At 56.2% G+C, this 136,448-nt stretch overlaps 8 protein-coding genes and 1 long non-coding RNA gene across 12 annotated transcripts in view; 3 read left to right on the top strand and 6 right to left on the bottom strand.

Annotated features, from left to right (window-relative positions):
* Positions 1-2,050, bottom strand: part of Ivd (isovaleryl-CoA dehydrogenase) — a 20,768-nt gene extending 18,718 nt beyond the window's left edge. The window contains exon 1 of the mRNA XM_042687800.1: positions 1,862-2,050. Within this exon, the coding sequence (XP_042543734.1) occupies positions 1,862-2,014 (153 nt within the window). The 5' untranslated portion in view covers positions 2,015-2,050. The remainder of the gene's footprint in view (positions 1-1,861) is intronic.
* Positions 2,051-21,649: 19,599 nt separating this feature from the next.
* On the bottom strand, positions 21,650-33,354 carry Knstrn (kinetochore localized astrin (SPAG5) binding protein). The gene is made up of 9 exons (XM_042687583.1): positions 33,161-33,354; positions 32,950-33,044; positions 29,226-29,358; positions 28,732-28,779; positions 26,848-26,953; positions 26,578-26,671; positions 25,515-25,570; positions 24,562-24,636; positions 21,650-22,320 (listed from the first exon to the last, which is right to left on the bottom strand). Exons 1-9 carry the CDS (start codon positions 33,352-33,354, stop codon positions 22,189-22,191), a joined length of 933 nt encoding a protein of 310 aa, XP_042543517.1. The 3' UTR covers positions 21,650-22,188.
* Positions 33,355-38,295: 4,941 nt separating this feature from the next.
* Positions 38,296-45,671, bottom strand: Disp2 (dispatched RND transporter family member 2). The gene is made up of 7 exons (XM_042687859.1): positions 45,346-45,671; positions 45,086-45,115; positions 44,833-44,956; positions 44,467-44,582; positions 44,171-44,298; positions 43,725-43,822; positions 38,296-41,832 (listed from the first exon to the last, which is right to left on the bottom strand). Exons 1-7 carry the CDS (start codon positions 45,654-45,656, stop codon positions 38,593-38,595), a joined length of 4,047 nt encoding a protein of 1,348 aa, XP_042543793.1. The 5' UTR covers positions 45,657-45,671; the 3' UTR covers positions 38,296-38,592.
* Positions 45,672-54,077: 8,406 nt separating this feature from the next.
* On the bottom strand, positions 54,078-56,336 carry LOC122114373. The gene is made up of 3 exons (XR_006148575.1): positions 56,255-56,336; positions 55,799-55,806; positions 54,078-54,115 (listed from the first exon to the last, which is right to left on the bottom strand). It is a non-coding gene; the product is annotated as an uncharacterized LOC122114373 (long non-coding RNA).
* Positions 56,337-63,042: 6,706 nt separating this feature from the next.
* Positions 63,043-69,155, top strand: Ccdc9b (coiled-coil domain containing 9B). Its single transcript, XM_042687821.1, has 11 exons — positions 63,043-63,117; positions 63,916-64,026; positions 64,270-64,377; positions 64,847-64,999; positions 65,090-65,215; positions 65,700-65,887; positions 66,104-66,159; positions 67,076-67,129; positions 67,228-67,318; positions 67,868-67,910; positions 67,998-69,155. Exons 1-11 carry the CDS (start codon positions 63,106-63,108, stop codon positions 68,496-68,498), a joined length of 1,443 nt encoding a protein of 480 aa, XP_042543755.1. The 5' UTR covers positions 63,043-63,105; the 3' UTR covers positions 68,499-69,155.
* Positions 69,156-77,244: 8,089 nt separating this feature from the next.
* On the bottom strand, positions 77,245-77,826 carry Inafm2 (InaF motif containing 2). The gene has a single exon (XM_042687582.1). It carries the CDS (start codon positions 77,725-77,727, stop codon positions 77,245-77,247), a length of 483 nt encoding a protein of 160 aa, XP_042543516.1. The 5' UTR covers positions 77,728-77,826.
* A 7,051-nt stretch (positions 77,827-84,877) lies between these two features.
* On the top strand, positions 84,878-101,292 carry Plcb2 (phospholipase C beta 2). Of its 4 annotated transcripts, XM_042687566.1 has the most exons (32): positions 84,886-85,218; positions 87,252-87,329; positions 87,603-87,671; positions 88,065-88,205; positions 88,371-88,450; positions 88,537-88,590; positions 88,683-88,758; positions 92,367-92,467; positions 92,605-92,771; positions 92,875-93,021; positions 93,117-93,274; positions 93,484-93,566; positions 93,826-93,910; positions 94,486-94,648; positions 94,719-94,813; positions 94,912-95,008; positions 95,746-95,830; positions 95,937-96,061; positions 96,345-96,499; positions 96,943-97,107; positions 97,483-97,582; positions 98,125-98,229; positions 98,384-98,478; positions 98,801-98,876; positions 98,982-99,077; positions 99,216-99,426; positions 99,515-99,689; positions 99,785-99,861; positions 99,957-100,052; positions 100,238-100,295; positions 100,457-100,543; positions 100,819-101,292. In XM_042687566.1, exons 1-32 carry the CDS (start codon positions 85,135-85,137, stop codon positions 101,008-101,010), a joined length of 3,576 nt encoding a protein of 1,191 aa, XP_042543500.1. In that variant the 5' UTR covers positions 84,886-85,134; the 3' UTR covers positions 101,011-101,292. The 4 variants fall into 4 exon arrangements, with proteins under 4 accessions (XP_042543503.1, XP_042543502.1, XP_042543500.1 ...); XM_042687568.1 differs by lacking the exon at positions 100,819-101,292 and having other exon boundaries at positions 84,883-85,218; positions 100,238-100,291; positions 100,457-100,535; XM_042687567.1 differs by lacking the exon at positions 98,982-99,077 and having other exon boundaries at positions 84,887-85,218.
* A 3,450-nt stretch (positions 101,293-104,742) lies between these two features.
* Positions 104,743-105,888, top strand: Ankrd63 (ankyrin repeat domain 63). Its single transcript, XM_042687388.1, has one exon. It carries the CDS (start codon positions 104,743-104,745, stop codon positions 105,886-105,888), a length of 1,146 nt encoding a protein of 381 aa, XP_042543322.1.
* A 3,923-nt stretch (positions 105,889-109,811) lies between these two features.
* On the bottom strand, positions 109,812-128,419 carry LOC122114535 (serine/threonine-protein kinase PAK 6). The gene is made up of 9 exons (XM_042687759.1): positions 128,352-128,419; positions 118,294-118,502; positions 117,053-117,667; positions 115,652-116,149; positions 115,318-115,451; positions 112,463-112,589; positions 112,211-112,336; positions 111,341-111,475; positions 109,812-109,981 (listed from the first exon to the last, which is right to left on the bottom strand). Exons 2-9 carry the CDS (start codon positions 118,495-118,497, stop codon positions 109,814-109,816), a joined length of 2,007 nt encoding a protein of 668 aa, XP_042543693.1. The 5' UTR covers positions 118,498-118,502; positions 128,352-128,419; the 3' UTR covers positions 109,812-109,813.
* Between the last annotated feature and the right edge of the window lie 8,029 nt (positions 128,420-136,448).

The following is a 136,448-nucleotide window of genomic DNA, read 5'->3' as shown; positions in this document are numbered from 1 at the left end:
TTTTTTTTTTGGGTCCAGTCCTGGGGCCTGAACTCTGGGCCTGGATGCTGTCCTTCAGCTCTTCAGTTCAAGGCTAGCACTCTACCACTTGAGCCACAGCACCACTTCCAGCTTTTTCTGCTTATGTGGTGCTGAGGAATCGAACCCAGGGCCTCGTGCATGCAAGGCAAGTGCTCTACCACTGAGCCACCTTCCCAGCCCTATGTCATTTAATTTTATCCTAAGTATTTCTGCTAGGCAGTCTCTTACAGTTGCTTAATATATACATAAGTGGTATTTGCTACTAGAGGTTTTTCTTGGTTTCTCCAGAGAAAACAATGGTCTTAAAAGAAATCCAGGAGGGCTGCGAAGGTGGCTTATTGGTAGACTGCTTGCCTTACATGCATGAGGCCCTGGGTTCAATTCCTCAGTACCACATAAGCAGAAAAAGCCGGAAGTGGTGCTATGGCTCAAGTGGTAGAGCTCTACTCTTGAACTTAAGAGCTGAGGGACAGTGCCTAGGCCCAGAGTTCAGGCCCCACGACTGACAAAAAAAAAAAGAGAGAGAGAGCAAAGGGATGACAAAGTCAAAAAAGAAATGTATTTATGCCAGGTGTTGGTGGCTAACGCCTGTCATACTAGCTACTCAGGAAATGGAGAGCTGAGGATCCTGGTTGGAAGCCAGCCCCAGTGGGAAACTCCATGAGACTCTTTTTTTTGGGGGGGGGGAAGGGAGGGTAGGTCGTGGGGCCTGAACTTGGCCTGTGTGCTGCTGTCCCTGCATTCCAGTTCAAGGCAAGCGCTCTACCGCTTGAGCCACAGCACCACTTCCAGTTTTCTAGTGGTTTATTGGAGGTAAGAGTCTCATGTGGACTTTCCCGCCTGGGCTGGCTTTGAACTGTGATGGTCAGATTTCAGCCTCCTGAGTAGCTAGGATCACAGGTGTGAGCCACTGGCGCCCGGCTCCATGAGACTATTATCTCCACTAAACTACTCAAAAAAGCTGGAAGTAGCACTGTGGCTCTAGTGGTAGAGCACTCATCCTGAGCAAAAAGAAGCTCAGGGATAGTGCCCAGGCCCAGAGTTCAAGCCCCAGGATGGGCCAAAAACAAAATAAATAAAAAATGTACTTATGTAACCCCTCCGTACCTCACCTTTGTAACAACAACAAAAAGTAAATGAAGAAATCCATGCAGTATGCTGATGATTGTAGCTATGATCCTAGTTATTCAGGAGACTGAGATCTAAGAATGTTGGTAGAAGCCAGCCTGGGCATATAAAAAATACAAGATTCCTACTTTCAAATGAAACATCAAAAAAACTAAAGCAGAGGTGTAGGTATAGTGGGAGAACGCCAGGCGTGATAGGAAAAGTCAAGAGCATGAGGTCCTGTGTTCAAACTGTAGTACTGGCACAAAGATAAATAATAACATTAAAATAGATCATGTGTAACCATAGTCTTCCAGTTGCTCGTTCAACTTTGTGCTTTGGACCTCAAACGCTGAAGGATGAAGAATGACAGCAAGTTGCATGCTAAGTTTCAAAGTTCCCTAAGTGTTAATGCCAAAACCACGGCCTGGTGATTGTGATCATCAGAGAGGTTTGGGAGTTACAGTGTTACACAGGGTTCAGGTTTAAGTTCAAGTGCGTTTGACCCCCCCCTCCCTTCCCCTCCCCCCTTTTCTCCCCCTCCCCTCCCCCCCACTCCTCTCACGGAGGCCACAAGCCGCACCCCTGACCAATTCCTCTACCAAAGCACCTCTACCCGCGTGAGGCTGGGATCAAGGCAGGCCCAGGCCCAGGCCCAGGCCTGGGCACAGCCCGGGGGCGGCCCGCGCCACGCGGGGAGGCCTCGCCGCCGGGAGGGGGTGCAGCTCCATACCTGCTTCTGCTGCTCGTTCAGCCCGTTGATCGCGTCGTCCACGGGCAGCAGGGAGTGGGCTCGCCGGGGCGCGCGGCCCGCGAGGGGCACGCCGGGCGGCAGCAGCCTCCAGCTCAGCACCCGCCTCCCCAGCATCCGAGCAGCAGGCGCCATCTCGGCCTCGCAGCCTCTCCGGGAGCGGTGTGCGTCCGGGGAGGCAGCCGCACGGCCATCCTTTCCGGATGGTCCCGTCCAATCAGCGATGGGGGGTGGGTCCGCAGCAGCCAATCACCTCCCGGGGCTGCCCAAACCCAGCGGGCCCGCGGCGGGGCCGCAGCCCTAGGCCGCCGCCGGGCAGAAAGCAATTCAGCCGGGCGGGCGCCCGCAGGTCATCCCAGCTACGCTGGAGGCTGAGAGATGAGGATCGGGGTTCAAAGCCAGCTCGGGCAGGAAAGCCCGTGAGACTCTGGTCTCCAATGAAGCACCAGAAAACCAGAAGTGGCGCCGTGGCTCAAAGTGGTAGAGTGGGACGGCGCCCAGGCCACGAGTTCAAGCCCCAGGAACACACACAGGTCTTCCTGGGAGTGGAAGACCAGGAGCTCGACTTCGGAGTCGGTAGGTGGAACATGGAAATAACAGCCTGTCACTGCGGGTATCAGCCAGACTGGGTCTTAAATTGAGACAGTGTGAAACTGGAAACGCGTTGGCATGGCCAGTCGTGGGGAACGCACTGGGCACGCACACCTGGCACAGTGGAGACCCGGGAAGCATCACCAACGCTGCCAGCCAGCGGGGGAGGTTACTAGGTAAGTTTTGCTGTAATAGTATGTGACAGGGTTTTTTCCCCGGGGGGGCGGAGCGGGGAATGAAGTTGCATGTGGCTCAGTATGTTAGCAGACAGATGCAAGCAAGGTGAAGTGGCTCAGGCTGTGATCCCAATCCTCCTCGCGACTTGAGAGGGAGAGCCTGAGCAAGAAGGGCATGAGTAAGAATTTTGAGACTCTATCACAGCCAATAACTGAGTATAATAGCATGCACCTGCCATCTCACCCATGCCAGAGCCCAACTAGGAGGACCCCAACACAGGCGGTAAGTGAAAATCTGTTTAAAAAAAAACAACAGGGCTGGGAAGGTGGCTCAGTGGTAGAGCACTTGCCTTGCATGCCTGAGGCCCTGGGTTCGATTCCTCAGCACCACATAAGCAAAAAGAAAAAAGCCGGAAGTGGCGCTGTGGCTCAAGTGGTAGAGCACTTACCTTGAGCTGAAGAGCTGAGGGACAGCGCCCAGGCCCAGAGTTCAGGCCCCACGACCGGACCCAAAAACAAAACAAAAAAAGAAATGTTTAAAAAAATAACAAAAGCAAAAGAGGATTGGAGTGAGGCGCTGGTGGCTCAGCTGGTGGCTCACGCCTGTCATCCTAGCTACTCAGGAGGCTGAGATCTGAGGATTGCCATTCAAAGCCAGCAGAGGCAGGGGAGGGGAGTCCATGAGACTCTCATCTCCAATAAACTACTCAGAAAATGCTAGAAGTGACGCTGTGACTCAAGTGGTTGAGAGCTAGCCTTGAGCAAAAGAAACTCAGGGGCAGAGCCCAAGCCCACAGTTCAAGCCCCAGGACTGGGGGGGAGGGTGGGGGAGAGGGAAGGATTTGGCCTATAAATTGGAGCCTGAAATCCAGTAACATTGTTCAATTAGACCTGCTTAGTAAAAGACATAGGATTTTTTTTTCTTGTTGCCATTGGTGATGGTGTTTGTTTTTGCTTTTGGGTTATTTTGGGTGTGGGGAGGGCAAAGGGGAATTGCAGAAAAGGGAAGGAAGGGTGAACAAATGCAATTATGATATTCAATATATGCTATGTAGAAAGTGAACTATGCAATTTGTGGCTAGGAATAGAAGGAAGAGACTGGGGGAAATGAAGGAAAGGATGACATTGTCCAAAAACAGAATATACTGGGGCTGGGAAGATGGCTCAGTGGTAGAGCGCTTGCCTTGCATGCCTGAGGCCCTGGGTTCAATTCCTCAGCACCACATAAGCAAAAAGAAAAAAGCCGGAAGTGGTGCTGTGGCTCAAGTGGTAGAGCGCTAGCCTTGAGCTGAAGAGCTGAGGGACAGCGCCCAGGCCCAGAGTTCAGACCCCACGACTGGACCCAAAAAAAAAAAAAAAAAAAAAAGAATATACTCATTATCTGACTTGTGAAATGGTAACCCCTCTGTATAACACCTTAATAACAATTTATATATATATATATATATATATTTTTTTTTTTTTTTTTTTGCCAGTTCTGGGCTTGAACTTAGGGCTGGGGCATTGTCCCTGAACTGCTTCTTTTGCTCAAGGCTAGCTCTCTAACACTTGAGCCACAGCTCCACTTCTAGCTTTTTCTGTTTATGTGGTACTGGGGAATCAAACCCAGGGCTTTATGCATGCTAGGCAAACACTCTACCACTAAGCCACATTCCCAGCCCAAAATTACCTGTTTTTAAAAAGGCCTAAAATTCAGTATATCAACATATTTTTGTGGGGGGGGAGTCAGTCATGGGGCTTGAACTCTAGGCCTGGGCACTGTCTCTGAGCTCTTCAGCTCAAGATGAGTGCCCTACCACTTGAGCCACAGCGCCACTTCTGGTTTTCTGGTGGTTAATTGGAGATATGAGTTTCACAGACTTTCCTGCCTGGGCTGACTTTGAACCATAATCCTCAGATCTCAGCCTCTTGAGTAGCTAGGATTACAGGCGTGAGCCACTGGCACCTGGCTATATCAACATTTTTATAGCGTTGTACAGAGCTCTAAATTCAAACAACAGTGTAAAATACATTATGTATATGAGCATGCATATGATTTGGGGAGCCTCCTCGGGAGATCCTCATATGGATCCTGCACTAGTGTACAGAGGATACTAGATAGAATGTACTAGAATTAATGATAATCCCCCAAAACATAAAGGGCATGGAGACAGGACAAGACCATCTACCACGGAAGAGTATACTGTCATCTCTCTCTGTAAGAAAACACCCTGTGCACCATAATTACAGCATCCCATCTAATGGTACAAATGGTAAAGTTGTCCTCACCCCTGACTGGGCAAATAAAAACCAATAAAAATGCCTACCCTACATAGAATAATTAACACCAATCAATACAGACTACTAGGAGGACAAGAATATTTAGGAATATTACAGCCATTATCAAAACATTGGCTAAGGAAAGCCACACTACTCAAAACAACAGCTAATTTTATGTGAATGAATCCTGTCTAGACAGAAAAACAACAACAACAAAAAGGTGCTTCTAGAGACTGACCAGTTGCCTTTGAGTGGAGAAAATGAAAAATATTATTTTTTTTGTTTTCTATTTTGTAATTTTTTTCCCATAATGGATATACTTCATTTTTCCAATAAAGAAAATAACTTTAAAAAGTGTTTTTAAAAGGGGCTGGCTTCGTGGGAGAGTGCTTGCCTAGCATGCTTGAAGCCTTGGTTCTATTCCTCAGTACCACATACACAGAAAAAGCTGGAAGTGGTGCTGTGGCTCAAGAGGTAGAGTGCTAGCCTTGAGCAAAAGTAGCTCATTGACAGTGCCCAGGCCCTGAGTTCAAGCCCCAGGACTGGCACACACACACACAAAAAAGGTGCTTGCAAAAGTTAAAAGTCCCATGACCTCAAGGGTTTCTACACCACTCAGGTTTGCAAGAGCTGTACATTTACTACTGTTCTGGTTGCAGGGTATGGGTCAAAGTAGAATGTAGCATTGGGCAGGGTTCATGGTACCACCAGCCCTATGCAGGCTGCCAGGGGAAAAGTGTTGTGAATTGACCTGCTTGACTGCAGACCCCATGAATCCCTGCAGATGTGCCCTGCTGGAGCAATAGTTACTCAACTCATGTGGATGCAGCCAAGCCTGCTGTATCTGTATCTATGTCTGCCTGTTGGGAGGGGAAATGCCTTTGCTATTGAGTCAGGACTGAAATCTGTGGTTCAAATGGTGGTACAACTTCCTAGCTAGCACAGGCTTAAATCCCTAGGCTTGAACCTCCCCTGTAAGAAATCTGTGGCTGGGGCTAGGAAGGTGGCTCAGTGGTGGAGCACTTGCTCTGCATGCATGAGGCCCTGGGTTCGATTCCTCAGCACCATATAAGCAGAAAAAAAAAAAAAGCCAGAAGTGGCACTGTGGCTCAAGTGGTAGAGCGCTAGCCTTGAGCTGAAGAGCTGAGGGACAGCGCCCAGGCCCAGAGTTCAGGCCCCATGACCGGACCCAAAAAAAAAAAATCTGTGGCTAAAAGTTCTATATATAGGCTCCAGGGGACAGGTTACCTCAACGGGGTCTTCTGCTGTTTGGGATCTTGCTGCTGCTTCCCGTAGTGGCCCTTCACATTCACATGGAATGGACAGCAGTGGGCTTCAGTTGTATACCACCCAGTTCTACCATTTGCTGTGGGATGGTAGGTTGTATTTCTCTGTTGATGTAAAAACCCAACTTTTAGGATAAGAGATCACTCACCACTGGGGCTGGGAAGGTGGCTCAGTGGTAGAGCGCTTGCCTTGCATGCATGAGGCCCTGGGTTCGATTCCTCAGCACCACATAAGCAGGAAAAACTGGAAGTGATGCTGTGGCTCAAGTGGTAGAGCGCTAGCCATGAGCTGAAGAACTCAAGTTCAGGCTCCACCACCAACAAAAAAAAAAAAAAAGAGAGAGAGAGATCAGTCACCACAGGAGAATTGCAGTCAAGGGGAACCTCTTCTTCAATGGGCAGCAACCACCACCACCCGCAGCAAACCCAGCTGCTGGACTTCAAAAGCTCATCTGTAATGATGGTACACTCTGCCCTTCAGCATCTAAAGTAGCGGCCACCACCTCCCATGCCATCACGGTATTCTCAGCCTTGTTGTTCTCCATAGACCCCTTTTTAGTTTCTAAAAAGGACATATTATAGCCCTTCTCCCTTATCAGATGATAAGGGTCTGAGGACTTTGGGGGGCGGGAGGGATGATAAATAGGGAGTATGGAAACCTGAAGCCTGAACACTGTGGCTCTGACGTTGCTGAGGATTGCTTATGTCATGCAGCAAGGTGCTGCTCACGCACAGCCCCTGGAACCCATGAAAAATGACTGCTGGGGAGGAGGGAAGGCTCTGCCTGCCCCCTCCAGAGTCTCCTGAAAGGAATATTGGGACCCTGGCTCCTTCCTGTCTTCCTGTTTCCAAGCCACTGAGAGGTAATGGGTTGTCATTGCCATGATAGACCGCAGCCTCACAGGCCTAAAGCAACACAGACACACGATCATGAAATTAAGCCTCTGTTACAGTGTGGTGCTTATGCTTTAAAAAATGAAAGTAAAGCCCAGTGCCGGTGTCTCACACCTATAATCCTCCCTGCTCAGGAGGCTGAGATTTGAGGATCTTGGTTTGGGTCCAAAGCCAGCCTGGCAGTCCGGGCAAAGAAAGTCTGTGTGACTTTTTTTTTTTTTTTGGTCAGTCTTGGGGCCTGAACTCTGGGCCTGGGTGCTGTCCCTCAGCTCTTCAGTTCAAGGTGAGCGCTCTACCACTTGAGCCACAGCGCCACTTCTCTACCGGTTTTCTGGTAGTTAATTGAAAGTTAAGAATCTCACAGACTTTCCTGCCTGGGCTGGCTTCAAACTGCAATCCTCAGATCTCAGCCTCCTGAGTAGTTAGGATTACAGGTGTGAGCCAATGGTGCCTGGCTCCTGAATTTCTTTTACTCAACAGTAGTGCTCTAAGACTTGGAAAAAAATTATATTAAGTGAAGTAAGCCAAGCCCAAAGAAACATAGGTCCCATGGTTTCCCTTATTTGCAATATCTAGTATATGTATGAGTCAAGCAGAAAAGGTCAGATAAGGTGATGTTAGCAAAATGAACCCTAAGATATGTATTTAAATGTTTTTTTTCTTTCATGCATTTGTTTCTAACACATTTATAAGATTATTTCTTTGTTGCTTTGTATGTCCTTCCCCCACAGTATAACCCCTGCTTTCACTGTATTTGATGTCGGTATAATTTGTGGAGGGGAAGGGGAAAAACAAGTCGTTTAAATAAGGATACAGGTGGACCCGTTGCAACAATGAGAAGTACAAGTTGTCATGTCGAAAACGAACTTTACAACTTTGGTGGGGGGGGGGAGAAAATTGCGGGGGGGGAGGCCGGGAAGGGATGGGAAGGGGAAACAAAGGAGGCTACAATGCTTGATAAGAAATGTACTCATTATCTTGCCCATGTAATTGTAACCCCTCTGTACAGTATTTTCACAATAATAAATAAATAAATTTAAAAATAAATAAATAAAGCAGGGCGCTGGTGGCTCACGCCTGTAATCCTAGCTACTCAGGAGGCTGAGATCTGAGGATCACGGTTCAAAGCCAGCCCGGGCAGGAAAGACTGTGAGACTCACATCTCCAATAAACCACCAGAAAACCGGAAGTGGCGCTGTAGCTCAAGTGGTAGAGTGCTCGCCTTGAGCTGAAGAGCTGAAGGACAGCGCCCAGGCCCAGAGTTCAAGCCCCACAGCCGACAAAAATAAATAAATAAATAAATAATTAAAAAAAAAAAGCAGTAGTGTTCTACCACTTGAGCCACAGAACCACTTCTTGCTTTTTCTGTTTATGTGGTGCTGAGGAATCAAACCCAGGGCTTTGTACATGCTAGGCAAGCGCTCTACCACGAAGCCACATTCCCAGCCCTCTGAGACTCATGTCCAGAAAAAGCTGCGAGTGGTACTGTGGCTGAAGTGGGAGAGCACCAGCTGTTAACAGCAAGAGGCTCAGGGAACTGTTTCTACATCTTTTCCAGCAAGGTCCTGGATCTGGGCTTGGTAAAGCAGACATCTTTTGGGCATAGAGGCAAGGAAACCTGATCATGAACAACAGTGGCTCTTGATTGGTGATCAGAACAAACCTACATCTTGGCTCCATCCAATGTATGGCCCAACTCCCCCTTCCAATATGTGAGAGGAGCTAATGACAGGCTAACACTCCCCTGGGAGCCGTCCTGGGCAGAATGACTCTTGTCTCTTCCCTTTGCCCAGCATTCCAAATTCTAAAGGAAAGCCACATCTAGTGATTCAGATGTTGTCTGGTAAGTAATCTTTTAAAATAGGGAAAGGTGAATTAATCCCCTTCTCCCCCGCCCCACTTTTTTTTGGGGGTCTGTTGTGGAGCTTGAACTCAGGGCCCAGGCGCTATCCCTGACCATTTTTGCTCAAGACTAGCAATCTACCACTTGGAGCCACAGTACTACTTGCAATTTTTGAGTGACTGAGTCTCATGGGGACCTCTCTGTGCGGGGGAGGAGGAGCTGGCTTTAAAACACTATCCTCAGATCTCAGCCTTCTGCGTAGGGAAGGATTACAGGCATGAGCCACTCTCAACTCAACTTTTACCTTGTGAGTTTCCATATTTATGTGTGAAACCACTAAAAATACTTTTTGCCTTTTTTTTTTTTTTTTTTTGCCAGCCCTGGGGCTTGGCCTCGGGGCCTGGCCACTGTCCCTGAGCTTTTGCTCAATGCAAACACTCTACCACTTATGCCATATTCCCAGACCTTGCCATGCATTTCCAGGTCCTATGATTTGTTTGGAAATTGGGAAAGGGAGCAGAGGATTTCTCCCTCTTTCTTAATCTTTTTTTTTTTTTTTTGTAGGTCATGGGGCTTGAACTCCGGGCGTGGGCACTGTCTCTCAGCTCTCCAGCTCAAGGCCAGTGCTCTACCACTTGAGCCACAGCTCCACTTCAGGCTTTCTGGTGGTTTATTGGAGATAAGAGTCTCATGGACTTAACTGCCCCAGCCGGCTTTGAACATCGATCCTCAGATCTCAGCCTCCTGAGTAGCTAGGATTACAGGCGTGAGCCACCAGCGCCTGGCTCCTTCTTTCTTCTTTATTAGGAAATAGTCCTCATCCCTTTCCTTCCTCCAGTGACAATGCTTTTCAACTCAGCATTGAGGAAAGGAAGAAGATAGAGCCTCCGTGGCAGTACACGCTGACGGGTAGTGTTTATGCTCCTGCAGTTCTGTCCTTGCTGCCACTGCTAGGTGTCTTTAAAGCCAAGCATCGTGGCACACACTTGTAATTCTAGCACTGGGGAGAGAGTGGCAGGATTATCCAGATTTCCACACCAGCTTGGGATACACAGCAAGTTCAAGGCCTGCCTGAGCCACATAGCAATAGTTTATCTTAAATAACAGACACAAGAAATGGGTGGACAGGGCTGGGAAGGTGGCTCAGTGGTAAAGTGCTTGCCTTGCATGCATGAGGCCCTGGGTTCAATTCCTCAGCACCACATAAGCAGAAAAAGCAGGAAGTGGCGCTGTGGCTCCAGTGGCAGAGCGCTCGCCTTGAGCTGAAGAGCTGATGGACGGTGCCCAGGCCCAGAGTTCAAGACCCACAACCAAAAAAAAAAAAAAAGAAATGGGTGGACAAAGGGTAAGCAAATGCAGCAGTAGTACTCATGGGATATTATGTTAAAAATAAACTATAGAACTTGTGGGTGGAGGGGGCTGGGAAGGTGGCTCAGTGGTAGAGTGCTTGCCTTGCATGCATGAGGCCCTGGGTTCGATTCTCCAGCACCAAAAAGGAAAAAATCCAGAAGTGGTGCTGTGGCTCAAGTGGTAGAGGGCTATCCTTGAACTGAAGAGCTGAGGGACAGCGCTCAGGCCCAGAGTTCAGGCCCGCGACTGGATCCCCCACCCTCCCACCCCCACCCCCCAAAAAAAGAACTTGTGGGTGGAGACAGGAGGAAAACTTTGTAGGAGACAGTGAGGAAACGGGTAACATTGTTCAAAAAGAAATAAACTCTTTATCTGACTTAGGTAACAATAGCCTCTCTGTATGTCACCTTTATAATAACAATAAAAAAAAACTGACAAAAACAAAACAAAGCCGAAATAAGCTAGGTGTTGGTAGCTCATGTGGTAATCCTAGCCGCTCTGGACGCTGAGATCTAAGGATGGGTAGAAGCCAACCAGGGCAGGAAAATCTATGAGATCTTTATCTCCACTTAAAGACCAAAACAGCTGGAAGTGGAGCTATGGCTCAATTGGTAGAGTATCAGCCATAAACACAAAAGTTTGGGGAGAGCTGAGCGCCGGTGGCTCACGCCTATAATTCTAGCTACTCAGTAGGCTGAGATCTGAGGATCGTGGTTCAAAGCCAGCCCGGGCAAAAAAAGTCCGTGAAACCCACTTCAATAAACCATGAGAAAACTGGAAATGGCGCTGTAGCTCAAGTGGTAGAGCGCTAGCCTTGAGCTGAAGAGCTGAGGGACAGCGCCAGGCCCAGAGTTCTGGCCCCACAACTGACAAAAAAAAAAAAAAGTAGTTTGGGGAGAGTGCCCAGGCCCTGAGTTCAAGCCCTAGGATCAGTACAAGAGAAAACAACAACAACCCAGAACAAAAACCAAAACAATACCAACAAAAAACTGATAAAGTGTGGGGATATAGCTCAGTGGCCGGGCACTTACTATATGTGCAGTGCCTTGGGGGGAGGAGAGGAGAAAAACTACAGTTTGGGGTAGTAACTTGCCAGTCACCGTAAACCCCAAAGCAAGTGATCTTTTATAACGCAAACCATAAAGACCGGGGAGCTTCAATTGAAAAAAAATAGTGCCAGGCACTGGTGGCTCATGCCTATAAATCCCAGCTACTCAGGAAGCTGAGATCTAAAGACAGCTGTTCAAAGCCAGCCCAGGCAGAAAAGTCCCCTTGAGACTCTTATCCCCAATAAACTACTCAAAAAAGCCTGATGTGACTCTGTGGCTCAAGTGGTAGAGCCCTAGCCTTGAGCATAAAAAGGCTCAGGGACAGTGCCAGACTCTGAGTTCAAACCCCGGGACTGGCAAAGAAAAAAAGTAGAGTCTGCCTGATCCTAAGGCTACTTACTTGCAAACATAGGATGCCACGAGAAGGCAGGAAACCTCATAAGAAGCCAGCAGTGCCTTCTAATGTCCTTCACCAGGTGCTAGGAGAGTCCAGAAATTTCCTTTGGGTCCCTTCCTTGTGTGCTAGATCCATCTAAGAACAAAATTACAACAATTTAGCTTACAGATCCTAACTGCCCTCTTGAAGAAGTAGAAATGAGTGCCCTCCCACTGTGTGTTCTGGTGGTAGAACTAAGGAGGTTGGCTTAGAAATTCAGGATTTAAAACAAGCACAAGCTTTATTTTTCTTGGCAGCAAGCATGGCAAACAACTGGTTAGTATCAGATTACTTCAGGTAATTTGTTTCCTTTCCTTTCCTTTTCTATTGGTTCTGGCATAGAGCTTGAACTCAGGGTCCCAAGCTCTCACTTCTGGACTTTTTACCACTTGATCGAGCCTGACGGTTTTAGGTAATTTCTCTGTATAAGGATTAAGGCAAAAGGAACTTGTTATATCAATGCAAAATGGCCTATTTGAGAAATTTGCCTGGTATGCCTCTAATCCTAAATAGATTAGAAGCTCAGCTAAATGGTGTAATTTCAGCTTGGTGAAATAGAGCTTAAAATTGCCTTATTCCGTTTTCACTTTCGACCTGGTTAGTGCAGGTGCCTAGTCCAAAACAAAGGCCTATTGTAATTTTATTTAATATGAGCAAAAACTCTTGGAAATGAGCTCTAAAAATCTTTTGGGGCTGGAATCATGGTACTTTCCTAGCATTCACAAAATCCTGGATTCAATTCCCACCACTGGGGGGAAAAAACATTTTTAGCAGCAAAAAACATCAGTCAACTTAGAATAAATCTACTTGAAAAATGTGTAAGACCTTTACACCAAATACTATACAACATTGCTAAGGGAAAATTCAGAAGACCAACAGTAGCTTAGGTCTGTAATCTTAGCTACTCAGGAGGTTGGGGTCTGAGGATCAAAATTTAAAGCAAGCCTGGGCAGAAAAGTCTGAGACTCTTTTTGCCAGTCGTGGGGCTTTAAGTCAGGGCTTGGGTGCTGTCACTGAGCTTTTGTGATCAAGGCTAGTCCTCTACCACTTTCAGCCACAACTCCATTTCCAGTTTTCTGGTGGTTAACTGGATGTAAGAGTCTCCTGATGGAAGTGGCGCTGTAGCTCAACTGGTAGAGCGCTCGCCTTGAGCTGAAGAGCTGAGGGACAGCGCCCAGGCCCAGAGTTCAAGCCCCACGACCGACAAAAAAAAAAAAAAAAAAAAAAAGAGTCTCCTGCCTTGGCTGGCTTTGAACTGCAAACCTGTCCCTCAGCTCTTCAGCTCAAGGCTAGTGCTCTACCACTTGAGCCACAGCACCACTTCCAGCTTTTTCTGCTTATGTGGTGCTGAGGAATCGAACCCAGGGCCTCATGTATGCAAGGCAAGCACTCTACCACTGGGCTACCTTCCCAGCCCCAGGATTCTCTTTAAGCGGCCCAAGACGGCCTTGAAGGCATGGGTTCAAATGATTCTTGTTTGTTTTTTTTTGTTTTTGTTTTTGGGTCCGGTCATGGGGCCTGAACTCTGGGCCTAGGCACTGTCCCTCAGCTCTTCAGCTCAAGGCTAGCACTCTACCACTTGAGTCACAGTGCCACTTCCAGCTTTTTTTCTTTTTGCTTATGTGGTGCTGGGGAATTGAACCCAAGGCCTCAGGCATGCAAGGCAAGCGCTCTACCACTGAGCCACCTTCCCAGCCCTCAAGTGATTCTTATAGTAGGTACTTAAACCTGACAGGCATTTTTGCTGAAAAGCACAGAATTCTGGCCTGGGCCTAGGAAGGAAATAAAACAGAAGAAAAGCTTGGCTTTCCCGCCTCCATTTTAAACCTGCCTTTGTTCTAAGCCCAATGCACTTATCTTGGAGCCCAAGGACAGGACTGATAACATCTTTATGAAGGGGGAGGGAGAAATCAGACTGAAAGGAACTATAGAGCCTCACCAGTGAGACTAGTTAGGCAACAAAGACCTGCTTATCCTAATCAGATAGCTTCCTTCCAGAATACCCTTTCCAAAAAGAAAACTGAGATCATGGCCAATTCAGCCAAACCTGAGACAGGGGCTGTTTATGCATACTTTTTGCCTCTAGTCTTCCATTTTTTATTTAACCTAAAGCTCCTTTCTGTATCCCAAAAGATGGCATATAGGGTTGGGTGGCCAGATCTGACCTGTGGACCACCAGGAAATTAGGCCTAAATTGCTCGGGATGGCCTGGAACTGAGGATCTTCCTGCCGCAGTCTTTTCTAGTACCTGAGATTACAGGCAATTTTTTTTTTTTTTTTTTGCCAGTCATGGGGCCTGAACTCTGGGTCTGGGCGCTGTCCCTCAGCTCTTCAGCTCAAGGCTAGCGCTCTACCACTGGAGCCACAGCGCCACTTCCGGCTTTTTCTGTTTATGTGGTGCTGAGGAATCAAACCTAGGGCCTCATGCTTGCAAGGCATGCACTCTACCGCTGAGCTACCTTCCCAGCCCCTACAGGCAATTTTTTAAATGCATGGCCCTGGGGCAATTAGGTATCTGTAAGGAAAAAAAAATAACCCCATAGGCTGGGAGTATGGCTCCATATAAAATATTTGCCTGGGGGGGGGGGGGGAAGGGGAAGGGGGGAGAAGGAGAAGGATTGGGATTGGGGGGGAGGGGGGAGGCTGGGAAGGGATGTGAAGGGTAAACCAAAGGAGGAGGTTGCAATGTTTGGTAAGAAATGTACGCATTATCCTGCCCATGTAATTGTCACCCCTCTGTACAGTATGTTCACAAATAAAATTAAATTAAATTAAAAAAAAAAATTTGCCTAGCAAGTGTGAGACTCTGAGTTCAACCCCAAGCACTGCAACCAAACAAGAAATGCTTAACATACATTTTTCTCACCATAGACAAAATTGGAGATGGATTTGTAGACTTTAAAAATGTGATATATAAAACAATAAAGCTTTGAACAAGTGTAAAAAAAAGCATATCCATGCTGCCGTCGAGGAAGAAAAAAATCCTTATAGAATTCTAAATAATATACTTAAACGTAAATAAGATAAACAGATGGACCGTTCTTGTCCACTCAGGGTGGGCTGGAATTAGTGACTCACATTTAAACAGTATGGAAAGTGGAAATAGTGACTTTATAGAAGAGAAAAACTGGTAATTATCACCTTAGTCACTATAGTCAAGAAGCCAGCTTGGGATACTGAGACCCTATTAGCACAAAGCAAAGCAAAAACCAAGGACAAGGTTAGCCACCAACAGCAACACCTCAATCAACCTCATACCTTCTGTGTAATGATGTGGTGAGAGTAGTACTTGTGTGATATTCTCCCCAAGCCACAGCCACAGACTAATCAGGGGGCAAAAATAAACCAAACAAATCAGAACTGAGAGATGCTCCACAAAATATCTGCAGGATTTATTTTTTGGCTGATAGTGTAAGGTCTGCTTGTGGATGTGGAGCAGACTCCACCCCCCTCGCAGCAAAGTCTCCACCCAGTACCTGTGTTACCTAGGCAACTGGCACACCTGGAAGAGGTCACATCTGCATCGGCTGAGGTCACATCTGAATTTGATGTGGCCACACTTTTCCCTTACCCCTACCCTAGATAAGGCCTAACCCAGGCCCAGACGCTCTCTTTTCCAGGTCTTTTCCCAGCCGCGTGGAGGGCCAACATGGCCTGGTGCCAGCCAGAATGATGAATAAACCTACCCCTTACCTGACCACCACCCTGCGTGGTGTGGTTCTTACTCGGCAACCTCTTTTTAAAAACCTAACAGATAGGTTGTAAACTCAGGGCTTGTACATTAACTTAGCTTTCTTACTAATGGCTGGCACTCTACCACTTGAGTCATGCCTCCAGCCCTCTACAAAGTGTCTGACAAGTATCCTAAAATGATCAAGTCATGAGTCAAAAATGGAGAGCCGGGAGGTGGCGGCTCACACCAGTAATCCTAACTACTCAGGAGGCTGGGATCTGGGAATTACAGTTCAAAGCCAGCTCAAGCAGGAAAAGTCCATGAGGCTTTTATCTTCACCAGAAAACCAGAAGTAGCTCAAAATGGTAGAGTAGCTAGCTTTGAGCAAAAGAGCTCAGGGACAATGTCCAGGCCCTGAGTTCAAGCCCCACAATCAACAACAACAAAGAATGGAGAAACGGCCACAGATGGCAGAGGAGGAGGAATAATGGCTAGATACAACATCATAACCTGGAAGAGGTCCAGAAGAGAAACAGGACATTAGTGGACAAACTGGACGGCCTAGGATATAGCTCAGTGGCACAAGGTTTGCCTATCACATGCAAGGCTCTGCATGCCATGCGGGATCCAGAGGGAAACTGATGGAATTCAAGTGAAACCTGATGTTAGTTTCTTAGTTTTTTGGTAATGTGGATGTTAACATTCAGTGAAACTGTGGACTCATTCTACCAACTTTTGTGTATTTGTTAGTTTTGCAAACTAGGCCTTTGACATACACTTCTGCCTCTGCCTCCCAAATGCTTAGTTACAAATCATCACACATGGCTTGTCTTTTTTTTTTCTGGGTCCGGTCATGGGGCCTGAACTCTGGGCCTGGGCACTGTCCCTCAGCTCTTCAGCTCAAGGCTAGCGCTCTACCACTTGAGCCACAGCACCACTTCCGGCTTTTTTTTTTTTTTTGCTTATGTGGTGCTGAGGAATCGAACCCAGGGCCTCATGCATGCAAGGCAAGCGCTCTACCACTGAGCCACGTTCCCAGCCCCTCACACACATAGATTTTACTTTGGAAAAACTTATGAGGGCAGTTTGATTAGTGTCAATCCACCGGCTGGAGCCAAAGAGTAAATCACACAGAATGCTATGTTTGTGTGATGTCAGGATTTGGATGATTGTTCTCAAAGCTCCATGCCTTAAAGATGGGTTGCTCCCTAGAGTAGTGCTGTGTGGAAGTGCAGTGGATATTCAGGAAGTACAGCCTTATGGTGAATTCTTCGGTCACTAGAGACATAACTTCTAAGGGCTTAGGGGACCCAAGACTCATTTCTTTCCTCCTGGCTTACAAACTGAAGTTGCTCTGATGCTTGCCCTGTCAGAAGCCCAAAGTGGAGAGACTGCTTAACATGGAACCAGAACTTCAAGAAATGTGAATTGCTACAGGTATTCTGAGTGATGATAGGTGAACTAGTACATACAAAACTCACAAAAAGGTAATACTAACAAATGGCAATTTTTATTGTTTGTGGGGCTTGAGTTCGGGCTCTGGGTGCTGTCCCTGAGCTCTTTAGTTCAAGCCAAGTGCTCTACCACTTGAGCCACAGGACCACTTCTGGTTTACTGGTGGTTTATTGGAGATGAGTCTCATGGACTTTGCTGCCTGGGCTGGCTATATAATTATATAGCGTATATAAAATTATATACATGATATATATAAAATTACATACATGATACCTGCTGTTGTTGTTTTTGTAGTACCTTGCACACATAAGCACTCTACTACTAAGCTTCAGCTCCCGCCTGCTGGGGGGTGGGGGCTGGGGTGGGGAGGTGGCAGGAGACAGGATTTAAGCTACCCAATCTGGCCCTGAATCACATGATTCCTCTTGCCTCAGCCTCCCAAGTAGCTATAATTATAGCTATGTACAATCATACCTAACATCCCCAAACCTTTTTTTTTTTGTCAGTTGTGGGGCTTGAACTCTGGGTCTGGGCACTGTCCCTGAGCTCTTCAGCTCAAGGCCACTTGAGCCACAGCACCACTTCTGGTTTTCTGTTTTTGTTTTTGGGTCCGGTCGTGGGGCCTGAACTCTGGGCCTGGGCGCTGTCCCTCAGCTCTTCAGCTCAAGGCTAGCGCTCTAACACTTGAGCCACAGCGCCACTTCTGGCTTTTTTCTTTTTGCTTATGTGGCGCTGAGGAATCGAACCCAGGGCCTCAGGCATGCAAGGCAAGAGCTCTACCACTGAGCCACCTTCACAACCCCCACTTCTGGTTTTCTGGTGGTTAATTGTAGATAAGTCTCACAGATGTTCCTGCCTGAGCTGGCTTTGAACCACAATCCTCAGATTTTAGCCTTCTGAGTAGCTAGGATTATAGGCATGAGCCACTGGCACCTAGCCCCCAGACCTTTCTTAAGTTACACTGATTATACTCACAATACTATGATACCATCACCATTATCCATTTCCAGAGCTCATCTATCACTCCAATCATAGACCTGGTGGCAGCAACTCTACTCTTTCTTGTGTGTTGGAAAACTTTTGTGTGTTCTAAATTTGCCTAATTTAGCTATTTCATATCAATTTCTCACTTGTGTATTTTGAAGGTAAATTGGGAGAGAGAAAGAGTAAACACTCTCCTTGAGAAATGTGGCAATGAATATAGGGAACGTAGTAGCTAAAAGAACAAAGATAGTTTTGTTTTCTGAGGTATACGGTTTAAACCCAGGGCGCTGTACATGTTAAACACATGCTCTGTCACTGGGCCCACATAAAAGAGGTAATTCTGGGCTCATTTTGCTTTTTTTTTTTTCATCGGTTGTAGGGCTTGAACTCTGGGCCTGGGAACTGTCCCTCAACTTAAGGCTAGCACTCTACCACTTGAGCCACAGAAGTCTCATGGACTTTCCTGCCTGGGTTGGCTTTCAACTGTGATCCTCAGATCTCAGCCTCCTGAGTAATTAGGCTTACAGGCATGAGCCACTGGTGCCCAGCTTGCTTCTTTTTTTTTTTTTTTTTTTTGGGTCCGGTCGTGGGGCCTGAACTCTGGGCCTGGGTGCTGTCCCTCAGCTCTTCAGCTCAAGGCTAGCGCTCTACCACTTGAGCCACAGCGCCACTTCCGGCTTTTTTCTTTTTGCTTATGTGGTGCTGAGGAATTGAACCCAGGGCCTCAGGCATGCAAGGCAAGCGCTCTACCACTGAGCCACCTTCCCAGCCCCTTGCTTCACTTTTTAAAATGGATGTAGGCCAGATGTTGGTGGTTCATGCCTATAATTCTAGTTACCCAGAAGGCTGAGATCTGAACGGTTCAAAGCCAGCTTGGACCAAAAGATCTGTGAAACTTACTTTCAGTTAACTAGCAAAAACCCAGAAGTAGAGGTATGGGTCTAGTAGAGCCAGACTTGAGAGAAAAGCTAAGGGACAATGCACAAGCCAAGTTCAAGGCCTGGTACCAGCACCCCCCCACCCCCCCCACACACACAAAAAAAAAGAACTCAAGTGTTTTAAACTGAGTTTTTCACAAAGAGAAAGCATAAAGATACACACACACACACACACACACACACACACACACGTAAAGAACTCGAGTGTTTTAAACTGAGTTTTTCACAAAGAGAAAGCATAAAGATGGCAATGTATAGGCCCTAGTAGGCAAAACACAATTGTTGGCTGAGCAGGTCAGGCCAGGTCTATGACCATGGAGAAAGGCTGGGTGCACTTGAGGGCTGAGGCCTCAGTACTTAGGAAGATGGTAGGATTTTACTATCACAGAGGTTTGTAGCATCTTCTATTGAGGAAAGGGGAAAGGGCTGACTAGTATTGAGGCAAAAGCATTTGCCTACTCCAGGTTGGGTAACACCATTTATCAGCTGAAGGGGTGGGGGACAGGGTGCCACTGCCAGGGCTGTGCCAACACATGTACCTGAGTTAACCAGGTCAAAGCCTGCAGGTGCATGATCTGGTTCTAGGTGTGAGTTCACCAGGGACAGATGCCAAAGTGGAAGAACTGAGGGCTGAGGACATGGGGTTTCTCTGAGAAAGAATTCTTTGGGTAAGAACTGGGAGACACAAGCTGACAGCAGAGGAAAGAGAGGCCTCCTAGTTATACACCTAGGTGGAAATTAGGGAGGGTTGACTCCAAGAGTGGACTGTGAGGGTCCATATCTTCTTCCAAGGAAGCATTGCTTTTGTTCTCTGCCAAAAATGTCAATTACAAATTTACTTGAGAAAACAATCTTTTAAGCCAGGTGCCAGTGGCTCACACCTGTAATCCTAGCTATTCAGAGGCTGAGGTCTGAGATGAATGGTTCGAAGCCAGCCTAGGCAGGAAACTTTGTGAGACTCTTATCTCCAGTTAACCACCAGAAAACTGGAAGAGAAGCTGTGGCTTGAAGTGGTAGAGTGCTAGCTTTGAGTGAAAAAGTTCAGGGACAGCCGGGTGCTGGTGCCTCACACCTGTAATCCTAGCTACTGAGGAGGCTGAGATCTGAGGATCGCGGTTCAAAGCCAGCCTGGGCAGGAAAGAGCGTGAGACTCCTATCTCCAATAAACCACCAGAAAACCAGAAGTGGTGCTGTGGCTCAAGTGGTAGAGCGCTCGCCTTGAGCTGAAGAGCTGAGGGACAGTGCCCAGTCCCAGAGTTCAGGCCCCACGACCGACCAAAAAAAAAAAAAAAGCTCAGGGACAGTGCCCAGGCCCTGAGTTCAAGCCCTACACCTAACAAAATGAAACAAAACCAACAACAAAGAAAACCAACAATCTTTTTTTTTTTTAGGTCTGGTCGTGGGGCCTGAACTCTGGGCTTGGGCGCTGTCCCTCAGCTCTTCAGCTCAAGGCTAGCACTCTACCACTTGAGCCACAGCACCACTTCCGGCTTTTTTCTTATGTGGTGCTGAAGAATCGAACCCAGGGCCTCAGGCATGCAAGGCAAGTGCTCTACCACTGAGTCACCTTCCCAGCCCCAACCAACAATCTTTTAAATGAGACAATCCTAAAAATGTGCACAAGGAAAAAAATTAGCCCTTCTCTATGTACAAAATATTCCAGATATAACTCTCCAAGGGTAAACAATTATTATTGCTTTAAGCAAAGGTGGGGTCTCTGGAAAGCCTTGAAGATACTTATGATGGAATGGGAAGGTGTGGTGAAGAAAGCGGGAAGAGCAACAAGGGAAATGACTAGAACAAAGGCCCACCTACAAGGACTACAGAAGAAAATATGGCTGTCTTGGGTAAACCTAAGGGGAAGGTGCTGCAGACTTCAGGAGGTGGACTATGGGATGTATGGCATTAGGCCCAGTTCTGGGTGTGCCAGGCAAAGAGTACACAGGGAGATGTGGTGGATGGAACCTAGCACTCACTGCTACAAATGGAGAACCGAGGAAGGCGGGGGGTAGGGGGAGTGGGTGGGGTGATAGTGACAGGTACTTAAGAGTGGAGGAAAAATATTCTAGATCAGTGAGAATATCCTGAGTTTAATATAATGTTCAGATGAGATATTTAGGTTAAAAGGTTATTTCTCCTTTTCTTTTTGGTCAGTCGTGGGGCCTGAACTCTGGGCCTGGACGCTGTCACTCAGCTCTTCAGCTCAAGGCGAGCACTCTACCACTAGAGCCACAGCACCACTTCCAGCTTTTTCTGTTTATATGGTACTGAGGAATGGAACCCAGGGCCTCATGCATGCAAGGCAAGCACTCTACCACTGAGCCACCTTCCCAGCCCTATATCCTTATTTTGTACCAGTGTAGAACTAACTCAAGGCCTTGTGCTCTGGGGCTCAGGTGTCTTGCTTATAACAAGGCCTGACATTTTGTTAGCTAATTGGAGATGTACTCATACAGACTTTTCTGCCTGAGCTGGCTTCAAATGGTGTTCCTCCAGATCTCAGCCTCCTGAGGAAGGTAGGATTATACGTAAGAGCCACTAGCACCAGCTTTAGAAGTCTATTTTCAAGCCGGGCGCTGGTGGCTCACGCCTGTAATCCTAGCTCCTCAGGAGGCTGAGATCTGAGGATCGCGGTTCAAAGCCAGCCCAGGCAGGAGAGACCGTGAGACTCCTATCTCCAATAAACCACCAGAAAACCGGAAGTGGCGCTGTAGCTCAAGTGGTAGAGTGCTCGCCTTGAGCTGAAGAGCTGAGGGATAGCGCCCAGGCCCAGAGTTCAAGCCCCACGACCGACAAAAAAAAAAAAAAAAAAGAAGTCTATTTTCATTCCTCAGTGTTACAGTCAGAATATTTAAAATATTTATTTCAAAAGTAGTACTTAAAAACAAACAGACAGATGTCATTTGGATGAAAAGCTCCAAGATGTATTATTTGCAAGTCCAGTTTCATAAATTGACAATGAAGTACTATTCTGTCCATGACTCAATGATGTCTCCTGTGTGCACCTCTGCTCCACTGTAATTAAGGGTTGCTTTCTGCAAATCTGCCTGTGACTTCCTCGATTCTTCAACTGTAGCTGATTAAGTCTCCTGATTCTAATGGTGGGCTGTTTTATGGCCTAGGAGGTGGAGTCAAGCCTCCAGGACCCTTGTGTAGGCCTCCATTATCTACAAGTGAAGCTCAGAACTGACCAATCTGAAGCTAGGGAAAATGGCTTAGAAGAGGAACTCCCATTCAGTATAAACTGCCCTGAATCCTACTGTAGAAAAAGTTGTCAATTGGGGATGGAGAGTTCAAGATTATGGCCAAGAAGATATCCTACATGGCTTCCTCTGAGTTTACCCCAAGTGGGAGCCACCTGGCCCCTGCCTTTTATTACATTTCTAATAGCTGCTCCATTTCCTCCAAGGCTACTGAAATGTCACTGGCTTGATCATTACACAGAGTTTGCTGTTCCAGGAATCGGATTCTTTCTTCTTCTTTCATCTTCAACTTTACCTTTAAGGCCTGCAAAGCAAAGCATTACAAAAGAAGAAAGAAAAAAAAAAAATCACACAAAACTTTTACTTTTTTTTGTGTGTGGTGGGGGGGGGGGGGGGGAGGGGTGTGTGTGAGGGGTGGCCAGTCCTGGGGCTTTAACTTGGGGCCTGGGTGCTGTCACTGAGCAAAAGAAGCTCAAGGCTAGCACTCTACTACTTGAGCCACAGTGCTACTTCCAGCTTTTTATGTGGTACTAAGGAATTGAACCCAGGGCTTCACCCATGGTAGGCAAGCACTCTAACACTAAGCTACATTCCCAGCCTAAACTCTTTTTCTTTTGTTGGTCATGGGGCTTGAACTCTGGGCCTGGGCGCTGTCCTTCAGTTTTTCAGCTCAAGGCTAGCGCTCTACCACTTGAGCCACAGCACCATTTCCATCCCAGTCCAAAACTCTTGAGTCACGAGACAATGCCCACACTGGAACACCAGGCTTTTATTCCCTTGAAGAAGACCAGTAGAAAACCAACAGACACTGTATTTTCTATCTTTTGATTTTGTTTATCTGTATTGGTGTTAGGCAATGTCTCTATACCACAGACTGCTATGCCTAAAAAAAGAGCAAAAATATCCTCTATGTCTCATCCAACAAGTGGAAGACTTACACAAGCAAGTGGAAGCAGCCAGAATTAAAAATCCTGGCTGGGCAACAGTTGCTCACGCCTGTAATCCTAGCTACTCAGGAAGCTGAGAGCTGAGGATCGCAATTCAAAGCCAGCCAGGCAGCAAAGTCCATAAGACTCTTATTTCTGTGGCTCAAGTGGTAGAGAGCTAGCCTTGAACTGAGCATTTGCCATGAGCTGAAGAGCTGAGCTACAGCACCCAGGCCCAGAGTTCAAGCCCCATAACTGACCAAAAAAAAAAAAAAAAAGAAAGAAAGAAAAAAGAAAAAGGAAAAGCATGCTGATGTTTGCAGTGCAGGCCTCATCCTTGGGATGCCACACTCCCACGGCAGGGCTTTTGCACAATCTCATTCTGTCAGTGTCCACTGACACATGTGCACATTTCTGAGCTACAGCCCCAGACCCAGATGCAAGCTCTTCTGTGTTCAGGAACAGAAAAAAAAAATTATTGGGAAAAATCTGGTAAAATATAGGCCTGGAATTCAGTTAACAATACATACACCAATGTTGGGGTATATGACAACTATAAAATGTTTCTATTAAAGAAATTCAATTTTTTGTATTATTTTTACAACTTTTCTGTAAATCTAAAATTAATTCAAAATAGTTTATTAATAGTTGGGCATCTGGTGGCTCAGGCCTGTAATCTTTTTTGTCAGTTATGGGGCTTGAACTCTGGGACTGAGCGCTGTCCCTCAGCTCTTCAGCTCAAGAGTGCTCACCTTGAGCACTCTACCATTTGAGCCACAGCTCCACTTCCAGTTTTCTAGTGGCTTATTGGAGATAAGAGTCTCATGGACTTTCCTGCCTGGGCTAGCTTTGAACCATGATCCTCAGATCTCAGCCTCCTCAGTAGCTAGGATTACAGGTGTGAGCCATCGGCACCCGGCAGGCCTATAATCTTGACTACTCAGGAGTCTGAGATCTGAAGATTGCAGTTTGAAGCGAGCCTGGCCAGAAAAATCTGTGAGACTCTGAGATCCAACTAACCAGAAAAAAGATGGAAGAAGAGCTATGGATCAAGTGGTACAGCACTAGCTTTGAATAAAAAAAGCTTAGGAACAGTGCTCAGGCTCTGATTTCAAGCCCCAGGACTGGCTCCAAAGGGGGAAAAAAAAAGGCCAAGTAGCTGGGCACTAGTGGCTCACTCCTGTAATTCTAGCTACTCAGGAGGCTGAGATCTGATGATCCCAATTTGAAGTCAGTCTAGGCAGAAAAGTCTGTGAGACTCATCTCCAATTAAACCACAAACAGCTGGAGGTGGAGCTGTGGCTCCAGTGCTAGAGCACTAGCTTAGAGCACAAAAGCTCTGGGTATTGCCCAAGCCCAGAGTTCAAGCCCCAGGACCAGGAAAAAAAAAACCAAAAAACAAAAATCAAAAACCCAAGCATAATGGCACACATTTGTAAACCCAAGAGGGATTAAGAGGCTGAGGCAGGAAAATACTAAGTTTGAGGCTAGCCTGGGCTACTTAGCAAGACCCTGTCTCAAAAACAAAAACAGGGAGAAGAGAGGGAAGTACTTCTCCATCAGTCTTCCAAAGTGGTAGAACACAACAGTACTGCCTTAAGATACCATTGGCCCCTCACCTGTAACTCCTCCATCTGCTTCCTGGCAGTTTCATTAAAAAGCTTCAGCTCATCTTGCAGCGTTTCTAATAGCAACTAAGAGGAAAGCAAATGTGATAAATCTTCAAATAAAAGGAGAGCTGGATTAGGCGATGGCTAATGTTCTTCCACTCATTCATCACTTACTGTGGACTCTTCATTGAGGCCCCTTAAAGGTCCTTTATAGGAATAATTTCTAAGTACTACAGACTTCTACATCTTAAGTAGAGCAAAGACATCCTCTACGTCCTCTGCAGTACTCCAGTATTTATCCAAACCATCTGAAGCAACCAGACCCAATAATTGGGTCTTCCCACAGGTCTTGAGATACCAAGTCCATGTACTATAATGTGCTCTGTGCTATATCCACTGCTTATAAGAGCTGAGGAAGGATCCATTCTGAGTTGAAGATGACAAGTGATCTCTCAGGGGAAGAAGTCAGACAAATTTCAAAAACAGTAAGCCTATATGCATTACCTTCCTTCTTTAAAAAAGCAAACAACAGAAAACCGTGCGTTCAAATATAACAGGCTGGAGAAATGCATCATACCGTTCTCAGCAAAGGAGTAGGGGAGAAATTTAAAAAGTGAAGAATGGAGAGAATAGGAAGTTCTCTGTACAAGTTTACCCTATCATGTTTCTGACAACAGTGCTGGGAAATGAACCCAGGACATCATGCATGCACGGCAAGTCCTTTCCCACTGGGCCACATCCCTGCCCCCCCTCCCTGTACGTGTTTTAAAGAAGTACACTTTCAAGTAAGACCTACTTACATTAAGTTCACAGCTACCCTTCATCTAAAATATGCTGTTAAGTACACATTCCCTTGTTCATGGAAAAGCAAAGCTTCTGGGGTTTGCTGAGCACAGGTAGAGATCTTAGATCTACAGATCCCTGGGTCACAGGGCCCCATGCATTCACACTCATGCCCTCACCATAGAGTCCGAGTGATCCGTGGTGAGTTCTTGCTGTGAAGCCAGGGTCTCACTGCCTAGAAAGCATGGAAGCAACAAAGTCAGCCTCACCTGCGAACAATACCCTCAATGGAACATAGCTCTAAAACAACCACAGGTGTATTCCTGAGGGAAACTTCTCTGTATGTCTACTCCTGGGCATTCTGCATTTGTTTATGCGCGTCCTGGAATTTGAACTCAAGACCTGGGCACTATATCTGAGCTTTTTTTGCCCAAGGGATCCTGCAGTTTATCCAGTCCATTCAGAGTCAGCATTGCTTAATCTCTTAGGTCAGAAGCCAGGGACCTCTCCCTGGCAGTCTCTTAAGTCAGAGACCAGGGACCTCTCCTGGCAGTCTCTTAGGTCAGGGGCCAGGGACCCTTCCTGGGCAGTCATTGACTCCTGTATTTGGCTTGAGCTGCCTCACAATCTCTAGGCAATTCCTATTTTCTACAAACAGTGTTTAAACAGGAATCACCTTTGTGTGATGTTTCTATGTTTATACTATTTCCTTCTGCATGTAAGCTGAGCTCCCTTTGCTACTTCCCACATAAACTCAGCACTTGGGAGGCTGAGGCAGGAGGAACAAGTGTTCAAAGTCACCCTGAGCTATCTAGTGGGTTAAAGACCAGTGTGGCTATAGAGACCCTGTCTCAAGAAACAATACAAATGAAAACCAATGTCAAGGGGCTGGGAAGGTGGCTCAGTGGTAGAGTGCTTGCCCTGCATTCATGAGGTCCTGGGTTTGATTTCTCAGCACCACATAAGCAGAAAAAGCTGGAAGTGGCTCTGTGGCTCAAGTGGTAGAGCGCTAGCCTTGAGCTGAAGGGCTGAGGGACAGTGCCCAGGCCCAGAGTTCAGATCCCTGGACCGCCAAAAAAACAAAACACAAAAACCAAAAAATCAACCAACATCAACTGAGAAGAGTGAACTCTCGATTTTCAGGGCATAGTGAAGCAGCTCCCACACCACTGGGCAGCAATGCTGTACTGCTGATTAGCCCTGCGCTGACTCTTCGGAAGATGGCAGAGTGATGTCTCTCACCTGGGTTGAGGCCCTTGCTCTCCAAAATTGCTAAGCAGTTGTCCTGGAACCTCTCCAGCAGCTCCACCTTCTGAGTCAGATCTTTCAGTTCTTCCTATTGGAGTGCCACAGACAGGTCAGGAAGTGCCCCACAAATGACAGGTCTTCCTTGCATGTGCTTTTGGTCAACCAAGCTCAAAGAACACTGGCTTCTCTCAGTACCCTTGGGCAACTTGCTCCCTCGCATTTCCCACAAGCCTCGCCCTCACAAAGGAGATGTGGGGCTCCTACCTGAGTTTCCGTCAACTTCTGGTGCAACTGCTGGTTGACAGCCTCTAAAAGCTGGTTCTTATCCTTGAGGTCTTCCTCTGACCTTTGCTTACCCAGTGGCTTGTAGCTGTAACAACAGTTGCTTACATGAAGAGGGAATTATTCAAATGGGTTTGAATTCTATCTTTTTGACACATTGGTATATAACTTCATGTTCGCCGGGCGCCGGTGGCTCACACCTGTAATCCTAGCTACTCAGGAGGCTGAGATCTGAGGATCGAGGTTCAAAGCCAGCCCAGGCAGAGAAGTCCGTGAGACTCTTATCTCTAATAAACCACTAGAAAACCGGAAGTGGTGTTGTGGCTCAAGTGGTAGAGCGCTCGCCTTGAGCTGAAGAGCTGAGGGGCAGAGCCCAGGCCCAGAGTTCAAGCCCCATGACCAACCAAAAAAAAAAAAAATTTCACGCTCTACTCTTTCATTTCTAGAGTCAAAAGAGCAACTATATTTCATTATGAGAGAATAAATTCATGACAATACTTAATCCAGGTGCTGACACATGGTAAGCATTTAATAATACTCACTATCATCACTACCAATACTGAACCTTCACTACGGAGAATTCAGTTGTGATTTTTTGACAGTGTCAGGCTCTATAGTTCAGGATGTCTCAAACTCACAGTCCTCCCGCCTTAGGCTTCCAGGTGCTGGATTACAGGCCTGTGTCACTACGCTAGCTTGTCTTTAAGACTTGTGTGTGTGTGCGTGTGCATGCCAGTCCTAGGGTTAAACTCAGACTGGGTGCTGTCCCTGAGCTTTTGTGCTCAAGTCTAGTGCTCTACCACTTAAGCCACAGTTCCATTGCTGGCTTTTTGGTGGTTAATGGAGATGAGGAGTCTCAGACTTTCTTGCCCAGGCTGGCTTTGAGCTGTGACCCTTGGATCAGTCTCTGAGTAGCTGGGATTTACAGCTGTCAGCCACTGGGGGTGACTGGTTCATCTGTCTCAGTCTACTCAGAGCAAGTATGGGAAAAGAACCCCTTTCTCACAACTTTTGCTGAGTCAAAACAGGGGATCCTAACAACTCAAAACATGTTAATAGGGCTGGGAAGGTGGCTCAGTGGTAGAGCGCTTGCCTTGCATGCCTGAGGCCCTGAGTTCGATTCCTCAGCACCACATAAGCAAAAAGAAAAAAAAAAGCCGGAAGTGGTGCTGTAGCTCAAGTGGTAGAGAGCTAGCCTTGAGCTGAAGAGCTGAGGGACAGCACCCAAGCCCAGAGTTCAGGCCCCACGACCGGACCCCCCCAAAAAAAAAAAAACCATGTTAATAGATTTGGAATTAAGTATACAGAATTTTCAGATAATTATGATGTTTATAGACTGACCAGCATGTTTGTCTCCATTGCCAGAATAGTTATCCTGACTTCCTATCCCAGTCCTTCAAGTCCAGAAGCTTCACACTCCTGTTTGTAGGTCATGAACAGGAGTCTTGCCAGGAGGCCCAAAAGCTCTTGTCTGGGACTCAAGATGGTACTACCAATTCTTTTCTTTTTTTTTAATAAGTTATTTATTGTGAAGATACTGTACAGGGGGTTACAGTTACATGAGCAAGGTAATGAATATGTTTCTTATCCTCTGTTTTTCCTCTACCATCCCTGTCTTACCACCTCTTCAACTACACTCCACCCTCACTCCCTCCAACCCCGTGCCCCTCCCTTCCCCCCCACCCCCTCCCCCCCACCCGCACTACCAATTCTTACCTGACAACAACTCTCATGAAAATTTCCCTCAGTATCTAAAGTGGTACCCAGACTGTGTCATGTTAAACAGTCCCACTAGTGAATGTAAGATACCAGTGGGGTTGTCATTACCCACGGCCCTGGGCCAGCTTAGTTCTCCCTGATGCTCACCCCTTTCGGAGGGTTTTCCTGATGGTAGTCTCTGCAGCTTTCATCTGCCTAGAGAAGCAAAAATGAAGAAATGAATCAGAGCAGCACACTTAACTGGGACTAGAGGCTGCTCAGACCAGCAACCTCCACTAAGAGCTAGCTCCCACCTTCCATGCCTGCTCCTCAGGCTGGTACCTGGCCTTGATGAGGCCTCAGTGCACTCAGATCAAGTGAGAGGAAAAGAATACCTTTTTCACAACTCTGGCTAAGTCAACACAGGGGACCCTAAACAACCACCTCAGCGCTGTAGGGCTTTGTGTCCCCACCCACAGCTTGTCTTGTCATTCTGGTGCCTTTGCTCTCATGCCCTGGTATTTAATCTTGGCACCGAATCATTTCTAGCAAGGTCTTGTCCTCTCTTCCTCTCTCTCAGTGCTGTGGACCTGACTCACAGTATACATACGCTAGGCAAGCGCTCTACCACAAAGCCACAGATACCAATGATCTGCCCTCACCCAATATCTCGTTTTGGTTTGGTGACTTTTGTAATATCGTTCTCTGAGCCTCCTGAATGAGGATGTCTGGGAACATCAACTTCTTTGGACTTAACAGGTAGGAGACTCTTAAAAGTAGCTCGAGTTTGTGAATCTGCAAGGGAAAACGAGAGGGTGAAGCCTCAAGCATAGCACTGCAGTATTTAACAGCCCCACCCAAGTCACGTGACTTCAATCTCTCAGGCCACGCCCAACTTGTGAAGATGAATTCAGATTAAGATTGCTGTGCTGGATGTTGGAGGCTCACACCTATAATCCTAACTACTCTGGAGGCTGAGATCTAAGCATCACAGTTCAAAGCCAGATTGGAAAATCTATGAGACTTATTGCCAATTAACCAAAATAGCCAGAAGTGGAGCTGTGGCTCAAGTGGTAGAACACTAGCCTTGAGCAAAGAAGATTAGGGAAGGCACCCACGACCTGAGTTAAAGCCCCAGAACTGACATAAAAACTAAAAATAAAAAATACTTCTAGACTCACTGTAGGGGAAACCAAATTCTTCAATTGTGACAGCTAAGTGTGGAATAAATGTGAATACAGACATTGATATCAACCAAAGCCCGGGCACTTGTAGCTCACACTTGTAATACTAGATATTCAAGAAGTTAAGATCTAGAGGATTGCAGTTCAAAGTCAGTTTGTGCAGAAAAGTCCAAGACCCCCAACTCTAATTACACAGAAAGATGCTAGACTAGAGACATGACTAAGGCAGTAGAGTGCTAGCCAGGAGCAAGAAAACTGAACAAGAGCTGAAGGCATTGAGTTCAGGCCCCAGTTCCCCTCACCCCGCCCCCCCCTCACCCCAAACAGTAATGGCAACTAAAGGGAAAATGGAAGTTAGTTGGTAAAACTTGTCCAAATCTTCACCAAGCAACAACAGAACCAACTGTGCCACCTCATTAAGCTCCCTACACACATCCTAAGGCAACACTCCAGCTGCATTTTATTTATTTATTGCCCATCCTAGGGCTTAAACTCAGGGCCTGGGCACTGTTTCTGAGCCTCTCTGTGGGCAAGGGTAGAGCTCTACCACCTGAGCCACAGTGCCACTTCTGGCTTTTTCCGTTTATGTGATACTAAGGAATGGAACACAGGGCTTCATGCATGCTAGGCACGCACTCTGCCACTAAGCCACATTCTCAGCCCCCAGCTGCTTTTTAAATGATGTGTCTACTGCCACCAAAAGCCATCCTAACCCTCCAGAAGAAATCTGGCACATGACAGAAGGTCCAGAAATAGCTGGTGGAACAAATGGAAGACTGGCTGTAGTCCTTCATCGCTACCTGTCTCCTCTCCCCCTACCCCTCTCTTCTTTCTCTTTCTCTCTTTCATGTTCTCTCTTTTTGCTAGTTCTGGGGCTTGACTTCAGGATCTGGACACTGTCCCTGACCTACTTTTTGCTCAAGGCGAGCACTCTACCTCATGTCTAGCACACAGCCTCATGTCTAGCTTTTTATGTGGTACTGAAGAATTGAACCCAAGGTGTCATACATGCTAGGCAAGGACTCTACCACTAAGCCACATTCCCAGTCTCCCCTACCCCCCTTTTTCTGGTTGCCAGTCCTGGGGCTTGACAACAAGGATTAGGTTGCTGTTCCTTAGCGTTTTTGCTCAATGTTACCACTTGAGCCACAGCTCTACTTCTGGCTTTTTAAAATTTTTTAAAATTTTTTTATTTTTTGTCAGTCATAGGGCCTGAACTCTGGGCCTGGGCACTGTCCCTCAGCTCTTCAGCTCAAAGCTAGCGCTCTACCACTTGAGCCACAGTGCCACTTCTGGCTTTTTCTGTTTATGTGGTGCTGAGGAATCGAACCCAGGGCTTCATGCATGCAAGGCAAGCACTCTACCACTGAGCCATCTTCCCAGCCCCTACTTCTGGCTTTTTGGTAGTTAACTGGAGATAAGAGTCTTGTAGACTTTCCTGCCCAGACTGGCTTTGAACGCTGATCTTCAGAGTTCAGCCTCCTTAATAGCTAGAATTAGATATGAACCACTAGTGCACAGCTCCTCTGCTCTTCCAGAGAGCTGCCTCTGCTACCTGCCCATACATTTGTGGTCATTTGTTCTGATCTTCTTGTGGGCCAGGACTGGATAACTCCTCTACCAAACACTGGGTTTCTAGGATTTAGATTCACAGCAAGTCTTACTCAAGTAGCTTATTCAGGGGGTAAGTACATTGCTGCACTACCACCCAACCCAATAAATACACATACATACACATACACACACGCACACACACGCACACAGGCTTTTGTATTTCTTTTTTGGATCAAACCTAGGGCCTTGCTTATGCTGGGCAAGTGCTCTACACTGAACCCCACCCCTGGGCCATGTTTTTCTAGATCATACTAACTTCATTGTGTTCACTGTAAAATGGCCCACTTAAGCATGATGTAAGAGGCATAATAACTAAATCAAGCTGAAATAATGAGGTGCAAAGTGCTCAATCATATTAGTTAGGGGGGAAAATCCCTGCTTCTTTTTTTTTTTTTTGTCGGTCGTGGGGCTTGAACTCTGGGCCTGGGCGCTGTCCCTCAGCTCTTCAGCTCAAAGCGAGCGCTCTACCACTTGAGCTACCGTGCCACTTCCGGTTTTCTGGTGGTTTATTGGAGATAGGAGTCTCACGGTCTCTCCTGTCCGGGCTGGCTTTGAACTGTGATCCTCAGATCTCAGCCTCCTGAGTAGCTAGGATTACAGGCGTGAGCCACCAGCGCCCGGCTCCTGCTTCTTTCTTTTCTGGCAGTTTTAGAGTTCCAACTCAGGACTTTGAACTTGTTAGGCAGGAGCCCAACCACTTGAGCTATGTCTCTGGCCCTTTTTGTAACAGGGAGCCACTTCTCCTCCCAAGACCAACCTGTACCATGATCCCCCTATAAATGCTTCCCACAGAGAGCGGTTGACAGGCAGACTCTGAGATGAAGTCCAAAAGTTGTAAAGGGGTGTGGTTACATATACATATATATGTACAACACATATATACAAAATATATATGTATGCATATATATGTATATGTATATATATATGTATGTGTGTGTATATATCTATATACACACACACACACACAGCAGAGCTGTGTGGAGAGATCTGGCTCTTCCTTCCCATAAGGCCTGGTCCTTGCTGAGCCAAGATTACTATTTCAGGTGTATGTAATAGGAAAGAGGACAACTCTGAAAAGCCTATTCACTTCGGAGATCAATCCTGCCACTACTCTTCAACATAAGGACTGCAAGGAATCATCTGGAAGGGATCACAAATAGCTGCACCATCCCCCTCCCCCCCCCCCCCAAATGTTCTGGTATCTAAGAGCTTGCTGTATACATGGGATCTCTAGCTGAGGCGGCTCAACCACCGAGACACCTCACCACAAGCAGAAACCACAGAAGGGCTGGGTGCCTTGCTGGTTGACACCGGTAATCCTCGCTCCTGAGGAGGCCGAGCTACGAGGATAGCGGTTTGATGCCAGCCCCCCCCCCCCCCCCCCCCCCAGGCAGCCAAGTCCCTGAGACTCTCATCCCCAACAAGCTACACGTGGAGGCGTGGCTCAAGTGGTACAACCCCAGCCTAGAGGCGAAGAGGAAGGGGCGGCCCGACTTCCAGCCAGTGGGCTGGGCTGGCACCGGCCCCTCCCTGGGGTGGGGGACCCCCCCCCCACGAGAGGTCGCCCCTCCCCGAGGGAGGCCCTTACCTGAGGGCTGCCCTGCGCTCGGCGCCGAGGGGGGCTGCAGGCCGTGCAGCGTCTTGGCCGCGCTGGTCATGGTCACGGGGCCGCCCGGCTGGGGCCTGCAAGGGGGCCGAGCGGGTGTGACCGAGCGGGCGGGCCAGCCGCGCGCCCCGCCGCCCCTCAGAGAAGCTCCCCCCGCCCCCCGGCCCAGCCTCCGCCCCGGGGGAGCCCGAACCCCGGCGCCGGCCGCTCCGCGTCGCTCTCGTCCGGGACACTGGGGGCCGCAACCGCCAGGGCGCCCTCGGAGTCGGCCGCCTCCGTTTCAAATGGGGACTTCCGGTAGCTGGGCGGAAGGGAGCGCAGTTCCGGTGTGGCGGGCCCGGCCGTACGGAAGGCCGTGGCTCGGGCCGCCACGCTGGGGGCCGCCATGCTGTACGGACTGCAGGGCCCGGATCTGGCCGGGACCGGGCGCGCCCGTGGCGGGCCTGCGTGGAGCTGGCGAGCCGCAGCGCCGGGCCCCGGGCGCCGGCCGCACAGGGCCCACGTTGGGCTCTAGGTCACAATCCTCTTTATTTCGAGCGGAGATTATCAGGGGCGCCCCGGGAGCCCCTCGGAGGCTGCCGCGTCCGCCGCCTCCTCCCCCGCGCGGGATCGCTGGAGACGCTGCGGGAGATGGCACGCGATGGCGTGCGGGCTGCCGTTGCCAGCCTGGCTCTTCCCTAGCGCGTCGGCGGCGGTCAGATCTGATGCGAGCCCTCCCCGGCCTGCGCCGGGCCCGGCCCCGACCCCGACCCCGACCCGACGGGAGCGGCCGGCAGGGCCCGACCCCGACCCCGACCCCGACCCGACGGGAGCGGCCGGCAGGGCCCGGCCCCGGCCCCGACCCCGACCCGACGGGAGCGGCCGGCAGGGCCCGACCCCGACCCCGACCCCGACCCCGACCCCGACCCGACGGGAGCGGCCGGCAGGGCCCGACCCCGACCCCGACCCCGACCCGACGGGAGCGGCCGGCAGGGCCCCGACCCCGACCCGACGGGAGCGGCCGGCAGGGCCCGACCCCGACCCGACGGGAGCGGCCGGCAGGCGCAGCCCCGACCCCAACCCAACGGGGCAGCGGGCAGGGCCAGCCCCCGACCCGACGGGGCAGCGGGCAGGGCCGTCCCCCACGGGTTTGGCCGGCAGGACTGACTGCGGCGCCGCCCTCGTGGGAGTGTGCAATCCAGGAACTGGACGACGACACTGATAGATACTCACCTACTGAAGGAAAAAGTACGCGGTGCTGTGAGGGGAAAAAAGCCGAAGGATAGGCTTGGAGTGTGAGGGAAGATGTGATCCTTGCTGATTCAGGGAGGAAGAGGAGAAGGAGAGGGAGGGGGGATGAAGAGGAGGAAGAAGAATGGACAAGTGCAAAGTTCCTCCCAGGCAGAAGGCTGGTCATCCTAGCTACTCTGGAAGATTGTGGTTTGAGGCCAGCCCAAATGAGAGACCTTCATCTCCAGCTGGGAACGTGGCTCAGAGGTAGAATGCTTGCCTAGCATGCATGAAGCCCCGGGCTTGATTCCTCAGTACCACACACAGATAAAGCTGGCAGTGGTGCTGTGGCTCAAGTGGTAGAGTGCTAGCCTTGAGCCAAAAAAGCTCAGGGACAGTGCCCAGGCCCTGAGATCAAGCCTCAAGACTGGAGGCAAGGAGGGAGGAAGGGAGAGAGAGAGAGAGGGAAAGAGAGAGAGAGAGGAAAAGAGAAGGAGAGAGAAGAGAGGGAAATTCTCAATGAATTTAAGGGGGGAAAAAAAAAACTGTGCTGGAGCACCCTGTTTCTCCTTGTGCTACTGGAGAAGCACAAATAGGAGGATTAGGGTTCACGCTGGTCTGAGCACAAATGCCAGACCCCAGGAAGAAAAAGGTAGGAGAAAGGTACAGATAAAGCAGGAAAGAAGCAAAGTGGCAGCCTTTGTGCCAGGGTAAAGGATTCAGTTTGATCTTAAGAATAATAGGGGGCTGGGAAGGTGGCTCAGTGGTAGAGCACTTGCCTTGCATGCCTGAGGCCCTGGGTTCATTCCTCAGCACCACATAAGCAAAAAGAAAAAAGCCGGAACTGGTGCTGTGGCTCAAGTGGTAGAGTGCTAGCCTTGAGCTGAAGAGCTGAGGGACAGCGCCCAGGCCCAGAGTTCAGGCCCCATAACCGGACCCAAAAAAAAATAGGAAGCCACTCCACACATTAGAAGAGTGTCATCATATATATATATATATATATATATATATATATATATATAATAAAATATTTATTTTTGCTTGTGGAGCTATCCCTGAGTTCTTCAGCCCAACACAAACTACCACTCAAGCCACAGCACCACTTCCAGTTTTTTGGTGGTTAATTGGAGACAAGTCTCACAGACATTCCTGCTTGGGCTGGATTTGAACTGCAGTCCTCAGATCTGAACCTCCTGAGTAGCTAGGATTACAGGAGTGAGCCACTGGCACCCAGCTAATTTAACACTTCCTCTCTGATTCCATGTTCTTGCCTTATACCTGCTGCAAGTATTTGGAGGTCAGCGCGAGCGACTGGGGCAGTAGAAGGAGTGGGGGGGGGGATCATTTGTTACCCAAGAGGAAATTCATAAGGATCAGGAGAAGCCAAATAACCCTCATAACAGATGCCACCTGTGGAAAGCAACTATCCGGTAAGCTGTAGCTTATACTGGAGGTGGGGATTACCCCTCCAAACTGAGCGCCTCCTCTTTCTGGTCTCAAGAGGCCATATTCAATTCTATTTACTCTTTGGAAGTTATTTCCTAACCTGTTATGTAAATAAACTAGCATATTCTTGGAGATGGAGAAAAGCAAAATCCACGTAAGACAGCTTTAAAAGTAAGTCTCAGGATAAGGTTGGGAGTAGGGGAGGGAGGGAGAGAGAAAGAAAGAGGGGGGAGGAGAGCAAGAGCGAGAGAGAGAGAGAGAGAGAGAGAGAGAGAGAGAGAGAGAGAGAGAGAGAGAATCCTTATTACATCATCCACCCCCAGGCTTGAATGTGTGTGGATAATCACTGTTTTGTGTAGATGTGTTGGGAAATTGAGAGTTTGGCTTTCTTCCTTTCCTTCCTTCCTTCTTTTCTCTCTTTTTTTCCTGTCAGTCATGGGACTTGAACTCAAGGCCTGGGCACTGTCCCTGAGCTCTTCAGCTCTACCACTTGAGCCACAGCACCACTTCCAGTTTTCTGGTGGTTAAATGGAAATAAGAGTCTCCACAGACTTTGCTGCTCAGGGTGGCCTTGAACCAGTATCCTCAAATCTCAGCCTCCCCAATACCTAGCACCTGGCTATTTAAGATTGGAGGGGGGTAGGTCTTACAATGTTGTTCCATTTGTCTCCCAACTCCTAAGTTCCAGTGATGCTTTTGCCTTGGTGGCTAGAGAAGCTGGGACTTCCGGAGTGAGCCAAGAAGGACTTATCTTGATTGAGCCAACTGACTTGGTCAGTCTTCTGTGCCCATGAGTTCTGTACCTGCAGATTCAACCATGCAGATTGAAAATATTTGGGGTGGGGTGGGGAAAAAAAACCACATCATAACTGAACTCATACATATTTTTTCTTGTCATTATTCCTTAAACAACACAGTATAACAACACTGACACAGCCTCTACATTGTAGTAGGTATCGTAGATCACTAGAGACGATTTGAAGTATATGGAGGATACGCGCAGGTTATAAGCAAATACTACACCGTTTTACACAAGGAACTTGAACATCCTTGGATTTCGCCATTGGGAGATGGGGGGGGGGGTTCCCGGAACCAATTCTCTGTAGATACCAAGGGACAACTGTACTGTCTTCTGTCATCTCCGTAACTCTTAGGTCTCATTTAGATTTCTGCTTCACTGGTCATGAGCTGCTGGGGGTGGGAGGTAGGTCTCAACATAGGAACATGACATAATCAAGCCAACATATCTTCTGAGTCACTCCAGCTCTACGACAGACGGGCTGTAGAAAAACCCCTAATCTTCCTTGACACCCCTAGGGAAACTGGCGTGGATCTATGGTTTTCAGGGCACATCCTGAGGGGCTGCCAAGAGCCTTCAGGGACCCCAGGACCCTTGGTGTTAGAATACAAGGGTTCTTTTAAGGAAGGGGGTCAGGCTATAGCCTTTGGAAACTGCTGGAAATGATATTCTCAAAACCCCTTCCAGTCCATGTGTAAGAAGCTGGGCTCTTTGAAGTTACCCTCCCCGCCTCCCCACAGCTGTGCCCCTCCTAATACCATATGCAAAGCTGTTCATACTCTCCCTGGCGCCACCTAATGTATGAGCTCTGACATGGGTTGGACCTTCAAGGTAGACTCCTTGCTTTGGGTAGGTACCCAAGTTAGGTACCCAGTGCCCCATTCCCCCAGATTTGTTCTTTAGAAGCTCGAGACTTGACCCAGAGAGCAGTTTGACTAGTACGTTCCCCAGAAAGGGCAGATCTGAGTTCTTTCTTAGCTGGATTATTCTGCTGGACCATGGCCTTCCATCCCTCAGTTCCTGTCCTGCCAGGCCTCCGTGTGCACTGCAGCCTGAGGATCAGGTCAGTGCTCATCTGGAGGCTGGCCGCTGGAGGTCCCTCAGAGGATTCCAGAGGGGAGGATGGGGTGTATGGGGGACACAAGGAGGCACCCTGGGATCTGCTCAGAGTGCAGCTTATTCTGGAGATGGGCGCCCAAAGGGGGAGGCAGGGTTTACACACAGACAGCCAAAAAGGCAAGTTGGAGGGAAGTACTAGAAGCAAAGGATCAAGACAAGCCAGGGACCAATGTCTCTGAAGCTGGTAGCCAGAGTCTGAGAGTTGTGGTGATAGAATGAGTCAGGAAACCGCTCTGCCAGGGCCCGGCCACATGAGCGGGGAAATGGATGGCTTCCTCAGTCTCTGTGTGTTTCCCTTGCTTGTTGGGGCTCACAGAACCTCACCGCCCCACCTCACCGCCCCGTAGCAAACTGCTGGACACAATTATGGGTCCCTCTCAGGAGCGGAGGATCTTGCAATTTAGCGGTGCTCTGTGGCTAACCATTGGCCTCCCGCCAGCCAAGTCTGCCTTCCGGGCTTCCAACCAACAGCCAGCTCCGCTCAGCCCTGGGAAACTGCTCACACTGGATAGCAGTCCAGGAAGAAGCCCCCAGCCTGATCCTGGCCAGAGAAGTTCCCCAAAGAATGAAAAGCTTCCTGATGAAGAGTCAGTGAATGAGAAGAGGTGATTCAGGAGGCAGTGGAGATTGCTGAGGGCTCTTCTGCTCAGTGAGGTGCTGTCAGGGTCGTAAGGACGGGGTACCCCAGGGTCACTGAGCATCTTGCCACTTGGGAGAGGGCCAGAGTCATCTCCCCTGATAGAGCCGCACATCCAGCCTCCCCTCCCCTTCCAGAGGAGGGGTCCTTCCTTATTGGCACGGTGGGGGCAGACAGGCCCTCAGCAGGTCACGAGGAGAGCCGGGTATTCCCTCTCACAGGTCCTCCCCACCGAGTCCTCCAGATGTAAGGGATGAGTAGCAGAAAGATCAAGGCTGGAACATCTGGCAGGGTTGAAAAAAATCCATAGCTGGAGGGTGTCACTTTGGAGAAATACCTTCAGGCTCTAGCCTGGTGCGGGCCCTGCCTAATCATCAGGGACAGGTCCGCAGCCTGGTCTGGCCTCTGGCGACCTCTAGGTGCTGTAGCCGGAGGTGTAGGCATTGGGCCTGCGGAGCCACACATCTGGCAGATCTGGCTGGCTGTTGGGCAGCATCACAGGGCTGCCATCCGGCCCGCCACGGCCCTTCCAGGACGAGCTGCTGTGCTGGGAGCTGGCCAGGGTCGGGTCGTAGATGGTCTCCTTCAGCGCCAGCCAGAGGGTGTCACGCTTCCCATTCAGCTGGCCGCGCTCAAGTGCGGGCTTCCTGGCATCATCCAGGTCTTCTGGGCAGATAACCACGGAATCGGGCACGCGGGCACTGGGCTCGGAGGCGCTCAAGCAGGTGTCGTCGGAGACGCTGAGCCCCTCCAGGGTGCTGGCTGAGGAGCAGAGGCCATCAGGAAGTTCTTCCGCCTTGGACTTGGGAGAGGGGGGCGGGACTTCCGGGGAGGCCTGGGGAGGCTCAGCCTTCTGCTCCTGGGAGTCCTGTGTCACCCAGCTTTGCGGGTTGGGGCCAGCCTGCTTATAGGGCGAGGAGGTCTGCAAAGCCGGGCACTGGCTGAACACTGCCTGGTGGTCCAGGAGCAGGTCCCGCGGGGAGGCGGGCACGAGTGGGGGCCGGCCGCAGCAGTTGCCGTCGTGAAACGGCAGATCCTCCGAGAGAACCGAGGGCCGATGGGACAGCTTGCTGGTGGCCGTGCTGGTGTCAAAGCTGGGGCTCCGGCGCCGCGCCAGGGGCTGAAGCTCGTAATGCTCGGGGCAGATCCCAGGGATGCCTGCCCCGGGCCGCGCCTTCTCCTCGTCAGGATCCTCCGTGCCCGCACCCCACGGCAGGTGCGCGCAGGGCCACAGGATCTGCCCACAGTTCTTCTCGGGCCCGAAGAAACAGCACAGAGACTGGAAGAAGAAGCTGGCGAAGCCACAGCTGACGAACTTGACCATCATCAGGGTGATGCCCAGCTTGCGATAGAGCAGGACGGTGGAAGGCAACATGATGACGCCCGAGGCAAACAGGGCCGCCGTCCCCATGGCCGTGGCCCGGCTGGTCTGGCGCAGGGAGAAGGCCACACGGCTCAGGCGATCGGGATGCGGGCACAGGTGATAGGAGATACAGTAGTTGATGGTGAAGTCCACCGAGAGGCCCACCGAGGCAGACAGGAAGAGAGCCTCGGCCGTGTTGAGCTGCCACTCGAGTAGGACCAGCAGGCCTGCGGTGAGCAGCACCGTGCCCGCCACGGCTGCCACTGAGAACAGGCTGAGTGGAACATTCCAGGTGCCCAGCAGCAGCGTGGCAAAGGCCAGCGCCAGAGCCAGCCCCAGCACCACGGCGGGCTCCGTGCTCAGGCTGTGCTGCAGACTGTACAGCTCTAGCCGGCTGGTGAACCAGCCTCGGCGGAGGCCCGAGGGTGCCCTGCCCAGCTCGGACGCCAGCCAGCGGCTGACTTCGGTGTAGAAGTGGTGGACCGGGCCGTATTCAGGACTGTATGGGAAGTTGGTCTGGAACTGCAGGACCAGGGCAGCGAGGTTGCCGTGGGCATCGAAGCGGAGCCCCAGGTCACGGGTGCCATCGGGGCTTTGCTCTAGAGCCATCATCTTGAGGCAGTGCAGGAAGAGCTGGGGGGCCATGGGGAAGTCTGTCTGGCCACAGCAGAAGTCAGGCCCGAGGCGGGCGCAGCTGGGACTTTCCATCCAGCTCTGCAGGGCCTCTACCAGGCACAGCGTGGGCCACCCCTTGGGCTGGGTGCTGAAGAAGCTCTGGTTCCGGGCTTGGTGGCAGAGTTCCAACAGCCAGTCCTGGGCCTCCAGGGTGCTGACGGAGAAGTCAGGATCGCTCACCAGGGAGCTGTTGCTACGAGGGTCCAGGGGGTCGCTCGTGTCCACTGGCAGGATGCCCCACACCAAAACCACGGGCAGGTGGCCGCCCTCATCTGGGGGCAGGTCCTCGAACAAGAACTGCTGGCGGTACTCGGCATCGAAGCGCTCGAAGGGGTGGCTGGGCCGGAAGACCTGGCCCCCGGCAGGCAGCAGAATGGGCAGCTGCAGGCGGGGGCTGACGCCGCCGATGTAGCCGCCCCCCACCGCCAGCGCCGCGAACCAGCAGATCCAGATGTACCGGAACTTGATGACCCCACAGGGCAGCAGGCGCTGGAAGAGCAGGCGGGAGAGGATGGACACGACCCTGCGGAGGCCGCGGACCCGCCGGTGTATGGCCAGCAGCAGCCGCAGGGGGTCGCTGCCGCCCCTTGGGGCCTGCCTGGGCAGACAGCCGCGGGCCAGGTAGCGCTCGTGCAGCACGGCCGAGGCGGGCAGCCAGACCAGCGTGAGCCCCATGTGCACCAGCACGGCGGTGCCCATGAAGAGGGCGAAGCAGCGCACGGTGGGCAGGCGGCTCAGGTAGCTGCCGTAGAAGGCAGCGCCTGTGGTGAGCCCCGAGACCAGCAGCAGGTAGCCGAAGTGGTGCATGGTGCGGCCCACGCGCTGTGCCAGCCCCCCGGAGGGCACCTGGCTCTTGCTGAGCCGCCAGAGGTCGAAGAAGATGAGGGTGTGGTTGACACAGACGCCACTGAGCAGCAGGAGGGCCGCCAGGTTGACGAAGGGGAAGTAGGCCATGCGGAAGGCCACGTGGTAAAGGAAGAAGGCCACCATCAGGGAGCCCAGCACCCCCAGCAGCACCATGACCGTGATGAAGAAGGAGCGCAGGTAGAGGGTGGCGCTGAAGAAGATGACGGCCAGGGCCAGCAGAGGGTACACTGTGTCCAGAGCCAGGAAGTGCTTCAGCAGCACCTGCTTGAGGCCCAGGTCCATGCCACTGACCGATGTGTAGTTGTCAGAGACCTTCTGGACATCGGCTAGGCCATCCAGGTAGATGTCCAGCATGGAGGCGTCCTTTGTGATGGGCAGGAAGAGCAGGCCGAACTTGAGGGACGGCACCTGGTAGTCAGCCGTCTGGGGACTCAGGAAGTCCCTGTCCAGCAGGAAGTGCAGGAGTTGGTACACAGCCCCGCTGCGGGCGCACTTGGTGGGGACCTGGGCACAGAATGGGGGCTTGTCCGGCTTGGATCCCAGGCAGGAGGGCACGAGGACCCCACGGTGGTAGTAGGGCGCGCAGTACCGCAGCAGGGCCAGGGTGCGGGCCGCGTCAGCTTCCGTAGTTTCCAGACAGGAGGAGCGGTTGGACAGCACGGCCAGATAGTTCCCGAGGGACCAGCTGGGGCAGCACTCATTGGCCGCGGTGCGCTGGCACAGAGCCCCAAAGTGCGGATGGGAGCGGATCTGTGGGGCACACAGTATGAAAGCGCTCAGGAGCAGTCGGTGGGTGCGGGAGGCTCCAGGCCCCCCAGCCCTGGCCTAACCATTCACACTTCTTCAGGTGCAGGTTGGAGACAGGGGTGACTTGACAGCCCAATACCCCTGGCTTGTTTCTGAGTTCCCTTTGGCTTCTGGCCCAGGTGCAGGCAGCTACACGTTGGAAGAGCCTCAGGGATAAGAGGCTCTGCCCTGAGGACTCCTGCGGTGGGTGGGGGGGTCCACACACCCCAACTCTGCCCTGCTGGGCTGGAGGTGACCTTCACAGCCATGTATGGGAAAAGGTCAAGGTGCCCTGGGCCTGGAAGGATGCCAGGTAAAAAGCAGAAGCCAGGACATTGCTATCTATGTGTGCCTCTTAGTCTGTCTCTGTCTCTGTCTGCCTCTCTCTTTCTCTCTCTGTCTCTCTCTATAGATATCTGTCTGTCTGTCTCTGTCTGTCTATCTCTGTCTCTTTCTCTCTGTCTGTCTGTCTCTGTCTTTCTCTCTCTCTGTCTCTCTCTGTAGATGTCTGTCTGTCTCTGTCTGTCTCTGTCTCTTTCTGTCTCTGTCTGTCTGTCTGTCTGTCTCTCTCTCTCTCTCTCTGGGCTGTTTAAATCCTCCTGGAGCCAGACCTCATGCCTCCTTTCCTCCTCCACAGACTGTTGCCACAGCAACAGCTGTTGTGTACAGAGAGTTCCAACCTGGAGCCAGGGGCCCTGCTCTGCTGCTGGTGATCTGCCTGCCTGGCCTTGGGGCTGAGATCATGATGATAACGGTGGTGACACTCGCTGAGTGATTGCAGTATTATCCGCTCATCCTATACCCAGGACTGGGGGTAGAGCACGTGCCTTGCACATACACGATCCCCTGGATTCAGTCCCCAGCACCACCAAACCAAAACCAGGCAGAAGCAATGTGCACAGCAACAACCTTACCCGCCAAGAAGGTACAGTCATGGAACAAGGGAGCCTTAGAGCTGGCCTTGAACTCAGACATCTGACTGCAGAACACAGGTCTTTCTGGTTCTCGGGATGACAGGTGTGATGCAAGAGGGCTTGGGCTATGGAGTGATTTTAGCAGCAAGTATTTCTATAGCTGTTAGCATAACTGGCAGGGTCTTGCTGGGGGTTGGGGCCTTAAAGCACAGAGTCTCAGCTCCCCAGCCTAGGACCTCCTCAACAGCTTGCTCTGTGCATGTGTGTGTGTGTGTGTGTGTGTGTGTGTGTGTGTGTGTGTGTACATGCACGCATGCGCAGGCACACCTGCACTAATACTGGGTCTCGAACTCAGTGCTAGCCCTTAGCTTTTTTCACTCTTAGCTTTTTTCACTCAAGGCAGATGCTGTGCCACTTGAACCACAGCTCCATTCTGGCTTTTGTGCTGGTTAATTGGAGGTAGTGTCACAGACTTTCCTGCCTGGGCTGGCTTTAAACTGCTATCCTTAGGTCTCAGCTTCCTTAGTAGCTAGGCTTATAGGTGTGAGCCACCACTTTCCAAGAGCTGCATCTTGGCTCTTCAAAAACTTCTGCCTGGGCTGGGAAGGTGGCTCCGTGGTAGAGCGCTTGCCTTGCATGCTTGAGGCCCTGGGTTCGATTCCTCAGCACCACATAAGCAGAAAAAGCCGGAAGTGGCGCTGTGGCTCAAGTGGTAGAGCTACCCTTGAGCTGAAAAGCTGAGGGACAGCGTCCAGGCCCAGAGTTCAGGTCTCACGACTGACAAAAAAAATCTGACTGCTTTTCCCGCCCCAATTCCAAACCTGTCAGCAGTGTTGGGAAAGTTTTCTAAGTAGAAAAGGGCTTCTTCCCCCTCCCCGCTTGCCGTCTGGGCTCTGTTGTGTCTCCTTCCTCACCCTCCCCCAGCCTCCCCGGGCAGCTCACCTGCTCCTGTTCCATGCGGCACATGGAGTGGATGGCATGCAGGTTCCACAGGCTGCCCCCCGAGGTTGACACGAACACCAGCTTTGCATGGCTCTTCTCTGCAACACAGCCCCCCCAACCCCCTTGGAGCTCACCCTTTGACCCCGGGTCCTCAGCCCTACCACAGGGAAGAGGCTTGCTCAGAGCTCCTGAGGGTCAGACTCCCAACCCTGTACCCAGTGGCTGGATTTGATTTCTGTGCGATCACCTCCTCCCCCCTCCCTCCCCCCCCCGCCTTTCCTGCTTGACCCTAGCTGGTTAGGGCTGCAAGTCAGCTGCACTGGCTTTGCTGTGCCGGGCTGGCTGCTTTCCTGTCTGCCTTCCCACAGTTATCCTGGGACAGCCCACCCTGCTGGCTGGGGGTGGGAGCTGCCCCTGCAGCCAGGGCTGGCGAGGCTGCAGCTTACCTGGGGGGCCACAGAAGAAGCTGTCCTCCCCATTGTCATCTATGGGCTCCACCATCCTCCGGGCCCGGACCACGCTCTCCTGGGCCCTGCCCCAGGACGCGGGGCTCAGGGTGCTGTGGAAGGTGGAGCTGGGGTGGGAAGAACGCACACAGTAGGCACCATTAGCAGCGAAGGAGGCCAGGGACCACTGTCCAGGGCGGCCCAGCAACATGAGGGGGCCACCCACTGTCCCTTCCCTGGGGGTCTTGCGCTTTCTCCCTTGGCCATACCCCAGTGGAAAGATGGGAACCTGTTACCTGTTCAGTTCAGGGTCCGGAGAAAGGGAGAGCAGGTTCTTGGGGCCGGTGAAAGCCTGTAGTGCCTTCCAGACTTCTAGCTTTCGCCCAACATCCGTGTCCCGAGGCTCAAAGCCCTGCGGGGAGAAGAGAGAGAAGAGCAGGTGGGCAGAGGGGGAGGAGCTCCCCATCTGTTCCCTTTCTACCTCTGCCCTGTTGACACCTGGGGGGGGCGGGAGGTCCCACCCACCTGGGCTGTGGACACAGGATCTCTGTATTACCTGCACAACTTCCATTGTTACCACCCCAGCTGGGGCCGCTCCCGGCGGCCATCCTGAGCTGTGCTGGCCAGGCCAAAGGCCCCTATGATTTCCCTTGGGCTCTCACCAGTAAAGGGTCCGAGAAGTCAGGCAGGCGGCTTCCCAACAGTCCGGCCAGCGTGCACAGGAGGATGAAAGCCAGACACAGCAGGATCACGGTGCCCGGCCACTCAGCGATCAGCTGGGAATAGCTAGGACAGAGCGAGGAAGCCCACGTGAGCCATGGTTGGTAGTAGGAAGCTGGTGAGCTTAGGGCTCACCAAAAAGGGGTCGTTAGCAGCCTGGTCACCCTTAGGAGTCTACGGGAGGCCCATGCCTACCTCTTGGGCATCCGGTAGGTCCGCTCCTGCCTGAAAAAGAGAAGAAACCACACTTGCTAGAGTCTTCTCCGTGTGTGTATGTGCACATGTGTGTGTGTGTGCAGGGCTTTTCCTCTCCCAGCTCCCAACCCCTCCGACACCACCCAGCCTGCCCCTTCCACCGGAGCAGGGCACAGCCACGCTGCCTCCTAAGAGAGACCCAAGGGTCTGCCCCACCTTCCGGGGGGGCAACCAGGGGGCTGTTGGTCCCCCCTCCTTACCTGACGCTGACCACGTGACGCTGCGCAGGTGGCTTCCAGGTGCCATCGTGCTGGGAGGGCACCAAGGAAGGGCTGTAGTTGGAGACATGGGAGCACAGGGCTGCCTGGTCTCCCAGTCCTAGTAGCGAACTGCCTTCTTGATATTCGTGCGGCCCTCTAGAGTAGCCGAAATGACCAGGAGCTAAGGGACTACTCGGGTCCACAGCCTGGAGGGTGGATGCGGAGGGCGCCGGGACGGAGGCATTGGAAGGGTCCTCCAGGGGGCAGGTGTGGAGGGAGCAGCTCCTCTCCGGGCTTGCCTCGGGGGCCATGGCCTCCGGCTGGGACCTGGGAGATCACAGGTAGGGGAGAGAAGGGTGGAGGATGGAGGTAGAGCACCCCACATCCCAGAATTGTTCAGGAAGGCAAGGAGACAGGAGGAGCCCGGGGTTGCCTGACCCTCCATCTGAGGGAAAGGGGAGGGGGCGAGGTCGCAAAGTCTGCATCTTGGGGGAGCATGCTTTCATCCAGCACTCAAAAGGACATGGTTGGCCACCATGCCCCAAGCTGACACGGTTTTGTATGCACGATCTCATTTACTCGTGGCAAACAATTCTGTAAGGTAAGAATGGCCTCGTTTTTGTAGGCTTGAAAACAGAGGCAGTCAGGGGTAAGGAGGGGACTTTGAGAGCAGTTCAGGGTCTTCTGACTTGTGGCCCATGCTTTCCTGCTACAGTTGTTTCTCCTCCTCTCCTCCTCCTCCTCCTGCCTCCTCCTCCTGTTCCTCCTCCTTTCTCTCTCTCTCTCTTTTTTATAGTCCTGGGGTTTGAACTTGGCTCACACTTGCTGGGTAGGTGGTGTACCTGCTGGTGCCCCCAGCTGGTCCCTTTATTCTCCTGACACATCTAGGCACTCTTGGATCCTTTGAACATTTTCTTTTGTCAGGTTGTTCCCTGCCATCACCCCCAGACAATCGCAGAACCCGGGGGGGGGGGCGGCAGTCCATGTTTCCTTATTCTGCCTTTTCTTTCTTTCATCTTTTTTTTTTTGACAGGGTCTTGTTATGTAGGTCAGGCTGGCCTAAAACATATTCCTGCTTCATACTCACAAGGACTGGAAATATAAGCATACAGCATCATGCCTGCCATTTTAAAAAAAATTTATGGATGTATGGATGTATATCAGTTGTGGGGCTTGGATTCAGGGCCTAGGCACTGTCCCTGAACTCTTTTTTTTTTTTTTTTTTTGGGTCCAGTCGTGGGGCCTGAACTCTGGGCCTGGGTGCTGTCCCTCAGCTCTTCAGCTCAAGGCTAGCGCTCTACCACTTAAGCCACAGCGCCACTTCTGGCTTTTTGCTTATGTGATGCTGAGGAGTTGAACCCAGGGCCTCATGCATGCAAGGCTAGTGCTCTACCACTTTGAGCCACAGTTCCACTTCCAGTTTTGGAGTGATAAATTGGAGATAAGACTCTCATGGGGGGAGGGAGTCTCATGGGGACTTTTCTGCCTGGCTGGCTTTGAACCATGATCCTTAGATCTCAGCCTCCTGAGTAGTTAGGATTACAGGCTTGAGCCACCAGCATTTGGCTTCCATTTTTGTTTGTTTGTTGTTTTGCCAGTTCTAGGGCTGGAACTCAGGGCCTGGGCACTGTCTCTGAGCTTCATTTGCTCAAGGCTAGCACTCTACTACTTGAGCCACAGAGCTACTTCCAGCTTTTTCTGTTTATATGGTACTGAGGAATCGAACCCAGGGCCTCATGCATGCTAGGCATGTGTTCTACCACTAGGACACCTTCCCAGCCCCTTCATCTTATTTTTTAATTTTCCCTTTTTGTCTTTTTCTTTTCTGCAGAGCTGGGAATGAATCTCAGGGTCTCACTCATGTTAGGCATGTGTTCTACTGAGTTACTTTTTAAGAATACTCTGAACTCCATGCAAGTCTTACCTCCTCGGTGAAGCCTTCCCTATTTCAAGTCACCATGAGCTCTGTAATCCTTTACCCTGCCTGATAGTTCTTCATGGCATAACTCTGCATGATGGAGTTGTGTCTCTTGCCTGTCTTTCCTGTGGAAAGTAGGGCTGGAGAGCAGGGACTGATGGCTATGGGCCAAAGTCCTGGCCACAGCAGTGTGTGCACATTGCCCATGGAGATCAAGTTATGCCTGGAGACCAAGTGGAGGACCTGAAAGACGAGGCAAAATCTACTTCTATTTTATTTCATTTTCAGAAGGATGTCTGGCTATGAGAGATTAGTGCTCACACTGAGGGCAAAATGGGGGAGCAGTGAAGGTAGGCTCCTGGTCCTGTCACGCCTTAGCCTGAGGTCCCAGGAAAGAGTCATGGTTGTCAAAATATTAGCACCCTTGTCTGTTTTGATATGTGAATCAATTAATGGGACACACGAAAGCTGCCCGCTGCCCGGCCTGCAGAAGGCACGTTGGATTTTTCACCCTTTCCCACACTTATACTGCAAATGGCATTAAAGGTGTGTATTTGCATTCGTAACTTGTCACCTTTTGGCACCTCAGGCAATATGTCTCCATTTTATAATTTCTCACACCCTGAGTGTGTGTGTGTGTGTGTGTGTGTGTGTGTGTGAAATGAATGCCTATATATACACATTTATAATGCATATACGTATGTAGTCTTTTAAAAGTTTTAGGTAGTTTATTAATTGTTCTGGGGATCAGACCTAGGGCCTTCTGCCATTGAGTTATAGTCCCCAGCCCTTGTTTTGTTTGTTTGTTTTTTGAGACAGTATCTTACTATGTAGCTTAGGCTGACCTGGAACTCACAAACCTGCCTCAGCCTCCTTAGTGATGGAATTATAGCTCTGTCCCGCCATACCTGACATGGATGTTTTTCTCTTCCTCCTTATCCTCCTCCTCTTCTTCCTCCTCTTCCTCCTCCTCCTCTTTTTTTTTTGAGATAGGACTCAAATTCAGTATCTGACACTTTCATTGGCTGGTGCTCTACCATCTGAGCCATGCCTCTAATCCCCTAGGCTGGTTTTGAACTGTGATCTTCTAGGTCTCAGCCTTTTGCGTAGCTTGGATTACAGGTGTGGGCTCCCAGCACCCTGCTGGATAGTTACTTCTTTAAGGTTTGAAGTCCCGTAGTCTTTATTTTTATTTTTTGAGTACCTGGCCTGGACTGAGTCCTGAGGGTCCTCAGTCTCCCTGTTTAGAGCACAGGCTGCCTTCTAGTGGTCAGAAGAGTGAACAGCCAAGGTGCAGCAATGGGCCAGTTCTGGCTGCCCCTGGTCTTGGAGCACCAAGCAATGGAATTCTCTTTAGAATGTCTGTGCCCCTCTTTAGAATGTCAATTTCTTTTACATGAAGGAAGCCAGCACACTGGGGTGGGGTGGGGGTGTTGGCAGAGCACCCTTGTTCAGTTGGTTCTTCTTCAAGGAACATCCTTGGTTAGTTTCCACGAGGGTCTCCTTGGCACCAGATCCTTCCCTTCTACCTCTACCATGCCTCTCTGAGGAACTAGGATCCTCTGCTCCTCTAGTCTGACTCTTCTTCACCTTGCCAGCCATGGTCAATATGGAGAACTACAAATCCCGCCACATCCTGACTGCTGTGGACTACGGGCCTCTCCTGCAGCCCTCCCAGCGCCCAGCCCAACTGGCTTCTGCCAGCCCCTGCCCGCATCTGCTCACAGGAGAGCAGTGATAGGAGTTAAATGCTCTTGTCCTCCCTTCTCCAGCCTTTTGGTTCTGCAGCACTGACTGGGATGAGTACATTCTTGGTCTGCCTGCCGGGCCCAGTGGCTGGTAAGCTGAGTGATGGCAGGCGGGCAGGCATGCAGGCAGGTGGGGGGCGGGGAGAGGAGGATGGAAAGTGGTGATGCTGGCCTGGGTCAGGAGGAAAAGATCCCAGCAGCCAGGGCTAGCCTGACTGAACTCCAGACACAGAGCCCCAACATGGGAGCCCGGTGGTGGGCAGCTATTTGTGTGTATTAGCCTTGCCCCAAAAGCCTACGGAAAGGTCATGTGGACATTCTTGTGGTTCCACAGAGTGGCCAGACAGATAGTTGGGAAGCAGCTCCAGCCGCTGGGAATAAATGAGGTCATTTAAAAAACTCAAGGAGAAGCTGGGTGCCGGTGGCTTACGCCTGTCATCCTAGCTACTCAGGAGGCTGAGATCTGAGGATTGTGGTTCAAAGCCAGCCCGGGGCAGGAAAGTATGTGAGACTCATCTCCAACAAACCATCAGAAAACCGGAAGTGGCGCTGTGGCTCAAGCCTTGAGCTGAAGAGCGGAGGAACAGTGCCCACACCCAGAGTTCAAGCCCCACAACCAACCAAAAAAAAATTATTTTGAATATCTCTGTGGTGGATACAGGTTGCTGGGCATGGTGGTGTGTCTATAGTCCCAGCTACATGAGAAGCTGAGGCAGGAAAATTATTTGAGCTCAGGAGTTTAAGGCCAGTCTGAACAATAAAGATTTTGTCTTAAAAAGAAAATAAAAATCTAGGGTTTACAAAGGGGCTGGCTACTTAGCTGTGCTACAGAGCACGCTTTACAAAGGCCCTGCATTTAGTCCCTAGCACTGAAACATGAGATACATAAAGGAAAAAAAAATTATGACAAGTGTGTAGTGTGTGTGATGTGTGTGTGGTGTAGGGGTTGTTCATGTGGTTTGAGTGTGATGTGTGTGTGGTTTGTAGGGTGTTTGTGTGGTGTGTGTGGTGTGGTTTGTGGTATGTATATGTGTGATGTGTGTGTGGTGTGAGGGGTATTTGTGTGGTTTGTGATGTGTGTGGTGTGGAGGGTGTTTGTGTGATGTGTGTGTATGCGTGGTGTGTGAGGTGTGTGTGTGATATATGTGTGATGAGGGGGTATTTGTGTGGTTTGTGTATGATATGTGTGTTGTGAGTGTATGTGGTTTGTAGGGTGTGTTGTACGTGCGGTGTGGCTTGTGGTGTGTATGTATGTGTGTGATATATGTGTGGTGTGAGGGGTGTTTGTGTGGTTTGTGGTATGTGTGTGATTCCTGAGGTGTATGTGGTTTGTGTGTGGTGTGGTTTATAGTGTGTGGGGGTGTGTGTGTGTGGTGTATGTGTGTGCCATCTTATACACTGTGTACCTCTCCCCAGAGTGCCACTTTGCTCAGCAGGAACCCCGAGTCTATCCTAGGTAGTGTCCGTGGTCTCTGTCCAGTGTGGAGGGAGCCTGGGGGGCCCCGGGGCCCCTGGGAATTGTGGGAACACAGCAAGTGGCTCTGGGGCCCAGGGGAAATGAGCAGACTAGACAGGGCTGATCTTTGGCAAGATAAACCAGACAGCAAATGGCTCTCCTGCCCAACTCCCCGAACAGCAGCTCTGGCTCTAGGCCTCTGCACTGCTCCATCTTCTTTTTCTTCTTCTTCTTCTTCCCATCTTCCCCTCCCTCTTCCTCCTTTTGTTTGTGCATGGTTTGGCTTTGCTTTTTCTTTCTCGGTGGCTGGGGAGGGATGCAGGGTGTCAGAGCGCTTCCTGGGCTCCAGCCTCACCTATCTTTTTCTGGTTGGACATAGTCCCAAGCTGGCCCCAGGTGTGAGGAGCACGCCCCTCCCCCCATTCACCCTCCGAAGAAGATTCTGTTCCCTCCACAGTGACGTATTTGTGACACAGGGAACAAAATGTTTGCCTCCACTTGTGGGGCTCTCTCTTCCCTTTGAGGGACAGAATGTGCTTTTCATTTGTGATAGTCGGGAAACAGTGTTTCCATCTCTGTTTTTCAGCCTCAAAGGACTGCACTTTGCTTTCAGCCCAGGCAGGAGCGAGAGGCAGTGTCATGTCAGAGGAGAGAGCTGGGGGCGGCAGGACACAGAAATTGCGCCATATTGTTACCTGGCTGGAGTGCTCCATCACACACAGGGTGGGGGAAGGGCTCCTTCCTCTCCCTCCAGCCTGGGGGGGGGGCGGGGCAGGGGCGCTTCAGGGGTCACACAGACACCCCAGGGCGACCTCCAGAGCCTCTTAGAGGCCATCACAGGCAGGGACACGAACCGCTGGGTGAGGGGGGGAGGGAAGGGATGGGGGAAGGGAAGATGCAAGGCAGACAGACATGATGATGATGATGATGATGATGGTGGTGGCGGTGGTGGTGGTGATGATGGCGGCGGCGGTGGGCAGTCCCTGACGCAGCTGCCAAATGTCTCCCTGCTTCGGTGAACCCCCTTCCCGCCCTCCCCCCCCCCCCCGCGGTACATCATGCACACCTCCCCATGCACACGGACACGCTGCAGCCTGGCAGTCTGACATGACGGCGGGCGGGTGGGGGCCTCCGGGGGAGGCCTCGGCGCACAGGCAAGGCCGGGGGGCGGGGGGGTCCTGAGGCCCAGGAAAGGGGGGTCGCAGGGAGGTGGGTGGGGCAGGGCTCCCCGGGAGGGGGAAAGCCATGGGGGCGCGGAGGTTTTCAGGGGCGAACAGACTGACGTGGCAGGAAGGGGGCTCCCGAATCTCCACCGCCCCCACCCCCACCCCCCAAAAAACGCGGGGCGCCCGGGGAAGGGCCGGGAATGAGCCGGGGGGGGGGGATGGATGGCGGCTGTGGAAAATACCTGGAGCCGGGGGGTGCCGAGCAGACCTGCGAGCCGGACCTGCCGAGAGGTCCTCCTGCCTGTCCGGGGAGCTGCCGTCCGGGGCTCAGCGACCGCCCTCAGGCCGCGGTTCCCCGCCGGAGTCGCGGCCGCCACGTCCGTGCCCGTGGGCGGCGCCGCTGTCCGGGAGCTGGTGCTGAAGCAGCGCCAGCGACGGACTCGTGCGCATGCGTCAGCTCCAGCCCGCCAGTCGCCGGGCGGGGCCGGGGAATATTCCAGCCAATAAGCTGGCGTCGGGGGCGGGGCCGGGGGCGGGGCCGTCCGAGAGCGAGGCTCGCTGCAGCGCCGCAGCGCGGGACCAGGGGGGCCTCTGTCTGTCACCGAGGCCGCGCGCTGCGGCACCGCGCCTCGCTCCTCCTGGCCGGGTCTGAGCGCTTGTCCTTAGGAGCCCGGCCGACTGGGGTGGGGTGGAGTGGGGGCGGGGGCTCAGGCTGCTCCTCGGGAACTGGGGTGCAGCGCCGGGTTAGAGATAAGAGAACCTCAGGATTTAAAAAGCAGCCTGCGTCTGTCACTAGCGCAGGCCCAGGGCGGGGGGGGGGGGGGGGGGGGAGGAGGGGGGAGGAAGGAGGGGGGAGGAAGGAGGGGGGAGGCGGGTCATTCTGAGTCTCCATTTCCTGGCTCCTCTCCTTTCCTGGCAGGGGGGGGGGGTAGGCATCCATCTGCTCAACTGGGTTTTTCCTTGCTGTCCATTTGGACTGGACCTGGCTTCTGCATCCCTCAGCCGCTGAGCCTCGATTTCGTGTATTATTATTATTGTTATTGTTATTAATTTTTGAAGTGGGCAATACCAGGAGGGGAGGATGGGGAGAGGGGAGGGAGAGGAGGGAGAGGAAGGAGGGATGCTCAGAGAAATGCCCAGCCCCCCCCACCCCCCATGGTCACCGCCTGGCCTGCCAGCCAGGCACTGCAGGTCTCCCATTTGGGAAAGAGAACACACACCAGCCATAGGAGAAGCCTGCGGGCCAGGGAGACCAAAAGGCCTGGATGTGGGAGGGTCTCACACCGCTGGCAAACGGGCTGTGGAAGCAGAAGGTGGGACAATCTGACAGTTTACCTGTCCTGAGTAGCTTACAGTTTGGTTGGAGGGATACAGGGCTAGCCTACAAATCGGTGCCAGCTGGGCAAGGTGTGGTCAGACCCCTGAGGTTCTCTGAAACTCGTGGCAGAGGGAGGGGTCCAGAGAGGAAAGGCTTCTGTCTTCCTAATAGGCCTAGAGACATGGCCTTTGCCAACACCCGGGGGTAGGAGAGAGGGAAGACATGGCTGTGTGGGGAGGAGTTAGGGGGTGTGATGAGAATTCAGGAGGCTGGAGAGTTGGGGCGATAGTGAGGTCCCTCTGGATGGCAGGGTGCCGGTTGGAGGCTCAGATATACAGGACTGAGGTGCGGGCTGGAGCCTGGGAAGGCTCCCCAGATCTAGATAGACGGGATCCGGTGGAGGTGGCTGGGATATACTTGAGGTCCGTGGATGAGAGTGGGCATATGCGAGAAGTGGAGGAGGAGGACCTTACACAGCCATTTGCTGTGGGCCCACTGAGTCAGGCTTCTGTGGATGCCAGGAGAGATGCCCCATTCCAGCAACAGAACCCAGAGGCCACAGTGTCCCCTGAGTGTCAAGTGAGGGGAAGGAAGGCAGACTTTCTTTTCTTTCTCTCTTTCTTTTAATAGAACATGGCCTCTAGGAGCCTGTTTATTAGGAAGAGAAGATTCTGGCTCAGGACCCTTCCAGATCAGCGGGGCTCCTCGGCATGTGGCCTGTTTCATCTTCCCTCAGTGGTGTGGGCCACAGTGCCTTGGACCATGGCAAGGGGGGTGTCCTCCAGGTCCCGGGGGGCAGTGGCCTGGGCCAGGGGGGTGTCCTCCAGGTCCCGAGGGGCAGTGGCCTGGGCCAGGGGGGTGTCCTCCAGGTCCCGGGGGGCAGTGGCCTGGGCCAGGGGGGTGTCCTCCAGGTCCCGGGGGGCAGTGGCCTGGGCCAGGGGGGTGTCCTCCAGGTCCTGAGGGGCAGTGACCTGGGCCAGGGGGGTGTCCGCCAGGTCCCGGGTGGCAGTGGCCTGGGCCAGGGGGGTGTCCTCCAGGTCCCGGGGGGCAGTGATCTGGGCCAGGGGGGTGTCCTCCAGGTCCCGGGGGGCAGTGGCCTGGGCCAGGGGGCCTGCAGGGTCCTGGAGGGCAGTGCCCTGGACCTGGGGGAGGAGGACAGTGACCCTGTGGAAAGCCAAATGAGCAATGTCAGAGTCCAAGGTCAGTGCCCAGCTCATTTGCAGTCATTTCTTCTTCACCCCACCTCTCCAGGGGACTCAGGACTCCTGAGTCTTGAGCAAGGGGTTGGAGTGGGGGGGGGGCTGGGGGGGAGGATTGGCAAGTGATGGCTCCCAGCCTCCCCCACCCCGTGTCCTCAAGAGGCTCTTGAGCACACAGCAGGCTGTAAAGGAGAGGGGCCTAGGTTTCCTGCTTCCCATTTCTTAGGCGAAGTGTGATTTCCACCCCTGCACCTCAGTTTATTCTCTGTGTAAGAAGTTCAATTATCTCACATTACCCCTTGCCTTGCAGAGTGATTAACAGCGGAACCCTGCTGGAGCCCAGGCTGACTGTACTTAGGAGCCAGGCTGGGGATGGAAGAGGCTTCAGAGGGGTCACTAAAAGCAGGGTGGGGGGGTGGGGAAGGTGGGGAGGGGGGAGGGGGAGGCAGTCAGCAGGTAAGGAAGATTCAGGAACTGAGGAGAAGTGGGGGGCGGCGGGAGAGTGGGAGGAGACCAAGGGAAGGAGATGGAAGATGTGTGTGTGTGTGTGTGTGTGCGCTTGTGTGCATGTTACACTTGCATATAGACAGCCATGGGCGTGGTTTGGAGCTGTGCAAACAGAGGAATGTATAGCATAGCGTGTGTGGTACCCGAGCCCCTGTCACCCCCGAGCGCATGCCAGACCCCAGAAATCAGGAAGAATAGTAAGGGAAGTGAAAGTTTTACTTCTCAGATAGAAGAGGGCTGCAGAGGGGCTGGGAAGGTGGCTCAGTGGTAGAGCGCTTGCCTTGCATGCTGGAGGCCCTGGGTTCGATTCCTCAGCACCACATAAGCAAAAAGAAAAAAGCCAGAAGTGGCGCTGTGACTCAAGTGGTAGAGCGCTAGCCTTGAGCTGAAGAGCTGAGGGACAGCGCCCAGGCCCAGAATTCAGGCCCCACGACCGGACCCAAAAAAAAAAAAAAGAGGGCTGCAGAAAGTGTGTCTTGAAACCCATGTTGGTTAGAATCGCCCCTGAAGCCTAAGATCAGGCCCAAGGAGGGCTGTGATCTTTGATACCGCACTAGGCCACCCAGGAGTCAGGGCCATGTGCAGCAGAGATGGGAGAAATACCTTCTCTGTGTTGCCCCCACCAGGGTCTGAGGAGGGCTTGGAATAATGGGTGGAGACAGTTAGCATAGGCCCCTGGGCTGGGTTTCCTGGGTCATGTGACAACATGCCCCATCTGGGCACAGAGGTGTCTACAAACAGCCACTTCCCTCCCTCTCTACCTCTCCTTCTAGGGCTCTCTTGTGGTGGACCCACAGATCCAGTTGGGTGCCCACAAGGGTGGAACGGAGGAAGGGTACAACCTGTGCCAGAGGCCCCACGGTGTGGCTGGGCCCTGGGTGTGAGCCAGCCACCCAGCCAGGCGGCGAGGCTAGCCAGGAGCGCAGGGCCGCGGCGGACAGGTGGAGACTCAGTGGGAGAGAGGATGGAGTGCTGGGCAGGGAGGGGAAGGAGACAGATGGCAGAATGGCAAGGAAAAGCTGGAGGGGGGGGGAGCCTGCTCCCGCCTTTTCATTTGGTGGAAGTGGAGGCCCAGGAAGGAGGTTTGGAGGATGTGGCCATTGGGAGGTCAGAGGGGAGAGGCTTGGGGGGACGTTCCTACCTTTGGACCTGTGGGGGAGGAAGGGGAAGGAAAGCAGCTTTGGTCATTTTGTTCGGCAGCATGGAAAAAAAAACTCCTGACCTCTTCCCACCCAGTCTCCCCCACACCCCCACCCCGCCAGGCTCCCCAAGAGGGCCAGCTGCCCATGTGCATGCCTTCATTCATCTGCTCCACAACACAACAGATGCACATGGAAAGTCAATACAGCACTCGCAGCGGGGCCCTGCGGGCTGGGCGCTGGCTCACTCCCAGCGAGGAGGTTGTGGGTTCTTGTTACACTCTGTGAGCTCTTCTACTCACCCTAGCCAAACCTCACGATGATGCGCTCACTGGCCCAAACCCCAACTCTTCCTCCTTCCAGCTCAAGGCCCACCCCCTCTCCTTGCCCCCTCCAGGAGGCCCTGTGGTCACCCTCCCCCACCCCTTTCCTCTCCTTCACCCCACGCTGCTGCTCACCTGGATGCATCTTTAGACGGCCAGAGCCGGCGAGTGACCCCCAGAAACACCTGTAGTTCGAGAAACACAGGTTTCGTTTACAGCAATCTCAAACTCAGTCTTTTTTCCTTCCCCAAGATGCACGCACGCACGCACGCACGCACGCACGCAGCCTCTGGCGGGATGCAGAGCCGCCCTCTGGGTGCAGTGGTGGAAAAGGGGTTTTTGTGCACATGGGGAGAGGAGACAAGGGATGCACCTGTCCCCAAGTCCCACACCCCTGTTCCTGATGTCGCCCCCTCTCTCCTTGCTCTCCACTGCTTCAGTCTGGAAGTGCGGGAAGACAGATGGACAGACATGCATACGGACACACAGTCACACACACCACAGCACAGGCCCACACACCCAGAGAGAGAACCAGTGTGTGCGGAGAGCCGAACCCCCCCTGACCCCCTTACCTGAGGGAAAGCTCAGCTCGGGACAGGAAGTCTGTGGCTCTGTCTGTCTGCAGCTATATTTGTGTAGGCCAGGGAGGGGCGGGGAGGGGTGAGGTATACCAGGACAGGTTGAACACAGGCACAGGTGAGTGAGGAGGGTGAGGCTCACCCTTACCGAGCAAAGGGCAGTGGGAGGAGGGTGGAGAAGGAGACGGCGATCCTGCCCTTGCCCTTTGTTGCCAAGCCCCAGGCTCAACTCTTAAATCACTGTCCAAAACAAGGAACTATCTGAGAACAGAAATCCCATAGAACCTAGGGACCTCCATTACCAGCTTTCCTCTCTCCCCGATCCTCCTCTCTAAGGCCTCTTGCTCGCACAGTGGTCTCATACGTAGTGAGCATACCCGCTGTCTAAGTCATCTTTGTATTCGTAGCACGCCATTCGTAGGTACCCAAGAAACATTTGGTAATGAATGAAAGGCTGGGGCTTGAACTTAGGGCCTGGGTGCTGTTCCTTTGCTCAGGGCTACCATTTGCTACCACTTGAGCCACAATTCTACTTCCTGCTTTTTTTTTTTCTTTTGGTGGTTTATTGGAGTTACGAGTGTCATGAACTTTCCTGCCCAAGCTAGCTTTGAACTGCAATCCTTAGATATCAACCTCCTAAGTAGCCAAGATTACAGGTATGAGTCACCTACACCTGACTAAGGCTGGAATTATTGTCCAATAAAAACTGTCTTCCATAGCTGGGCACTGGTAGCTCAAGCCTGCATTGCCAGCTACTCAGGAGGCTGAGCTCTGAGGATCATGGTTCAAAGCCAGCCTGGGCAGAAAAGTCCCCAGGAGTCTCTTATCTCCAATTAACCAGTCAGAAACTGGAAGTGGAGCTGTGGCTCAAAGTGGTAGAGTACTAGCCTTGAGCAAAGGAGCTCAGGAACAGCGCCCTGAGTTCAAGACCTACAACTGACAAAACAAACAAAGGTTGGCTTCCTTTTCTGCATTTTATATTTGTGAGGGATTTTTTTCCCCCTTTTCTTGTTGATATAATTTTATCTTTTTTTTTTTCTGGAAGAAGGAAGTGCCCCTCCTGTTCTCAAAATGCTGCTTCAAAACCCAGGACCTCAAAGGCCGCCTCCTCTGTGGCAGGCGGCTTCAGCGACTTCCAGGTTTCTGTGATTCCACCAAGAAGCGCAGGGACCAGGTGAAAGCAGAAGCCATTGTTTCCCTCCCACCTACGAAGAACCTTGTGAACTCCGTGTATTTGAGCCGCAGTGCATTTGGACGGTTAATAAGTAGTAAGGCTCAGGACGTAGCTCGGTGATAGAGCACCTGTCTAACAGTACCGGGCCTCAGGTTTGAACCCCATCAGCAAGGAAGAGGGAGAAAAACATACCCAAGAGAAGTGAAAACCCAGGTCTTCAGAAAGACTTGTGCGCACTGCTCATCATGGCCTTGGGAATAGCTGAAGTTAGATGATCCTTCCCTAAGTGAATTGGGCCTGCATGCAACAGAACGGTATTTAATATCAATAAGGGACGAACTATTGACACACATGTGTCCATTTCCACAGCACAACATGGCAGAGCTCACCGTAATTGCATGATGTAAGAACTGGAGGTGTTGCTTAAGTGGGAGAGGGTCTACTAAGGTGAAGCTGAGTTCAAATCCCAAGTATTGCCAAAATGTGTGTGTGTGTGTGTGTGTGTATCTGTTTGTGTGTGTGTGTCTGTGTGTATCTGTGTGTCTGTGTATGTATGTGTATATGTATATGTATGTGTATATGTGTATGTATGTGTGTCTGTGTGTATGTATGTGTGCATGTGTATGTGTATGCGTATGCATGTGTGTATGTGTATGTGCGTGTTTGTGTATGTGTCTGTGTATGTATGTGTATATGTATGTGTATATGTGTATGTATGTGTGTCTGTGTGTATGTATGTGTGCAGGTGTGTATGTGTATGCGTATGCATGTGTGTATGTGTATGTGTGTATGTGCGTGTTTGTGTATGTGCATCTGTGTGTGTGTGGGTGTGTGTGTGTGATGACAGCAGAGCAGCAGTTACCTGGACTGGGTTTTGTGGACATGGCCACTATCTTGATTGTGGAAATGATGTCACACACACACAGCAAACACCATGTGGTTTACAGCCTGTCAACTGGAGTTCAATGACAACTGTAAACAAAACAAGACAAAACACTCTCAGAAAACAAGTTGAAAAGGGAGGAGGAGATCTCCAGGGTGGGCAAGGAATGATCTGCTAGTGAGGCTTTGCCGTTCTCGGGCTTCAGAGACATGGAGAAGTTGTCTGAGGTCGTCCAGACAAAGCATTGCTAGCTGGAGTTAGTTCAGATTTCGAGCCACCTGCTTCTGGAGCCTGAGAAGCTTTATGGAGCCTCTGACAGACTCCAGCCCGCTTTGGAAGTGTCCTAGGTGAGAGGACTTTGCTTTACGACCAGGCGGGGAGCCATTAGTCTTTTGTGTGCACATTCATTGTCATCATTGGGAGGGCTGAGATGGCTGCGAGGGAGGGCAGAGTCCTAGGAGAAGTTTACAAAGGTGGGGTACCTGCCTGCCCCTCCTCCCCCGTCCAGTCCTCATTGGGCAGAGGGCACCTCCTGTGTCCACTAGCACCTTCCACACCTGCCCTCCAAGCCCTCCTCTTCCAGAAACCTTCTCTTCCCTTCAGAGATCCTGAGGCCACCACCCCTCACCCCTGGCCTTGGACAGGGACCTGAAAAGAGAGGCCTTTGAGTGGGAGGGTTGGGGGGGGTGAAGGGAAGGGTGGGCAATTCTTGTTACTCTGAAGGAGGACAGGGTGATAGCTGGACGGGGCGTTCAAGCCCAGCCTATGCAAAGTTTGCAAGACCCCCATCTCAAACACCAGCTCCGAACAAGAGGGCTGGAGACAGAAGCTCAAGTAGTGGAGGCCTTACCTCTCAAGCTCGAGGCTCTGGGTTCCATCCTTAGGACGGTAGAGAGAGAAACAAGGGGATCGGAGCCCACGAAGGTGGCGGAAGCTGTGCTCTGGGCACCAGGCACAGGATGCAAGTTGCAGATGTGGCGAGAGTCGGGGGGTGAGCCCCTGGCACTGGGTGTGGCGGAGGTGACATTTCTGGGGTGAGGAGCTTCTCAGAGGCCATGGGTGGAGGCGTTTTAGAGGGGCCGTGGACCCTCTCTGTGAGAGGAAGCCAGACACCCAGCATGACAAAGGCAACTGCACCTGCGCAGGCTCAGATGGCAGTGATTTCGTTACCTGTGGCCGTGGCATCCCTTGGTGCTTTCCCTGGTGGGCACTTGTGGGGGCTGCTCTTGCCCTGCCTCCCACAGCAGCCCCCCAACACACCCCAGGACTGAAGTGCTCCCAGCACAGGATGGGTGAAAACCCCCAGCCAGGACCTCCCTGGCCTCGGCAAGGCCTCCTCCCTCTGCCCCTCCTCAGCAAGCCCTGGCCGGGGCTCAGCTTCCGCCCTCCTCCCCACCCCTCCCCAGCCTGTGGGGTTCCCAGGCCCACTTCAGTCCCTCCACCACCGCTTCCTCCAGGCCTTGCTTCCATGAGGCCTTTGTTTGACCTTCGTGCTCTTGCTGGCTTTGTGCCCAGCGGGGGACATCACCTCCTTTTATAGAGGTGACAGAGAGATAAGGGCCACAACTGATAAGGAGGGAGGAGGAGGCGGAGAGGAGAATCTTCCACCTGCCAGGCCCGGTGCCAAGGCTGAGAAGGGAGAGGCTCAGAGCCCTTGTATTCCGTGGCTCCCCGCGCCCCTCCCCCTCCCCAACCGGAAGTGGTGACTAAGCCCTGCTCCGCGCTGCCGCATCCTGCATCCGCTGCAGCCCTGGCCTCCACCGTCCCTCAGTGGCCTTCCTCCCCACGGGCCTCCTTCCCCTTCTTCTCAGATAGGAGTCTGCTGGGCAGTCACCCTGTCCCCAGGGTTGGCTCTAGCTTTGTGCTCCAAATGCCATCAATGACATCCTAAAGACTGGGTCCCCGGCGGGGTGTGGGGTAGGGGGCACTGGCTTGCCCGGGCCGGTGTCTGGGGAATGGAGAAGCAGCCAGGAGGGCGGTCACCCAGGTCCATGCTCTGCGGTGCTGGGCCAAATGGCAGACAGTGAGGACTCAGCCAACCCAGCAGCCGTGGGCCAGCTGGTGAAAGACACGTTAAAATGACAAAAGCAACAAGCGCAGGGCAGGATGCCAGCCGCCTGGCTTCTAGTCTCACGCACAACACGTTGAAGCTGTGCAGCCCAGGCCCTCTCTGGGCTTAAATAAGGCTTTTGACAAGAGGATGACTGCTGGAGTCTGGTGGAGATGGGCGGTGATTGGAATGACAGGCGAGGGACACCCCGGGGAGAAAGAGGCAAGTGCTGCCGCCCCCCAGTGGTAGCACTGAGCAACAGCACCGTGATCTCCTAGAGAATCAAGTGCTAGTTCTCCTGTGGGTCCTCTGTCACCCGCTGCCATGTGAGTGCTGCGTGCATCCTGGGTGGATGAAGGAGACGCACAGCCTGTGGATCGCACGCCCACAGCGTGGCACCGCACCACGCCGGCTCCTCGTTCTCTTTTTCACTCTTTAGGAGCCCACAGGTGGGCATGGGGCCCCAAGGCCCTTGGCACAGCACTCCTGCCCTCTGACAGCCTCTGCCCAATGGGCAAGCCGTCAGGCAAACCGCAGGTTCTGGGGAGAGTGGTAGAATGCGGGGGCAGCTGGGAGGCATGACGCATTGCGTGAGTAACGCTTGGACACGTGGTCAGCGAGCACGGCTCTCTCTCTCTCTGTGATGTGAGTGTTTGGCCCGTGGGCCTCGAGTCTGATGGGGGTGGGAGCCCTCCTGTCTTCCCACAAGGTGAAGGGATGGCCGGACTCCTGCCTGTCCCTGCGGCTCCTGGTCCCCCTGCTGGCTGGGAATGAGGTTACATCTTTCTCCTTAGACCTGGTGGTCCAGGGGCCTGAGTTCCAAAGAAGGTAGAGAGCCTCAGGTCTCCCTTCCAGACAGGGGATCTGGGGGCTTCTGAGCTGAATCACACAGCATGGGGCAGGGTGCAGAGGGGGTGCGAAAAGAAGTGTGTGTGTGTGTGTGTGTGTGTGTGTGCAAAGGTGGGGGGAGCCTGTGTATGGAGCCTGGTGCGTCACTGGTGCTGGGAAAGCAGACAAGTCTGACTCAGTGGGAACATCCGGCAGGAAAGGAGGGGACCACAAGCAGTATTTGCAGGCAGGATGGGAGCTCTGGGCATGCTGGATGGGGTGTGGGGCCAGGAGGGAGACTGGACAGGAAAGGGGCTAAGCGTAGGGATGGGAGCGGGGGGGGGGGGGCCTGGGCAGGGGAGGTTGGGCCTCTGCTCCCTGTGCAGGCTCTGAGGGGGGAGAGAAGGCAGGGGGCTTTTCTGTTCCGTCAGCAGAGGGGAAAAGCCCCCGTGAGGAGGCGAGGAGGCAGACCTGGCTGATTTGGGAAATGCCGCAGGGCCTCCTCTTAGTGTCTGGAAGCCAGAGCCTTGTGATGATGGGACTAGAACCAGGCACTGGGAATACAGATGCCAATCCTGGCACCCCAGCGTTGGACCTAGGCCTGAGCTAGGACAGCAGCCGGAGCCACATGAGGACAATTTCTGGGGAGGTGATCCTGAGAAGAGACACTGCTTCCTCTGGGTCAAAGAGGCTGCAGGGGTCAGCCTCGAAGTGCAAGGCCGAGAAAGGCGCAGTGTGAGGACTCCACAGAGGGAAGGCTTCCGCGGCCCTGAGCTATGATGCTCAGGCCCAAGCAGGCCCTGGCTAGCTTCTTGGTTGCTACCAGTGACTTAACAAACCCAAATGGAGGGCTGGGAAGGTGGCTTAGCGGTAGAGTGCTTGCCTAGCACGCACAAAGCCCTGGGTTCAATTCCTCAGTACCACATACACAGAAAAGGCTAGAGTTGGTGCTATGGCTCAAGCAGTAGAGCGCGAGCCTTGAGCACAGAGAGGCTCAGGGACAGCACCCAGGCCCTGAGTTCAAGCCCTAGGACTGGCAAAAAACAAAACAAAACAAAAAGACCCCAACGTTGACCTGGGGAACTGGCAGGCTGGGAGGGGTTGCTTGAGGTGTGTGCTGCGGGAGTTTTCTTTTTTATAGGTGGGCTCAGGCTGGGGTCCTACTGGGACCAGGCCTCCGGTGTGGCCCGGACCTGTGGTGGAGAACGCCCTGTCCATCTGTCTGGAGATACCAGGGCAGGGTGGGGCAAGGTGCTGGGCCGGCCCAGCTGGCTGCCAGGGCCCTGGTTCTCCAGTGGAAGGGAGGGGGTGGCGGCCACAGTGGTGCTGGCTGGAAGCCCAGAGGCGTCTTTTGTAATCACAACATGATCTCGTGTGCTGAGCCGCGAAGCCGGCAGGGAGAGGCGGACCGAGGCCTGGCTCCGGTGGTTCTCCCGGCTTGCTCTGGAATTCTCTCTGAGGCCCGCCGCTACCATGCACTCAGATGTGAGTGGCATCTTGCCATTGGCAGGGGGCTTCTTGGGGCTGGGAGGAGGCCAATCTAATAAGCAGTCACGTTCGGGAGCAGCTGGGGACAGCCGAGGATGGCCGGGCTGGGGGCGAGGGGGCAGTGATAGGGCAGGTGGAGGGCTGGGTTGAGGTGTCGGCCATATCAGAGACCCGGCAGCCAGCGAAGCCTGCAGGGCCCCGGCCTGCTAGGGCAGGTTCCTTGGCTGGAGCTCCCTGTCTGCCCCCCTCGGCCGGCAGCTCAGGCCTGCAGGGCCAGGCCCGTGGGAGCAGCTCCTTCCTGCAGGCCGGGTGCAGGACTGGGAAGAGGGATCTGGGGCCTGGTAAGCTGAGGACAAGGCTAGCACCTCTTACCCCCACAATGATTCTGGATTTGAGAAGCAAACAGCTCCCCCCCTCCTCGACCTCCTGAATCCCCAGCCACGGCCAGCCGGGCTCTGCTGCCAGAGCCATTTTTAACTCCCATTCCAGGCGGCTCACAGGAGCTCCCTGGAGAGCCCGGGGGAGGGGAGGCTGCTGCGGCCTCCCGGAGCTGCGCCCTGGGTTAGCAGACTTGACTGGAGCCTCCAGGAGGCAGAGACAGACAGGCAAGCCCAGCAGGGACACAGGTGGAGGACTTGTAGCACCACCTCCTCCACACAGCCCTCTTCTCGCCCGTGTGGTCTGATTTTGTGGAGCCCCTTGGGTGGCATGGACAAGGCCAGGTGGATGTGATGGTTGGGGTACCCCTAAAGGGGAGATCCAGCAGTCAGGAGCCTGATTCCCTGCTCTGCATAGGGGTTGCCCAGAACCGAGTCCCCCATGCACAGACAGGAGAAGGACGCCGAGCTGGACCGGAGGATAGTTGCCCTGCGCAAGAAGAACCAGGCCTTGCTACGCAGGTACCAGGTGAGTGGCTGAGGACCCTCCTGGTGGGGGCGCCTGCCTGCCTGCCTGCCTGTGCGGCGGCTACCTGTGGGCACAGGAGTCTGCATAGCCAGGGTTGGAGTGGTCATCGGGTCTGTCAGAAGTTTGGTCAGGGTCTTAGGCACCTCTGATGTCCCACGGGTGTCCCTCTGTGTAGGCCCATCTGTGTCTGTGTCTCTGTGCGTCTGGGGGGCGTGGCCTGCGCTGATCTAGGCCCTCTCACAGGAGATCCAGGAGGACCGACGGCAGGCAGAGCAGGAGGGCATGGCCGTGACCACCTCCGGGCCCCTCCCACCCGACAGCCTCACCGTCACCATCAGCCAGGTCCCTGGAGTAAGCCTCGCCCGAGATGGGGGTGGGGGGGTGGGGGAGGTAAGGGGTGGGGGTGGGGGGGCTCTTGTCCCTCTTCTTCTACCTGCCATTCCGGGAGGGGCCACCAAATAGACGCTTCCTTGTAACTTGTTCTACTCCCACAGGCCTGCACCTATGCCCTAAAAACACAGGCTGCCCTCCCCCGCCCTGCTCCACTCCCGGCCCTGGGCTCCCTGCACAAAGTGGGGGTGGGGGTGGGAAGGAGAAGTCGGGGCTGAGGAGGAGGGGGGTGTCCGCGGGCCATGGGGGATGGTGAGCCATGGCGGCATCTTGGGCGGCGGATAACCTAATGCCATTGGCATGTGAATGCCCACGGAGCCAGCTTCTCCGGCAGCATTCCAGGGAGGGCCCAGGGTGGAGCCCAGGCCTAGGGAACCCCCAGAAGCCCCAGCACCCTAGTCCTGAGGACACAGGCCCCCTCATCCCGCAGGAGAAGCGCGTGGTCAGGAACTGGGCCAGGATCCCCCTGGGACCCGGCATGGACCATGAGGTGCTTGAGGATGAGGAAGCCGAGGGTCACGTGGGTCCGTTCTGCATGGGGGACCGCGTGGAGCTGGCCGTGACCATGGAGAACAAGGCCAAGGTGAGCGTGTGGGTCCTGGTGGCCACTCCCCCACCCCCCACCCCTCCCCACCCCCGGCTCTGCCACAACCCTTACGTTCTCTCTTTCCAGGCCAAACGGATCGTAAGTGAAAAGCCCCCCAGAGCAAGGAACCAGGGCCCAGAGGGGTCGCCCAGTGGGGCCCGGCCCCAGAGCTCCCCTGTGCACACAGCCACCAGCTCCGATTCTGCAGGGAAGGTACGTCTCCCAGAAGGGCTGGGGCATCAGTCAGCGGAGTCAGGCCTCTGTCCCTCATTGGCAGGGATGTGACGTGGGCAGTGACAGCAAGAATGCCCACCCCGAGTCTCCACTTTGGGTGAGGGCCTTGCCACGGCGGGAGGGTGGCAGGGACTGGCCTTGTGCCAGCTGTGACCTCTAGGTGGCAGCAGCCCCCTGTCTTTCCTCTTTGCTCACAGCCTCTGGGTGCCCCTTTACCCCCCGCCATGCTGGGCCAGTCCATACACCAGCAGCGTGTGGTATGGACGGTGCCAGGCAAGGTGCCACCGCTAGCCTAAGGAGATGATGCACAGAGAGGCCAAGCCACGTTCTCCAAACACAGCCAGCATGTCCGGCACTCTAGAGATGATGGGCCACCGTTGAGAGAGGAAGGGGTTGCTTGGTAGAGTTGCTCCAGCCTCCACTCCAGCCCCTTTCCCACCCTGCCGTGTGGTTCTCCTTGCAGGGCACTCGGGATTCCCACCACCTAGGCCCAGCCCCCCGACAGCCAGTGCGGCCGCCCCGGGAGGCAGACTGGGACTATGTCCAGTGGAAGCAGGAAAGGGAGCAGATCGACCTGCTCCGCCTGGCCCGACACAGACATGCACAGGGTGACTGGCGCCACCCGCGGGACCTGGACAAGGCCAAGCCCACGTGGGTGGCAGCGCTAGCAGCCTGCTGGGCTGACGAGCTTGGAGGGCCGGGCTGACCGCGGTGCTGGTTTTGGAGAGAGAGGGCACACCCTGGGCAGGCCCTGGGATCAGGGATGTGTCCTCTGCTCTCAGTGCTAGGGTGGGACCAGGAGGGGCGGAGTCCGTATGGGGCCTGCTGCAGCCACCAGCAACCTCACCCCTTCCTTGATCCACACAGGCTACAGAACTGCAGCAAGCCCAATGAAGACGGTCCAGCCAGGGGCAGCAGAAGGGGTGAGCCAAGACTTGCTCTCCTCTCCCGGCTCTGCCATGTCTTTATACACCGCCCCCCTCTCCTCCCCCCCTTTCCCCCCCTCCGATTGAGACAGGTCTATTCCGTCCAGGCTGGTCTGGACTGTGAGCTCAGCCTCTGGAATGCTGGGGTTACACGTGTGCACCACCGTTCTCGGCTGCCTCCTTCCACTGCCTCCACCTTTTCTTTTCTTTTCGCCTGGCCTGAGGCTTGATCTCAGGGCCTGGGCACTGCCCCTGAGCTGCTCTGTGCTCAAGGCTAGCCCTCTACCACCTGAGCCACCACACCACCTCCAGCTTTTCCTGAGTTGTGTTTTTTTTTGGGGGGGGGGTGGGGAGGTAAGAGTCCCACAGACATTCTTGCCTGGGCTGGCTTTGAACTGCGATCCTCAGATCTCAGCCTCCTGAGAAGGTAGGATTCCAGGCGTGAGCCACCAGCACCCTGCTATCTCCCCACTTTTTAATACTGTTCACCTCCTGCTTTCTATCTCTGTCTCTTGATGTCCTACTTTGTTCAGAGCTGAAAGGAGGCATAGCACATCTTCCTTCCTGTCCTTCCCCTTCTCACACTGTCAGAACCATGCTGCTTGCTGGGGCCAGTCGATGCCTGCCCTGGGGTCTTCAGGATCTTCACAGAAGCTGATACTGATCAGGCTGAAGTCTCAGTGGCTCTCTGGCCTGCTGCTGGAACAGCTTTGTGTATTTCTGGCACCCTGATTCCACAGCCATGGCAGCTGAGGCCCTGCTGGGCTGATCAAATCTCCCCAGGCCCCAGCTCTTTTGGGGAGACAGAAAACCCACAAGTGGATGAGGACTGGTAGCCTCCTGTGCTGGAAGAACCAGGGTTTCTGCTTTAGGTCACCACACTCTTTCCCCGTGTCCCTTGTCCCCTCCTTAGGTCCCAGGACCCACAGGAAGCCACAGACCCCCCTGTTGACCCCTGAAGGAAAAGGTAAGTTGAGAGGAGGAGAGGAACAGGGTTCCTCGGGCTGATGGAGGCCCCAGTGGCGGATCCTCTTCTCTCCTTGACTTGTGGGCCATGTCTTGCAGGTCGGGGTGGACAACCTGGCAGGCCTTGCGTGGCATCAGCCACAGGCAGCAGAGCCCAGGGGAAGGAGAGGCTGACCGGCAGGGCCCGAAGGTAACAGGTGGCTGGGAACAAGAATCAAGGCAGGCATCTAGGCGTCCTCATTTCCGGGACAGGCCCAGATCCAGATGCCTGCTCTGTCCCCTGGGTCCCTGCCTCCTGTGTGACTTGCTGCCTGGCGCTGGCTAATGACAGGCAGAGAAAAGCCACCAGCAGAGGCAGCAAGAGCCCCAGAGGCCCTGGGGGACGCTGGAGTAATTACAGCAGCTCCCTCCCCGGGGGAAGGGTGGCTTTTCCCGGGGCAGTGCAGGCTGGGGCAGGCCTGAGTCCCTGTGGAACTCAAGATGCATCAGGCTGGGCCACGAACAGCAGCTGGGGACCCACCATGGGGCAAGGTAGGTGGCATTCAGAGGAAATGGCTGGGCTTCGGGAACAAGGCCGGGCGAGCGCCCAGGAGCTTCGCTCTGGCTCCAGGCCTGCTCTGAAACCACCGGTTCTAGCGTATTGCTGGATGCATGGGCCCTTGTTGGCTATGGGAAAGGGGGGTCCAGGGAAGTAGGGTGAGGGGCCAGCTGAGGGCCTACACCTGCTGCGTTCCTGCAGGTGGGACCCGAAGGAAGAGAAGGAAGAGCCGCAGGGTGGCCAGGTGGGTACTCGGGCCTCGGATGGGGCATCCTGGGGGCACAAGCCTTGAACTGAGCCGCCAGCTGGTCGGTCTCCCCTCTCATTTCAGGGAACTCCTGCTGCTGAGGAGGAGCATACACAGAGGCAGAGCAAGACAGAGCCAGGCAGACTGGAGACACCCCCAGCTTCCAGCCCAGTCCCAGCGTCCCCAAAGCAGCCGGCAGGGGAAGCAGGAGTCTCGGCCGCCCTTCCAGCCCCTGGCTCTCCACAGACACCTGACTTGGCACCTCTCGACCTGTCTCTAGGAGGAGCCAGAGAGGGCGCATGCGTGCTCGGTCCAAAGTCAAGCCACCAGGAAGGTCCAGGGGCCTGGCCCGACGGTCCTGAGCAGCAGCCCCTGGGGCGGAATGACCCCCAGCCCGGGCTGCAAGTTCAGACTCCTCCTGAGTCAGAGAGGGAAGCAGGGGTCTCAGAGCCCAGAGAGGATAGGGCTGGGCCTCCGCAGAGCCTGGCCCCTCGAAATAGGCCTTCCAGAGGGACGGGGCAGAGAGGGAGAGGCCCGGGTGCGAGGAGCAAGACAGGGGGGCCTGGTCCTCCAGGAAAGTGCTGAGCAAAGCTCCTGCCGTGGGGAGTCAGCCTGGGACAGAGGAGGGAGGCACTCAGTTAAGTGTCTTCTGAGGGACCTGGGTCCGGTTGTGGGTGGTTTGTGTCCATCTGGCTGAGCAGCGTGGCTAGCTGTCCAGCCGGGCACCCCGTGAGGGCAAGGAGGCTCATGTGGCCCCTCCGGGCCGCTCCCCATGCACACAGGGGTTTTTGTTTTTCCTGTGTGAACACGGTCCCCGGTGTGCAGACATTCTGGTATTCCTGACCCAAGTCTGCCAACTGCCAGGTCGTGACTTCAACAGCACTCGCCTCGGGCTAAGCCCAGCCCCCGTGTACATGCAGTTTCTGCTTCCTCGGTTCCAGGCGGACAGCCTGGCTAGCAGTCCCTTCTCCGGCCTGTCCCAGGATGGCCACGCAAGGGGCAGTCCCTGGTTCAAACACCACCGGCCTGCTTCCTCGCACTATGGACTACAAGGCTGAGAGCCAGGGAGGTCTCACTCTGCCAGGGCCCGGCCTGCGAGTAGAGCTGGGGTCTTCTCTGGAAAGAGATTCCCCCTCTCTGACAAGGGGAGGGCTCCCCGGACCTCAAGCAGAGTGGGAGAGCTCCCTGGCGGGCAGACCCCTTCCCACACCCAGGTCAGACATCACGTGCACCCCGAGTGGAGATGAGGGCCTGGCCCAGCCACCCAGGGTCATTTCCTGCCCTCTCCTCTTCCCTCCCCCCTCCCCCACACACTCCCCAAGCAAGTGACAAGCAAGAACTCAGAGGGACCGCAACTGCAGCTCCAGCTCCGGAAGACATCAGGACTTGTTCCCCACCCCCCAACTTAGTCCTCATTTCAGCCCCTCCCCTGAGGCCCACGGCTGGTGAATTATCCAGACTCTGCACAAGCTGTGGCTCCCTTTCAACAAACATTTCAGTAACCAGCCAGTGGGCGATGGTGACTGCCGGCCCAGCCCTGCCCAGCGAGAGGGAGGAAAGCGCCCCACCCCAGGCAGTGAGGCCGGACCCTGGGAGCTGTTCCTAGCTGTAGGTGCCTGGTAACCTGGGGCAGGACGCTGGCTGGGGGAGATGACCGGGACCCAGCCCCCTCTGCCTGGCAGACAGCGGTGCCCCTGTGGATCCTCTTTGGAAGAGCCCAGGGAGGGCCTACAGGGTGGAGTCCCCATCTGGGCTTTTTGATGGGCTGTGGACCTCACCCCATGGCCTCTACTTGGGGAAGGGCCTCTCTTCGGCCCAGCTTGAAGGACTCTGCAGGAGTCGTCATGAGAGGAGTGGCTCAGGTTCAAACACAGTAGGTCTGGGGAGAGCCGGGAAGTCCGCATTTCCATAATGGACCTCGGCTCAGGCTTAGGCTGCTGATTCCTACAGAGGCAGCGGCAGAGTCTGGACTCTGAGAGTGGGTTTCTGGCTATGCGGTAGAGTCGGGTGGGAAGCAGAGGCGAAGAGGAAGCTAGCCAAGGGGTGCACTGAGTGAAGGGGTGAAGAGGTTACCGTGGGGTCCATCAGAAACATTTCTAGGCCAGGGACACGCCTGGGTCGGGTGGCGGCTACAAGCTCAAGTCAAGTCTCTTGCCCCTCAATCATACACACGTATGCGTGCACACATGAACACATGCGTGCATGCATACGTACATTCATCCCTACATGTATGGCTTTGGAGTGTGCCGTTCACCTTGTGGCTTGTGACTCCCAAAGGCAGGCGCTGGGCAGGCCCAATACTGGAACGCGGATGTCTCCAGAAATGACTAGCCTGGGGACGGACTGGGGTGGGGGGCGGGCGGTGCTGCTCCAGTAGTTTGGAGCAGGCTAGGCCTTAGAAAGCTCTGATGGGCTCGATCTGAACCCTAGGCCAGTCATTTGGCAGCGGGGTGGCCTTGGCCAGTTGTAACCTCTATGGCCTCAGTCTCCTTATCTACAAAACGAGGCTGAAGAGCAGAGTGTGGGAAATATACACAGCGCAAAGGACTCTGGGAGCAGCCTGGCCCACAGAAGGCCCTTGGTGAATGAGCTAAATAAATGAAGTGGCCGTGTGGTGTGATCTCCTGTGTGTCATCTATGGTTTCCTTTACCTTCTCTTCTGCCCTCATCTGCACTGGAGGAGGAGATCAATGCTCTACCAGGGAAAAGAGGGATGGTTTATAACACTCATATCCCCTCCCTAGTGATCTACAGGAGTCTGATGCTTGGTGAAGTGCTGGAGGCGTGTTCTTGCCTTCAGACCCATCTTCTAACTTGGCATGCTGGCTCTTGAGCCGAAGGGTTCCTTTCCTCTTCTGTTTCTATCAGGAGCGGTCTTACAAACTTATACCATAGGTTTTGTTTCTTTACTATCTTCCCCTAGAAACCAGCTCCCCTCTATGGAGTTTGCTCTGTGCCTCTCAGACTCGAGTTTTACCCTGAAAAGAGCATATCACGATTTGTGTTTTCTTGTGTGGCCACGTGGGCATTCTTGCAAGCCGGGTCACCGACCAGGGCGCAAGCCTGAAGGTCTGACCGTGAGTCACCTCCAGCTCTGCCTCCAGCCTCAGGGGCAGGAGCATCAACAACACAGGGCAAAAATTCTTCCTGGTCACGTGGGGCTTGTTTGGGGGACAAAACAGGAGAGGTATCAAGAGAAAAGACTAAAAATACCATCTCCTCCTGCCTCTGTGTCATCTATCAGTGTCCACAGACCTTGCCAGCATCGTCCACGCCGGGGTTATCAGGGCTCCCGAGGAAGGACAGATGGTGGGGGTGACCATTACCCCACTTCGGGCGCATTTCAGGGCTGGGAAGGGCAGGGAGATTAGCTAGCAGGAAGCACGCAGGGACGGGAAGGAGGCTGCTTTCTCTCAACAAGGCTGGGTCCACACCACAGCCCTCATTAAGCACCCGCCTGACGCCAGGGAAATGAAATAGCACAGGCCTGGCACCACCGGGAACAAACGTCGCACCCGATGCTCCTTTTAAGGACTGGATGGAGCTTCAGCAGGCTGGGGCGGGGCAGGAGGTGAGGTACACACATCAGTACCTTTCAGGGAGAAGGAGGGGGACTCTCTGGCCTGCCTCCCTCTTAACAAGCTCTCTAGGGCAACTTCTCCAGCAACTGTCAAAAATAATGGGCAAGGTAGGATTTTTTTTCCCTCCTCTCACACACCCTGGGGACACACAGTGCTCCCCCCCCCCCCCCCCCCCGGCCCCAAGCAGGGCGGCTGGCTCCAGCCAAGAAAAAGATCGAAAGTCACCTTGATAACCAGCTGTCAAAACAGAAATATCCTGCCGGGCACGGGCACCCCACGGCTCAAGCCTGTCATCCTAGCTACCAGGACACTGAGATCTGAGGATCATAGTTTGAAGCCAACCTGGGCAGGAAAGTCTGTGTGACTCTTATCTCCATTTAACTAGGAAAAAAAAAAAAAAAGCCAAGTGATAGGGAGTGCTAGCCTTAAGCAGAAAAGCTCAGGGAAAGTACCTAGGTCCTGAGCCATGTCCCAAGATTGGCACAAAACAAAACACAGAAATATCCGAACCATGGGCTGGGCGCTGGTGGCTCACACCTATAATCCTAGCTACTCAGGAGGCTGAGAGCTGAGGATCATGGTTCAAAGCCAGCCTGGGCAGGAAAGTCCGTGAGACTCTTATCTCCAATAAACCACTAGAAAACTGGAAGTGGCGCTGTGACGCAAGCGGTAGAGCGCTTGCCTTGAGCTGAAGAGCTGAGGGACAGCGCCCAGGCCCAGAGTTCAAGCCCCACGACCGACAAAAATAAAAAAAAATATATATATAGATAGATAGATAGATAGATATAGATATAGCTATATATATACATCTGAACCGTAAGTTATAAAGTCACAGGGGAAGGCTAGGCCTGTGGTTGTCTGAGAATCTCCTAGAAGGCCAGGCTTCCTTGGATGCCCATTCTGTTGTTCTGCGGTGGCATGGTGTGCCATGCTCCCAGCTGCTGCTGCTGCCGCCGCCACTACCACCGCAGCTGGTTGGGACACCAGGGGCCCATCCGCACCTCCCTCTTCACAGTTCTTTCCATGCATCATCTCCCCAATGGTTCAGACATGTCCTTGAAAACATATTACCCCAGGCACTGAGGGTATTACTTAGAATCTTATTGTAATTTAACTGCCAAACGACTGCAAGATCAGAAAGCTGAAATGAAGAAATCAGAGCTGTTTAGCACAGGAAGTTTGTGGTGAGCGTGAACTGATCGCTTCTCCAGCTGACCAGGCATGGGGAGCTGGCCGGGTTTCCTCAACTCCCATGCCGGGTGCCAGGACTGCATCCTCTCCAAGGATGGACAGCCTGGTAGATTCTGGGTGTGTGACAATGAGAGACTCTTCTTGTTTTTGTTTTTAAATTAGCTACTAGAGGGCTGGAAGAGCACGGTGCAGGCTTTCTGGCAACGGCAAACCACAGGCTATGTCTGTAAGTGAAACAGATGTGACCCAAACAACAACCACCCCCCAAAAAAACCTGTCAACAGAGCAGCTATTTTTATAGCTCCATGTTGGGCGGGAGCAGAGCGGAGGATGAATGGGTCATGTGGACCCTGTTAAGCCCCGTAAGCACTGCGTGGAACATGGTCACAGATTTCTGGAACCTCGAAGGGCAGGAAAGCCAGGCCTCAGTTCCTCCAGTTGGAAACAAAGAACTGAGGACGGAGGCGAAGAGCAGCTTTGAGCTGTCACGGACCCAGACTCGATGATACGCCGTGGATGCAAGTTCTCACATCATGGCTGATCCACCCAACACGGCGATCTGCACATTTTGAGCCCCTAACGACTGCTCTGTGCCAGCCACTGAGAACTGGCCATGAGAAATGGCCAGGGCCAGTGAAGCCCTCCCTCCATTCAGGGAAGCCCCCCCCCCCAAGAAAAACCCCAAAGTACACTTGTCACCCTTTTGTTACTGAACTGCAATTCCAGAAATACCTCCATTGGGGCAGAGTAGCTGCGATAGCCCTAGAGTTCCAGACCTGACCTTCTGGTCCTCCTTAGAGACATGTAGGAACAAGTAGACACTGTGCATCACAAAATAGGATATAAATACTTGACTGAAGAGCACACTGTCTTAGAATTCCCCAGTGAAAACTGAAAAAGAAGGTAGATAGAGAAGCTTCCAAAACCACATAGAAACCTACAGCTGTTGGCAAGAGAAATGTTTCTTATGCTTAAAGCGACAGCGAGACACTTTCCAGCACGGGATAATCCATGGAGGAAAGAGAAGCTAGCCCTCACCAGCCAGTCCGAAGGGCTCCCCGACCCCGCGTCTTCTTAAAATAAACCCCCACTTTCCAAAGAGAATTAATTGTCTCTTTTCTTCAGGTCTGCACATGGAAACTTCTACTAGAAACAAACACCTAGTAATAGTCTTGGACAGCTCCTGTGCAAAGGTCCTGGAAAGAACCAATCCCCTTGGCATGGGCCTTCCTGGATTAAAACGTGAGGATGGGTGAGTTGTAGTCCTCTCCTTGCCTTTGCAAAGAAAGCGCTTCTGACCACTGTTCCAGGCCAGCCAGGCTCTGCTCTAATCGGCAGCCGGCAGGCTCCTGCTGTACCGACTGCTGGCTGTACCGGACGACGTGCGAAACCTGGGGCAGAAAGGAGGGGCTGGCTCCAAAGAGCCTGGGAACTTTCACTCCCGCTCTGCTCTGCCTTACCAAGTCCTTCCACACAAAGCCATTGTGTAGGCTGAAGAGGGGAATAAAGGGAGGGCGGCCTTTCTCCGGGCCTCCCCGCAGACTACACGGTGGAGTAAAAGCACGGCGCCTACCCCCCCACCGCTCCGCTGAAGGGCGGCCTCAGGGGGCCCACCAACACGGGCTGCTCACTCCCGAATGACACTGGGCAGCATTGTCTGATAATGAGCTGAGCTCAATTGCTTACCATGTATTTTGCAGCATAACTAATCCCTAATACTTGTGCTTTTCACCCACAGGTCTCTTTTTGTTGGCTTTAAGGGGAGGAAGAAAGAAAGAAAGAAAGAAAAAAACCCCACCCTCACCTTTGAATCAACCCACACCTCTCAGCGGTGTTGTGAGCACAGAGCTGGGCTGGAGCAGCCCAAGTGCAGGCGTTGGTCCTTCCCAGAGTCAGTACTTCGGGGTGGGGGTGGGGGAGTGGAGGGGAGAGTGGAGGAGGGGCAGTAGTTTGAAGGTGAGAACAGACAGCCCGTCCAGCACCACTTGGCCTCTCCTCCCAGCTCAGACCGCTAAATGTCTGGATCAATCTTAGTTGTCACACTTACTGGTCCTTTAGCTAAGTAGCTGCTTAGTCCTGCAACGCAGAACTTGTTTGCAGTGTTTGAGGTTGGCAAAAGGTGGCTAGGCAGGTATCACAGTCCTCAGAGCCCTGCCGCCTTCCTGACTAAGATGAATCCTGCCACCCTTCACTAATCTATTCAGCGGAGCCACTGGGCACCCAGGGCAGCAGAGAAATTGCGTTTTCCTCCTGAGCCTATTTGTCACCAACCCGTCCACCACATCCCAGCCCAGCCCCCCCCCCCCCCCCCAGTCCATGAGAGTCGGTCGCTCACACAGGCTTAGGCAGAGTTCTTAGAATGTATTTTTGTTCACCTGAAAAATAAAACTTTTAAAAAATAGACAGGACTTTTTGAGTACAGGTATATCTTGAATGGCTGAATTATAAATAATGTCTCTGGTCATGTTCACAGCGAGGGCTGGTACGAATGTCCCAATTCCAGGGAAGGCTTTAGACCCACTGGTGGCCTCACCAGGCGCTTTGATTCATCCCAAAGTGGATTGAAACAGTCCAGAAAAGCAGGGGACAGGGCACCGATTCCCAGATGCTCTCCTTTGAGTCCAGAGATCAATTTACAAATTATTAAAATATATAGGACTAAAAATTCACACCGTAAATATAAATTACAGGCTATTATTGAAGTTATAAAGTGGCATTTCATATTTCTTCCCCCAGTCTCTCAGCAAAAATATTTAAAAAGGCCTGGTGGGCTTTTTAAAGACTGAAGACCTAGTGAGCTGCTAAGAAATGTCCTCTAAGCCCAGAGCCCTCCGGGAGCGGCCAGCCTGCCGTTGGCTGGGGCAGCTCAGTTGCTATTTTCTTGCCCACAACAGGACATGGCTTAGAGCAAGGCTGTAGTCCTGTAAACTTGGATCAGAGCTAACTGGAGTGCAGGCCAGAAATCTGGAAAGACAAACGGTCTCAGGACTCAGGTGGATAAGTTCTCTGTTTTTCTTTTTTAAGTGCTTCATTTCCCAAAAAAGGAAACACCAGGGGTTTGATATCTTGTCACTACCCACACTCAATTGCCTAAAAGCAAGTGGCAGAAGGAAATGGAATCCAAATTGAGGAAGTATAATTCTTGCTGCCCCAGAGCTATCCGTATGTCATTTCCCTGATGCGCGGGCCTCCTCTTCTACAAAATTACAGGCCACGTTTAAGTGGGGCTTATCAGGATCGAGGACAAGCCAGTCAACTTCCTGGCTGCTCTCTTCTCTGGCTATCCGAGCACAGTCCTGAGTGCGAATCCCATCTTTTGACCTTTCGGATTCTACCGCAAAACCCCAAGCCAGAGGACGGGATCAAAGCTCTAGTTTCACAATGCCTTTGTCACAGGCTCAGGAAAGGGGAGAGGCAAAAGTGAACGAGGCAAGATCTTAAGGAGCAAGAAGTAACATAAGACACAATCTGGAACTAGACAAGATCTGGAGGAGCAGAAAGGAAAAAATTAAAATTAAAAAAAAAAAAAAAACACCACCACACTTGCCAGCCCGTCTCCGCACCAGTGCTTGCTCTTCCTAAAGGAACTCTGTGCCGAGCTGGGAAGCTCAGGATTGAGCAGCACTGCTCTTTGCCTTCTGTCCCTGGCTCTAATCCAGACACTCAAGACTGACAGGAAGCCACTTCTGGGGGAGGGGGCACCAGGGTGGGAAGAGGAAAAGGCCCAGTGCATTTCCCACCCTCTGCTGCGACTCCTTCCGGGTCTCCTCTGTCATGTCAACCCTCTTAAGGATCATTCTACTCTTGTGTAAGAACATCATTAACCTATCTTTCTGACCTAGGAGGGGAACAGGGGAAAAGCAAGGGTGGGTGATGGAAAAAATAAAAAGTGGATGGGGGGGTGCCCTTCTGGGCTAGGTGCACTTCGGGGGACCAGCGGACAGACCCCTAAATCAGAGTCGGGGTACAGTCAGAAGCTACCCAGAAGCAGGGGGGTGGGGGGGTTGGGGGGGATACATGGAGTTCTGTATGATAGCTACCAGTGCATGTGTCCACGGCTATGTACAGGGATCTATAAGTCAAATGCATGTCTGGCCACTCCAACGGGGTGGACGTACCTGAGCGCCACTACTTTTGGGTGCCCTCTACCCTTTCGAGAGCTCCAGCTTATTTAAAAAGAAAGAAAAAGAGAGAGAGAGAAAAAAAGTGCCCCTAACAGCTCCCTCCTTCCCCTGAGTCTCGGGGGTGTGTGTGTGGGGGGGGAGAAGGCCCCAGTCACCCCCCTTTGCACGTCGGATACACCAGAGCGCGCGGCGCACGGCCTCCCCCCCTCCCCCGGCCTCCCTCCCCGGCGGCCCCGGGGCCCGGGCGCACGCAGCGCGGTCGGTGGTCGCGGCGGTCCGGTGGCTGCCGGCCCCGGGCCCCAGGGCGCGCTGGCGCCGGCCGAGTGCGTGTGTCCGGGGAGGGGGGGGGATCGGCGGGGAAGGGGAGAGGGGAGGGGGTCCGCTCCCGCGCGGGGCTCCCCGCCCGGTGCTGCCGCGGGGGGAGGGCTCGGACCTTCACCGGCTCCGGGGCGCCTCGTCGTCGTCGTCGTCGTCCCGGTCGTCGTCGTCGCCCGGCCCCCGAGGCCGCTCCAGAGGCCCGGCCGGCGGGCCGTGCGCGGGGGGCTCCGGGGCGGCGGGCCGGGCCGCCTGCAGCGGGGGCGCGGCGCGCGGCGCCTCGCGGCGGGACGACCGGGTGGTGTTGGGCCCCGCCGCCGCCGCCGCCGCGGCCCCCGACGTCCCCGACGGGCCGGTGGCGTTGGCGCCGCCGGGGGGCGGGCCCGCGGCGCCCCCCGAGGTCCCGGCGCCCACCGGCTGCCAGATGAGGCTGTAGTAGACGGCCAGCACGATGGCGGCCAGCGACACGGACAGCACGTAGGCGAACACGGTGGCGAGCCGGACCCACTTCTTGTTGGTCTTGGCCGCCATCTTCGCCTTCTTGTCCCCGGTGTAGGTGGCCGGCTTGCCCCGCTCGGCCGGGCCCGCGTCGCGCTCCTTCATCGGGGGGCCCCGGCCTTTGCCCCGGTGCTCCACGGCCCCGGCTGGAGGGGGGGCCTGGCGGCCCGCGAGCCCTGGGCAGGGGGCGGCCCGGCGCCCCGGGCTCCCGGCGGCTCCGCGCTCCGCCGCGCTCCGCTCCTCGCGCCGCCCGCCCGCGGCCCGCCCGCCACCGCGTCGCCGCAGCCGCTCGCCGGGGCCTGCGCCCGTCACCGCCGCCAGCGCCGCCGCCGCCGCCGGCCCGCCAGCTGCTTCCCCGCCGCCGCCGCCGCAGCCACCGCAGCCGCCCGGCTCCGCGTCCCCATCCGCCGCCGCCGCCGCCGCCTGCCCCGGCCGCTCGGTCTCCAGTGGCCGCGGAACCGCGCGCTCCGCTCCAGCCCGGCTCCCCCGCCTCGCGCGCCGGCCTGGGGGCGGGGCCCGCGCGCCGGGGGCGGGGCCCGCGCGCCGGGGGCGGGGCTGCGCGCCGGGGGGCGTGGCGGCCTCTTAAACCGGCGACGCCGCGGCCCGCGAGCGCCGCGCGGGGAGCCGGGGGCGGGCGGAACCCCCCCCCCCCCCCCCCCGCGGCATCGCCCGCTTACGACGCTGTGCGAGGCGCCCGGCTCTTAAAGGGGGCGACAACCGCCGAGGCCCGGCGCGGGCGGGCGCGGCGGGGTCCGAGCCCCGAGCGCTTCTTTAAAAGGGATCGGGCGCTGCGCGGGGCGGGGCGACGGGCTGACAGCGGGGCGTGGCCTGGTCGGGGCGTGGCCTAGTCGGGGGCGGGGCTGGTCGGGGGCGTGGCCGGGCCGGGGCCGGGGGCGTGGCCGAGCCGTGGGCGGGGCCGGGCCGGGCCGGGGCCGGGCGCGGTCCTCTCGGGCCCCCCGCCGGCTCCGCCCCGGGGCTCCGCGGGCGCCGGCCCCTCCGTGTAGACCCGCGTCCCGCTCCGCGCACCCCGCTGGAGGCCGTCCCGGGCCTCGGCCTCGCGTCCGCGGCGGCCAGCCCCGGGCCCGGGAGCCCGCGGAGGCCACGCCGGCCGCGCGCCCCCCACGCGGTCCCGGGGCGCACGGCGGGGCTCTCTCGGGTGACTCGGGTGTGGCTTTGGCTTGCACCCCAGGGGCCCCGGGGCCCGGGCCGGTGCTTGCCCCTTGGGCCCCAGGGCGCCCCGCGCCCGCTCCGCGTGGCGGGTCTTGAACTCGGGGCCTGGGCGCTGTCCCTGCGCTCTGCAGCTCCAGGCGAGCGCTCCACCGCCCGAGCCACAGCGCCACTTCCGGCTTTCTAGAGGCTCATTGCAGACAGGAGTCTCACGGACTTTGCTGCCAGGGCTGGCTTTGAACCGCGATCCTCAGTCGCCGGGATGACGGGCGTGTGCGCCCCTCCTCCTTTCCAGAATGTCCAGCTCCCTCCTCCAGAATCTTATCTCCTGTGTTCCCCGAGCAGCAGCCTGGACCGCCAGGGTGTCTGAGTGGGGGGGGGGCCCTTGGTGGGGGCCGGGGCCGCGGTCCCCGGGGGAGTCTGGGGCCGGGGGACCCTCTCTGCCGCCTGGCCCACTGCCCCTCCTCCTCCTGGACCTTTGACCTTAGACCCTCCCCTCTCCATGAAGTCTTAGGGTGCCTGGCCTGCTGGACCACAGGCCGCCCTAGGCACTGATGGAGGCTCAGGGGCGGCTCTGCCTTTCCATGGAAAAGCCTGCCTCTTCTGAGAAACTTCAAGTCCACTGGGGCTTGCTTATTGCCTTCTGTGGGCTGAGAGGGTCAAATAACAATAACAACAACAACAACAACTCACTCCCTCACCCTGCTCCCAGATCAGCCAGAGCTGGTCTTGAAGGCAGCCTGTGGAGCTAAAATCCCTGCATTGGCTCTGAAAGTTGTCCTCTAGCCTCCACCTTGCTCTGTGTGGCCTTCCTGGCATACAACTACCCCAAGACAAATTTTTTGGGGTTGGTTGTGGGGCTTGAACTCTGGGCCTCGGGACTGTCCCTCAGCTCTTCAGCTCAAGGCCGGCGCTCTACCACTTGAGCTACAGCACCACTTCCGGTTTTCTGGTGGTTTATTGGAGATAGGAGTCTCAAGGTCTCTCCTGCCCGGGCTGGCTTCGAACCGCGATCCTCAGATCTCAGCCTCCTGAGTAGCTAGGATTACAGGCGTGAGCCACCAGCACCTGGCTCAAGGCGAATTATTCTTAAACATTTGGCGTGAGACCGAAGCTTCCTTTGATCCCCTTTCTGGGATTCACACCATATTGTTTCTCCATATATTTGGTGCACATTAAACTACTTTTTAATTTTTATTTATTTTTTTGCTTGCTTTCCAGCCTTGTAGGAAAACAGCATGTCACTCTTCTCTACTAAAAAAGAGTACCACACTGAAGCTTTTAATTCATGCCTCTGGCTCTAGTCCTTCCCAGTGCCAGATTCTTTAACCTGTCATCAATATAAGTCCTATTTATTATCTGGCTTTACATAGTGTCTTTTACCCCTGCAACTCAAAATGCTTTCAGATATAATTGAGCCTTGGTCTCCCTGGTGCCTGAGCCATTAAGAAACCATTAGTGAATTCCAGTTATAGGCTACTAAATGGCCCCCTAGTGGTCTGAAGGTGAAAATGCTTCTCTAAGTGCCTCCCCGCCCAACTCCCCCCACCACCACCAAGGGTGGGCAGGAACTAGAGAATCAAGGCAGCTTGGTGACAGAATGAACTCAAAAAGCCGTCGTTTGTGTCTGTCCCCCTGGACCCTACAGCCTCCTCCCGCATAACATCCCGTGTCTGATGGCCATGCCTGATTATCTTCTCCCAGAGGAAGCCCTTTTAGCGTTTGGAAAGTTTTAAGCAATTATAACCACAGCAGGAGCCACGCCCTCAGTATGTGCTGGCTTCAGTCTTAAAGCAGTGTGTCAGGTAGTTACCATTTATGTTCATTTTATAGAAAAAACTGCTTCAAAGGAACTCCACCAAGGCCACAGGGACTTCAACCCGAGTCTTTCTGACTTTGGAGCCTTGAACCCTTGATTCCTGTTCTAGACGAAGACACAACCAAACCTTCTCTCTGTAGTGGATATTGTGGGGTTCCACCCAGGCCACTCACATGATGAGGTACCCCTGCCGGGTTTAGTGGCTCACGCCTGTAATCTGATCTGCTCAGGAGGCTGAGATCTGAGAACCGTAGCTAGACAGGGCAGGAAAGTCCAAGAGATTCTTATCTCCAATGAACCAGCAAAAAGTTAAAAGAAGAGCTGTGGTTCAAGTGATAAAGTTCTAATCTTGAGAAAAATGGCTCAGGGACAGAACTCAGGCCTAGAGTTCAAGCCCCAGGCAAAAAACAAAACAAAACAAAAACAAAAAACAAAAGTCACATGGGTCCTTGGTTCAAGTGGGAAAAACATCCGCCAACTAGTCCAGTGTGCACATCCTCCCAGCTGATGTCAGCGTTCCTTTCAAGTAAAAACGATGCTCCACGGGGGAAGGGGTGAGTTCGGATCACAAGCTGTCACACCAGGGAGCTCCCAGGAGAGCCCAGATCCTTCCATGCGCAGTGGAGCGCTTCCCAGTTAATCATGCGGAATGGTAAAAATAGACACTTCCAAGGGTCAAGATTTAATAGAACTTGACAATATGTGTTGCTTTGTTAAGGATATTCTTAAATAGAACTGACTTTTCTTCCTGCTTCCAATGCCCCCTCTTCCTTCCTTTCTTCCTCCTCCTCTTCCTTCTCTTCCCCTTCTTCCTCCTCGTCTCTTCTTTCCTTTCCTCCTCCTTCTTTCTCTTCCTCTTCCTGCTCACCCACATTTCTTTAAAACGTTAAAGAGACAAACAGGACTAGGGGCATGGCTCATGTGGTAGAGTCTCTGTCCAGCAGGTTTGAGGCCTTGAGTTCAAAAGCTAGTGCTGTCCCGTCCTCCCCCAAAAAAGTTAAAAAGGCAAATAACATCTTAGTATTATTCTGAAGATAATGTTGACCTTCTGAAACCCTGCCGCAGTCTGCAGAGCACACACTGAGCGTTGCTGAGCTCTATGCAATTAAAAGAAACCAAGGCTGGAAGTGGAGGTTGCTGGGCCGTGTGGACGCAGTGTGCACACCCAGACCCTGACCTGGGGTCCGGCCCCTGGGAAACGGAGAGGGCTCCCCAGTGCTGTGGACATGTGGTAACCCTCTCCCCATTGCTTCCCCAAACAACGCTGGGAACTCAAGAGTTCCAGGAGACATCTGAGCTCAGGCTCCTGCCTACCCAGGAGGCTGAGAGGTAAGGATCTGGGTTTGAAGCCAGCCTGGGCAGGAAAGCCCTCAGGAGATTCTTATCTCCAGTTAACTATCCCCCCCCCCAAAGCAGGAAGTAGAGCTGTGGTTCAAGTGGTAGAGCACCAACCTTGAGCAAAAAAGACTCAGAGACAGCACTCGGGGTCCTGAGTTCAAGACCCAGGACCAGCACACGCATGCTTGTGCACACACCCACAAACACACACATGCACACACACACACAAATAATAAATAAAACTAAAAGGAGACACTGGTACCTGGCCTAGCACGGGTCTTTCAGTACAGTGGCCCAAGGTAAAAAGCTGCACAGGCTCATGAGCTGCAGCAGGTAGCTTGGCTGGCTGGAGAGAGGCTTAGGGAAGTAGGGGAAGAGTAGCAACAGGAATACTTGGGGAAGGAAATGGATGTTATCTATGGTCCTGGGCCCGGAGGAAGATGTAACAAGAAACTGCATCTTTCCTGCTAGTAAGTACAGAAGCAACACGTTGGCTCCTTGGATTTCCACCCCTGAACTTCCCTAGCGAATCACAAATGAGGAATCCAACGCTTGGGATCTGCCACAAACCACTGGCAAGGGAGCAAGGGAGCCTGGGCCTCTCTCAGCGCCGCCTCTGACCCTCCCGCTTCCCACTCACCAGCTCAAGGTCCACCCCTCCCCCAGGCAGGCTCTGCAGCGTGCCCAGCAGGGGCCATCCTCGCCCTTCCACCGTGGGGGGGAGGGCGGCTGGATGGGCTCCGTGCCTTTGGGGTGGCCCCACTCAGCTCAGCCTCCAGCCCAAGGCTGCTTCCCCTCCCTGGGCAGAAGCTGACTTGCCTGGATTGCTCCATGCTCATTTCAGCTACTATTTGCATAATAGTTTTCTTGTTTAATGTGTCAACTCACAGTGTTAATAACTTTTTTTTAATGAGGCAGAATCTTGCTGTATCCTCCAGGCTAGCCTCTAACTTCTAGGCTTAAGGCACCCTCTACTTCTAGCTCCTAAAGAGCTGCGACTATAAGGATGCACGCCCATGCCAGGCAACCTACATGACACCTTTGATTTAAAAGAGAAAAAAAAAAAAAACGACGCTGGTGGCTCTCGCCTGTCATCCTAGCTACTCAGGAGGCTGAGATCTGAGGATCACCGTTCAGAGCTAGCCCAGGCAGGAAAGTCCATGAGACTCTCATCTCCAATGAACCACCAGAAAACCGGAAGTGGTGCTGTGGCTCAAGTGGTAGAGCGCTCGCCTTGCTGATTGGGTTTCTTAGGAACTAACTTTGTAGGAACTCAGGATGTGGGCATCCAGACGCTCACGCAAGTCACAGGTGAGCTCTGGGGAACGGCTCCGGGGGTCCCGTTAGCAGGTAAGGATGTAGGAGTCTCTGTTCTGTGATGTTAGAATCCAAGATGGAAAGGATCAGAGTGAGGACTCCTGAAAGCCTGGAAATGACCCTGGCTCTTCCCCAGGGTGAGGGAGAAAAAGGGAGGAGTTGTCTTACCAGATCCAAGAAGGGGGGGAGACGGCTTCAGGGAAGTCCGGAAGGAGGGAGGGTGGGAGGATGTGGGAGTGAGGACGGGCCCACTGCAGGTGGCAGGTGCATGGCCTTTGGGAAGGGACAGGGATTTCCCTTGCAAAGTCCATTCAAACAGAGGGGAACCTGAGCACAGGGAGACAGCCGGGGGGGGGGGGCGGGGGGGCCGGGGGGTTACCCAAGGAGCCCCCAGGAGCACCTGCGCCTGGAGGGGCAGGGAAGATGTGTGTGAGAATGGATTAGGGCACCTGTCACCTGGGCAGCTTCTGTGTCCAGGAGCCCAGATGGGCTTTGCCCCTGTCTCCATCACCCTGGTCTTAGAATTTGCACCCAATATTGGTGCCTCACTCCCGTAATCCTAGCTCCTCAGGAGGCTGAGATCTGAAGATCCAGGTTCAAAGCCAGCCTAGGCAGCAAAGTCCATGAGACTCTTATCTCCAAATAACCATTAAAAAAAAAAAAAAAAAAAGCAGGAATGGAACTGTGGCTCCAGTGGGAGAGTATCAGCCTTGAGCAGAAAAATGGAGAGACCCTGAGTTTAAGCCTCGGTACTGGCACACACACACACACACACACACACAAATTGTCTGTGCTAGGAATCTCCCCAGTCTTAGCTTCTACCCTTCCAGAAGGGTTACCTCTCTTCCCCCCTCCCCCGCCTCCATACTGTCCCTGACCTGTGAGGCAGTTCTGGAAGGCCACAGAGCCCCTGTGGCATCTGAGGGTCGTCTAACCAGGGCTGGACGGGGGGAGAGCTCTCTGCCTCTCGGGTTGGGCTGACAGGGGCCAGAAGAGGAATGAGTTAAGCAAAGAGGAAATCCGCCGGGGTTGGACTCCAGGGATGGGGCGTGGTAGGGGGCACATACCCTCAGTGGGGTTCAGAGCTGGGTCCCCTGCTCTGGTATCTGGAGGTCTCTGGGTCTGGAGCAGAGGAAGTGTGCCTGGCTCAAGCTGGGCTGTGGCTGGTGGGCAAAAGCTCCAGGCCTAGGCCAGGCCGAAGGCCCCCCCAAGAAGTGAGTTGGGGTGAAGGCCACGGGTCCTCCATCTGGCCCTCATTTCCATGGGGAGGAAGCACTGAGAAAGATGAGCCAGGAGATCAGCTCACTTTGCTTATTCAAAACGCTCTCCCTGCCGCATCAAATCCTCAGCCCCACTCTCCAGCTCTTCTCTAGGGGAGCCCCACATTGTAGGGGACAGAGCCCCTGCTCCAGACCTCACCCCTGTGGAGGGTCTTTCCCCGAAGAGTTCTTTGTATCCTCCCTCCATCCCGGCCAGGGCAATGGTACCCCCTTGCTGGCCTCCAGGGCTTGGGGCAGGGACGAACCCCTAGACGGAGCCGCAGGGAAGGAAGCCCCAGCAGGAAGTGCAGAGGCATAGGGCACGGGGCGGGGACTTCCAGGAGGGGAGCCAGGGCCCCTCCTTACGCAGGGGCAGGGTCAGCCCCCCATTCCAGACAGGTCGGGAGGAGGCTGATTTACAAGGCAGATAAACGGGGGGCCTCTGCCCGGAGCTGTGACCCCTGCTTGCAGCCACGGCCACCCTACGAGATATAAGAGCACCCAGACTTCCGGACCCACTCTGGGCGGGTGCCATGTGAGGCCCAGCCTGGCCCCCCTCCTGCTGGCCCTCCTCCGTCCCTCCTCCCGCCTGCCCTGCCCGTGTCCAGCACCATGTCTCTGCTCAGCCCTGTCCTGCAGCCGCCGCAGGTGAAGGCCTATCTGAGCCAAGGAGAGCGCTTCATCAAGTGGGATGATGTGAGTCGGGGACCGGGCCCGGGCAGGGAGGGGCCGGGGCTGCCCTGGGCAGAGGGCTGGTTTATGTCTCTGACAATCCAGGCGCCTGTGTGGCAGCTGGCACCGCAGCCTGGATAAACAAGGCTGGACCGGGGTGCCTGTGCTCTGAGTCTGTCCACAGGAAGAGGGGCTCATGGGAGGCGATTGCCTTGGATCTGGGCTTGCCTGCCCCGCAACTCCTACGAACAGGGGACGCTGCTCCTGGCTTCCACCTTGATGAAAGTGCACCCCAGAATTAGACAGGCCCAGAAAGAGGGGATCTAGACCCCCCCCTTGCTCACCCCCAGACTCACCCCTCCGCATGACGCCCATGAGGTCCCTTGGGCCTGGGCCAAGGGAAGCCCTCCCGAGCTGCACCCTGGCACCCCCCAAACGCCCCTGCCCCCAACTCAAGCGAAAACCCCAATTGAGTTCTGCTTCCTCTTCTTGGACTCAGCTCCTCTCCCCCGCCCCCACTGCACACACACACGCACACACACACACACACACACACACACAAACACACACACCGCCAACCTTCTTCAAGGGAAGGGAAGTTTTTGTCCTGAACCCACATCTTCTCCTTCTTAAACTGGGCCCTACTTCCCCGTGGAGCCTGAACACTTTGCCTTTGGTGCATGATGCTCGTGGGTAAGGGGAAGAATGGGGTGGGGGATTCCCCCCCCCCCTTCAGGGAGGGGAAGCCCTGGGGCTGGTCCGTCGTGGCGTGAGAGGATGCCTGGCTGACCCCGGGAAGAGCGAGGGGCGAGAGGAGGGCGGGGCCTGCCCGGTGATGAGCAGGAGGAGGGCGCGCGGGATGGGCTCCTAGGGGAAGCAGAGGTGAGGTGCTTGTTTCCCTAGGAGCATTGGTGTTGGCGTGGCATGGGGTGGCACTGAAGTGGCACTCAGCTGGCACGTCCCAGATCCCCGGGCAATGAGGGAAGTTACTCAGAATGAAAAGTGAAGCTGTCCCTCTCCACTCTGTAACTGAGTGGACATGGGGTCACCAGGGGTAGGAACCGGCTGGGTGGCTTTCTCCCTGACCCAGGTACTTGCTTGGTCCCTTTGTCCTCATAGGCTGGGACATTGTGTATCCCCTAGACCCTGGCTTGACGGAACAGGCATGTCCCTGGCTGGGTGCTGCTCTCGGGTGACAGGAGTGTGTGACACCGCCCGGCATGACCCAGGAACTCCTCTGTGATCATTTCCTTGGTAGATTCTGTACTGGGTCATGTGGCCTGCCACAACTCTCCTCTGCCTGGTTGGGAAGTCCAACTGTAATACCTCATTTTACATATGTGTATGCATTTAGGCAAAGACTATTAGAATAATAGGTAGTCGACATGTCCTGCGAGCAAGACAGGAATTTAGAAGGCAAGTGCCTATTCATTCATTCACTCATTCAGCAAACTCCAAGCTCAAGCACTAAGCCAGCACCAAGTTCATGGTCTAGTTCAAGCTTAGGTTTCAGACCCGGGGTCTTTGAGTCATGCAGCCCAGGAATGACAGCGTATTACAGGGAATGCTTTTGCAGGGTTGAGGTGGGCAGGGTCCTTGATGGTATTTTGGGTCAAGGAGGTTTGGAGGTGAGGAGGCACCGCTCGGTGTCTCTGTGGAACAGTGGGATGAAAGCTTGGGGTGTTCATGGGGGGAGGGCGGGGTACAGGGTGCTTACTCTGCAGCTGGTCTGTGTGGGGCCTTGGCTGTGGGTACAGGAGTCTGGGCTCTGAGCTGTCTACGGGGTCAAGCTACTTGGTAGTAGCGACATGTGTCTAGGAGAAACATTCTACTTCTGGAGCCTGGTGAGGTAGAGTTCAAGACCGTCTTTTGGGGGGCTACCTTGGGGCTTCGAGGTGAAATTCTTCTCTTCCATCTACCAATCCCTCTCTCCTATTAGAACAGAGGGGAACGCTCTCAAATCTCTAGGAAGATGGTGGACTGTGTAACCCCCTGCCCTGGCTCAGGGAAGCCGGCTCAAAGGCTGGCAGCAGAGAGCTGACCCCTTCTCCCTGCAGGACACCGCGCTGGCCTCCCCGGTTATCCTCCGTGTGGACCCCAAGGGCTATTACTTATACTGGACGCATCAGAGCAAGGTGAGGTGGCCGGTACTACAGAGGTCCTACCCAACGAGCCAATGCCCTGGAGGGGACGGATGGACGGACAGACAGGCAGCACAGAGCATCCGTGTGAAGAGGGGCCCCTTGGGGTGCAGGTGGCCCCAGGAAGTCTTAGTCCTCTTGAAAGGGCTGTGAGCTACCATCTGAGCGGTGAACACACTCCCTGCTCCCTGTTCTTCATTCTTGGCCTGATTTTATTTTTTTGGGGGGGTGTCCTACTTTGCCCCTTTGCTCTTTGCCTTTTCCCAGGAGATGGAGTTTCTGGATATCACTAGCATTCGAGACACCCGCTTTGGAAAGTTCGCCAAGACGCCCAAGGTGAGCGGTTTTAGGCTGCATGCTGCCGCCAGGCCCATGGGGCGGGGAAGAAGCTCCTGCAGGGGTGGCAAGCCCGGTACCCCAGCCGGGCAGCGAGGAGCCCTGCCTGAACCCAATGCAGCGCACGTCTGCTCCCAGCCCGGCCTGTGCCGAGGGCTGGGGTATGCACTTGGGTAGGACAGAAGCAGCCTCAACCCCAGAACCTTGGAAACTCTCTTCCCCAGGCCTGTCTTTCCTACCCCCTGGGCGGAGCCAGGGATGAGGAGACAGACCAGGCCTGGGGTTTGCAGCTTGGGGGACAGGATTGTCCCCCAGTGACCTGCAGCTGAAGTGGCTGGGCGGGGAGGGATGGACAGAGCACCCGCGGCTCTCACCGTCCACCCCTCGCTGCAGAGCCAGAAGCTCCGGGACGTGTTCAACATGGACTTCCCCGACAACCACTTCCTGCTGAAGGCGCTCACCGTGGTGTCGGGCCCTGACATGGTGGAGCTCACCTTCCACAATTTCGTCTCTTACAAGGAGAACGTGGGGAAGGTGTGTGTGTGTGTGTGTGTGTGTGTGTGTGTGTGTGTGTGTGTGTGTGTGTGTGTGTGTGTGTGTGTGTGTGTGTGTGTAGCTGCTGGCCTGGGCTTGGGCAATGTCCTGATAGATAGACTTGGAGTGTCCTTGGCCTGACCACTGGGTTCTGGGCTCCTGCAGGACTGGGCTGAGGATCTGCTGGCCCTGGCTAAGCACCCGCTGACCAGCAACGCGCCCCGCAGCACCTTCTTGGACAAGATGTAAGTCCCGCCCCCCAGCGCCCCCCCCCCAACTGGGCACACCCCTTGTGACCTGACAGGCTGCCCTGTCCCTCCCCCGCCCCCAGCCTGGTGAAGCTGAAGATGCAGGTCAACCCCGAGGGGAAGATTCCTGTGAAGAAGTGAGTCTCCCCTCCCTCCCCTCCTCCCCTCCTGCTCCTGGGTGGGCGGACATGCCTTCTCCCTCTGCCCGCTGCCCTTCTCGGCCTTTCAGTTTTTTCCAGATGTTTCCTGCTGACCGCAAGCGCGTCGAAGCTGCCCTCAGTGCCTGCCACCTGGCAAAGGGCAAGGTGAGCGGCCCCCTGTCCTGCTCATCCCACCCCTAGGACAGGGGCTTGGTGGGGCAGGTGCATGGGGAGGACAGAACACCACGTCATCATCCCATTGGCAGCTGGAAAAGCCAATCAAATCCTAGACCCTCCAGATAAGGGACCAGGGGCGGGGCGGCACTCAGCGCAGAGCCCCGCTGGCAACGTGGGCAGGGTGGTGGGTGGTGGGTGGTGCTCAGGACCACAGCCGACTTGGCCTGTGCTCCCAGTGCAGCCTGGAAGAGCAGGAGAAAGTCAGCGGGACGGGTGGGTCAGGAGGTGTCCTGCAGAGATCTGGCAGGGACAATTTCTGCGGGGCGTCAGAGGGAAGCCAGGGTGGAAGCTGCCAGGACACAGACTTCAGCTCAGTGCAGAAACACACTTTCAACCTTCTTCTTAATTAAGCATTCATTTTTAATTACAAGTTGTAAGCTGGTTCACTTCATGAGGTGCCTTATGTGAATTAACAACTACACACACACACACAAAAAGGTCTGGTGCCTGGTGGACAGGGCCTGAAGCCAAACCTGGCTCAGTGGAGCCCATCGCAGGCCTCTGGCCACCAGGCTGTGCCCTTGCTGTAGGTCACAGTCCGCACCCCATTCAGTAGTCTCTGCTGCTTAAGAATTGCGCACATGATAAATAAATAAAACCGCAGGTGGCCCCGCTGGTCACCAGTCCTTCTGAATCCCTATTCCCAGAAGGAGCGTTTCCCCCCCACATCCCTAGCTTGACAGACAGGTGTGTGCCCCTACCCCAGGGTAGCATGGAGTGGGGAGGGGAGGGGATTGGCTGTTCGAGCCCAATATCCCGTACCACACCCTTCTCTTCTCCCTTGCTTCCTGACCTCCCTCCTAGCTTCATCCTCCTGATTTCCCTCACTAGAGGCCTTTTTTGTTTGTTTGTTTTTTCTTCTGCAAGCAACAGCTGCAGAGGCTGAGGTGGCCTGGGGGAAGCTCAGGCAGATGCTTCCCTTGCTCTGTGATCCAAAAAGATGCTTGTTTTGTGGTTTGGGAGGAGGAGCTCCACACAAAGGCACAGGACCCCTGGATGCCACTCATCTGCTTCCTGCGTCCATTTCTGTAGATTTCTTTCCCTACTCTAGACCTCCCTGTGTGCGAACCAAGTGGACACAGCATGTAATGTCTGCTGTAGAGATCCGTTCACATACAACACAGCCCACAACTACAGCACACTGCACCTCTCTGTCAGTTGGCAGACATTGGGTTCCATCCACTTTTTTTTTTTTTGTCGGTCGTGGGGCCTGAACTCTGGGTCTGGGCGCTGTCCCTCAGCTCTTGGGCTCAAGTTGAGCGCTCTATCACTTGAGCCACAGCGCCACTTCTGGCTTTTTCTGCTTATGTGGTGCGGAAGAATTGAACCAGGGCCTCAGGCATGCAAGGCAAGCGCTCTACCACTGAGCCACCTTCCCAGCCCCTCTATCCACTTTTTAACCTACCAAGAATAACACTGCTGCTGAACACATGCACACTCGGTTTTGTGTAGCTGTGTTTTCAGTGTTCTTGGATATATAGGCTTCCAGAGGTGACACTGTGGGTCATATGGGATCTCCATGTCCAGCACTCTAAGGAACAGCCACACCATTATCTAAAATGGCCACAGCATTTCACAATCCTAGTAGCATTGTATAACACTTCCAGTTTTGGGGCTAAGAAGGTGGCTCAGTGGTAGAGTGCTTGCCTTGCATGCATGAGGCCCTGGGTTCGATTCCTCAGCACCACATAAGCAGAAAAAAAAAAAAAAAAAAACTTATAGTTTTCCCACATTCCCCCCCCCCCCCCCCCCGCACACACACACTGCTGCTCTGATTTATGCTACTCTAGTGGGAGTGAGGTGGTTTGTCACTGTGGCTTTCATTTGCATTTCCCTGGTGACTAACTGCACTGAATATCTTCCCATGTGCTTATGGGTCACCCACTGCCCTTCTTCTGTTTTTTTCTTTTTTTGCCAGTCCTGGGGCTTGCACTCATGGCCTAGCCGCTGTCTCTGAGCTTCTTTTGCTCAAGGCTAGCGCTCTAACACTTGAGCCACAGCACCACTTCTGGCTTTTTCTTTTTATATGGTACTGAGGAATTGAACCCAGGGCTTCATGCATGGTAGGCAAGCACTCTACCACTAAGCCACATTCCCAGCCCCTAATTCTTATCATTCTTTTTTTATTTTTTTTTTATTGTGAAAATACTGTACAGAGGGGTTACAATTACATGGGCAAGATAATGAGTACATTTTTTTTATCAAGCATTGTAGCCTCCTCCTTTGTTTCCCCTTCCCATCCCATAATTCTTATCATTCTTTTTTTGGGGGGAGGAGTCCAGTCGTGGGGCCTGAACTCTGGGCCTGGGTGCTGTCCCTCAGTTCTTCACTCAAAGCTAGCGCTCTACCACTTGAGCCACAGCACCACTTCCAGCTTTTTTCTTTTTGCTAACGTGGTGCTGAGGAATCGAACCCAGGGCCTCATGCATGCAAGGCAAGTGCTCTACCACTTAGCCACCTTCCCAGCCCCAATTCTTATCATTCTTAAGTAGTTGTACAAAGCAGTTTACGGATATAGTGGGTTTTCTTTTTGTTGCAGTTACCCTTAACAGATACCTCATTTGTGAATACTGCATTCGACTCCTTGGGTTGCCTTCCTTCCCTCCCTCCTTTCTTTCTCTTTCTCCCCCTTTAGTTTTTGTTTACGATGGAGCCCAGGCTGGTCTAAACTTCTCCTGCCTCAATCTCCCATGTCATTTTACTTTCTCTCTCCCCCCCGCCCCCCCCCCCCTTTGTGCTGGTTCTACAGCTTTCTGCTCAAGGTTTGTGCGCTACCACTTGAGTCACAACACCACTTCCTGCTTTCTTTGGTAGTTAACTGGAAATAAGAGTCTCATGGACTTTCCTGCCTGCGCTGGCTTTGAACCACGATCTTCAGATTTCAGCGTCCTGAGAAGCTAGAGTTACAGGCGTGAGCCACTGACACCCGGCTTGATGTTGTCTTTAGGAGCACAAAAGTTAGAGATTTTGATGAAGTCCATTGTCTCTTTCCTTTGGAGGAGTCTTTTGTGGGATTTTCTTTTTTTGGAGGTTTTAAAGCTGTGCATGTGTATGCATGCATGCATATGTTGCACATGCTAAACCACCACTTGAGCTCCATCCCCAGACCCTAAATACCATTGCTGAGATTTTTAGTTCTCCCTCCCATTCTGTTTTTGTTTCCTGTATATTAAGGCTCTGCTATTATGTGCACGCATGTTTATATTATATTATATTACAACTTTGTCCTTCACGTAAGGAAAGGTAACCCCCTGATCCGGAAGCAGCTCTCCACACTACTGACCGCTTTTCCTCCTCATTTGAATCGTTCCTTAGTTCCAGTTCTATCCCAGCTAAGGAACTAGCCACTGTCCCACGCCAGGATTAAAGCAAGCCAGCTGAGCCGCTCCCCAGCACTCAGAGAGCCTTGGGGCTCGGGAGACGGCAGCGGCCGCGGTCTCCGACTCTCTCTGGTCCAGTCCTAGCGCTGAGCTGAGGTTGTGGGCCTTAGCCGTGAGCAGGCCAAGGTTGGGGTGACGAGGTGGCTCTTCCCCCAGAATGACGCTATCAACCCTGAGGACTTCCCAGAATCTGTCTACAAGAGCTTCCTCATGAACCTCTGTCCGAGGCCAGAAATTGACGAGATCTTCACTTCCCAGTGAGCAGGGGGGGTGGGGGCTGGACATGGGGAGGGGCCGGGGCGGCCCCCCCCCCCCCGTCCTTGTGGGAATCAGGTATTCCCGGGAGCTGGGGGCTGTCTCGGCCTCCAGGGCCCTGTCTCTCTGTGGCCCACAGCCATGCTAAGGCCAAACCGTACATGACCAAGGAGCACCTGAGTAAATTCATCAACCAGAAGCAGCGGGACTCCCGGCTCAACTCCATGCTCTTCCCGCCCGCGCGGCCCGAGCAGGTGCAGCGCCTCATCGACAAGTACGAGCCCAGCGGCATCAACGTGCAGAGAGGTGAGGGGTCCGGAGCGCCCTGGCCCCTCAGTCCACCCCCCCCCTGCACCGGACTGGACCATGGCTTTGATGCACCCCCACGCCCACCCCTGCCCCCTCCCAGGCCAGCTGTCACCCGAAGGCATGGTGTGGTTCCTTTGTGGGCCGGAGAACAGCGTTCTGGCCCAGGACAAGCTCCTGCTGCACCAGGACATGACACAGCCGCTCAATCACTACTTCATCAACTCCTCCCACAACACCTACCTCACAGGTGAGGCCGGCGCTGCCCTGCGCGCCAGACAGAGCGAGCGCGGAGGGTGGGCACTGGCCAGCCCTCCACGGACACTGCCCCCCCCCCCACCGCAGCCGGCCAGTTCTCAGGCCTGTCCTCGGCCGAGATGTACCGCCAGGTCCTGCTGGCCGGCTGCCGCTGCGTGGAGCTGGACTGCTGGAAGGGGAAGCCCCCGGACGAGGAGCCCATCATCACCCACGGCTTCACCATGACCACAGACATCCTGTTCAAGGTGGGCGGGGCGGGGGCGGGCTGAGGGAGGGAGGGGGAGGGGAAGCCAGAGGGCCTCCGCTGGGGTGGGCGCTACAGGGGACGGAAGCAATGGGGGACCACCATGGCCACTGGGTTTCGTGTGTGTACTGACCGCATCCGGGGTCTCACGGGGGGTGGGGAGGACACCCAAACGCCGCCTTGCCCACTTGGTGGTCCCCCCCCCTCCAGGAAGCAGTGGAAGCCATTGCAGAAAGCGCCTTTAAGACCTCCCCCTACCCTGTCATCCTGTCCTTTGAAAACCACGTGGACTCGTGCGTACTCAGGCCTCCTCAGCCTCACCCCTTACCCGGCCTCCAGCCTCCTGCCTCCTGCCTGTCCACCACCCCACCCTCCATGCCTGAGCTTCTCTGCTGAGTCTCAGCACAATCTCTTTGGGCTGGGGTTCTCCTGTCCATGTCCCCCCTCTCCCCCCGGGGATTACCCCATGTCGGGGTTACCCCAGATATGAAAGGCTGGCCAAGAGAACCAGGACTGAGCTGCCAGGCCCACGCCCACTCCGGTTCTCCCCAGACCCCGCCAACAGGCCAAGATGGCCGAGTACTGCCGGACCCTGTTTGGGGATACGCTGCTCACAGAACCTCTAGAAAAGTTCCCCGTGAGTGAGCTCTGCTGGGGACAGCTGGGCCCCGGAGTGGGGTGTGGGAGGGGGGCAGAGACACTGGGATTAACGCGGCTGGACTGTGGGATCTTGTTACCGTCACTCACAGAGTGTGCTAGACTTTAGCGACACAGACACGGCTGAGCCGGGGGTAGGGGCTGCACGTGAGAGGCTGAAGCGGGAAAATGGAGTTTAAGGCCAGCCTGAGCTACCTCGTCTCAAACACACAACGCAACGGGCAACCCCTGCCTCGCCCCCCCTCCCTCGTTCTCACCCTCTGAGGAGGAGACGGACAGATACCTGGGTTGTTATAACAAGTAGTCTCTGCTCTGGGTGTCAGAGGATCCCAGAGTGCTTCCTGCAGGAAGGGGGGGGTGGTGGCAAAGAGGAAAACTGAAGGCTATAATGGCCTGCTTTTAGCCAGCGTGGGAAAGGGCGTGCTGGGAAGATGGATCAGGGCCCATGCCGGGTGGGGCTGTGGTGACAGGTGGGAGAGGGGGAGCAGGTGGGGGGTTGAGTAGCACAGGACACCCCGGCAGGCGGGACGGGTGCCCACCGCTCCCTTTCCACAGCTGAAGCCCGGAGTCCCTCTGCCCAGTCCTGAGGACCTCCGGGGCAAGATCCTCATCAAGAACAAGAAGAATCCGTTTTCTGGCCCAATGGCCCCCAGCCAGGAGCGTGGTGGGGAGGTCGAGGGGGGCTCTCCACCCAGTGCTCCCTCTGGGGAGGACACAGGTAAGTTCGCTGGGGGGGGGAGGCTGTGGGGGGGGGAGGAGCCCACGCTAAGGAGGGCTGTGTATGGCAGTGTGGGCTGCTGAGGAAGAAGAGGAGGAGGAGGAGGAGGAGGAAGAGTCGGGAAGCCTGGACGAAGAGGAGCTCAAGAAGATGCAGTCAGATGAGGTGTGGGGGCTGGGCCCACGCCCCTCGGCCATCCGTGGGGCTGGGGACACTGTCTGGGCGATGCCCATCTTCCTCTCCCCTCTTCCCTCCGCCCCCAGGGCACAGCGGGTCTGGAGGTGACGGCTTATGAGGAGATGTCCAGCCTCGTCAATTACATCCAGCCCACCAAGTTCGTCTCCTTTGAGCTGTCGGCCCGTACGTGCGCGGGGAGGCGGGCAGGGCGGGTGTGGGCAGGGGAAGGCCCCTCCCTGGACTCGGGGCTCAGTCCCGCACCCAGGCCGGGAGGCTCCAGTGGCCTGGCGTGGCTCTGAGGTACTTGGCACAGACACGGCTCTCTGTGGTGTGTCGGCGACGAGCTGGCTGTGTGACAAGCCACCTCAGCCAGGCCTGCCTGCGGCGCCTGCCATCTCTTCCAGGTTCTGTGGCTCCTGGGGCTGAACTGTTGGCCTAAGGCCGGCCAGGTCCAAAGGCTCCTTCCCCTGGGGAGAGACGTCCTGGAAGGGGGCAGCAGGCAGGGCAAGCCACCGGAGCACAAGTGTCCCCTCAATTCTCCCAGGCACTGCCCCAACCTCTGACCCCACCTCTAGCTCCCGCCTCTGCCTCTGTGCGCTCTGCCACCTCTCACGCACCTCACTCCCCGCAAACCTCAGAGGAGGGGCTGGCACGCTGACCACACCCTGCACGTCCCCCACATCCACGGCATGGGCTCCTTGCCATCCGGGACCATGGCACACTGCCCGGTCCCCACGTACATCCACCGCCAAGACCCGGACCCCGGCCTTCACTGCTACCCCCTCGTCCCAGGCGGCTGGCTCCTAAATCCTCAAGCGTCCGTGGGAACACTGGCCGCACAGAGCTGCCCCAAAGGGGAGGGCAGGAGCGAGGGAGGGGCAGCCTGATGCAGACACCCCGCCCCTTTCTCCCTGGAGCAGAGAAGAACCGAAGTTACATCATCTCTTCCTTCACGGAGCTCAAGGCTTACGACCTGCTGTCCAAGGCCTCCGTGCAGTTTGTAGAGTATCCTTGACGCTTCACAAGCCAGGCCCCGGCTGGGGAGCCGGGGAGGAGGGGTGGACAGAAAGCCGGGGGACAGTGCTCCCAGGTCCTCCTATACCCCGGCTAGCTACAACAAGCGGCAGATGAGCCGTGTTTACCCCAAGGGCACCCGCATGGACTCGTCCAACTACATGCCCCAGATGTTCTGGAACGCGGGGTGCCAGATGGTCGCCCTCAACTTTCAAACCATGGGTGAGGCGCACCCCCAGCCCCTGCCCCCCCCACTGTTCCCTCTGCCCAGGGTTCACAAGCACCGATGGGGTCTGGAGCGTCCTGGCACTGCGGGCACTAGGGGGTATGAATGCATGAGCTCAGGCCTCGCGGGAGCATGTGGCCTGGCTGTGGCCTGGCTTCCGGCTGGCCCCATGTCATCCCAAGACGACACAGGTTGGGAAGAATCTGAAGTAGACAGGGTGCAGTGCGGGGCCAGGCCTTCCTCACAGTGCCCCCTCGCCCCGTCCCCTGTCCCCCCCAGACCTGCCCATGCAGCAGAACATGGCACTGTTCGAGTTCAACGGGCAGAGCGGCTACCTCCTCAAGCACGAGTTCATGCGCCGGCCGGACAAGCAGTTCAATCCCTTCGCGGTGGACGGCATCGACGTGGTGGTGGCCACCACCCTGTCCATCACGGCAAGGACCCAGGCTGACAGAAGGCAGGGTGGGGTGGGGGTGGGTCTGGGGTCTGGAGGAGGAAGGCCCAGCCCCCCTCCCTGTATCCTAACGACTCCAGCCCCAGCCAGCTCCTGCAGTAAGTAGCAAGTTGCCTTGGAAACTGCCTCCCCCTCAGCACTCAGGCTGCTTCTTGGTCCCCATGGAAACCGAGGGGAAGGGCTGAGGCTGGGGTGGGGGAGGGGAGACAGCCTGGAGGGGGGGCACTGCTCCCTCCTTGGCCAGAGAGGGAGGTAGGGTGACTGTCTGCCCCGGTCTGCAGAGCTCAGCCACAGAGCCCTGGCGGCCAGAGCTGAATGGGGGTCTGGGGGTCTTCACAACTCCTAAGAGCTGGGGGGCTCAGCTGCAGAGGCCCCGGCTGCCGGGCAGGGATCTAAGGCGGACACCCTCTGCTCCCCATCCAGGTGATCTCTGGGCAGTTCTTGTCAGAGCGCAGCGTGCGCACCTATGTGGAAGTGGAGCTGTTTGGCCTTCCCGGGGACCCCAAGAGGCGCTACCGCACCAAGCTGTCCCCCAATACCAACTCCATCAACCCTGTCTGGAAAGAGGAACCCTTTGTCTTTGAGAAGGTGGGGGGGGGGCAAAGCAGGGCGAGGCTGGGGTCTCTCCCCTCCTCTTGGCCTCTGCGTAGAGGTAGGAGGAAAGGAGGTGTGTGTGTGTGCGTGTGTGTGTGTGTGTGTGTGTGCGCACACATGTTACCAGGACTCAGGGTCACATAGGAACCTGGAGGGGTGCTTTGTCCCCATGGATCGCTGGTTGGTCCTAGTCTATATTTCTTTCGGGAGACAAGCCCCAGAATAAGCCGGTGGGGGGGGGTCTGTGTCTGAGCCTGGGGCGTGCCCTGCCTGTCTGCACCAAGCATTCTGACCCTGACAGCGAAGACTTCTGGAGCCAGGGCGGGAATGTGCCCCCTCCAGCCCGCCCCCTTTCAAACTCCTCCCCAGATCCTGATGCCCGAGCTGGCCTCCCTCAGGGTGGCGGTAATGGAGGAAGGCAACAAGTTTCTCGGCCACCGCATCATCCCCATCAATGCCCTGAATTCTGGTACAGAAAGGGTTCTTTGCTATCCCCAGGGAGCCTGATTACAAAGTGGGGTGGCCTCAGGGAGTGCTGACCTCTGCCCACCTCACAGGAAGTCCACAATTTTGTGGCGTCACTGGTCTTGTTTCTGGGCCTGGGTGCTGTCCCTCAGCTCTTCGGCTCAAGGCGAGCGCTACCACTTGAGCCACAGCGCCACTTCTGGTTTTCTGGTGATTTGTTGGAGATAAGAGTCTTACATACTTTCCTGCCCCGGGCTGGCTTTGAATCACAATCCTCAGATCTCAGCCTCATGAGTAGCTAGGATGACAGGCGTGAGCCACCGGTGGTGCCCGCCAAAGGCGGGTAGTACTAACTCCACGAGGCAGACGCCAGAACCCCCATTTCACAGGCCAAGTCCCCGAGTTAAAGTGACACAGGCAGTTAGGTTTAGTGCCAGCCTGAGACCCTGGCCTCTCTGACTCAAGCCAAGAGTCTTAAGCGCTGAACTGGTGGCATGCAGCCAAGGCAGTGCCCGGCCCCGGCTCACCAGCCCTCACCACCCACAGGCTACCATCACCTGTGCCTGCACAGCGAGAGCAACATGCCCCTCACCATGCCCGCGCTCTTCATCTTCCTGGAGATGAAGGACTACATCCCCGACACCTGGGCAGGTAGGAAGGCGGCCCAGGGCCTAGTAGAGGCCTTCCGTCCTCCCGTCCTCCTTCCCGGCAGTGAGCAAGCCAGACGCCAGAGAGGGGCAAGACCCTGGGGACCTCGGGTCTGACCTCCCCCCCACACCCAGGCTGGTAACACCTGTGCCCTCAGATCTCACCGTGGCCCTGGCCAACCCCATCAAGTACTTCAGTGCCCACGATAAGAAGGCGGCGAAGCTCAAGGAGGCCCTGGGAAGTCTGCCTGAGGTGTGTGGCCTGGCTTCTGGCCAGACGCCCCGGTGGGAGGAAGGGGGCTTGCTGATGACGAGCCAGTGGTAACCCGCGGTGGCAGCGCGGACGCGCCTGCGCGTGGCGGGTAATCGGAAGCCCCGTAACCCAAGCTGCTCCTCAGGCAGGAGTGCCAGTGTGTGTCGTGTTCGTAGCCGGGTCTCACCGCTCTTCCAGAGCTTCTCAGCATATTGGTTTTAGGACCCCACCCCCACCCCCCCAGCATTCATGTCTGGGGTGGGAGAGGACCCTTCCAGGCCTGTCTGTGAACAGGAAGACTGGACTGTTCTCACCTCCACAGACGCCCTTCCTGCCCGGGGGTCCGGGTGCCCACCAGGTCAATGGGGCCTCAGCCTCCGCCAGCAATGGCTCAGCAGGTGGGTGCTTCATGCCTCCTCGCCGGCAGAGGGCCCTCTCCCCGTGCACCTGCAGGCTAAGGCAGTGACCTGGGGTCAACAGTACCCACAGTCCCCCTCTCTCAGGAGCTAACCAGAGCCAAAGGGGTCCCCAAAGCCTCCGCCCATCCTGTGCTCCTGCGGCAGCCCGGGCCAGGGAAGAGGCCATGAAAGAAGTTGTGGGTGAGACTTGCTGGGCCCCCTGATCTTGAGTGAGGGGTGAACTTGGAGAAGGACTGGGGCACATGGTGGGGAGGGGGGACGCTCAGCCAACGGGGTGGGCTGCCTGGGTGGGCACAGGCCTCAACCAGGCCTCTGCAGAGCCACAGACGGCCAGCCCCGAGGAGCTGCGGGAGCTGAAGGGCATCGTGAAGCTGCAGCGCAGGCAGGAGAAGGAGCTGCGGGAGCTGGAGCGGCGGGGGGCGCGGCGCCGGGAGGAGCTGCTCCAGCGCGGGGCGGCCCAGCTGGCCGAGCTGGGGCTGCGGGGCACGGGCTGCCGGCTGAGGCCCAACAAGGGCTCCCGGAAGAAGAGGTAAGGATCGCGGGCGGCGCCCCGTCCCTGCCTTGCCCCCAGCCTCGCCCCTGCAAGCTCGGGGCCTGTCTCCACATGTCCTCGGCAGGATCCTGCCTAGTGATGAGCCCTCAGGGGTGGCGCCCGGCGAGGGTCTGGAAGGCCCGGAGGGCGCAGACCTGCAAGTGCAGGAGCTGCAGGCCAGGCTGGAGCAGGAGCTGCGGCTGCAGGGCAAGGAGCAGCAGCAGGGCATCCTGAAGCGCAAGGAGCAGCACGTGGCGGAGGTGCCTGGCTTGGGGGGGACAGGGCGCACCCCCCACCCCGTGCCCTGGGCACCAAGGGCTTCTCACTGAACCCAGACGTCCATCTTCTCCTACAGCAAATCACCAAGATGACAGAGCTGGCCAAAGAGAGGCAGGCCGCCGAGCTGAAGGCCTTCAAGGAGACCTGGGAGATGTACGCGGGCCGCCTCCCTGGCTACACCCACGACCCCTGCCCCCCAGCACGCTCCCCATCAGGCACAAGCGCCCTACGCCTGTCTCTCCCCACAGTGACACCAAAGAGATGAAGAAAAAGCTGGAGGCCAAGAGGCTGGAGCGGATCCAGGCCATGACAAAAGTCACCCCGGATAAGATGGCCCAGGAGAGGTGAGCTCCGCGGTGGCCCGGGACACAGCACACCTAGGGCAGTGAGGACGCGGGCTCAGGGCTCCCCGAGGCCCTGCCCGCCCTTCTGGGGCCTCCTCTGGGTCCCCCCTGCTGCTTCCCACCTGGGTGGCAGAGGGCACCCCTGCCCCTCTGCAAGGCCCTCTCTGAAATGACTTCACCAACAGGCTGAAGAGAGAGATCAACAACTCCCACATCCAGGAAGTGGTGCAGGCCGTCAGGCAGGTGCGCCAGGGTGTCCTTCCCAAACACGCGCCCCCCCCCCCCCGGGGTGGCCCCAGGTCCTTCCCCCAAGTTTTAGAGTGGGTTAGTTGAGATTAGAACTGGATCCCAAGGCAGTACGCCCGTCTGTGCCAGCTGCTTCCCTGCCTCTCACTTCCATCCAGATGACAGAGGCCCTGGAGCGGAGCCAGGAGAAGCTGGAGGAGAAGCAGGCGGCTTGCCTGGGCAAAATCCGGGAGATGGAAAAGCAGGTGACGGACACTGGCCTGGGCCCAGAGGAGGCGGCTGGGCTGGGGGTGGGCGCAGGCCCAGCTCCAGGCTCTGCCAGGGGTCAGGGGAAGGAGCCACGAGGCTCTTTCACAAAAGCCGGCTCCGCAGATCCCTGTGCTTGGTCTCTCTTTTGAGAGACTCCTCCACGGGACGAGTAACTCTTACCTCCTGGCCGTCTCCTGGGAATCTTGTTCCACAATCCAGGGAAAGGGGGGTGTGGGGGTTGAATGCCTTCCTTAGCCAAGTGGTCCTACAGTTCCAGCAGGAGGCTCTTGCAGAGTACGAAGCCAGGATGAAGGAGCTGGAGGCGGAGGTGAAGGAGTTGGTGAGGGCCTGCCTCCAGGTCAGCTGCCCCTCGGATGCCGAGGACAAGCCCGAGACCTCCACGGGGCCGGGGCCCCTGGACCCACGCGCAGACAAGGCAGACGCGCAGGAGAGCCGTCTCTGATCCTTGAGGCAGAGCCTGGTGCTGCCTCCGAGCTGCTCCCCAGACCCAGGCTGGGGTTCCTGCCCTCACCTCTGCCTGATGGAGCCCGGGAGGTGACGTGTAACACTGTCCCGGCTGACTGTCCCCGGCCGCGCGCGGGTGAGGGGAGCCCGATGGTCTTGTGTACTTGCCCACCCTGAGCCCAGCTCCCAGGCCTGGCATGCCAGCGCCTTTTGCTCTTCTGCATGTATGAGGCTTATTTATTTTTCTCCTTCCTACTCCTACTAAATCCTGATCCTGTGATTCCTGCTGGAAGCTGCTGTCTATTCTAGGGTTAGGAAATGGGGTCTGGGGGCAACAGAATGGCCCCTACATTGAAGCTGCCCAGAGGGGAGAAAAAAAATCCCTTGGGATCTGAACCCAGAGTAACATCTCTCCCAGGACCCCCAGATGGCCCAGCTCTGGCCTGGAGCAGGAGCTGCTACCCCTTCTGCTGGCCCTGTAGCCAGAGCCACAAGGAGATGTCACTCCTCCACCTGCACGCAGGGGCCCCCATCCCCTGAGCCCACTTACCACAAAGGGGCCCCAAACCTTCAAGTCACCTGGGCCACCAAAGACATACCCTAGAGGGGCCGGACACAAAGGCCTCGGAAATAGCTGTGCTGTAAGGGGGGCCTGAAGGCAGCCACTCACTGCTTCGCCAGTACCAGCCCAAGTCCCAAGGGGACTGATGCTGCCAGAGGGGTGTGTGTGTGTGTGTGTGTGTGTGCCAGGAAGAGGTTGTTTTCTTAGACACAGCAGATGCCCTCTGCTGAGAACACCTGGGGCCTTTGGAAAACAAACAAGGACACCCGCCCCCTTCCCCCCCCCTCGCCTGACCTCAGGCGCCCTGCCCAGCCCAGCTGCAGGGGGAGGTGGGGGCCACTCATTCACAGGACTAAAACCTGGCTGCAACCAGCCATCCCGGTATCCCGACTTCAAATCTCCAGCGGGTCAGTCTGTGGCCCTGTATTCTCCTCTCCCCACAATGAGGGTCTCAGCCTAGGGGAACACAGCCAGGTGAGGGGTGGGAGCCGGAGATGGGGCCGGAGCCAGGCAGGGGCCAGTGCCAACGCAGCCCACTGGACAGCAGCCAGTTGTTGTGGATGAACACTCAGGGCACGCAGAAGGTGTCTTCTGCTTGCCTCTTGCCAGGCTGGGCAGAGTCTGTGTCCGAGGCCGGTGCTGGGCAGCCCAGCAATGCGGTGGAGCACGCACTCAGGCCTCCTCCCCGGGGGCTCCACGCAGCTTCTTCCCATGGGGCATGCCTGGATACCTATGTCCCTGCCCATCTGTCCCCTGGGCAAATGCCATCGCTGAGCTCTGGAGACGAACTGAAACCCGGCCACAGGGGACATGCGGAGGAAGAGCTGCTATCCCCCTGGGGACACTGGGCTGGGTGAAGGGCACCTGCGCCCCCCCCCCCACTCTGCTGGGCACCTGTGGGACCACGGCCAGCCTCTCTTCCCATTCGTCGGGCCTATCTTGCCTTTCCTACCAGAGAAAGGGTCCCTGCCCCTGCCCAGGCCCCTTGCTGACTCACTGCACCCCCCGCTGCACCCCCAAGCAGCTCTGGATCTCCCAGCACGTGCCATCAGGCCCAGCCCTGCCGTGCTGGTGTGCAACGTGACAGGGTGAGGGGGCTGGTGACACTTGAAAAGGAAAGAAGGGGACCTGGGGGGGCACGCAGACAGAGTGACAGACTCAGAGGCCGAGGCGTCTCTGGGAGGAAGCCCTTTTGCCAGCCAGGGGGGCTGCAGGGGAGAGGCTGGGCAGGTGGGAGGTGAGCGCGGCTCGCCCGCCTGCCCCCTTCCCTCTCTCCTCAGCCTTCAGCTCCCCAAGCGACAGCTTCTAATTCCGGCTGTTGGTGCCTCTGTGCTCCACAGCAAAGTCTCAGCTTTTTTTCAGCTTTGCTGTTTCTTTTCTGTTCGGAACACAGTGAGTGCAGGGAAGAAGTCAGAGCAAAGGCTGTGGGGCCTGGGACGGGGCCTGCCACCCGGCCAGCTGGGGGAACGGGGTAGGGGGGTAGCCTAGCTGCAGCAGATGGAAATTTCCAAAGGGATCCAGCTCCAGGCTAGGGGGAGACCTCGAAGGGGGCCCCTGCGCTTCCTCCACGCACGGTGGGGAACAGGGTTCAGGAGGAGGGACAGGGCAGAGGTCCCTGGCCTGGGTTCCTGCTTCGCTCCTGCATGTGAGGATGAGCATGCGCAGCCCCTCCCCCCCCCAGGCCTGGTGGCGTGTCCATTACTGATGTCAGCAGCGCTCAACGACATTATGAAAGGAAACCAGCAGAGCCCTGGCCAAAGGCTTTCAAAAACGCAAAAAGACAAAGGGAAGGTGCATGCTCCCCACCTGGGGAGCCCCAGCTCCATAGCAGGGCACCCCCAGAGCCCCGAGCTGCCCGGAGGAGGGGGGCTCCTGGGCCTATAATCTCCCCAGCAAGCACCATCTGCACCCAGACCCCCCCCTCAGCCATCCTGCGCTCTGCCCGGGACACCTTGCTTCTTCCCTGCGTTTCCTCCTGTATGGGACAAGACCCCACCGCAGCCTGCAACCCCTGTCCCCTACAGGCGTTCTTTTCCCGGCCTTTGGCTCCTTGGCTCCCAGAATCCTCTCCTGTTTCTTAGCAGTCAGCTCTCCTTCCTCCTGGAGGGGCAGGCTCAACGTCCAGAACCCCCTCCTTCTCCTCCAACAGAAGACTTTCTGCGCCCCCCTCCCCGCCCTCTAGGCCACAATGCCCAGCACATGAAGTCTCAGCCTTACTTCAAGATGCCCGCTCCAACCCCTCTCACCGCCCCCCAGCCGAGGCTGCGGCGTCTCCCCGTCCCCGGCCGGCAGGCAGGCAGGGGAGAGGCAGGAGATGGACTTCCCACTCGGGACAGACACGGGCCGGGGCCAGGCGCCCTCCCCGCCGGGCGGAGGCGCGGGCCGTGCGTGGCCCAGGCGGCTCCGTGGGGTCGCGGACGGCGAGGGCCCGCGCGAGGCCCAGCTCTGCCCATCCCCGGGCGCGGCACCGCCGTGGCCGAGGCCCCAACGCGGGCGGAGGCGGGGGGCGGGAGCGCCGGCGGGGGGCGGGGTTGGCCCGGGCCCGCGCGTGGCCCCGGCGAGCGGCCCCCGCCGCGCCGCGCCCCGCCGCCGCCTTCCCCGGGGAGCGCGGAGGAGGAGCCGCTCCCCGGCTTCGTGGCCCGCGAGGGCGCGCAGGGGAGGCGTCGGGGCGGCCGCCCCCCCCCCCCGCCCGTCCACACCTCCACCCCCCCACGGCCACGGGGATCCCCCTCCCCCGAGCTGAAACCGGTCATCCCGACGGCCGGCCGCAGCCTCGCCGCGCCAGGAAGCGGCGGGCGCCCCGGCGTGGCCCGGCCCCCGCGAGGGGGCGGAGGAGCGGCGCCGGCAGCCGAGGAGCGGCGCCCCGCCAGGGCTGCGGGCGGGCGGGCGGGCGCGCGCGGCGGGCGCCGCCGTCTCAGCGGGGAGCGGCGCGGACTCGCGGGGAGCCGGCCGCGCAGCGCCGAGGGGGCCGAGCCGGGGCGCCCGTCGTCTGGGGGAGGGCGGGCCCGGAGCACGGGGAGCAGCAGCCGGAGCGGCCCCGGGGAGCGCGCGAGACGCGGGGCGGCGCGGGAGCCGGAGCGGCGGGGCGGCCCGCGGAGGACGCGCGGAGGGAGCGGGAGCGGCGGCGGCGGCGGCCGGAGCCCCGCGGGCGCGCTCGGAGGCCGGGACATGCTCAAGCCCAAGGACCTGTGTCCCCGCGCGGGCACGCGCACCTTCCTGGACGCCATGCAGGCCGGCAAGGTGCACCTGGCCCGCTTCGTGCTGGACGCGCTGGACCGCAGCATCATCGACTGCCGCGCGGAGCAGGGCCGCACGCCGCTGATGGTGGCCGTGGGGCTGCCGGACCCCGCGCTGCGCGCGCGCTTCGTGCGGCTGCTGCTGGAGCAGGGCGCGGCCGTGAACCTGCGGGACGAGCGCGGCCGCACGGCGCTCAGCCTGGCGTGCGAGCGCGGCCACCTGGACGCCGTGCAGCTGCTCGTGCAGTTCAGCGGCGACCCCGAGGCCGCCGACGCGGCGGGCAACAGCCCCGTGATGTGGGCGGCCGCCTGCGGCCACGGCGCGGTGCTCGAGTTCCTCGTGCGCTCCTTCCGCCGCCTCGGCCTGCGCCTGGACCGCACCAACGGCGCCGGCCTCACCGCGCTGCAGCTGGCCGCCTCCCGCGGCCACGGGACCTGCGTGCAGGCCCTCACCGGGCCGTGGGGCCGGGCGGCCGCCGCGGCCGCGGCCCGGGGCTCCAACTCCGACAGCCCCCCCGAGCGCCCGGCCCCGGCGCCCGCGCCCAGCCCCGAGCGCCGACGGCCCAGCCCCCGCCGCCTGCCGCGGCCGCTGCTGGCGCGCTTTGCGCGGGCGGCGGGCGGCCACGGCCACGGCGGCGAGGCCGGCGCGGCCACCACCAAGGGCGCGGGCCGGCCGCGGGCCCCGGGCGGCGAGCGGCCCGAGCTGGGCCGGAGCATGAGCCTGGCGCTCGGCGCCATGACGGAAGAGGAGACGGCGCGCCTCCGCGCGGGGGCCCTGCGGGCCCGGCCAAACTCACCTCAGTCGGCGGGCGGCGGCCGCTGGCGCTCGCAGGAGGTGCTGGAGGGGGCGCCCCTCGCCCTCGCGCAGGCGCCCGGCGGCCTCAGCCCCCACCCCGAGGGCGCGCCCGGCTCCGGCCGCCTGGGGCTGCGCCGACGGTCCACGGCCCCCGACATCCCCAGCCTGGTCGGGGACGCTCCGGGGCCCGAGGCCGGCCCGGAGCCGGGGCCCCACGCGGCGCCCGGGCCCAAGCCCTGGCCGGCGGGCGCCGAGGCCGTGGTGCTGCCGGCGCCGCGGTAAACGGGCCCGGCCCGGGCCGCCCCTCGCGCCGCTGCCCGCAGCCATTAGCGACCTCCACCGGGGGGGGGGCCGAGCCCGTGTTCTGTGTTCTTTGGCCTCCCACGTCCAGCTCCCCGTGTGCCCCGCGACCTGTCCCGGCGGGCGGGCCGGCGACGCCCCGTCTCCAGCCGGCCTCCCCCGCACCCCTTTTTTTTCTGTATTTACCCTCACCCCAGCCCTGCTGAGATAGATAGTTCGAGAAACCACCCACGGCTCCCTCCCCCTCACGTGTGGGAGGGAGGGCTGAGGAGGCGGACACGGGGTTGCTTTGGGGGCTCGGAAGGATTGGGGGGGTCACCGGTGGTCTTTAATCCAGCTTCGGGCCTCTGCCCCAGGCAGAAGCAGGGTGCGGGGACCCGGGCTCCCCAAGCCCCCCGGGGGTCCCCGGGCCGGCCCCCTCCGCGGTGCCCTGCCGCTGGGCTCCGTCTGGGAGGCCCCGGCCCCGCCGCGCGTGGGGGGCCCGGGCGGGCGGCGCCGGCGAGGGCCTCGCGCGATCCGATCGTGGTTCCTGCCCAACCCTCGGTGCGCGCGGCCGGACGCCGCGGCCGGCCCCGAGCCTGGCGGACCTGACAATGTCTCCAGAAATAGCAGCTCCGCGGGGGGGGGGGGGGGTTCCGGGGTGACGGGCGGCGGGAGCCCACGCGAACCGCGGGTTCACGGCACATGCAACTCCGGAGAGAGCCGGGGGGGGGGGGGGCGTCCCCGCCGTGAGCGGAGGCCGGGCGGAGGATGGATGCGAGGGGGCGAGGCCAGGTCCCCCCGCGCCCCGTGCCCCGCGTCTGCCCCGCCGCGCGGGGGACGCGGGCCCGGCCCAGCTTCCCAGCTTTGATTCCGGGGCCAATTCACGGGCGATGGCGGGAGACCGAGGCTGAGAGGTCAGGAGGGGGGTCCAGCGGTGTCGGCGCGCCCCGCGCGCTCGAGGCCGCCCGCGTGCGCCCCGGGCTGGGTCCCCGGCGCCCCCTGGTGGCGGCTCCGCGCGCCGCGCCCAGGCCCGGAGCCCAGACTTGGGTTGGATTTGGATTAGAGCTGCGCGCGCTTTTATCCGTGGAACCCTCTTCCCCGTGTAAGAGCTCAAATCCGGATACTTGAAGTCACCCCACAGTAACGAAACGAGGGCCACTGAACGGAAGCAGCTCGCCCTGGTGTGGCAATGTCCACCCCGAGCTCACGCTCACTTCCCAGACTCCTAGCTCTTCCCGTTGGGGGTTTCTGAGCCCTGACACCTGCGGATGATGAGGTGCCATGATGGTTGTCCCCCCTTTCTTTTGGAAATGTTTTGTCCTCCCCTCCCCCTTCCCTAGCTCCTCCCAAAGCATTCGCCCTTCCTCAGTGCCCGGTCTGGGTGGTGGGTGAGCAATGCCAGAGCTCCTGAGCAGCTGGAGAGGGTGGGAGGGTGGAGTGGGAAGTAATCTGCACCCCAAGTGTAAACTGCTTTCTTTCAGATCCCTTGCTTGCTTGTGTATTCCCTTTTCAACGGTGTTTAATTTCAATGAAGTTTTTAATGGTGAAAGAATATAAGAGTTTTGTCTTAAAAAGGATCTGTGGTCGGGGAGGTGTTGTCATCTCCCTGGTGGTTTTCTGGGTGACCTAGAGGATCACCTCATTATTGTTGGGTAAACAACTGAGATGGTTCCTGTCTGTGGAACTGCCCAAAGTATGGTGGTTGAAAATCGCAGGTGTTTCCTGAGTTGTGTGTCTGACTGCCTTTGCTGTCCGTCCTTACTGACACCTTACCATGGACTACAACCGCCTTGTCACCATTCTCCCTTGAACTTCACTGTCAGCTGGGGGCCCTTGCCGGATCTCCCCAGGGCAGAGACTTTGCCAAGGATTTTTGCTTTTCCCATCGTTGCCTTTGTCGTTGTGAGGAGCCAGCAGGCTGCTGGAGCTCGTCGGCGGTCCGTGTGTGACACTGAAGGATGTGTGCAAACCTTTTTGGACTGACAACTGTAGAGGCAGAACTAACAGAACTCCAAAGAGTAGTGAATAAACCCGGTATCATTCCACCGCGAGACTGGGCCTCTCTTTGCCTTGTCTGCCCCCTGCTCCTCCCTCTTGTCCTCGTTTTCATGATTGGAATGGAAGGAGGCATTTGCTTTCCCTGGAGCTTGCTGCTCTTTGGGGCCCTCCGTCTCCCTGCCCATCCTTCCTGGGTGCCTCCTGGAGTGAGTTACAGGGGCTGCAGGGCTGGGGGGTACAGGGGTCTGCCAGGCCCCCTGCTTCTGGCCAGGAGGTTCCATGCCCGCTGTGCTGGGTGTCAGGAGGGGAGGCATGGAATTGGACAACCTGGATTTCCCAGCTTCCCGTTGCTAACCAGCTCTCGTAACTCTACACTGTCCTTCATTGGGAGAAGTGGGCAGGGACGGGTTCCAGGCCACTTCCTATGGGACAGTTGAGGGCCAGAGTATAAGAAAGAAGCAGGGGACAGGAGGCTGGTACAGAAAGTGGTCACCACAGAGCGTTGTGCCTTCCAGTATCTTCTCCCTTTGGGGAGAAGCCCTGCCTCGTCCCTCATCGTCCTCGGCCTCGAGGGCCCCTCATTTCCCATGCTCCTTGTCTGCCAGGGAGTCTGGCTGCTGCTGTGCAGACTCAAGCCGTGGGGGGGGGGGGAGGGCAGGAGGGCCTAGCTCCCACCCCACAGGCAGTGCAGAGCCCAGAGCTTTGAACATTCAGTTTAATTTAAAACAGGCACAAGTGCAAACAATTCACAAAAGTTTCTGGGGAGGATGCTTTTTTTTTTTTTTAACTCCGACGCTTAAAAAAAAAAAAAAAAAAGTTCTTCGCCTTAAAGCAGGCCACTAGGGGAGCAGAGAAATGTAAAAATCTTATCCGGATGGGGCGCAGACACGGGGCTCCTCCCTGGCATTCCCTGCCTCACCGGGGCCAGGAAAGTGGGGGCCCAGGAGGACCCAAGGCAGGTGTCTTGCGGGCGGCAGGGCGGGCTCCCTCAGATGGGGGGACCCCGGGAGGTGGCCTGCCTTCTGCCCTGGGTCAGTGTCTGTAGAGGACAGGTGGGTCCCTGATGAGCTGGCCACGTAGGTGACAAGGACATGACGACATTCACTCCTGCTCTTCTTGTCTCTGGCTCCACAGCACAAGAGACGCTCAGAAACCTTGAGAGCCCCGCAGACAGACGCCTTCACTGGTTGGGTGAAAACATGAGTGGAGAGCCAGGCTGGGGGGGGGAGGGGGGGAATCTCCCGAGAGGCCTGGGGAGGGGTGCGGGGCAGCCATCTTGAATCTGGCTGTGGGGTTGACTGGAGGCACCCAAGCCATTGGGGTAACATTTCTCCCTTACACACACACACACACACACACACACACACACACACACACACAGAGTTCTCTCCACCCTGTAAAGTGATACTATTTTGAACACCAACTCCACTCTTCCTCCCCCTCCCCCTCCCCTGGCCTACGCCCAGGCAATTCACAGTTCTGCGCAGGCTGTGTGGGAAGAGACAGGGCTGGGGGCTGTGCCCTGGAGAATGATCCAGGCAAATACAACTTCCCTCTAAGACCCCAAGGTCTGAAGCCAGAGCTGAGCAGTGAGTACCCACGAGCAGCGGGGGGTGCCCCCTGCCCTGGAGCCCCAGGACCCTGGTAGACAGCCACACACAGCGCTCTCCGGGTTTCTTAGAAATGCTCCTGTAAAGGACAGGGCGTCCTGGAGAAGCCTCTCTCCACCGGGGACCGGGACGGGAGCGAGGTCCTGGCGTGGCAGGTCCGGCCTGTCCCGGTGGGAAGAGGGCAGGGGTGGGGGTTCACAGCCAATCTTTGGAGAGAATACTGAGAGACCCAGGCAGGCGGTGCGGTCAGCGGGCTGGCTGCCCGGGGGCCCCCCCGCCCGAGGACACAGGTCAGGGCACGGTGGGCCACCGTGGGCTCAGCAGGCGGAGGTCTGCTTGCGGTAGAGCTGGATCAGGGGCACCAGGCACTCGGGTAGCCCCGTCTGCAGCAAGAAGGGGTGGTCCAGCAGCTCCTGGGCTGTGGCTCTCTCTTGGGGGTCCCGCACCAGCATCCGCTCCAGGAAGTCTCGTAGCACAGGGGAGACCTGTGGGGAAGGGGTGGTGGGGGTGGGGAGGCGTGGCTCAGCCGCTGGGCTGCAAGCCTGCCAGGCAGTGGAGTTAGGGTACCCGGGGCTCTGGGGAGCTAGGTTCCACACAGAGCCCACTGCCCTTGTCTGCACCCCAGGGCTGTCTGCCCTCAGGCTCAGCATCATGACCCAGTCTTGGGGTTCTAGGGGGCCTCCATTTCCTCATCTGCACAGTGGGTACTGAGGACGTGTGTTTATCAAGGCTGCCGTGTATCTTTCTTGAAGATAAAAAGGTAGAGGATGAGGTGCGCTTGAAAAATAGAAAACAGGGGCTGGGAAGGTGGCTCAGTGGTAGAGCGCTTGCCTTGCATGCCTGAGGCCCTGGGTTCCATTCCTCAGCACCACATAAGCAGAAAAAAAAAGCCGGAAGTGACACTGTGGCTCAAGTGGTAGAGTGCTAGCCTTGAGCTGAAGAGCTGAGGGACAGCGCCCAGGCCCAGAGTTCAGGCCCCATGACTGGACCCAAAAAAAAGAAAAATAGAAAAGAGCCGGGCACTGGTGGCTCACACCTGTAACCCTAGCTACTCAGGAGGCTGAGATCTGAGGATCACAGTTCAAAGCCAGCCTGGGCAGGAAAGACTGTGAGACTCTTATCTCCAATTAACCACCAGGAAACCGGAAGTGGTGCTGTGGCTCAAGTGGTAGAGCGCTCGCCTTGAGCTGAAGAGCTGAGGGACAGCGCCCAGGCCCAGAGTTCAAGCCCCATGACTGACAAAAAGAGAGAGAGAGAGAGAGAGAGAGAAAGGTGGGCCCTCAGAAGGAAGAATGCCATCTTGCCCTAGGCCTTAGAGTCTGGGGCATGACTTTATCTGGCTTCATTCTGAGCCTGGGTCCTGGGCTGCTGCACAAGGCCACCTTCTCTGGGCTGTTAACCAGTTGTCAGTCTCCTCTCTCTCCTCTGTGGCCACTAGTCTTGGAAGATGTGCTCTGCGGGTCAGCCCAGCCCACAGTCCTGGACTGTCGGGCATGTGCACAGGCCTCCAGCCCTCAGGGTGCTGTTACGCTCTAGCATACTAATTGGCAGTGCCTCCCAGCAGTCGGTCTAGCTGCCAGCCTGGGGTGGACCTGTGAGGAGGGGTGGAGAGCTGGGCTGGGGATTCACTGCGCTGGGGTGGGCCTGACAGATGAAGCAGAGGGGTTTGTGCTGCTTCCCAGGACTGGCGGGGGAGGGGGGGCCTGGAAACACGGCTGCACACACGGGTTTTGTGGGGATCGCAGTGGAGGGGTGATGCTGGGCCCACCAGCAAACCTAGGTGCTGGTCCCCCGACCTCAGGAAACATGGGGTCTGTGGGGGTCACAGCTTGCACACAGCTGACCTTGTGGGAGCTCTTCAGCTTGGGTGGGGGGCTGTCCCGGAGCCTCTTCATGGCTTGCACCGGCGAGTCGCTGAAGTAGGGGGGCTCTCCGTCCACCATCTCAATCACCATGATGCCCAGAGACCAGATGTCCACCTGTGGGAAGAGCACAGCCCTGAGCCCGCGGCGGGAGTCTGGCCTTGGGTGGTGGGGGCGCATGGGTCCTCGGCCTGCCATTCCCCAGCCCGCTGCCCCCCAGCGGCTGCCCGGTGCTCGGCTACGTCTCCCAGGGGTTCCAGCAGCGGCAGCGCTGTCTGCCCTCTCTGAAGGGGCTGCTGGCGACACCCCACTGTGTCCCTGGAATGAGGAACTGCTGCAGACTCGTGTGCCAGCCAGGTCTAGACAGCAGCCCCACCCGAAGCCGGAGGACGGTGGTTCGAGGATAGGCTGGCCATACACGGGAGATCGCTTTCTTTTTAGCCAGTAGCTGGACGGGAGGTGTCAGCCCAGCTATGGGAGGAGCCAGACCGAGTGAGCCTGGGGGAAAAAAATGTTCACGGAAGACGCTGGGTGCAGTGCTGTGTGTTTGTCACCCCAGCCCCGAGAGAATCCTGGTCCAGGCACAGGCTGGAATAAAAAATGACCTTATCTAAAAATAACCAGGGGGAGGAGGGGGGATAGGCTAGAGGTTTGTCTCATGGGTACAGCGAGCATCTGCCTAGCAAGGTTGAGGCCTGAGTGCAAACCCTGGTGCTGCCCAGGGTGGGGGTGAGTATCGATTAAGGGGGGCCCTGAGAAGCACGGCTCTTGATGCAGCTCCCGAAGGGAGGAGCAAAAGAGTTCCACGCTCCCAAGCTGCTCTGGAGGACCTGGGGGTGGGTGGAGGGTTACCTCAGTGGCGTACAGAGACCTGGAGATCACTTCCGGAGCCATCCAGTACGGGGTCCCCACCAGGGACTTCCTCTTGGGGACATCCTTGCTGATCTGAGCACAGAATCCGAAGTCTGAGAGCTTCACCTGGAGTGGTAAGGGGAGTCGGTGGATGGAGGACCAGAAGAAAGCACAGTGATTGGAGAGCCCAGGAGTTTGGGGCGGGGGGGGGGAGGGGGGGGACAGCCGTGCCCAGGAATAGGGAGAGCCTACCCTGCCATCCAGAGTCAGCAGAATGGAGTCACTCTTGATGTCCCGGTGGATGACACCCTGGGCATGCAGATAAGCCAGGGCCTGCAGCACAGCCTCACACACAGTGGCTATCTGTTCCTCATTCAGCCTGGACAGGGAAGGCAGGAGGAAGGGTAAGGCAGGGGTAGGGGAGGGCAGGGGTAGGGGAAGGCAGGGGTAGGGGAAGGCAGGGGTAGGGAAGGCAGGGGGAGGGGAAGGCAGGGGTAGGGGAGGGCAGGGGTAGGGGAAGGCAGGGGGAGGGGAAGGCAGGGGTAGGGGAAGGCAGGGGTAGGGGAGGGCAGGGGAGGGGAAGGCAGGGGTAGGGGAAGGCAGGGGTAGGGGAAGGCAGGGGGAGGGGAAGGCAGGGGGAAGGGTAGGGCAGGGGTAGGGGAGGGCAGGGGTAGGGGAGGGCAGGGGTAGGGGAGGGCAGGGGTAGGGGAAGGCAGGGGTAAGGGAAGGCAGGGGTAGGGGAGGGCAGGGGTAGGGGAAGGCAGGGGTAGGGGAAGGCAGGGGTAGGGGAAGGCAGGGGTAGGGGAAGGCAGGGGTAGGGGAAGGCAGGGGGAGGGGAAGGCAGGGGGAAGGGTAGGGCAGGGGTAGGGGAAGGCAGGGGTAGGGGAGGGCAGGGGTAGGGGAAGGCAGGGGTAAGGGAAGGCAGGGGTAGGGGAAGGCAGGGGTAGGGGAAGGCAGGGGTAGGGGAAGGCAGGGGTAGGGGAAGGCAGGGGTAGGGGAAGGCAGGGGGAAGGGGAAGGCAGGGGAGGGGAAGGCAGGGGTAGGGGAAGGCAGGGGTAGGGGAAGGCAGGGGTAGGGGAAGGCAGGGGTAGGGGAAGGCAGGGGAGGGGAAGGCAGGGGTAGGGGAAGGCAGGGGTAGGGGAAGGCAGGGGTAGGGGAAGGCAGGGGTAGGGGAAGGCAGGGGTAGGGGAAGGCAGGGGGAGGGGAAGGCAGGGGGAAGGGTAGGGCAGGGGTAGGGGAAGGCAGGGGTAGGGGAGGGCAGGGGTAGGGGAAGGCAGGGGTAGGGGAGGGCAGGGGTAGGGGAGGGCAGGGGGAAGGGGAAGGCAGGGGAGGGGAAGGCAGGGGGAAGGGGAAGGCAGGGGTAGGGGAAGGCAGGGGTAGGGGAAGGCAGGGGTAGGGGAAGGCAGGGGAGGGGAAGGCAGGGGTAGGGGAGGGCAGGGGGAAGGGGAAGGCAGGGGAGGGGAAGGCAGGGGGAAGGGGAAGGCAGGGGTAGGGGAAGGCAGGGGTAGGGGAAGGCAGGGGTAGGGGAAGGCAGGGGAGGGGAAGGCAGGGGGAAGGGGAAGGCAGGGGAGGGGAAGGCAGGGGGAAGGGGAAGGCAGGGGTAGGGGAAGGCAGGGGTAGGGGAGGGCAGGGGGAAGGGGAAGGCAGGGGAGGGGAAGGCAGGGGGAAGGGGAAGGCAGGGGAGGGGAGGGCAGGGGAGGGGAAGGCAGGGGAGGGGAAGGCAGGGGTAGGGGAAGGCAGGGGTAGGGGAGGGCAGGGGTAGGGGAGGGCAGGGGTAGGGGAGGGCAGGGGTAGGGGAAGGCAGGGGTAGGGGAAGGCAGGGGGAGGGGAAGGCAGGGGGAAGGGAAGGCAGGGGTAGGGGAAGGCAGGGGTAGGGGAAGGCAGGGGAGGGGAAGGCAGGGGAGGGGAAGGCAGGGGGTAGGGGAAGGCAGGGGAGGGGAAGGCAGGGGGAAGGGGAAGGCAGGGGAGGGGAAGGCAGGGGAGGGGAAGGCAGGGGTAGGGGAAGGCAGGGGGAAGGGAAGGCAGGGGTAGGGGAAGGCAGGGGTAGGGGAAGGCAGGGGGAGGGGAAGGCAGGGGAGGGGAAGGCAGGGGTAGGGGAAGGCAGGGGGAAGGGAAGGCAGGGGTAGGGGAAGGCAGGGGTAGGGGAAGGCAGGGGGAGGGGAAGGCAGGGGGAAGGGGAAGGCAGGGGAGGGGAAGGCAGGGGGAAGGGGAAGGCAGGGGTAGGGGAAGGCAGGGGTAGGGGAGGGCAGGGGTAGGGGAAGCAGGGGTAGGGGAGGGCAGGGGTAGGGGAAGGCAGGGGTAGGGGAAGGCAGGGGTAGGGGAAGGCAGGGGTAGGGGAAGGCAGGGGTAGGGGAAGGCAGGGGTAGGGGAAGGCAGGGGAGGGGAAGGCAGGGGGTAGGGGAAGGCAGGGGAGGGGAAGGCAGGGGTAGGGGAAGGCAGGGGTAGGGGAGGGCAGGGGTAGGGGAGGGCAGGGGTAGGGGAAGCAGGGGTAGGGGAGGGCAGGGGGTAGGGGAGGGCAGGGGTAGGGGAAGGCAGGGGTAGGGGAAGGCAGGGGTAGGGGAAGGCAGGGGTAGGGGAAGGCAGGGGTAGGGGAGGGCAGGGGTAGGGGAAGGCAGGGGTAGGGGAGGGCAGGGGTAGGGGAGGGCAGGGGTAGGGGAAGGCAGGGGTAGGGGAAGGCAGGGGTAGGGGAAGGCAGGGGTAGGGGAAGGCAGGGGTAGGGGAAGGCAGGGGAGGGGAAGGCAGGGGAGGGGAAGGCAGGGGTAGGGGAGGGCAGGGGTAGGGGAAGGCAGGGGTAGGGGAAGGCAGGGGAGGGGAAGGCAGGGGAGGGGAAGGCAGGGGAGGGGAAGGCAGGGATAGGGGAGGGCAGGAGTCCCCAATGGAGGAGCAAGTCGGCTATGGCAGGGATGCAGGGCTATGATGGAGAGTCCTTGGCATTGGGCCCCACAGGTCCCAGGCAATGCGTTCAGCAGCCTGATCAGGCTGTAGCCTGGACTGCTTTCCCCAGCCCCGACACCCAGTGAGCCTCTTACCCCAGACAGACAGGGGGCTTCAAATGACCCGAGGGATCGGTGAGGTGGCCCCCTCAGCCCAAGACGCCAGCTGCTCACCGGACTTGGGAGATGATGTCGGTGAGGGCCCCGCCCTGCAGGAACTCCATCAGCACCCACAGCTCCTCGCCCACCAGGTAGCTCTTGTACATCTCCACCACGTTGAGGTGCTGGTAGTCACGCATGATCACCACCTGGGGGCAGCAGAGCAGCACGTGCCTGTGAGCTAGGGCCACAGCTGCAGACACCTGGTCTCACTGTGTCCCCCGGATGTGACCACCTGCCGCTGCGCCCCTGCAGAGGGGTCCTGCTGTCTGGGCACGCATTGCCCTCCTCTCCACCGTGTCCATCGTGTCCACCCCCATGTCCATCTGTGTCCATCATGGCACCCTACCTCATTAAAGAGCAGCTCCCTGCGCTGCTGCTTCCTGAGGTCCATCATCTTCACGGCCACCTGGCGGCCGGAGTGCGTCTCCCGGGCCAGGCACACGATGCCCGTGGAGCCCTCCCCGATCTTCACGTAGCTGTCCAGCAGCAGCCGAGGGTCGCCTTGGTCCACCACCATCCTGAGTGCAGCCTTGAACTGCTCGTGCGTCACGATGCCCGCGTCCTCACCAGCCAGACCGCCCTTGGCCACCGTGGGGTCCTGGGGCAGGTACAGGTTGCTGGTGCTGATCTGGGCGTGCCGGGTGCGGGGGGACCCTGCCGGGGAAGACCGGCCTGGGAGGGGGCCGGCGGCTGGGGCTGTGCGGAGGGACTTCTGGGGGCTGCTGGTGTCCGAGGTGGTCAGAGGACTGAAAGTACCCGCGGGCTGGTCTGAGGGCAAGGACTGGGCCTTGGCCACCATGCTTGGTGGGGAGTCTTTCTGTGGCGGTCGGAAAGCGGAGTTGGGCTGTGGAGACAAAGAAGGACACGAGAAGGGGTGAGGCTGTGCAAACCTTGCAGAGGCAGGGGTGGCCAGGGAGAGCAGGGTCAGGGAGAGCTCCAGACCCAAGGGAGGAGCTGGGAGCACAGATTTAGAAGTGAAGCTGAGGCCACTGGCAGCCCTACGCTCCACCACCCCCAGATGCTCCCGAGCGCCCTCAGCCGCACGTTTCTTCTTGGGTAACTGGAAGGACAGACCCCAGGGGGACTACTTTGAGGCAGGGCCCTTCCTCCTGCACCAAGAAGCTGGGGCAGAGGCTCCGGGCACAGGTGGGAAAAGCCCTGGGCGGAGGACAGCAGGCAGCTGTGACTCCCAGCTTGGGCGGGGGGGGGAGCAGCCCCAGCTGGCTCTCCAGCTGGCCGTGCCTCCCCCGGCAGCGAGTCTCACCTCTGCCTCCCCACACACGCGCTGCTCTCTAACCAAAGCCCGTGACCACAGGCAGCACCGCGGCCGCAGCCACGGGCCTTTGCCTGTGCCGGTGCTGCCGGGGGCTGGCCTTGGTGCTGGGGAGACTAATGTCTCCCCTCTCTGTGGGAACTTGTTTAAGGCAGTGGTTCTGGGATGTGTGTGTGCATGTGTGTGTCTGTGCGCATGGGCATGTGTGTGTATATGTGTGCATGTATATGTGTCTTCAGGTGTGGGTGTGCACATGCACACATGTGTGTTGCATGTTCATGCACATGAGCATGCATTGTGTGCATGTGCATGTGTGCAGGTATGTGAATGTATGCATACACATGGTGTGCGTGTGTATGTACGGGAAATGCATGTGTGCACGTGTGTGTTTCAATGGTTCACCATTACCTGAGGGCATCTAGGAAGTGCTAGATTGCCCCCCAGCCCCACCCCGGCCGCCTCAGCCTCACCCACCTTGCTGTGTGGTGGGGGGCCTGGCTTGTTGTTGGGAGGGGCGGCCGCAGGCGTGGACAGGAACATACTCCGGAACAGCCTGTGCTTGAGGCTGCTGTCCTGGGCCTTGGGGCTGTGGCTGCCCTCCCCGCCGGGCCTGCTGGCACCCGAGCCCACCAGGCAGGACTGCGGCCGGGCCTCCTCGGGGCCAGGCTTGACGGCCTTCGCCACGCGCCTCCCCACGGCCGTGGGGGAAGTCTGCAGGCAGCGCTGCGCAGAGCCCTGGAACTCGGTGGGGCCCAGGGAGTGTGCCTTGGCGGCCAGCCGGCTGGGCGGGCCCTGCGGGCTCTGGGGCTCGGGCCAGGCTGCCTGCCGGGCCTCTGCGGGTGCGCCCCCGTTGCAGCTGAGGTAGAGGCCGTGGGGGTCGGTGCGCTCGGACTGCGGGCTCTGGAGGTACATGTCTGGGTCAGCGGCCCAGTGCTCGTCACCCAGCAGCCCCAGTGACTGTGCCCGCCGCCGGCTGGCGGGGCTGCGGCCACGCAGGGTGTTGGAGCTGGTGACGGATAACTTCTGGATGTCATTGAGCAGCCCTGAGATGTAGCCGTCCACGGGCACGGAGCTGCCCCGCACCACCGTCTGTGGAGGAAGAGACAAGACGGGGTAAACTGTGTCTGGGTGGCAGGCGTGCACCTCCTTTCTGTAGATGTGTGTGAGGACAGAAGAGCCCCAGATCTCCTCTCCACGCCGGGTTTAGACCTTCGCACCCGGATGCCCTGGTGCAGACATTGCATGGGATATAATAAAGACTGGTCATTGTTGCCGGATGCCCCCGAGGCTCACGCCTGTAATCCTAGCTCCTGAACAGGCTAAGATCTGAGGATCATGGTTCAAAGCCAGCCTGGACAGGAAAGTCCATGAGACTCTCCTCTCGAATTAATCAGCAGGGAGCCAGAAGTGGAGCTGTGGCTCCTGTGGTAGGAGCGCTAGCCTTGCGTGAAAAACCTCAGGCACAGCGCTCAGGCTTTGAGAGCGGGACCTCGTTCCAGCACATCATCATCATCTTCATCTTTAAAAGATTATTCATTGTTTTATAAGATTCCAATTTAAGTGGGCACGTTGTATCTTATGAGTAAATGTGGCATCCCTACTGCTATGTTCAGGAGGAATCCCTGGGGAACGAGACGAACTAGCGGGGCACACTGGAGGGACACCAGTGCCGGACACCAAGGGGTTCTTTGCCTGAGCGGGGAGAGGCTCCTCACCTTCATGGGCTGCAGCTGTACCCGCGTGATGCGTGAAGGGTCCACCACAGGCTTGGGCCGTCGCAGCGTGTCCAGAATGTTCTGCCATTGTGGGGGGAGGCCCACAAACTTGCCCTCTTTGGGGTCGAAGGAGGTGTGGACACGGTGCTGGAAGTTCTGTGGGGCTGAGATCTCCGGGCGTTTCTTCTTCTTCTTGCGAAACATGGTACCTGCAGGAGGGGCGGAGACCACAGGTGGCTGTGGTGAGTGCCGAACCCCCCGACCCCCAACAACCAGCCTCCGGTAGGGGGTGTTTTCATAACATCCAAAGTCCATTACAAACACCGGGCCATTGTCCACGAGTTACAAAGGGGAGGAAGGCAAACAGAGGCATTTTGTGAAGACAGCTTGGCCTCCATTCTCCATGTGCATGGATGAGCACAAGTTAGGGAAGACGCAAACCAACACCAGAGGGGTGTGGCGGAGAAAACCCTAAGCAAAGCTAGCAAGCCCAGGCTGGTGGTGTGTTCGATTTATTTTTTTCTGGTCTTGGGGCTTGAACTCTGGGCCTGGGCGCTGTCCCTCAGCTCTTCAGCTCAAGGCGAGCGCTCTACCACTTGAGCCACAGCACCACTTCTGGTTTTCTGAGTGGTTTGTTGGAGATAAGAGTCTCAGCCTTTCCTTTCTGGCACTGACTTTGAACTGCGATCCTCAGATCTCAGTCTCCTGAGTAGCTAGGATTACAGATGTGAGCCACCAACACCCAACGGCGTGTTAGATTTTGTATTTGTTTATCACAGTCAACTCTGGTTTGTCCCAGGAAGGCTGAACTAAACACACAAACAACCTGTTAATGGATCACACAACACTCATAAAAAGTCCAGCAGTTCTTGCTCAGGCTGAGATGACATGTCCTAGCACAGGGAGACCTGAAAGGCCCTTCAGGTCCCCAGGCCCTGAACCCTGGGGATAGCTCGGGGGAAGGCAGCAGCAGAGCTGCCCAAAGCTCTGAGGACACACAACATGACTTGCAGTCAAGCCTGGCCGGTCAGTCCCTGGCTGATTTGTGGTCTAAGGTCTCAGCATCATCCACAGTGAGCAGTGATTCAAGCTGCCACAGATGTGAGAGAAAAACTGGGAAACTGGGAGGAACAGTGACTTCCAAACAGCTGCTCCTGTCTTGCCTTCGGGACAGCCCAGGGCCTGGGATGTTGCAAATGGATGGAAGACAGGGTCGGACACCATCTGAAGGACTTAAAACAGCTCAGTGGGTTCTCACACCACCTGGAACGGTCGCTTCCCAATTCCTTCCTTCCTTCTCTCCTTCCTCCCTCTCTTTCTCTCTTTCTCTCTTTCTTTCTTTCTTTCTCTCTCTCTCTTTCTCTCTTTCTCTCTCTCCTTCTCTCTCTCTTTCTTTCTTTCTTTCATCCATCATGGGGCTTGAACTTAGACCTGTGCGCTATCCCTGAGCTCTTTTTGCTCAAGGCTACTGTTCTACTACTTTGAGCCACAGCACCATTTCCGGTTTTCCGGTGGTTAATTGGAGATAAGAGTCTCACAGACTTTCCTCCCCAGGCTGGACTCGAACCATGATCCTCAGATCTCAGCTTCCTGAGTAGCCAGGATTACGGGCGTGAGCCACTAGTTCTCAGTATCACTTCCCAAGTTCAAGAAACAAAACATCTGCCTGCCTTCTTTTCCTCCCTTCCTTCTTTCCTTCCTTCCTTCCTTCCATCCATCCTTCCATCCTTCTCTCTCTCTCTATCCCTTTCTCTGTCTCTCGTCTCTCTTTCTTGGTCTCACTGTATTGCCTGGGCTAGACTTGAACTCCTAGGCTCAAATGATTCTCCTGCCTTAACATCCCAAGTAGCTGAGGCTTCAGGTACACACTGCCGCTCATGACTTCGTGTGCTTCCTGATTGGACGCCATCTGTGACTCGTCTGCTTACAACTCTGGTGTGCAGGCCATTGGCTTCTCTTTTGGTTCCATCACTGTCTTGGTCACTTTCACAGGGTCTGGAGTGGTCATGGCAGGCCTGGGAGGCAGCTGGTGTCCACTGAGAAAGGCAAGGGCTGGAACGGCCACCGTGAATCCGCAGCAGGCCTCTGGGACTGTCCACTACTTTTCGAGTCTCCCCGCCATTCCCTCAAAGCGGTGCCTTCAATTGTTCAAAGTGCAGCCATTTCAGGGAGCGTCTGCCACTAATTTGCAGCCACTTGGACGGAGTTACCTGAAGAACTTGGGCCTCGGTGTTCACCTCTCGGGCAAGGTCATGGCGGACAGCTCCCAGGGTTCACTGAGTGCTAGGTAAGCAGATTTCCTGCAGACAAAGGCTCTTTCTCTTGCTATGCTGCCATTCTTGGCACTCGTCTCTAAGCTCAGGGCCTCTAGACGGTGGTCCTCAGGCAGGTAGAGGTCTGGGATCGCAAATTTTCACATTTACTTCTTAAGGGGTCATGCCTACATTCTGAGTTCTGGGTCCCAAGGACCTCACTCTGTGTCCAGAGTGCAGAGTCCTCGTGGTTAGATAAAATCCAACCTTCTCCCTTAGGGCCTCTGCCTTCTGCCACAGAGGGTGTGTATTCTGCAAAGGTCATTCACATCCATCCCTGGATACGTGAGCTGGCCTGTCTCTCTCCTGCCTCAGTCTGTGAATAGAGACATACTTTGACACAAAGTAGAGCTGCCTGAGCCAGGTGCAGGCAGCTCACACCTGTAATCCTAGCTACTCAGGAGGCTGAGATTTGAGACTCACAGTTTGAAGCCAGCCCAGGCAGGAAGGAGTAAGAGACCCTTATCCCCAATTAACCACCAAACAGCCAGAAGTGGAGCTATGGCTCAAGTGGTAGAGTGCCAGCCTTGGGTGAAAAAAGACTAATAGGGCTGGGAAGGTGGCTCAGTGGTAGAGCACTTGCTTTGCATGCATGAGGCCCTGGGTTCGGTTCCTCAGCACCACATAACCAGAAAAAGCCAGAAGTGGCGCTGTGGCTCAAGTGGTAGAGCGCTAGCCTCGAGCTGAAGAGCTGACGGACAGCGCCCAGGCCCAGAGTTCAAGCCACATGACCAACAAAAAACAACAACAACAAATTAATGGGACAGCACCCAGGCCCTGAGTTCAAGCTCCATGACAGGCATATGTGAGCACATACACACACACTCACACACACACACACACACTCACACACACACACACACTCACACACACACACTCACACACACATACGCGCGCACACACACACACACACACACACACACACACACACACACACACGGGCATGCACATACACAAACACACAGAGAGTGAACTGAATTTCTATGTTCTACAACCAGCAAACAGAAAATGAAGTAAGAAGATACCATGTAACTTTACATTATAAAAAGCAAATAGCCTGGAATAAATCTAACAAAAGCTATGCGAAAGTACACTGAAAACACTGAAAAGTACAAACCCTTATTATTAAGGAGTGTTCATGGCTTGGCAGATTTAATCCTGTGAGGATGTCAATTACTCCCAAATTAACCTACAGATTTATTTCAGTCTCAGCATGTTTCTTTTGGCAGAAACTGCCACAGTGATCCTACCATGTACAGAGAAACACAGAGAACCAGGAATAGCTGGCTGATCTTAGAGAACGAAGAGGGAGGATTATACTAAAAATAGACCAAGATTTATTATAGAGCGGCCATAATTAATACAACGTAGAATTGGCAGAAGGATTGACAGGTAGAGCAATGGGACAGGAGAGAGACTCCAGAAATAGACCCCCTCCTGTGAGGCCACTTGACTGATGGCAAAGGTGACACTGCTCAAGGGTGGAAACGGATCAGCTTTTCAGTAAATGTAGCTGAAGCAACTACGTTCCCAAGAGCAGAAAAGGGAACCTAAAAAGAAACTTCACATCACACCCCTGGACTACCTGAAGATAGATAGCTCTCCTACCTCTGAGGAAAGATAAAACAATGAAGCTGGTGTTGGGGTGAGGGCTGAGACCCAAACCTGTCCACTCTCCCCGCCATGGGTCCCCAAAACAAATGAAAACATTACGGTGGGTTGTGTGTGTGCGCGTGCGTGCGCAAAGTGAAATTCTTGATGGTACACATTTGATGTGGATGATTTGCCCTGCAGTAGAAACAGTGGGAGGAAACACATTGAAATTGCTGCTGTGTTTGCTACAGGTAGCTTCACCCTACCTCGTCTTTCTGTTCCACATTTTCCTTAAAGATAGTTCATTCCTTTTTTATTTTTTCTTTTGCCTGAACTCTGGGCCTGGGCGCTGTCCCTCAGCTCTTCAGCTCAAGGCTAGCGCTCTACCACTTGAGCCACAGCGCCACTTCTGGCTTTTTTCTTTTTGCTTATGTGGTGCTGAGGAATCGAACCCAGGGCCTCATGCATGCAAGGCAAGCACTCTACCACTGAGCTACCTTCCCAGCCTGGTAGATTCCTTTTCTAGAAAAAAACAAAAACAAAACACCCAGTATTGGTGGCTCACCCCTGTAATCCTAGCTGCTCAGGTGGCTGAGGTCTGAGGAAACCAGCAGTAACCAGGGAGACGGAGGGAGGTGGCGGCTGCATCCTCCATTAAATGAGGACACGCAATCTTTCAAGTGCCACCATAGGACCCATCCGTGTCCCACACTCGGTTCTTCCAGAAGCTGACATCAAAGAAGATACAGCTGAGTAGCGAAGAGGAAGGCTAGAGTTCCCGCTGGTGACCAGTCCCTCTCTTGCTACCTTCCTCGCCTGAAAGAAACAGTGTAGGCCTTGGAGTCAAGGTAGAAATGGGCAGAAACAGGATGCCAGCCCAGGCCCGGGTGGCCTCGGTGCTCCTGCCTGACACTGAGGTTGGACCCCAGGCTAGGAATGCACTTCCACATTTGATGGATGCTTTGAGCATTACCTTCCTGCTGCTGCCCCAAGCCTGGGTCAGCTGAGGCTGCCCCCTGCCAGGAGGGAAGAGACCAGCCCAAACCGGTTTGTGGAGGAAGCTCCCTGGCACGGGTCCGGCTGAGCAGGAGCTTGGCAGCATAGCCTGCCACTTCCTGGCAGATGCATTCTGGAGGAAACGCTGCCACACCCAGAAGACCAGAGGGCTTAGCTATTTGGAAGGTTCAGGAAGCCAAAGGTCTTGGGTCCCTGAAGAGTGGTACTATGGTGTTGCGTTGGAGGAAAGCGAGACTCAGAAGCAAAAGCTACTCAGGGCAGTAGATTTTCTTGAACACTTACTATGGCTAGGCCCTCTCTGAGATTGGCAGCCCTGAGAGGTAGGACTTATTATTATTATTATTAATTATCCATAATCCAGATGTGGCTGAAAGAAGACAGAAAGAAGAAATGACAGGCTGGGAAGGTGGCTCAGTGGTAGAGTGCTTGCCTTGCATGCCTGAGGCCCTGGGTTCGATTCCTCAGCACCACATAAGAAAAAAGAAAAAAGCCAGAAGTGGCGCTGTGGCTCAAGTGGTAGAGCGCTAGCCTTGAGCTGAAGAGCTGAGGGACAGCGCCCAGGCCCAGAGTTCAGGCCCCACAACTGGACTCCCCCCCCCCAAAAAAGAAGAAATGACAGTCAGGGGCCTGAGCCCAGCTTTGATGCCAAGCCCCTGCTGGGTCCCATGCCCACCCTGGAGGCAGTAGGGTTGCTCCACTGCTCCCTTTGCGGAAGTCTTCATAGCAACCTCCTGGGAGGTGTGCCAAGCAGGTGGGCACAGCCAGCTCCCTGCACCCTGCCCGCAAGTTCTCTCCTGAGCCTGTGTGAGTCAGAGCCTGGGGAGTCTGGGGCTGCCCTAACTTGTAGGCTGACCCTCACCTCGCACGAAGAACCAGAGTTTCCCTTTGCACCCAGTAAGGTGAAAAGGCCACACTGGGAACCGTGGGCAAGCGGGAGAAGCAAGGCCGCTGCCGAGGGGCTCAGCCTGACCCCAGAGTGGGCTCACAGCAATGTAGGACAGAGAGCTTGGGGGCCCTAGGAGCCACATGGGGTGATCGGCAGCTCTTACTCAGGGAGACACCAGAACTATGGGGCCTCCCAGCTCCAGGACAAAACTAGAGAGATCGAGGGCTGTGTGCAAAGCTCGTGGCAGTGTAGATATTCAAGTGAGCCTTGCCATGAGATGCCCCGTTGGGAAGCTACGTCTGTCCCAAACACACTTCGTTTTTCCAGAACTCCTCTGTGGGAAGCAGCTCTGGGGCTGTTCTAAGGCACTATCCCTGCTTTTCATTCAGAGAGGCCGCCGCCACACCCTCCAGACCTGGCTTTGAGTAGCGTTTTGCCATTTTTACACAGCGAGTCGCTTTCAGGAAAGGATGCTGAGGACATGAAAGGGATCCCCAGGAAGGCACCAGAAAAAAAGCAGACTGTGGGGTGAGCAAGCTGGGAGGTTGCTGTCCATTTGAAACGAGCCTATTGGGCATGCCCACACTGTCCAGATGAATGGGAAGACAGGAGGCTGGCGCCTGGTCCCACCAGAGCAAAGATACCCTGCTGAAGGCTCCCGTGGCGGGGGGGGGCACCCTGGGGTGGGTGGGGGTACACGGCTGGGCTCCTCACAGGAATGCTGAAGGCCTGCTTATCAGATTCCTGTCCAGCATGAACCTGGGGGCTACCCTCCAGACCTCAGCATCCTTGTTGGTGACCACACATCCAGCCAGGCAGGAGGCTGGGGACTAACAGCACATTCTCGCTCAGGGAATAGCTTGGGTATTTTTAATAGTCAGCACTCTGGGGCACCCAGCCTCTAGGCTGACATGTTACATGAAGTGTTGTTTAAAAGAGTACAATGAAGCTGGTGCCAGTGGCTCACGCCTGTCATCCTAGCTACTCAGGAGGCTGAGATCATGGTTCAAAGTCAACCCAGGCAGGAAAGGCCATGAGACTCTTATCTCCAATAAAACACTCAGAAAACCAGGAGTAATGTAGTGGGTCAAGAGGTAGAGTGCTTGCCTTGAGCCGAAGAGCTGAGGGACAGTGCCCAGGCCCAGAGTTCAAGACCCACAACCAACAAAATGATCGCTAGGTGCCGGTGGCTCACATGTGTGATCCTAGCTACTCAAGAGGATGAGTTCTGAGGATCAAGGTTTGAAGCTAGCCTAGGCAGAAAAGTCCATGATATGCTTATCTCTAATCAACCAACAAAAAAGCCACAATGGAGCTGTGGCTTAAGTCTTAAGCAAAAGAGCTAAAGAATAATGCTTAGGTCCTGAGTTCAGGTCCTCAGTCAGGGCTGGTACATACACACAAGAATCTGATGGGGGCTGGGAAGGTGGCTCAGTGGTAGAGCGCTTGCCTTGCATACATGAGGCCCTGGGTTCAATTCCTTAGCACTACATAAGCAAAAAGAAAAAAAGCCAGAAGTGGCGCTGTGGCTCATGTGGTAGAGCGCTAGCCTTGAGCTGAAGAGCTGAGGGACAGCGCTCAGGCCCAGAGTTCAGGCCCCACGACCGGACACCCCGCCCCCCCCTTGTAAAAAAAAAGAATCTGATGCTGAAGACCATTCATTGGCGTATGTCAGCACTGGCTCAAGGAGAGGCTGAAGAACCAGGCTGGCCAGCCAAGAAGGGTCAATATTGACTCAGGTTGCCTCTGGGCCCAGCTCCAGCCTGCTTAGACAACACTGAAGTCCAGCAGTGGACACAAGCCAGACGGGCCCCCAAGCCTTCTGTTTATTGTCCCTCGAAGTCAACCTCTGCCTAGAGCCTTGGCACTGGGCTTTCCCAGACACGAGCTGTCTCCAAGGGAAGACCCAAAGAATGACATTTCCTCAGAGTCCTGCAAGCCAGGGACCATCTCAATCTCTCAGACTTCAACTGTCTACATGCCAAAGCCTAGGGCCACAATGGCTGGCCAGAAGAACCTCTACAGTCCCTAAACACCAGACTGCTTCACGCTTTGCAACCCTTAGCTTTCTGCTTCTCAGTTTTCTTTACCTTCTCATTTTACCACTCCTCATCAAACCACAGGGAGGGCTGCACCTGCTGTTTAGGGCCCGTCTTAATGACAGGTGGCCGGGGAGAGGAAGAAAGAGACACCTAAAGGTAGCAGATACCTTTGAAGTGCCTGCCACACACTATAGACTATGCTAGGTGCCTTTTACAAGTGTATCTAGGGTGGTTAATCATTACAGTGAGTGGCTAAGCATTAGAGAGTTAATTGTAGATATTATGAGCTCTGTTTTACAGAGCAAGAAATCAAGACTGAAGAGGAAAGCAACTGACCAAGATGGCCATCCACTATGCCCAGTGCCCAGAAAAGTCAAAGGATCCTCCATAATCACATAGCTATTTGGAACAGGCTCCCCGTGTCCCAAGCAGTTCCATGGGAGCGGTAGGCCCAGCGCCCCTGTGAAGGTGTGCTCACGCTGTGACACATGGAGTGTGCTGCTGTCACACTAAAGCCGAATCCCTGGCCCAAAGGGGTCCCTGCCCTGTGCGGAACCCTCCTTGAACACACCGCAGCCTTTATTTTATATTTCTACTGCTCTGCTCTAACCACCTCAAATAGCATTTGCCAGATCATTCTCCCAGTTCCCCATGACAGGAGGTGCTCAGGGTAGCTTTCCTAGCTGGAGGCACTGCAGTTTTTGGACATTGATTGTTACATTTAGAAACAAGCTTATGAGGACAGCAGTCTCATACCCAATTTGTCAGACAATTCAGAGAAGACAGTGCTGTTGGTTCATATCTATAACCCTAGATGCTTGGGAGGATCACAGTTTGAGCCTAGTCCAGGCCAAAAAGTTAGTAAGACTTCAGATGAATGGCCGGAGAGTAAAACAGGTTCTGCTGGGAGGTGGGGGGCGGGTAGAGAAGTGGGTGAATGACAATGAGTATGGTTGAAATACTTCATATGAAAATAGAACAAAAAAGTTAGTTGAAATTATTTTAAGAAGGTGGAGGGAGGAGGGAGGAGGGAGCGTGGTAGATGGATGAGATACATTGTGTACATGTGTGAAAATATCAGTGAACCCCCTCCTCCTAGCACTGACATGTGCCAAAAAAAAAAAAATCTATGGCCGGGCACCAGTGGTTCATGCGTGTAATCTTAGCTGCTCAGGAGGCTGAGAGCTGAGGATCAGAGTTCAAAGCCAGCCCAGGCAGAAATGTCCATGAGACGCTTATCTTCAAATAACCATCAGAAAAACTGGAAGCAACGCTGTGGCTCAACATAGTAGAGAGCTAGGCTTGAATGAAAGAGCTCAGGGACTGCTCAGACCCTGAGTTCAACCTCTATGACCGAAATCATCATCATCATCATCATCATCATCATCATCATCATCACCATCATCATCACCATCTTACAAAGAAACATTTAGGAAGACCCCGGCCCCACCTCAACAGCAAAAGATGATGGGTGTGTGCCTGTCATGCTGTCTAACGAAATCGTAATAGAAGGATCCCTGTCCAGGCCCGCTTGGACAAAAAGTAAGATCCCATCTCAAAAGTAGCAAAGCAAAACAGGCTGGAGGCATGGCTCAAGTGGTGGGGCACCAGCCTAGCAAGTTTGAAGCCCTGCCTTCAAAGCCCAGTACTACCAGAAAAACACCGAGAGAGGGAAAGGTGGGTGGAGAGAAAGGGAGGGAGGGCTCCTCGGCGAGAAGTACAGCAACTTGCCCCGGCAATCGGAGGCAAAGTCGGCGTTTGAACCCAGCTCCTTTGGGTTCCGGGGAGCCGCTAGCCACCGCCCATGGCGATACAGGAGGCGGCCACCGCGGGAGGGGCACGGGTGGGGACTGACCTCCCCACCGCCACTCACAGGCGCAGCGCAGCACAGCGCGGGGCGCAGACCCCCGGCCCGCCCAGCGCCAGGATGCGCACACTGGGGGGGCGGGGCCTGGGCGGGGCCCGCGGGAGGCCGGGGCGGGGCCTGGCCGGGGGAGGGGCCCGGGAGGCAGGGGCGGAGCCTGGGCGGGGCCTGGGCGGGGGAGGGGCCCGGGGAGGCCGGGGCGGGGCCTGGGCGGGGGGGGGGGCCCAAGGGAGGCCTGGGCGGAGCCTGGGCGGGGCCTGGGCGGGGGCGGGGCCCGCGGGAGGCCGGGGCGGGGCCCGCGGAGCTCCGCCCCCAGCGCGCCCTGGGCCGCTGCCCCCACTCACCTGCCCGGGGCGGTTTCACCCTTCCGGGGTCAGCTCTGGCGGGCGCGGGCGCAGCAGCGGTCCGGGGCGCCCCGGGGCGGTCCTCGCGGGCCTGGGCGGGGAGCAAACGGGAAACACTGTGACAAGTGCGGGGTACCCCCCCGCGGGCTCACGCACCTCTGGGGACCCCGGGGCCCCGCCCCCCGCGGGGAGAGGGGAGGGTCCGGGACGGGGGGGGGGCGCGGGGCGGGGGCGCGCAGGGCGGGGGGGGGGGCGCGGGGCGCGCGCAGGGCAGGGGGGCGCGGGGCGGGGGCGGGGCGGGGGGCACGCGCGGGGCGGGGGCACGCGCAGGGCAGGGGGGCGCGGGGCGCGCGCGGGGCGGGGGGCACGCGCGGGGCGGGGGCACGCGCGGGGCGGGGGCACGCGCAGGGCAGGGGGGCGCGGGGCGCGCGCGGGGCGCGGGGCGCGCGGGGGGCACGCGCGGGGCGGGGGCGCGCGCGGGGCGGGGGGCGCGCGGGGGGCGGGGGGCGCCCCACCACGTCCGGCCCCGCCCCCTCCCACCGCGCACTCCCCCCCGCGGAGGGCGGCGCCCCGGGGCCCCGCCGGCCAGCGGAGAACTTGGGGTGCCTGGGACCCGGGGAAGGGGGCTGGGCCAGCTGGGGTCGCCGGAGCCCCCGGGGCCGGCCCCGCACCCACCTGCCGAGCGAGCGAGGGAGCGGGAAGCCGCCGGAGCGGCGGGCGCGGCGGGGCGGGCCGCCCGGGCGGGAGGGGCGAGGGCAAGTCCCGGCAGCGCGGGCGGGTGTCGGCAGGGTGCGGCCTCAGGTGGGGCTGGCGAGGCCGGGCTGGGACCCCCGCCGCCGCCCGCCCCGCCAGCCCGCCCTGCCCGCCTTTCTTTGCCCGCACCGAGCGGCTCGGCTCGGCCGCCCCGACCCCGCGGTGCGCGCCCGGCCCCCGGCTCTCCCTGCGGCCCCGGGGACCCCAGCCCCCTCCCGGCCTGGGCACGCCCCGGGGTCCCCCAGCCCCCCTCCCGGCCTGGGCACGCCCCGGGGTCCCCCAGCCCCCCTCCCGGCCTGGGCACGCCCCGGGGTCCCCCTCCCCGTCCTGGGCACGCCCCGGGGTTCCCCCCTCCCTGCTCCGGTGGCGCTGCCAGTGTTGGAGAGGCAGTGGCCACCTGTCTGCCTGTTCTGTCTGTCTGTTCTGCCTGTCTGTCTGTCTGTCTGTTCTGCCTGTCTGTCTGTTCTGTGTCTGTCTGTTCTGCCTGTCTGTCTGTTCTGCCTGTCTGTTCTGTCTGTCTGTCTGTTCTGCCTGTCTGTTCTGTCTGTCTGTCTGTTCTGTCTGTTCTGCCTGTCTGTCTGTTCTGTCTGTTCTGCCTGTCTGTCTGTCTGTCTGCCCCGTGGAGGGAGGGAGGACGCCCTCCCCCGCCCAGGGTTGCCCAGGGGCTGGCCGGTGCGGGACCTCGGGTTTGGCTGCGGCCGTGGGCGCAAAGTTGAGTCTGTCACGGCCACGGCCCACATCCCTCAGTCCACAGTTCCGCGGGCCACGCGGACGCCATTTCGTCGGTGCTGTGGGTGAGAGCTAAGGCCACGCATGGGAACTCGCCAGCCCCACGCGGGTGTGTGTCCCGCGTGGGAGGATGGCTGTCCCCCTGGCTTCTCCCCTTCCCTCTCCTCCCCCCCCTCCATTCCCCAGCGGAGGAGTCTTGGTCTGTCTGACTGGAGGCCATGGCCCTCACAGGGGGGGGGGACCAGGATGGCCACCCAGGAGGCCGGCTGCGGGGACAGGAAGGGTGACACCGTGTGGCTTCCCAGGCTTAGTCGGGCTGTCCGGTCTGATGCTGGGCATGGGAAGAAGCGGGTGTGGAGGGGAGAGCTTGCTGGCTGAACCCAAGCTAGAAGGAGATGCACTGTGTGCACAAAGCTAGAATTGAGAGGCTGGGAAGATGGCTCCGTGGTAGAGCACTTGCCTTGCATGCCTGAGGCCCTGGGTTTGATTCCTCAGCACCACATAAGCAAAAAGAAAAAATCCAGAAGTGGTTCTGTGGCTCAAGTGGTAGAGCGCTAGCCTTGAGCTGAAGAGCTGAGGGACAGCGCCCAGACCCAGAGTTCAGGCCCCACAACTGGACCCCCCCCCCAAAAAAAAAGCTAGAATTGACACTGAAATCGCCCTTTTTGCACACCGTGTTTTAACACAACCACCTTACCTATCAACGCCACAGCCCCAAGCTCCGCTTCCCAACCGGCGAACTCCAAGAAAGTGTGGCTGTCAGAATAGTCCCAGAAACGAACTGGGGGTGGTGTATTTTGGTTCTATCCTCACCTTGTAGGGGGTAAGTCAAGGAAATCCTAAGTTCCCTCAGGCCCTTGAGAGACAGCGTCTCCCAAGTAAGACTCACCCAGGAGACAGACACTGGACCACTACTGGCCAGATATGCCACAGCATGCCATGCCATGGCTACAAGACTAGACTACCGGACCACTTGGCCATCACCCAGCCTCATCTGGGAGCTTCTCCCTTACCCAGGATCCAGCTGTACTGAGCTGGGTGACGCCACGCTCACCGGGGACAAGGGAAGCATGCAGGGTAGGTCCTGAGTGATTACTTCCTGCTTGGGACTCTTCCTCTTTCCTCTTCTCCTCCGATCCCTGGGCCAGCTCAGCCCTGGCCTGGAGGAGAGGAAGTATAGGGCAGAGGGACAATCTAGGGGACTCAGCCAGGGTCCACTCAACTCTCCAGCACTGTGGGGGACACCAGGTGTACTCCCTTAGATGGGACAGGACTCTGGCTGGGGGAGTTGTTCAGGCTCTACTATTCTAGGAGTTGGGGGCGGGGGGCTGCATGCTCTGGAGCTCCCATCTGGTCTACAAGAGCCTCAGGGTAGGCAGTGGGGTGGGGTAAGTGCTTCCCAAATCTCCCTCAGCGGTGGCCAGTGGCCCTGCGGGCTTGTTGTAGCAGCTGAGTACTGCAGCCAGGGCTGAGAGCCTGGTGAGGGCCGAAGAGGAAAGATACATATCATATCAACTTGTGATTTAGAAATACAAACACATTATCCTTTCCCAGCACCTTTCCACTCACTCGCTCCTCTCATTCAGCCATCGAAACCACCCACAGATGGAAGTGCTTTGACCACTGAGGAAACGGAGACGTAACTAACTTACACCACAAATTTCTTATTTCTAAGACATACAGTCACTGGGTGCCAGTGGCTCACACCTATCAGCCTAGCTGCTGGGAAGGCATGCAGTTCAAAGCCAGCCTGGGCAGGAAAGTCCGTGAGACTCTTATCTCCAGTGAACCACCAGAAAACCTGAAGTGGCGCCGTGGCTCAAGCTGAAGAGCTCAGGGACAGTGCCCAGGCCCAGAGTTCAAGCCCATGACAAGAAGAAGAAGAAGAAAGTCACACAGTCTATGGTATTCTGTCTCAGTTGACTAAAAGGCTTAAGCTAGTTTACTGAGTGGAGCCCAACGCCTATTCTCTTACTCTGGTTGCTCAGAAGTCTCTGGTCCCCAAGATGGCTAGGTAGTTGGTAGGTAGGGGGAACACAGCTTGGACCACAGTCTAGGAAGAATGAATCATGGAGACACAGAGAGGTGGAAGATACCCTCAGCCAATTTCTGAGCAAGACGTGAGGAAGATGCGCACAGGTGAAAAGCAGACTGGCCACCGACTCTCCTGCTCGCGTCAGGCCCGGGGCTTCCCTAATCACAAGTTAGCGCCATACCTAAAGGCCATTTATCAATCCATCTCACCTTCACAGACTGAAAAGAGGCTCCGCCACACAAGGCCTTATATGCAGAGCCTTGTGGGGAGAGGATCTGAGATGGTTGTCTGTGCAGGAGGAAGATTTTTGTGGGGATTCCTGGAGGATGGATAGCTGTCTGCTTACACTGAAGCATTCTTTGGAGATGGTCCCTGCCTGCACCTTCCCTTCCAGGCTGCCCTTCGTGCCTAGGCCGGTGCCTCTCACCCTGATGGGACCGTCCATCTCTTCAAGCACCAGCCTGGCAGTCTGGTTTGGAGCGGACTTTGCCAGGCAGACTCTGCCACACAGGCCAGGAGTCCCCACAGGGTTGAGGCCTCTTCCCCCTGATCTCAGCCTCACATGCTTGACATGAATAATGGGTATAGAGAACTCCTTCATGCTCACAGGAACGTGCTGGAAGGAAGATGTCTAGAGCACGAGGAGAGGATCCAGGGGTCCTGAGGGGACTGGTATGGCCAAACTGGTGGCCACAGCTGCTGAAGGAAGCAGGGGACCCCCTCCCCCTCTCTGTGCACTCACTTACCAGCCATGACAGAGCAACCAGCCGAGCCCAGGATGGGGTGGCCAGGGCAGAATTCCAGAAGACAAGGCTTGCTATGGAACCAACCCAACAGGTCTGTCCACTCCAGATCCCAGGAGTGCACCTCAGCCCCGCCTGGGGCCAAGCAGATGTTTGGGAAAAGCGCCAGAGTCCTGGGGGTCATCTGGCTGCTAGATAGAGAATCCTGCAGATTCTCTAGAACTCAGTAGAGGCAAGCGGCCACACCTGCCCCGTCACGCCTCTCTGCCGGCTTTTGCTCGCGTTCTGATTATACTCAGTTTCCTGTGCCAAAGCTGGCATGGAGGGGGGGGAGACTCGACTAATCTGACAAACCCCAAGGGGACTGGGAAGCCGGGAAGAGTCCCTCGGAAGCAGGGCCCACAGTTTGCTAGGACACCCTTCCCAGGTCGGGGATGGAGCCACCTCTGCACGGAGAACACTCATTTTTGAGACAAAATGAATTTAATATCCTCTCGTTACAATTGCTTTGCAGTGTTCCCCCCGCCCCCCAACAACTGCACTGGCTTCCAAAGTTCCACCCCGTGTCTTTTGCCGGCAGTTGGCGCGCTGACTGGCATCTCCCTGGCAGAGCTAACAGCGGCAGCCTCCTTGCATGCAAACCTTTCCCCGTCCTTCCTTCCTCCCTCCTCAGCCTGCAGCACGCTGCCCAGGGCTGAGGTCAGGGCAGACTTGTCCCTAGGGTCTGACTTCCACAAAGGACAGCCAAAAGTGACCAGGTGAAGGCCAAGGTGCCTGATGGTGTCGCTGCCCAAGCCCCATGCCAAACGCTTGGGCGGAAAACCTGAGGTCGAAATGCATGAAGGTCATAGCCACTAACATTGGGTCAGTGTTGAGATGCATGGCCTCTCAGCTCCACTCAGCTGCTCTGTGCTCAGCTGCTACCCCTTCCCTGGGCCCTTCCTTTCCTGGTTCTCTGGTATATAGGTGGCAGGGTCCCTGTCTGCCACAGGGATGGCTGGCCTACTGCGACGTTCCCGTGGTCCCGGGCACACCTCCGCCACCATAACAGCCTCGCTGGGCCAGTGCAGGGCCTGCAGGCTGCCTGCTCCCGCGCAGAGCCCTGCATGACTGCCGACCTCTGCCCTCCATCCCGACACCCCTCACCCCGCCCTGAGACCGCCACCTCTTCCCACCCCCCCCACCCCCCCCCACCCCCGCTCTGGGTCCCAGATCATCTTCCAGCTCTGGGGTCCAAAGTACATACTGGTGGGGGGAACTCACCTAGGGTGGAGGCCCCCCCGCATGACCTCTCCTCTCTCTGTCCAGACTCAGATATTTTTCCACTTGTGGATTCTCTCATCATTGCTGCCTCTTTGACTTAAGACACCACCAGCGACGATGGACCCACAGAACCGGACTTAATCTATCTAAATCAGATCTAAATCATGTCAACCCGTGGGCGGGACGAGTCTGCACTAGGTGAGCATAATCTAGGCTCTGTGGAAGAGGAGGGATGTGGACCTGTCCAGGCTATGGTGTGAGCCGAGGCCACCTCTCCAGCCAGCCCTTCCCCTCCGGCCCTGCGTGGGGGGGAGGGGTGAGGAGGGCACCCCTGAGATGCAGTTGTTTATCTACGACCTCCAGCTACTCTCCAGGCCTGTTTCCCTCTAAAATATAGTGAGGTTGGGTGAACCATCCAAGCTTTGCCTTTAAAGGGGGTCCTTTCCCCCCCTGTCCCTCCCCCTTCATTCCTGGGACTGGGCACGGCTCCTTTGGCACTCTCCACCCTGTACCTTCTAGCACAATGCCACATGGAGTCTCATTGGGCGCTGAAAGGAAGAAAATGGCGCTGGAGACCGCCAGGTCAGGAAAGCTGAGCCACACAGAACCAGTCCTCCGGGCTTGAGCTCCGCGGCTGCGGCCCGCTCCTTCACCAAGCCGGCAAATGGCCTTGAGCAAGGTGACTGCTTTGTTGCTATTTGGCCTGGAGAGAGTGGGCTGGGTTGTGCAGGGCTGGAATCAGAGGCCAGCGGACCTAAGCTTCCTGTATGTGCTTCTCAGGACACTCAGAAGAGCCCTCCCCACCCTGTCCCCAGAGCCCAGGTGCTTGATTCGCTGGCAGAATAGGATGTCACAGAAATCCTGCTGGTGTACAAAAATGATCACCAGTGTCCCTCTATAAGTACCGACTGCAGTCAGAGCCAGGTCTTAAAGACAAAGCTTGTCAGCATGGTGTCCCTTACTGGAGTTAGGGCCATGGAGCTCCTTGAATGGCGTGACATGTTTTTTAGATTATTAGAAATTCAGATTACTTTTTTCTAAACTCATAGAATAGGTAAGGTATTATGGGAAAAGTAAGAAGCCACTGAGTGGTGCTGGTGGCTCATACCTGTAATCCTAGCTACTCAGGAGGCTGAGATCTTGTCACAGTTCAAAGCCATCCAGGGCAGGAAAGTCCACGAGACTCTTATTTCCAATTAACCACCAGAACACTTTAGAAAGTGGCCCTGTGGCTCAAGTGGCAGAGTGCTTGCCTTGAGCAGAAGAACTCAGGGACGACACCCAGGCCCCAAGTTCAAGCCCTACAGCCCACAAATAGAAGGAAGAAGCCATCTCCAAGTCTCTGCTGGAGTCACCCAGGAGCCCCCGGAGCCTCATCTGACCTCTCAGCAGAACCCCAAGTTTTGTGCAGTTCGTTTGCTTGAAATAGGGCCTCACTATGGAATCCAGACTGGTCCAGAACTCTGTGAAGCTTGGCCTTCAGTCTATAGTCCTGCTTTAGCCTCCCCAGTACTGGGACTACAGGTGTGAGTCATCATGCCTGGCTAGTTTTGTGCTTTAGATGGGGCTCACAATTCTTCAAGGAATTGAGCGAAGCTTCCAGGCCCACAGAGGAATGAGATCAGGCCCAACTCCAGGTCCCTCCCCCAAACCATGAACTCTAGATCTAGAAGGAACTGCTAATGGCCTTCATGTAACTGTTCGGAGAACCTCTACAGTTTACTATTTGGGAAAAAGCCCGCCTAGCATTGCCGTTCTTCCTAGCTTTGTTAGGAAGGATCTGTTTTTCTGAGAGCATTAGCTTCTCTCAAGGAAGGGTCTTCCACGCCCACCTCCCCTAGGAAGCCTTCCTGTGTCCCCAAAACAAGGTATGGTCTCATCCTCCTGGTATGCTGTTCCTCCATAATCTTAGCAGTTCCCACAATCCTCACAACAACCCTATCTCATTAGCACTATAATTATCTCTGTGGCCTGGGAGAGGAAACTGAGAGACAGACATGAAGCAACTCATCCAAGTAACCAGGACAAGGCAATATGGCAGCCTGGGTGTGACACCCAGCCTGCTGAGCTTGCATGTTAACCACGCAGGCGCCTTTCTCATGCTGGTATTTCTCCCCGCGCACGCACTCATCGGCTGCCTGGACCTGACCATGACAGCTGTTTTCATTCTTTATTATTGCTTACCTGGCCGTGCCAGGGTTTGCACTAAGGGCTTTGCAGACGCGAGGTAGGTGTTCTACCACTTCAGCCCTGTTTCTAGCCCTTTTTGCTCTGGTTAGTTTTTGAGATAGGGTCTTGCTTTTTACCCAGGACTGTGATCCTCCTATTTCTACTTTCCACACAGCTGGGATAACAGGTATGCACCGCTGTACCCAGCATCTCAGAGGTCTTACAGACTTTCTGCCCAGGCAGGCCTCAAATATCGAGCCTCGTGATCTTGGCCTAAGTAGCTCGGATTATAGGCCTAAGCCACTGGTGAATGATACAGAGTTAGTTGTCCAAGTGAGTTCAGGCCTCTCTTGTTCTCTCCTACTTGCTTGCCCTTCTGCCTTCTGCCACAGCATGGCACAGCAC

This window comes from Dipodomys spectabilis, unplaced genomic scaffold (assembly GCF_019054845.1).
Source record: "Dipodomys spectabilis isolate Male_0828 unplaced genomic scaffold, ASM1905484v1 ptg000108l, whole genome shotgun sequence".
Classification (NCBI taxonomy): Eukaryota; Metazoa; Chordata; class Mammalia; order Rodentia; family Heteromyidae; genus Dipodomys; species Dipodomys spectabilis.
The sequence above is the reverse complement of the archived record's forward strand: the minus strand, read 5'-3'. Positions and strand labels throughout refer to the sequence as shown.

Bases quoted from the DNA above. Each gene is read 5' to 3' on its own strand.
- Disp2 (XM_042687859.1), bottom strand. From the start codon at position 45,656: ATGGCCCCCGAGGCAAGCCCGGAGAGGAGCTGCTCCCTCCACACCTGC. The intron at 45,116-45,345 runs GTAAGGAGGGGG...TCTCTTTTTCAG, and splicing joins CGTCACGTGGTCAGCGTCAG to GCAGGAGCGGACCTACCGGA. The intron at 44,299-44,466 runs GTAACAGGTTCC...TTCCCACCCCAG, and splicing joins CCGGACCCTGAACTGAACAG to CTCCACCTTCCACAGCACCC.
- Knstrn (XM_042687583.1), bottom strand. From the start codon at position 33,354: ATGGCGGCCCCCAGCGTGGCGGCCCGAGCCACGGCCTTCCGTACGGCC. The intron at 26,954-28,731 runs GTGAGCATCAGG...CTGTTGTTACAG, and splicing joins AGGAAAACCCTCCGAAAGGG to CTACAAGCCACTGGGTAAGC. The intron at 24,637-25,514 runs GTGAGGGCATGA...CTTTCCTCTTAG, and splicing joins CGGATCACTCGGACTCTATG to TTGCTATTAGAAACGCTGCA.
- LOC122114535 (XM_042687759.1), bottom strand. From the start codon at position 118,497: ATGTTTCGCAAGAAGAAGAAGAAACGCCCGGAGATCTCAGCCCCACAG. The intron at 115,452-115,651 runs GTAGGGTGCCAT...TGCTGCCCCCAG, and splicing joins GGGAGCTGCTCTTTAATGAG to GTGGTGATCATGCGTGACTA. The intron at 112,337-112,462 runs GTAGGCTCTCCC...TTACCACTCCAG, and splicing joins TGCTGACTCTGGATGGCAGG to GTGAAGCTCTCAGACTTCGG.
- Ankrd63 (XM_042687388.1), top strand. From the start codon at position 104,743: ATGCTCAAGCCCAAGGACCTGTGTCCCCGCGCGGGCACGCGCACCTTC.
- Ccdc9b (XM_042687821.1), top strand. The intron at 64,378-64,846 runs GTAAGCCTCGCC...CTCATCCCGCAG, and splicing joins CCATCAGCCAGGTCCCTGGA to GAGAAGCGCGTGGTCAGGAA. The intron at 67,911-67,997 runs GTGGGTACTCGG...CTCTCATTTCAG, and splicing joins AAGAGCCGCAGGGTGGCCAG to GGAACTCCTGCTGCTGAGGA.
- Plcb2 (XM_042687566.1), top strand. From the start codon at position 85,135: ATGTCTCTGCTCAGCCCTGTCCTGCAGCCGCCGCAGGTGAAGGCCTAT. The intron at 92,468-92,604 runs GTGAGCAGGGGG...TGTGGCCCACAG, and splicing joins GACGAGATCTTCACTTCCCA to CCATGCTAAGGCCAAACCGT. The intron at 94,649-94,718 runs GTAAGTTCGCTG...TGTGTATGGCAG, and splicing joins TCCCTCTGGGGAGGACACAG to TGTGGGCTGCTGAGGAAGAA.
- Inafm2 (XM_042687582.1), bottom strand. From the start codon at position 77,727: ATGAAGGAGCGCGACGCGGGCCCGGCCGAGCGGGGCAAGCCGGCCACC.